At 59.1% G+C, this 139,717-nt stretch overlaps 2 protein-coding genes and 1 long non-coding RNA gene across 11 annotated transcripts; 1 reads left to right on the forward strand and 2 right to left on the reverse strand.

Annotated features, from left to right (window-relative positions):
* The first annotated feature begins 9,790 nt into the window (after positions 1 to 9,790).
* LOC106006601 lies at positions 9,791 to 39,351 on the forward strand. Of its 3 annotated transcripts, none has more exons than XR_006607632.1 (2): positions 9,791 to 10,611; positions 39,229 to 39,351. XR_006607632.1 is itself a non-coding variant. In XM_045083178.1 (2 exons), exon 2 carries the CDS (start codon positions 15,075 to 15,077, stop codon positions 16,242 to 16,244), a length of 1,170 nt encoding a protein of 389 aa, XP_044939113.1. In that variant the 5' UTR covers positions 9,806 to 10,611; positions 13,193 to 15,074; the 3' UTR covers positions 16,245 to 17,279. The 3 variants fall into 3 exon arrangements, 2 of the variants coding, with proteins under 2 accessions (XP_044939113.1, XP_044939114.1); XM_045083178.1 differs by lacking the exon at positions 39,229 to 39,351 and adding an exon at positions 13,193 to 17,279 and having other exon boundaries at positions 9,806 to 10,611; XM_045083179.1 differs by lacking the exon at positions 39,229 to 39,351 and adding an exon at positions 13,198 to 17,279 and having other exon boundaries at positions 9,806 to 10,611.
* On the reverse strand, positions 37,954 to 69,165 carry WSCD1 (WSC domain containing 1). 6 transcript variants are annotated; one of them, XM_004760480.3, is made up of 9 exons: positions 69,093 to 69,165; positions 59,832 to 60,532; positions 55,123 to 55,237; positions 53,889 to 54,073; positions 52,441 to 52,562; positions 45,329 to 45,488; positions 44,713 to 44,877; positions 42,708 to 42,908; positions 37,954 to 41,710 (listed from the first exon to the last, which is right to left on the reverse strand). In XM_004760480.3, exons 2-9 carry the CDS (start codon positions 60,256 to 60,258, stop codon positions 41,358 to 41,360), a joined length of 1,728 nt encoding a protein of 575 aa, XP_004760537.1. In that variant the 5' UTR covers positions 60,259 to 60,532; positions 69,093 to 69,165; the 3' UTR covers positions 37,954 to 41,357. The 6 variants fall into 6 exon arrangements, with proteins under 6 accessions (XP_004760537.1, XP_044939109.1, XP_004760535.1 ...); XM_045083174.1 differs by lacking the exon at positions 69,093 to 69,165 and adding an exon at positions 67,869 to 68,072; XM_004760478.3 differs by lacking the exon at positions 69,093 to 69,165 and adding an exon at positions 67,274 to 67,502.
* Positions 69,166 to 71,385: 2,220 nt separating this feature from the next.
* Positions 71,386 to 74,094, reverse strand: LOC106006600. Of its 2 annotated transcripts, none has more exons than XR_001180765.2 (4): positions 73,834 to 74,094; positions 73,321 to 73,613; positions 72,892 to 72,973; positions 71,386 to 71,662 (listed from the first exon to the last, which is right to left on the reverse strand). It is a non-coding gene; the product is annotated as an uncharacterized LOC106006600 (long non-coding RNA). The 2 variants fall into 2 exon arrangements; XR_001180764.2 differs by lacking the exon at positions 71,386 to 71,662 and adding an exon at positions 71,739 to 71,893.
* Positions 74,095 to 139,717: the final 65,623 nt, after the last annotated feature.

A 139,717-nucleotide genomic window follows, 5' to 3' on the forward strand; every position in this document is an offset into this window, starting at 1 on the left:
GTAGCAGCCACGTGGGTCCGGGAGCAGCCACACCGGCAACAGCCACAAACTGACTTAGGGAGTCCGTGGGAAGGACACGGGGTACTTCTTGGAACTGAAGGGAGACCTGCAGCTCCGGGCTTTGGAAGGGCTCAGTCAGGCCAGGAGCTCCCAGCTCCCTCAGGCGCCGGCGTCACGATACGTCCACTCAGCCACTGTCCGTCCTGGGTCCCTTGGTGATGATTTACTGTCCTGGAAGGGGGTCTCCCTGGGCTCTGTCAGGGCCTCCCGGTGGATGGCACACCGAGGCCACAGCCCCCGGAGGAGCGGGAAACCCAGGCTGGAGGACGGGGTGCCAAGCACAGCCCATCTTCCTCCTCCCTGGTTCCCTGGTCAGGAGATCTGGGAACCACTCTCTCTGTCTGTACCCTCCCGGCCCTCACGGCGGAGCGCCACACTAACCGGCCTGGGGAACAAGGCGATTTACCGAACGGGAAAGGCGGTGGTGGTGGTGGTTCTGTGACATTTCAGTTCTGGGAGGAAGCCCGTTCCCAGCTACGTTCCTGCGAGTCCATGAGAGCAGGAGGTGCCCTGGTGGGACTGAGTGTGCACGAGTGTGAGTGTGTGCATGAGCCTGAACACACTCACAAGTGTGGGTGAGTGTGTGTGAGCATATGTGGAGTGTGTGCATAAGTGGGAGAGTGTGCACGAGTATGAGTGTGTGCAAGAGCGTGGACACATGCACAAGTGTGGGTGAGTGTGCCTGAGCACGTGGGGTGTGTGTGCAAGTGTGAATGTGAGACCACTGTGAGCCTGTGCACGAGTGTGTGTGCAAGAGCGTGAACACACGCACAAGTGGGTGTGTGAGGGTGAGTATAGGCTGTGCACGCAAGTGTGAGCATGTGCATGAGTGTGAGCACAACACAAGTGTGGGTGGGTGTGCGTGAGCAGATGGGGTGTGTGTGCGAGTGTGAATGTGTGCACAAGTGTGAGCCTTGCACGAGTGTGAGCGTGTGCATGAGCGTGAACACATGCACAAGTGTGGGTGAGTGTGCGTGAGCATGTGGGGTGTGTGCGAGTGTGTGCACAAGTGTGAGAGTGTGCACGAGTGTGTGCATGTGCAAGAGCTGAACACGTGCACAAGTGTGGGTGTGTGAGGGTGAGTGTGGGGTGTGCATGCGAGTGTGAGCGTGTGCATGAGTGTGAGCACACGCGTGTGGGTGGGTGTGCGTGTGCACGTGGGGTGTGTGTGCGAGTGTGAATGTGTGCACGAGTGTGAGCGTGTGCACAACCAGCGAGCACTCTGGGTCCTTGTGGAGGATCATCTCAGGGAAGGCAAACTTTTGTGTTGCTGTCTTCCGGCTGGGAGCCGCTCTAGCCAGCCCCTCTTGCGCGGTTTCTGTCGGTTCCAGGGATCATGAGGGCTCATCCCTGGGGCTGGCGGCCCAGGTCCCCCGGCCTGGGGCTCGCAGACCCCTCACCAGGAGCCACAGTGTGTTGAGGAAGCCACCGGGCAAGGACTGGGAGGGAGTCCCGGGCCGTCAATCTGTGGTTCTTGCCTGGGTCGGCCCTGCCTGGGAAGCTCCCAGTGATGGCATCCCCCATGCCAGGGGAAGCCCTGGGTCCAGCCCCACCTCCCAGATGCTAGGAATGGCTGGGTGATGCCCCCTCCCCGGCCTGTAAGGTGTCCCCACATACAAGGAGCCATCACGGGCAGGGGTGGGCTCCTGAGGGGGCATCCCCACCATCTCTCTGCCTCCACCTGGCACCCCAAGGACCCATTTTGTGAGTTCAACTTGATTCAAGCAGCATCGGGTGCTCTGATGGCCATCGGACTAGGGTCACACCCCGAGCCCCCCGGACACGCCCGCCGAGAGCTTGACCAGGTCAGCCGTACTCGCTTGACGCAGGGGAGGTCTCGCTTCCGGGTGCACCTTCACGAGGTGCCCCGCTGAGGGGATCCAGGCTCATCTCTGGGAGCTTGGGCTGCGCTTAGGGAGTGGAGCTGTGCTCTCAAGAGGCCGCGGTGATCCTGGGGTCCAGGGTCCTCACCCTTAGCCCTAAAATACATGAAGCAAAACCCAAAGCCCTCGCAGGGAAGTTGGCAAGTCAGCAATGTAGCATGTGGTGCTCTTCCCCACCAGCGGGTCACAGGTCCTGAATGGTCGTGGGCGTGTGTGAGTGCACGGGCATGCCATCACCCCAGGGTCTCCACGCTCACGCCGGGCTCTCAGCCAGCGCCAGCGAAGTGGTGACCAGCCACCCACAGACCTGGACGGGAGTCATCAGTTGAGTGAAAAGGGGAGAGTCACCCGTGCCAACCGGGGGAGGCTCTGGGGCTGGGGCCCAGCCGAACGAGGGGGGTGCTGCCTAGTGAGGGGAGGCGTGGGGGTCCGCCATGGAGGAGGAAAAGCCCCTGGGGAAGGAAGCACAGGTGGTCCTGACCTGCCGGTGTCCTGGGACTTCCCCCCGGCCTTGCTGTCCCCCTTCCGGACACTGATCCCTCCGGAGCGCTTCCCCAGCTGTGCGGTGCTGGAGCCGTGCACACAGACGTGTGTGTGTGTATGTGTGTGTGTGTTAGAAGCAGAAGAGCAGCTTTGCGCTGTGGCTGTGCATGTGGCACACGAGCGTTCTCCAGACGAGAGCCTGCTGGAAGCATGTTGCCCTCCCTCGGCCAGTCAGAGGCACGGTCTCCTGGCCTGGATGCAGCGCGGACGTCAGGAGCTCCTCTGGCGTCCTCCACCCAGGCCGGCTGTCACTGGTGGGCCTCGTGGCTCTGGAGGGTGCCAGCAGATGCTGCTGCCGAGTGTGCTTCCCCGCGGCCCCGCTCCGAGCACCCACCCTCTGAGGATGCCGAGAACTCCGTCCGCATGAGTCTTCATGAATGTGCTGCGCCGAGTGAACATCCGGTCGGGGAGACCAGCCTGCTGCCTTGCGTTAAAGAAACTTTTTTTTTTTTTTTTAATTTTAGAAAAATCTAGGGCCTGCTGAGCCCACTGACCCACACTTCCAGGCAGCGCTGGCCTCCATGTTCCCCCTGGAGTCTCTTCTGTGCCAGGCCCTTTTCTCCACCGTGCTGGGTCTGGAAGGGCTGACGTGCGTGGGCAAGCATGCCCAAGGGGCACAGATCATCGCAGGGTGGGGGGCGGCAGCCAGGGGCTGTGCTGTGAGCTGGGAGCAGGTGCAAGCCAGGCGGCATGTCACCATAGGAGAGGAGCCATGTCCATCAAGCTGGGACTGGGAAGGTGTCACTGGGAGAGGGGTACGTGGGTCTTGAAGGGTGAGAATGAGCTTCCGGACACGGATGGGGGCATATCCAGGCAGAGGCAGGGGAGTGGCAGGCTCCAGGCAGGGGTGCAGGGGAGCCTGGCATGGGTGGGAAGCATTATGGGGCTGCCGGCTGGGAGGGGCAAGCCGTGGCTGCATAGGGTCTGCCCTGGGGTCAGAGGGCTGCTCACTGTCTGGACCAGGGGCCTGGAGAGGCCCTGGGACCACTGCCCGGGGGGCTCTGGTTGAGGATCCTGATGGAGGGCCTCGGTGACACCACCAGCAACCCGCCGCCCTCCCCACCGACCCAGCCCGCCGCAAGTGTGGGTTGTGGCTTTGCCCAGGTGTCCGCCCAAGGCAGAAGTGCCTTGTGTGGTCGGAAGAGAGGATGTTTGTGGCCTGTCTCTTGGGTGTGCGCCAGGGCTGGAGGAAGAGTATGGGTTTCTTGCCCACGACACTGCTTGAAGCGGCCAAATGCCGCAGGGGTGTCTGAGGTCAGCGCGGGATCAGCAGGCCCAGCGGCTCTGTGGGTCCACGTGGGAGCGCTCACGGTTGTGGCAGAGGGGCAAGGACAAGGGGCACGCGAGGCCCGGGTTCAGCAGGGCAGGTCGACTGCCGCTAGGGGAGAGCAAAGGGCAAGCCGGGAGTGGGGGGACGACGGGTGCAAACTCCAACCCCGTGTTGAGCGCCGGCATCGTGGAGCTCCCCCACGGCACCTCCTCTGTCCGGGGCCTCCGTCCACGCGCTGTCCACCTTCCCTTCTGCTGTGCCGGCACTCACTGCACCAGCTGCAGACCCAGGACCTGCCGTCAGGGGTGATTCATGCCCTTGAGGGGAAGTCACCCCTTCTGCCTGCAGTAGCGAATCTGAGGTGGTGGCTGGGCCGTGTGGGTGGGCAGACGGACAGATGGACAGACGGTGGCCTGCAGCCACGCGAGTGACAGGGCGGGCTGGCTCTGCTTGTCTCCATGCACAGGACCTAGGGCTGCCTCGGCAGGAGCTCTTGCCAGCGGGGTCCAGGCTGCTCCACTCGCTGGGATCCCGGGGCCGCCTGCTGCAGCCCTGAAGCTTAGTTAATGTGAAGATGAAGTGCTCTCCATGACGGGTCACGCTCAGTGGCTGTCTCCGTGCCAAGGACCCCGGTGGGGCCTCTGGTGTCGGAAGACTCGCCAGCTTCTGCTCCGGCAGCAGCTTCCTCCAGGAGCCTCATTAGAATTCCTTTGGTAATTAAAACAACAGATGTTCTAATTAAAAGGTTCCTCATTAAATCACAAGTAACTGAAGCTCGAGGTGTGTCCTCCCTGAATGGTGTCATCCAGTCACCTTTGGAGGGAGGAAGAAGCATGCAGGGGCGGGAGGGGAGGGTCCCAGGCCGGCTGCCAGGTGCTGAGACGTAGGCATGGAGGGAAGCGCCCGGGAGGGGGGTGCTCGGGAGCCCACAGGGGGCAGTGGGAGAGCCGTCTGCCCATGAAGGGCTCCGTGGGGCTGGGATGGAGGACTGTCCCGCTGGAGGAGATGGGAGTGCCTTGTCTCCCTCATTCTTTCATTCTCAGGGCCAGGTGCAGAGGGTGCTCTGACAACACCCGAGTCATGGGGAGCTTGGAGCGGGAAGCCCCTGAAAAGGGCTCAAGACACTCGGTTTCCCCCGGTGGGCCACTCATTCCCATGCTGTCCCTGAGCGAGCCCTGTCTGAGCTGCAGCACCCTCGCTGGGAAAGCGACAGGGTGTCCCCCACCCATGAGCTGCTGGGGCGAGGCATGTTCCTTCAGTGTGTGCGGGGACCAAAGCATCTGGGGTATGAGCTGCGGGCTGTTGCATTTCTGAAAGACCCGGCGTCCAGGCGCTCTCTGGGTCGGGCTGCGTCTGAGGCTGAGCCTGGATCCTGCCCCTGGGCATGGGACGAGCTGCCGGAGGCTCTCCCAGGAGAGTGTGGGGGTGTCTGTGGCTAGCACCAGTGTCCACCACACCCAGCAGAGGGGCACAGCCTCTCCCACAGCCCCACCCCGGCCATGCTGCCCAGCAGGGCTCTGAAGGACTCTGGGCAGTGACAAAGGGCTTTCGTTGGAGGACCCCACTGCGCCCTCACCGCAGGAGCGGAAGAGGAGGCTCTGCCAGCTGTGCCTCCCGCCCCACCTCCTCTCAGCTTCGTCCCCAGGCAGCTGTGGCTCAGCCTGTCTCTCATCTATAAGCCAAGGGCCACGATACCTGGAATGAGTTGCCTTGAGCATCAAGGTAATAAACTGGGGAAAACAAAGGTCCTTGCAGAGCTTACCACATGCCAGGAACTTTCTAGAACTTCACCTATGTCAATTCATTCAGTCCCCACAACAGCCCTCTGGGAGGGGCTGGGAGAGGGAAAAGATGAGCTGGGTGTGGGACTCTGGGGCTGGGGGCAGGGGTGGGATCTGGCGCTGCCCCAGGAACCTCCATGTGGCTCAGGGGATGGCGCTGACTCTGGTGCCCTAAGGCTCTGGCCAGCACCATCTTGAGCTGTCTCAGTCATCACTGAGACCCACCTCAGGGCAGCCCAGGTCCGAATGCCTAGGTGGACAGGTACAGAGGGAGCCAGCACTCCTCCTCCGGGTGACCTGACCCAAGCCAGGGTACCCAGGTCAGGTGGGGGTGGGGTGGAGGGGGCTGGATGGAAACCAAGGCCACTGCCTCAAAGACCAGGAGCAGAAGAGGGAGCGCGGGAGTGAGGGAGCTACACAGCGCACTCTTGTCCTATTTACTCCCTGTTACATCACGGGTCTTCACCCTCAAAACACGCAGTAAATATTGGTGCGTGGATGGATGGATGGATGGACAGACAGAAGGACGGAAGGATGGATGATAGATGGATGGTCAATGGGTGAGAAGCTAGAGCAATGGAGGGGTCCTATAGTTCCATTGATCGAGTACCTACCATGTGCCAGACACTGTATACCTTTCTTATCTATTTCTTACATTAACCCTGCAAGGTCAGCTTTTATTATCCCAATTTTACATAGAAAACTGCAGTTAAGTGAAATGCCTAAGTGCACGCTCCCAGAGGGTGACAGCACAGCATTCGAACCCTGAGAGGAGGATGTCCAGGGCTGTGTCCCTCCCACTGAGGCCCACAGCTCTTGCAGGACCAGAGCCAAAGTCAGCTCACCAGCTCTGTTTAGATGAGCTCTGGCCTTCCCTAGGTGTCCCCACAATGCAGTCATCCCCCTCTACCCCATGCCAGGCCCTGTGATGAGCCCCAGGAGGACAAAGATGACTGTGACTGTGGTCTCTGCCCTGGAAAGATCTGTGGTCTGGATTCAGTCCTGGCTACACAGTGGGGGGTTCTGGGTTTGAGGGATGTTCAGGGGCAGGGAAACCCAAAGGTGTAGACAGATTCCACCTGGCGTCTCTGTGAGACTTCTGTAGCTGAACTGGGTTTTGAGGTCAAGGCTGGAGCCAGGCAGATAAGGGAAATTGGGGAAGGGTCCCTCCAGGCAGAAGAAATGGCATGTGCACAATCAGAGAGGCCTGAAGCAGACTTTGAAGGTGGGCTCCTTGCTGTGGGCAGTGATGGGGTGGGGTGGCAGGGACAGGAGATGAGGCAGGAGAAGGGGAAGTTGAGGCCAAGCTATGAAGGGCCTTGAACGTCAGGTCAGGAAGAAAGGAGCCATCAGGGAGGTTTGAAGCAGGGGAGTACTGTGCTCAGGTGTGTGGTAGGGAAGCCCCAGTGGCATTGGGGATAAGGACAGCCAGAGGTGGGGACACCTGGTGGGGACAACTGGGTGAGTCCAGTGGTGCTGATAAACCACAGAACTGGGGCAGATTGGGAGGAGATGACCCGCGGAGACCATCTCTGACTTCCCTGTTGCATAGCTGATGAACTCGAGGCTCAGAGAGGGGCAGTAACTGGTTCAGGTAGCTGACCGGCTTGGTAGTGGTCGGGAGGAGACGTCTCTGTCTTCCGTGACTCCTGGGTGGTGAGCAGAAACCAAGTCGTGGCTTCATAGATTGTGGAATCCCAGCACATCCGAGAGGTTTGTGTAAAATGATGCTTGTAATAAATTTTTCCCCTCGAGGACCGTGAAGTACAAAAGGAGGGGGCGAGTGCTTCGCAAGGGCTCTGATTACAGCCAAACACAGACGTTTTCAACAATTCAGGCTGCCAGCACTGCCAAGAAAAGAATGACGTGGAAGACAGCAGCTCCAGGCCCGGCTGGGAGAGAGGGGGTGTGGGGGGTTCCAGGAGACTGGGACAGGCTGAACGGGAGGCTGCAGGTGTACACCCGTCCCCCGTCTGCAGGGGACAGTCTGTTCCCTGCCCTGTGTCTGCACCCCTATGCTCCTCCCGCCACACAGGACAGGACTGGGTCATGCAGACCGTCCTCGAGGGGATGTGTCTGTGTGGATTCGTACAGAGGTGACACACTGAGTCACCCTGTGGTAGTGTGACTCTGTCCCCTGTTTTCAGAGCGGCTTCATCACTGTGCCATTGGAAAGGAAGTAAGTTAAGCGACTGAAACTTATAAAAATCTAGAATTGTATAAAATAAATTATAGCCTGCAGCCCAAACGCCTTCCTCCATTCTCCAGACCTGAAAGACCTGACCTGTGTGTCACCTCCTCTACAAAGCCTTCCTGGATTGCAGCAGTCTGCTGTGCTGCCTGCAGAACAAGACCCACAGCCACTTTGGGCTCTCAGAAGGATGGGTCTTCAGTCCCCTCCTTGGCTGGCTATGCCCCTGGACAGACCCTGCCCGCCCCCACGCCCCTGAGAGCGGAGCAGAGAAACAGACATGGTCTCCCACCCAAAGCCTCAGACGTCCCCCAGAGACGCAGCTGGGACCCGGGTGAGGGGGCCTGGCTGGCACTGCGTGCAGGAGAGGAGAGCCCGGCCCCACCCAGCTTCCATCCTGCAGGTGTGAGGTCTCTCCTCAGGCGTGGGGCCCCAGAGGGCAGCAGAGTCCCAAGTGTGGGATGTCAACCGTGAGGACGTGGAGAACGGACTGGCTGGACCAGCAGCGATGGAGACGCGCCCTTCTCTGCCTTCTTCCAAGGCTCTGACTGCAAACACGCCGGTTCCACAGACACACGGGAGGAGGGAGACTGTGTGCTGTCCTCCCCGGGGGTCCTGGCTTTCTGCAGAAGTACCCTTTCTTAGCTTCAAAACAGGATGCCGCCTCCCCGTGTCCCCACGCAGGTTGAGGAAGTGCCTTTCTTCTGGAATGTTCTTTCCCTGACCTCCCATCCTGGGGTTCCTCCCAAGAAGGCCCACCAGCTGCATCTGGATGCAACACACGTCATTCTCCGAGAGGACATTGGAAGGACACTGTCCCCTTGCAGGACGACACCCTCCTGACCCTGTTGTCTCAGCTCAGAAGGCCAGCCCCCAGCGCTCACCCAGCAGTTGCACCCACACACACCCTGGGGCATTGTCCTGTGTGAACACCCCAGGCTGGGTGGCCACTCAGCCTGTGGTCTGGCAGTGGTCACTACACCTTGTCACTAAGGAAATGACCCCGTTGGTTTGCTTCAGAGGAATAACAGGAAGGCGCCTCTTAAGAAGGAAGGAAGGGCTGGACCGTCCAGTGCGGTGAGGCCGAGCCCCGTGGAGATGCTGGGCAGCTGCTGGGGAGGGGACGCAGAGCCCTGGTTGCCTCACCAGCTCCAGCTCACTGGCCATGGGGCCCAATGTGCCCGCCCTGGACGTGGTCATAGCGCGTCCTTTCCAGGGGCCCCTGCCCGTCTCCTTCCCTCCTGCCAGGCTGGCCTCCTTGTGGGCCTGGACAGGTCTGGCCCCTGTCTTGGAGCAGCTGCCTTCTGCTGGGGGGAACTGTTAGCAAACCAGGACGGTCCCATGGGCCATGGCCCTGATTTGGAGCATGCTGTGCTCTGCAGAGAGGCCTCTCCCAAGCCTGGGGGGCCCCGGGGGACTTCCTGGAGGAGGCAGTGTTAGCACTGTCTGGTGAGACTCTGGCCGGCTGCGAGGCCGTCCCATTAGGAGACTCTTAGAAACCTGGCACAATGACCCAGACGGCTCACCCCATGGGTAGGTCATTTCTGGGTGTTACTGTCCTTCAGACACAGCATTGTGATAGTTTCCACACAAGGTGATTCAGAAACACATGCATTAATTTCCCTTAAAATTGTCCACTTGTGCTGCTTGGCAGAGCGCAGCCCGAGACCTGAGGAACGGGAGGCAGCGGAGACTTGCATGGGATCCTGGGCTGGGAGGTCGCAGGGGCTGGAGTGCCGAGATCCAATCCCCAACGGCCATGGTCCAGCCATGGGGCTCAGCACAGTCCCACCATGAATAAACTGGCACCGGCCGGCCCCATCCTGGCTGAGGAGCAGGCTCCGCGGAGAAGCCCGTGACACTCTGTGTCTCTGAATTCGCTTGTTCAGGTTCATGTTCATGCGTGTCACCCCCACTGCGCCCGTCCAACGGGTTCCCTGTGTGGCACCAGGTGGCTGGGGTCACGGCCAGCCGTCTTGGAGGCGGATGCTCATGGAGGCCCTTGACCCCTGTCCGGGTCACCGGCAGAGGCTCCTTTGCCCACGGTGGTTCCACTGGGATTTGCTCCCCCCTGGGACTGAGCCGTGACTTAGGGTGTGTCCGTTATAGCCGTTGGGCTGAGCCTGGTCTCTGAGACCTGGTCCCTGAGACGCTGCCCGCGGGCCTGTCCTCCCATGTCGGCAGGGCTTGGGGACGGGCCGGAGCAAAGGAAGTCGGGGAGGGCGGGAGGCCAACAGGGCAGAGTGATGGGCTGGAGTCAGGAGGCCTGCGTCTTCCGTCACTGGACCCACTGGATGCAGGGGGCACAGCGGGCCCTGCCAGAGAGGAGTGCGGAAAGCGGGCGTGCGAAGGTTAAGGCAGTACCCGGGAGTGGGGGCAGGGAAAGCACACACGTGAGGTTGGCCGGAGTCCGCAGGCGGGGACAGACACGCAGTCTGCACAGAATGGGGAAGGCTTGGAGCCTTCAAGAGGAACGGAGAAACCTTGTGAGATCTGTGGCTGGGGCAGGTCCACAGTGCCTCAGTTTCCCTGGCTGTAAAATGGAATAACAATAGCACTGTCCTCCCGGCGCTGTTATGAGGACTAGAATAGGCGTCTGCCGGACAGAGCACAGGGCCGGCCCACCCTAACCGCCAACCAATTATGATTATTGATGTTACTGATGTAGCCACAGAGGCTCTCAAAGGCCGACACTGTGGATGGCTTCAGGGTGGAGGGGAGCCGTGGGAAGCTCCAGGGTGGGGGTGGCGGGCATGCTGGAAGGGAGAGGCGGGCTGGGGCCTGAAGGACAATGCCAGGACCGATGGACACAGAAGTCGGATCTGGAGGAGCCCACTCCCAATCACAGCTGGCTGGATGGGAAACCGGGTCTTTCGTTAGGAGGTGAGTTCCCCGTCACTGGAGGCGTGCGAGTTGATGGCGAGCAGTCAGTGGGAAGAGATGCAGAACATGAGTGTGTGGGTGGGTGGGTGGGCGGTGGGCACACATCTTCTTCCCTGAATCCCGGCCACACGAGCCCTTCTGTTCCTGATGGTCTGTTCTCTAGAGGCCTGGGGCTGGGCACCCCACAGCTAGCTCAGGCTGGGCTTCCAGCTTCAGGGAAAGTTCACACAGTCGCCAGGCTCCTGCCAGCCTTGAGGGCTGTGGGGACGCTGTCCCGGACGGGCTGCAGCTCTGGGAACGGAGGGGCAGTTGTTAATCACAGTGCCAGTCACGGGTGTCCGCGCCGGTGCTCGGAGCCGCTAATAGAGCTTCGTTACGCTGTTTTGCTGGGAGAAGGTGATATTGATCAGGACTCCCTGGCCTGGTCACCCCGAACTGCAGTGGCTGGTGACGGCGGAGAAGGCCACGTCTTTCCCTGCTGCTGGGGGAAGTGCCACAGTGACCGAGGGAGGGAGAGGAGCACGGAGGAAAAGAGAAGGAGGAAGGGACAGGAGGCAGGGACAGGAACCCACGCTTTTTTCCGCCCCTGAAAAGTGGGATCTGACCAGCCAGCCAATGCCTTCACCTGGAGACAGAGGTGCATCCCTTGGGAGGCGCCGCACTCACCAGCTGTCCCAGGGTGCGTTTGCAGGACTGCGGTTTCCGTCTTATCCTCGGGGATGAGCCGCTATGAATCGCTCCTCTCTGCTCTGCCTCCCTCACCCCTGCCGCAAGCATGAGACCCTCTGTGATGTGCTCACGAGGGATCCTGCAGCCTCTAGGGTGAGAGCGGGGTGCTGGGGGCGCCTGCCGCAGCCGAGGCCACAGGAGATGGGGCTCAGGCTCTCTCTGGCCATGGACGGAACCTGAGCTACTGGCAGGCAGTGCTCTCCCTCTGTGGCCCGCGGGTACTGCTGACTGCGAGCCCGGAGTGTCTGCCCCATTGCCAGGTGCTCAGCACTGAGGAGAGAAGTAGGAAATGGCTGGAGAGCCACATGCACTGTGCCGGTGCTGAGAGATAGGAGCAGGGCCAACACGAGGCCAGCCGGCAGAGAAGGGGGCACAGGACACTCCGTGGAAGGGTGTGGTGTGGCATGGAGATGTGATTCATCTTCTGGAGAGCAAGTGCATGACTAGGCATGAAGCCAGGGCTGCACCATGAAGGGCCTCTAAGTTCAGTGCCATGGAGGTGTCCCGAGAGATAGTACAATGGGAAGTGACGGGCAGCGCGCGGATTTGTGGGCTGGGGACAGGGCTGGATGGCGACTCCAGCTAGGGAGGCCGCAGAGGAGGCACTGGTAACCACCCCTGGGGCGGGGGCTGCTGAGACTCTGAACTGGGGTAGTGACAGGAGTGGTGACACCAGGATAGTGACCGAGGAATGCGTGAGTGGTTGGGCGTGGGACAGAGGAGGGGCATCCAGGGCCATGTTCCAGTCTCGGGTAACCGAGGAGACGGTGGGGAACATGGCTGTGCTAGAGCTGCTCTCCCAGGAGATTCAAGGCACAGGTGCTTGGGGGGTAGTTGCAGGTGCTCATGGCACAGGTGCAGGTGCACAGGGGCTCAGGGCACAGGTGCAGGTGCATGGGAGAGTGGGAGGCAAAGAGGGTTTGCCTGGAAGGAGCAGGAGCACAGAGCAAAGAAAAAGCCTCTGACCGAGAAACCCCTGTGCAACCTCTGGGAGCGAGCTTAATGAAGGGCAGCCCAGGACTTCCACAAATTCTTGGTTCTGAGAAGCGGGAGAGGGGAGTCCCGAGTTTTAATAGTAATTTATCTCAATTTAGGCTTTTAAACCTCAATTTATCATTGTCGTTGACAACACTTGGATTAATCTGCTGCCCAGCATCTTGTGGCGGCTGCGAACCCCAGAAGGATGAAGGGAATTAATACACATAAAGCGCTGGATTTCAGTGAATGCACACGCGCGCTAATTCCCCAGCACATAACCCAGAAACATTCGCATTCATTTCGCTTTTGTCGTCCCAACCCTCGAGGGGAAAGATGCCCAAGGATTTATTTATTCTTCCAACCTCAAATTCATCATCAAGGGCGTTTTGGGGAGAGGGGACCAGCTGGCCCTCACTCCTCCTAAGGGTCCACAATTGGATTTGCAAGGAAGGGACTGACTGCCCATTCCAGAATTTGCTAGACGTTTCCTGAGCACCTTCAACAATGCTGCAGCAGCTGGAAGTTGGCGCCCTGGATGGCTCCCCGTGGAAAGGCAGCATCTGGCACTGAGGCTGGCCAGTGTCTGCCTACCCCCATGCCCAGCTCCTGACTGCCTGGGTGGGAGCCACGTGGGGTCCTGATCCTAGAGCCTAATTCTGGTGCAGCAGACGGACTTCACCCTGGTGTGTGGGAAGAAGGCAGGACTCTGGGATGAGTGGCCTCCCACCCGCCCTTCCTGCACCTGCCCCAGGCTGCTCCATGTTTGCAGACCTCCCTAAGCTTGCCTGCCCTGAGCCTGTGCACCAGTGGGCCCCTTGCCCAGCCGCTCCCTGTACACACTCGCCACCAAACTCACCCTGCTTTTTTTGCCCAGAGCAGCCCAGCTCCTGATCTGGAGTGCCCTCTCCGTCTGCGTTCCCGTAGCTGTTCACCAGGGTCAACGGCCTGAAGACAGAAACAAGCCACTCACACAGAGGTGTGCCCAGAGCCCCAGCAATGGCCCGGGAGCTGGAGGGTCCTCGGGGGCCCACTCTGCTCAAGAAGTCCCGTGTATTAGCAGGGAGAGGGCACCCTGCTGCCTTTGTCCCCAGCACTCTGGCAGGTGTTGCCCTAAGAGACTGTGTCTGCCCAAAGGGGCAGCTCTTGCTAACCTGTGCTCCCGGACGGTCCCCTTATTCCATCTGACACAAAGGGTAACCCTCACCAGGCACCTGCTGCCCTTTGCCAAAAACACTCAGGCGCTCAGGCCATAGTCCACGCTGGAGGACACATGGTCTGCATCTCTTGCCCTTCTCAAGCTGGGCCTCCCCGACACATCCTTACACGCTGAGGGCAGTGATCAAGGTCATCATGAGGAGTAAGGAGCAGCATTAAGGGCACGTTTAAATGGTATCTTTTTTTAAAAGTGGCTGGAGAGGTTCTCGGGCTTGGCTTTCTCACTTTCTTGGAATTGGGACTGTAGGGTTTGAACTCAGCTCTAGGGAGAAAGCCCTGGGCACCTGCCCCCCATCCCAACCACCTCTGCCCCCAGATGGCTGCTAATGGTGTCTCTACGCTGGGGGCACCTCCCCATCCAGTTGGCGGCCAGGGCCTCCCCTAACTCAAGCTCCCGCTCCCCGTGCACCAGGGGACGCCCACCTCCACCCAGCGGACCGCCTCCAGGCTGGCTCTCAGCCCTCTCCTCCTGTCACCTTCCCTTGGGTGGGGCCCCAGCATGAAGCTGGTCCTGTGAAAGTTTACACTCAGGAGGCCTTCCCAGGGAAGCCAGTGGTGCGGAGTGCTGAGGTGGGAAGGGAAGGCCAGCACGGGGTCGGCCCCTGCTCAGCTCAGACCCCCCAGGGTACTTAGACCCCAACCCTTGCAATCAGAGGTTAGGCCACGGCTTGCCAACCATGTGCCTTGCCACTGTGGTGGAATGGTGGAATGCTTTAAGTTTTGAGACCAGACATGGAAAGCTGTCAGACACCACACTCGAGACAGTTCACAGCTCAACGTTCGACTGTCCTACATTCCCTTGGATGACGTCACTTCTCTTCCTTCTCCCTGCTGGGCGGCAGCGGGGGGGGGGGGGGGGGGGGGAGGTGGTGGGAGGGAAGCAAGTTCTGTGTGAAAATCCACAGGAAACAAGGAAACGAGGCCGGTGGTGTTGTCCAGTCCCAATCTAAGAACTGAAAAGTTGTGCAGTGCCCAACAGGCACACATGTCCCATTAGTAAGAAACTATGGTTATTTATGAATGAGGCAAGAATAGTACTTTTTGTTTTAATTTGCATATATTGTATTTCCAGCCAGCTGCTCAGCTGCTAAGCTGTTAGGATATAAATATTTGTTAAGTTGTTTGGACCTTGTTACTTAATCATGGGAGCTATTGGGTATTTCTTTTGGGCTCGGAATGCTTGCTGTGAGGAAATCACTGGGCCATCAAGGGCTCCCTGAGCTGTGGACCTTCTGCAGTCTCAGGGTTAGGGCTGCCCTGGGGGGCTGTCAACTTCCAGGCCCTTCTGGCTGCCGGCAGAGGGGCCTCCAGCAGCCCCGGGGGGCGGCCCTCCAGCCAGGAGGCCGGTCTGCATCTGCTGGGAGGAGGCCCGTGGGAGCGGGCGTGGGAGCCCCGCGGTAAAGGGAACTGAGTGGGGACGGGCAGACGCGGGTTCACGGTATCACGGTATCACGGGTGCTTCGCGGGCGCCCCCGGGGATCTTAAGGGCTGCCATTCTGGCTCGGGGTCCTGGGGTAAGGCCTGAGACGTCCCTGCCTAACATGCTCACAGGGGTGTGTGGTCCCCACGTGGCGCCCCTTCGGGGCTCACAGACTCCCCGTCCGCGAGGGACGCGGGTTCGCAGGGAAGCCCCAGAGCCCGACGGCCCCGAGCCTGGTTCGGGGGCCGGTTCAGTCTCGGCTGCTGGCAGTGCGGAGCCCCGCCCTGAGGGGCCGCGGCTAGAATCCAAGACTCGGACCATCGCCTGGGACAAGGATGGGCGCGTGGAGACAGCGCCGGCGGATGCAGGAAGGGGGGACCCCACCACCAGAATGCTGGCCCCGGGGCCCCGAGCGCCCTTCACAGAGGAGACACAGGGCCAGATCGGCGCTCAGGACCTGAGACCCCAAACCGCCCCAAACCCGGTCACTGGCGATCGCCCTGAGTCCATGCCCAGCAGCGGGTGCCTGGAGCCCCAGGAGCTGGCAGGGCCGCCAGCACCAGACTTCCGGGTGCAACGCTGCCTGCTACCTTACCGGCGAAATGGGTTTATTCAGGGACAGCAGCGCCTGGCCCAGCGGGTCGCAGCGGGCGGGACCCGAGCCCAGCTCCTCCGTGGGACGGCGCGGCTACTGTTAGCCGAGAGCCCATTGGACCGCGCTGGGAGCCGCAAGTGCGCCGGCTTCTCATTGGCTGGGCTGTTGCTTGGCCGAGAGAAAAATCTGCCTTCCCGCTGCAGGGGCGGCGGCTCCTGTCCCTGGGTCGGCGGTGAGCTGTGGGCGCCCCACTCCACCAGAGTGGTTTCCCTCCGTCCTTACTGGAATGTGGGGCTCGGTGCCCTGGCCCAGGCGTTGGGGCACACACTGGGGAGAGCAGCGGTGTCAGCGGCCACCCTGGGCAAGCAGCAGGTGCCCCCACTGAACCTGCTCTGGGGTGGGGGCTGGCTCCCACCGAGCCAGGTTGGCTGCAGTGAGCATCCTGCAGGGCCCCCTGATGCACCAGGCACCCAACCCACTCTCCTCCCGAGGGCGGCTCCGTCTCACAGACCCCTGCGTCCGTCCATCCCTGCTACCAACACCAGAGGGATCCCAACTCAGGCTGTGCCCCGGAAGATGGCTGGAGAAGGCAAGCCAGCTCTCTGGGGGCTTGGACATCGGAAGGACCCGGGTCTGATCCTGGCCTCACCCACAGCTAACTGTGTACTCGGACTGTGCCATGGTCCCCTCTCCTAACCCTGCTGCGGAGTGGTGCTCCCACTCCTGTCCTCGAAGCACCTTGCTGTCCCTGCCTGCTGAAGACCTGAACAGGAGGTGTGGAGTGCCTGCCCTGTAGAAGGCTCCCACTGATTCCAAGAAGTCCTTCTGTAAGTGCAGGACTGACAAACGGGTGCCCACTGCACTGCTTGGGGCAGGCACCATGGGGCATGGATTTAAAACCCTCTTCCTGTTACAGGATTCTTATTAGCTTCTGACTGATGAGGTGGAGGTGGAGTCCTCCTTCCGCACATCTCAGACCTCCCGGCCAGGAACTGAGCCTACATCCTGGCTTCGTGGGCCTGGGTTGTCTTTTTTATGAGTTTCTCGGCAATAGACACAGCTTTACCAACTCCTGTCACTCCAACAAGAGAGTGAAGGTGCCGGGTGTTTCCAGGACACTAGTAATAGCAATGCTGACTCAGTGGTCCAGGGAATGTGGCTGGAGACCCAGGGTCCTCCCCCGGGCACCCCAGGGCCCCTCCTCAGACCTGTGCCCTTCTCTGGGGCCTGGGGCTCTGCTTTCCAAGTACATGTAATGATGAACCTCACTCTGTGACCTGCTCTGTGCGTGGTCAGTCCAAGATTGGGGGGGGGGTTGCTCTCAAGATGGGCATTGGGGCCCTTCCTTGGGGCCTCCTTTGAATGCCTGTGAGTGGAGAGGGTGGCGGGTCAGTGTGGATCGTGCATCAGTCTGGACCCCTGGCAGCTCTGGGGTTTGCTGATGCCAGCTTCTGTGATGCCACAGGTTGGGCCCGGGGTCAGGAGTGAGGCCAGGTGAGGCCTAGGTGATGTCCAGGGCTCCTGGGGCGTTGGCAGTAGATAAAGGTGTGAGCACGCCGGGGACAATGTGAGCCCTTAAGCCCGGCCGTCTGTACCACAAAGGACGTTGTGCCCATGGTGAAAACGGCTTCCTCTGCTCAGACCTTGAGGCTAATATGTATTTTGATATGTATATTATATTATTTTATATAACATGTATATATAAAAATGTAATATGTATATTATATTAAGAAATTCAAATAAAAATATATAAAGAAGAAAAGGCAAAAAAAAATCATACAAGATATCACTACCTAGAAAGGACCACTGCTAACATTTTAGTGAACATGATTTGGGCGGATTTTTCTTTATGTGTGTGTGGGGGGGTGTGCGTGCGCGTGTGTGAACCGCTTTCTGAGGAGGGTGGGTTTTGTTTGATGAAACATCCATGGGGAGCTGGCCCCGTACCCCTCAGTGGGTTTGGATGCAAGCAGGGTAGCCTAGGTCTGAATTCAGTCCTCACAGGAGAACGGAGTTGCGGTGTTTCATGAGGTGGGAAAGCACTCCGAGGTTTCGGGGCCAGTCAGGGGCTAGAGTGAGCGATGAAGCGGAGAGTAGGCCAGATACGGAGCCCAGCTGGGCAGGAGGCTGGACCCCTGGCTGCGGGAATGGCCACAGAACCTTTGAAAATCAGATGAAAACACCAGGGACTGAATTTTAGGAGCTTTAACAGGCTTCCCCAAGCCTCCGACGTGCTGGCTCCCCACACGGGAGTGTGAGTGTTGGGGGTGCTTGGGGGACAGGGTTGAACCCACAGCATGGCTGTCCTGGTCTGGAGCCACCACAAGGACACGGGGTAGGAAGGCCATCCTCTGCACCAGGACAGGACAGGGAGGGGGACAGAGGTGGCCACATGAGCAAACTCCTTTGGGAACTCACTGAAGGATTGGGGTCAGGGGCTCCCCAACTTGTGGATGGGGGTTCAAGCCATGTTTCTGTGGATGAGAAGCGGTGGACTCCCCCAGCCACGCGGGACATAGACTTACGCCCGCAGAGTTTTATTTGAACGGTTTTCCCCCCACACTCGCTGTTTCGCATCTTTTCCCTCCGACCCATGCCCTGCGCTCCGGGCTTGTCAGTAACGGGGTGTCCAAGCCCCTCTTCCCGACGTCCAGCCGGAAAGTCCCTGGAGAGGAGCCGCCTGCGTGTGCTGATTGGCTTTCCGGGGATTTCAGACCCTTGCGAGGTTAACTCTCTGTGTGTGCCTTTCACGCCCGTCGAGGCGGCCACTTAAGGGCTCGGGTTAGAATCTCAAAAAGCTAAAATCCCACTGTTGGGTTTTTATCTCTGTTTCCTTCCCGAGAATCAGTTGTCTGAAGGCAGGCCCCACGCGCCCAGACGGTCTCCACAGACTGTAGAGAGTGATGCCGATTTTGATAAAAAGCCCTTCGGGCTGTTGCTGATGCAGAAGTCCCCTGACTCTGCCCCCCCTCTCCCCGACTTTGAGGCTGGAGCCTGCCTGCTGGAGCCTTTCCCACAGCCTCACCTCCCGGCCCTGCCCCACGCCTGCAGCTGGGAAGAGGGCAAAGCCTACCCAGGGGGGAAAGGGTTTCGTGTCCCCCGAGACATTCCCCAGTTCTAGCGGCAGAGATTAATCAGCCACAGGCCACTTTGGAGCCAACCTGGTCTGGCATCTCCACTTAAGACGGGGAAACTGAGGCCCACAATCGCACAGTTTGCAAGTAGGGCAGCTGCAGACGCTCTGAGTGCTGGAGACACTTTAGGTGACATTTTAAGAGACGTTTTAAGTCTTTCTACTTTCCATGGCACCTTTCTACTGCCGTCTTTCAGCGGAGACACAAGAGGCAGGAGAGAGGGGGTCTAGAGGTCACTGTGCCTTCGTGGCCCCCGAGCGGTCTCTGCCTTATGCCTGTCTGTCCAGGGGTCTGTCTGTCACCGCTGTGAGCCTGGGGACGTCCTGGCTGGACTGCATACATGAATAATTCAGTAAAAGTGGATAATTTCCATGGCAACCTTGCTGGCACGTGACCTGCCCCGGCCTTCTGGGGCTGGGCTTGCCCCAGTAAAGAGATGCGTTTGTCAGGCTGCGAGGAGGGAACGGGGATAGGGCTCCCGCCTGCGGGACTGGAAGGAAAGTAGGTCGGCAGCCGCCGGACGGGAGCTCACAGAGCCCTGTTTAAGGCGGGGGCGGCCAGACAGATGGACAGGGCTGTGGAAGGCCCCATGCCGCAGTGTTGGGAGGACTGCCCTTCCAGGCAGGGGACAGACACGTCTGTTGGCCCCAGGAGCCCCCGAATCTGGGATGAAGACCATGCAAAACCCTTTATCACTCCCCAGCTGGCCAAGGCCATCCAGACCCTCAGCTGCAGAGCCGTTGGCACATCCCTTCAGGGTGAGACAGGGAGACCGAGGCCCAGAGCTGCCTCAGTGGCTTAGCTGGGCGGTGACCAAGCCTGGACGTGGACCCCAGCCCGGCAGCCTCTCTACCGTGGCCCACCAAGACCCACGTGTGGAAGCTGCAGTCGGAAGGGGGAACGCGGTCCGTCTTCCCATTTAAGCCAGTAACTCAGATGTCCGGGCCACCTGGGGGGGTCTGAGGACACCATCTGGGCACCTGTGAGGCTGAGGTGAGGGGTTGGCTTGGGGGGAGTGGGGGCTAAGTCTACAGCAGTTGGGGACTCAGACCAAGGTCAAGGTCAAGGTAAAGGCCAGAGTGTTCCAGTTGGGCTTGTCCTGGAGGAACGGGAGCCGTCCCTCTGTGGAACTTGCTCACGGTGCTTGGTCGCCCTCGCTGCAGCATCCAGAGCCAGGCCGCACCTCCAGGAGGGAAAGGGCAGGGTCCCCAGGGGCCTGCCGGAGTCAGGGGAGAGCAGACACAGGTGTGGCTGGGGTCAGGAGTGATGTCACACCCGGGGGCTTCAGGAGATGGGGGCGGCCGATGAGGGGCGGGGGGGGGGGGCAGGCCTGATCGGGAGACGGCTGCCACCGTCCCGGCCCTGCTGCTCTCCCCGGTGGGGTGATGTGGCCTTGCAAGCCCCTGAGGGCCTCCCAAGTGTGCTTCCTCGGAGGGCAGGGAGACACAGAAGTCAGGGCGGCCCCTCCAGGTTGGTAGGCGGCCGGTCTCATCCGGGGTAAGCACGGGCATCGGGAGGGTCTGTGCTGGAGGAGGCCTTGCCCGGGCTCAGGCACACAGACAGACCCTGCAGGCGTTCTCAGCACCCCCGCAGTCTGGGGGCCGCGTCCTGGGAGCAGCCTCTGAGAGCAGGAAGGAGAGCTGCGTGCACATCCCAAGGACGGGGGGCTGGTGAGGCACCTCATAGGGCCGAGGGCCAGCTCTTCTCTATGACTGCCCCAGCGGTGCCTGGGACCCCGGGCTCCTCGTGAGCGGCGAGGGGCAGGGTGCTCTCTTCACACCCGAGGTGGAGCGCTGCCCCTGTGTGGGGATCCTCGCTCTCTCCAGCACTGTCTCCGGCCCGCGGGGTCTTGCCCGTCATCCCCCTTCCGGCTGCTGCTCTGTGCCACTGCCCAGGCCCCCATCCAAGCCCTGAAGGTCTCGTCTGCTCTGGGCGGAGAGCTCAGCACACGCTCTGGCACATCCCGGAAGTAGGGCTCTGGGCACGCCCAGAAGTGGACCTTTGAAAGTGCTTCCTCCCTCCCCTCCGCCCTCCTCCCCAGAGTCAAGCCGCTCATATCCTGCACAGGTGGCCCTGTAGGTGGAGACCCTTCTCCTGGCGTTCTGGGCACTCTGGGTGATGACCTCGCCACACCCAAGTCTGATCCTCGGAAGTCAAAGGGGCTTTGGTGGATAGGACTGACTTTACGGTCTGGGGATGGGAACTGATCCTGGATGACCTGGGGGACCCTCCCTCAAGAGGAAGGCAGAAGGAAATGTGCTTGTAGAGGAAACACGTCCATTGAGGCAGGAGGCCGTGCCTAGAGGAGCAGGGAATGGGGCTGTGGAGGTTGGAAAATGCAAGAAACAGGTCAGGCCAGGGATGCTGGCCCTGTGGACGCCTGGGTCCGGCCAGCAAGGTTGCTTAGGATGTCCACCTTCCAGACTGCAAGAAAGCAGCGTTTGTGGTCCTGGTACTTGGGCGGGGAGGGGGGGTCCTGCTCGGTGCCCCACGTCCACCTGCTGCTCCCTCAAGGCTCCCAGTCTCATGGACACCGGCGTGCACCTGCTCCATCCCCCAGCCTGGCAGCCACGGCCAACTCAGGGTCTGCTGCAGAGCGGGAGTCAGGCCAAGAGGGAGCATGAGCTCCTGTGCTCCTACACAGGGACAGGGCGTGGTCATGAAGGACATCACTCTCGGACGTGTCTGGTGGGGGCCTGGGAGCCCTGTGCCCACTTTGTGCTGTCATGGACGTCAGCATTTGTCTGCAGTGTAAATGTCACCCTGGGTGGAGCTCCTTTGTGCAGTACACAACCGGAACAACCACACAGGGTGGCCCTGATGAGCTGCTTGGCCTTGGGCAAACTGACATCTGAAAGCCTCTCTCTCTTCTGTAAGATAGGAGTACTGAGAACAGGCCCTCAGAGTGCTATCCCGACTCGTGTGGGCTCTGGAATAAGCCATTAATAAGCAGGCGTGGTGTCATCGTGGCTGTCCTTGTCCTGCTCAGAAAGGTAGTCCAGGCACTCCCGGCCCGAGGTCACACAGCCAGCAAAGGGCAGAGCCGCAAGGACTCAGACCTCCTGAGTCTGAGGGACTTCATGCTTCCTCCCTTCAGCTTCTAGGCAGAGGACAGGGGAGGGGGAGAAGGGCCCAGCAGGTGGAGCTCTGCCCTGGAGCCCCTGTGTGGGCTGGGGAGGGGCTGGCACCGCCATGGACTGGACCGCAGCCACAGGAGAGGAAAATGAAGTGACAGTCTCCGAGCGTGGTCTCTCTTTTTCCGATTCAGCTGCGTCTGCCGGCAGCCAGTATCCTCATCACAGGCCGGGGGGACCTGGGTCTTTGGGAACCTCTGTCATAGCAACATAAATCTCAGCCCTGGCAGAGACACTCCTCCAAGTCACGCTGTGCACTCCCACCTTCGTCCTGGGTGCATGCCTGTTATTTGACAAGTTGATTTGGAGGCTTTGCAGCCACTGTGAAGAGATGTCTCCTCCTGTGTCCCGTTACGGGTTCGCTCAGCAGGCTGGAACAGCAGGAACAGCCACGGGGCAGCCAACCCCGTGACCGGCAGATGGCTCACGTCACATCGTGGCTTCACGAAGCACCTGCAGTCACCGTGCGGCTGGCGCCACTGCCCTGGAGGGTGGGGGAACAGGGACCTGTCTGGGCACCGCCAGCGTGGCCTGCCCACCCCCCGGCCTTTGCTAACCATCTGCCAGCTCCTGTGCTCCACCCGGCGCCCGGGCCTGCATCCCAAAACAGCTGCAAGCTGGAGGCCCAGATTCTGAAGTCCTGGCCTCTCCACCTAGTAGGCTGTTCTCCATCAGGGCAACTGTGTCTCCCAACCTGGGCCACAGGGAGCCAGGGTCGTTCCGCATGACAGGGAGCCAGGCCGGGGCGAATGCAGTGCAAGGACACCACTCAAATCCCACAGAGCCAAAGACAGCCTCTCAACAGGGAGTGTCAATAGTCTGGCTGCTGGGAAACACGTGCCGTGTGGTGGGGTGGACACAGAGTGGTGAGGGGGAGACCCTGCAGACCAGAGTTTGGAGCCAGGGAGACCCCGCGGACCAGAATGTATGAGCTGGAGAGACCCTGTAGACCAGAGTGCAGAGCCTGGGAGACCCTGCAGACCAGAGCTTATGAGCAGGAGACCCCACAAAACAGAGCACGTGAGCAGGAAAACCCTGTTTATGCGCCTGTGCTGTGTGCATGAGCAGGGAACCCCGCAGACCAGGATGGGTGAGCCGGGGACCCTACAGACCGGAGCGAGTGAGCCAGGAGACCATGCAGACTAGAGCGCGTGAGCTGGGGCCCCCACAGACGGACAGTTACAGCAGGCGCCTTCCAAGCACACGCTGTGTCCCAGGTGGGCCCTCTCTTCTGTCCATGGGTCCATTCACCTGCACCCTTAACTCCACACCAACCCAGGGAGCAAAGGGTTGTTTTTACCAACTTCCCCCTCCATTTTACAGAGGCAGAAACTGGGGGCGAGGGGTTAAGCACTCTGCCCCAAATCTCAGGGCTCCTGGTCTGCGTGCTGGGGGTGGAATCCTGGTGAGCCCTGGCCTCTGGGAGCCCAGATTTCGTGGCACCCAGACACGGGGAGGCTGGGACTCTGCCCCCTCAGCACCCACGAGACTCTAACAAGCTGCCTGCTGCCCCTTAACTGTCCCTGGGGGATCCGGAATCAGTGGTCCTTCCAGCCCCGCGCAGCCGCTGTGGCTCCGATGTCCGTGGCTGTGGCTGCGTCTCTCCATCTGTCTCTGTGTCCGTGTGTCCTCTGCCCTGTGCGTGTGTGTCTGGTAAAGACACTTGTCCCTGGGTTGGGGGATGATCTGGGACCTGATCTCCTGTTGAGATCCTTCGTTTAATTACATCAGCCAAGACCCGTTAAAGGTAACCGCTGCAGGTTGCAGGGTCGCGAATGCAGCTGTGCCTCTCTGGGGGCCGCTACTCAGCCCCTGCGGACCGCGACGCCTGCCGCAGTGAGCGCGGTCCTGAGAGTAGAAGCGCCGCCGCCCGCAGGGACGGGGGGATCTTAGAGGAGGCACTTGTGCGCGTGGGAGGGGCTGGATGACCCGCGGGAGACACTGCACACTTGGCTGGCAGTGGCCCATGGGAGCGAGGGCGAGCCCTGTGCTCTGGGCACCGGGGGCTGTTGGCTGTCCGTGGCTGTGGGCTAAGTGACCGACGTCACAGGCCGGGCACGAGGAGTGCTGCCCTTCCCACCCCTTCGGCCAGGTGCCGCCGTGGGACCGCTCAGCGGGCGGGTAGAGGGCACCTGATGTTGGGTGGGGGCCGGAGTGAGTCCGGCAAGAGCACGTTCACACACAGCGCGGGACACCGCAGCACACGGCGCAGAGAGAGGAGGAGGACCCGGCTGCCCCAGGCAGGGTCCTGAAGGCATGTGCCCCGCAAGCAGGGGCAGGTGGGCTGAGGGACATGGAGGCTCCAGGGAGCCAGCGGGTCAGCTGGATGTGCAGCTGGGGAGGAGGCGGGGGCGGGGGCGGGGTCAGGAAGGGGAGGAGGAGGAGCCGGCAGGAGGACAGGCTACCTGGGGCACTGGGGGCAGAACACGTGGCGGGAGCGAGAGGAGCGCATGGTGGGGGCTGGGCATGCAGGTGGGGGCGCGAGGTCTGGTCAGACAGCAGATTGGTGGGTTTGTGGACAGTCCCCAGCTATGCTCGCCATCGCCATCCAGCGTGGCCTAGGGAAGGGACCGTCAGGGATGGAGCCTGATTTAGGGGGTGTTGCTCCCTTGGGGGGTGGCAGGGTCCGGCAGACCCTGGGCCTCCGCTCTCCGGCAGGCCGGGCGTGAGTGCAGAGCAGAGGGAACTGGGAGGCCAGAGGGACGGTGTGTGCCGCGCCCCCCAGAACTGGAAAGAGGAGCCTGACTCACAGGGGGCAGGGTGGGGCTTCGAACCCAGGGAGGCCAGAACCCAAAGCACGCGCCTGCGCCTCACACCGTGCCACCTCCTGGTCGCGGAAGGCTGCGGGGTGGGGGGGGGGGGGGCGGCCAGCTGTGCAGATGTGCAGTGCCGCTGGAGGTGGGGTCTCGGTGCACTGATGGCCCCGCACCCTCCAGACCCACAGAAGCATAAATGAGCTCGCACTTTGACGCTGGCCTCGGCTCCCGAAGACCCGTCAGCTCTGGGGACACTGAGGAAGCGTGACCCTTTGTCTTCCCATCACAAGGCAGGTTCCCCGGAGCATGCTCAGGCTGGCGGGGCAGGCAGTGGTCCCCACCTCCCCCGTGGAGCGCCATGGACCAGGGAGGCAGGGGTGAGGCCTACTTGGAGTCCAAGGGCCCCAGGCAGGGCATGCCCCCCCCATCCCGGTACTTTCCCCCAGGGGGTGTTTCCCGGCCCATTAACACATGCCTGCTTGGCTGGGTCTCCATTTGTCGGGGCAAACATCAGGCATGTGGTAATGGTTCTCTTAAACCATGGCCGGTTGGGTCTTAATGTCTGTTTAATGACACCTGCTATGAAGGCTCCCATAACGGAGCTCATAATGGCAGACGAGGGGCTGTTAGGCCAGGGAAGGACAGCTCTGGATGGTGGGCTGCCTCTTGGGGGGGGTGGAAGGACTGGGGGGAGCCACCTAGAGCTCCCCTTGTTCTGCTGGGCCCCTGAGAGCAGGGGACACAGGAGTGGCTCTAGGGGATGTGGCCAACACCAGAGCCATCCGGGTTTCCTTTACCGACCACTAACCCACGCTGAGTGAACAGGAAGCACTTGGTTTCCCGTGCGGGACTGGGGGTAAGAAATACCAGGGATGGGGAGCTGGGGACAGGTCCCTCCCTGCCAGGTCCCTCCCAGCGGCAAGTGGGTCCCTCCCTGCCCTCCTGCCCCAGCCTCAACCTCCACACTCGGGTGCGGGACAGAGACGGCTTGCGAGGGTGCGTAGAGACATCACCGGCCATCGCGGCCGTTCTCAGACGCTCTCTTTGTCCTCATGCCTCCCCCCTTGTGGTACTGAGGTGCACTCAGACAGCTGGGGCCTGCTTGCTCCTGGGGCACCTGCCCCCCTCGGGAGGAGGGGTCTCTAGGTGTGGGCGTCGTTGGTCACACACGAGTAACCGGAAGCCTTCCATGATGAACAGAATGTCCCCTGTGCTTGACAGGTGCGTGGTGGGACCAGAGGCCGAAGTGGTTAGCACGGCCGGCCTGCTGGGCGCTCTCAGACGGGAGCACACCCGGGAGTTTGCCAGCGGCCAGGGAGGACGCTCTGTGAGGAGGGGATGGTGTGTGGAACAAGGGGTCACAGGAGGCCACCCACGTCCCCCAGACGACCGGACAGGGAGCTCCTGCATGCCCTCTGAGGGGGCGCTCAGAACTGCGGCTGAGCACCCAGCATCTTCCTCGAATACGATTAATTCTTTCCATTGGCAGGAAAGTTAAAACATTTTTATATTGAAGCCAACAAAATATATCACAGTAAAAAAGCAAACATTGCATGATCTTTTTTTTTTTTTTTTTAGGATTGAATTTTAAAAAGTGAGGTGAGTTTTGTGTCACCCCGGGCCTTGCTGAAATGTCCGTGGAGGGCAGCGTCGGCACCCGGGGCCTGGAGGACGGGAGCTAGAGGGGCTGTTGACGGCGAGGGTCACTCTGGGGAGGTTCTCATCTGGGGGTGAGCTGGGAGCAGACCCGCGTTGGAAACAAGCGAGGCGGACGGTTCACGAAGGACTGAAGGCAGGAGGCAGGCTTGGAACCTGCCGGAATGGCCAACATTAGAGGCCCCATGGGATGGGACGATGGTTGGGAGGAGCAGAGGGGTCCGCCCAGAAAGATCTCTGAGGTTCGGAGCCCGCGGCACTCCCACTGGCTGGAACTGCAGGCCCCGTGAAGCACCTGGCGTCCACACCCGCTCACCATGCCGCCATGCCGTGTGCTCATGACATCAGCAACCACACAGTGTGGCCCTACGGAGTGCTTCCTGCACGTCCGGCGCCCTGCGGGCTCCCACTCTCTGGGGCACGTTCACCCGCGAGATAGCTGCTGAAGCCAGAGCTGCCTGGGACTAAGTAGACCGCGGCTCAGACAGGTGCCCAGGAGCACATCCGGAGCCCAAGGCCCCTCCAGCATGTCACTGTCCCCTGGGTCCCAGGTGGTCAGAGGTTCCGTTCAGGTGTTTCTGGAGAGAAGGCAAACGAGCAGAGAAACTTTGTCCTTTTACTCAGAAAGGAATGTGCTCACCAAAATTTCCATCCGTGCTCATGGACGGGGACCAGGGCGCGTGGCCCACGTGGCCACAGGGAGCCTGGGAAGGTGAGCCGTCATCAGGAAGCATGGCCGCCCCGACCCGCGCAGGGTCCTCTCAGGGAACAAGGGGGTGTGGTGGACGCGTGTCGGCTGACGTGACTATCTCCACCGTCCTGGGATGTGATTACCGTTTCCTAATTTGACAGAGGAGGGGATTAAGGGGCAGGCAAGCCAGGTCATCTTTTCTGAAGACTACATAGTAGACGGGGGACCATATCTCTGTAGGCGACCTGAGGGCAGGACCGTGTGTTTCTCCTTTGCTCTGTGTATCTGTGACCCCAGCGCCAGACAGAAGCCACCTGGCTCGACGCCTGATCGAATGCCTCGTTGATGGCCCAGTGAAGTCCCGTGCACGTCTCAGAGGAAAGAGTTCCGGAAGCCTCCCCACCCCGGCATGTGGTTCCTCTGGGCCCAGGCAGCGTGGCTGTGCCAGGAGGACCAGGTTCGGCCAAACGCCAGCCCAGCCACGTTCAGCCGAGCTCACCGGGACCGAAGAAGGTTCTCAAGGAGTGTTTTTAACAAGTTGTAAATAATATCTCACCAAGTCCCATCGCTGCCTAGAACTGATGCGGCTGATGAAACGCAATCATGATCCCGTGAATCACTTCTGTCTGTTTACAAGAACGTTTCATTCACCTCCTTCCAGAAGGACGCACAGAACACGCTCTAAAAGAAGACATATCTGGTGCTGACATACGGGAAGCCGGTGTTGCATTCCGATTCCTCACTGGCTTGTGCAGTGTGTGCAAAAGAAGGGAAACTCTTGATTACTGGGGATTTAAAAAAAATACTCACAGATAATTTGTCTTAAGAAGAACCACGGGCATCTGCAGAGCGATGACCTTACCTCCCCGTGGTCTGCTCTTGGGTCAGAAACGTGGCCGGCGCCCTGCAAGGTGATTGCTGGCTTCTGGCCCGGCTCTCTCCCTCTCAAAGAAAGGGCGTGTGTCTCGGCCTCCTGCAGAACCACCCCGCCCTTCCCCCCATCGCCCCTGCTAAGGCTGACACAGACCTCCGTATGTTGGCACATGAACTAAGGAATAAGCCTCTGGAATAAAGTTGGAATATTCTGGACGGGGAAGTCTTCCCTGCTGCAGCAACCGTCCGTATGACAGTCGGGCTTAAGGAGGAAGAGGGGGAGCTCAGACGCCCAGGGTTGCTTCAACCCGTGAACCGAGCAGCCGTGCCGCATAACAAAGCATCCTGACCTTCGGTGGCTTGAGACAAAGGCTATTTCTTCTCATGGCCAGGGCTCAGCAGGTCGACCGTGCTACGGCTGATCTGGGCTACCCTCGTTCAGGGGCGGGTCAGCAGGGCATGGCTCCAGGCTCCTGGCTAGACTTGGGTCTTTTCCTCGGGTTTCTCCAGAGGCCACATCTGAAGTGGTGCCTCTGCCTGGTGCATAACCTTCTTGGGGATCCCAGGAACGTGAGCTCGCCCCACTCCAGGGCACAAGGACATGGCAAGCCTCCGGCAGCATTACATCTACGAATATCTTGTTAGTCCAGACGGGTCACTCGGTCCACTGTGCACCTCCCTCCCAAGGGCAGGGAGCAGGGCCGGGCCTTGGGGCCCTGGGGCCCAGGGAGGGGCCGTGGGGCCAGGGGAAGCCTGAGAAGTAAGTTCTATAATGAGGCAGCGAAGCCTCGGAACCGGGGATTCGATCTGTCCCAGAGGAAGCCATGGGGTGGTAGAGTGGTGGGGTGGGGTGGGGTGGGGTGGGGCGGGGGGAGCAGAGAAATGCAGGAGAAACAGAGGGAGGACACGGAGTGGGCAGCAGGTGGAACATGCATGGGAAGGGAAAGGGCGAATCTGTCCTAGGCCCCCCGCGTCCAGTTTCAGCCCCAGAAAGGTGAGAGCCACAGGTATAGGTGGGGCATTCCTGAGGGACGCAGCCCACATGCTGCCAAGATGCTCTGGGCTGGAAAGGTCACAGCCGCACCTGCCTTCCCCTGCAGAGAAGCCGTGAGCCCTAGTTTCCCCGCAGTCAGTCGGTCTGTTAGCAAATACCCGCCGTGGTGGAGGTCTGGATGGCAGGCGGGCGAGCAGACCTGCGCCAGCATGGGGCTCCTTCCCACCGTCCTCGGCTGCCACCCGACCTCTGCTCCCCGGGCCCCGCTTTTCTGACAGTCTCTTGCCCGGTCCCCGGATCGACTTCCCTGTTAGCGAGCGACACAGGCTGCCACTCCTTCATGAGACCTCCCCTTTCCCCGGGATTCTGCTTTCTGGCTCTCATTAGCATTTCCCTCCGGTCCCCCTGAACATTTCTCCTCAGTGTCTTTTCCCGGCGCACTGAACGTTCAAGGAGGGGAGTGTTGGCGGCAGAGATGCAGAGAAGCACTTAACAGGAAATGGTCCAAAATCTTTTGCCCTGGAAGCGCCGGGAGCCTCCTGCTCGCAGCCTGTCCTGTGATGTGGGGTTGGGTGGATGACGAGCTCGTCTGACACCTGTGTGACCTGCTGTCCGTGTGGGCAGTGACCCCAGTGACCCACCCTGCCTCCTGTCATAAGTGGCATTGGCAGAGTCCTTTGCACCACCCTTCTGGGCTCCTGGGGGTTAGGCCCGCAGCCAAGGGAGTTGGACCGCCCAGGGCCTGGCCGGGGGTGGGCTGCTCTCCTGACCACCCTGCACAAGGGGAAGGGGCTCAGGCTTCACCTACAAATTTCATCGCCTGCTTCTCCCACATCAGGGACCTTCAACCTGCCTTTCCGCTCCCTCCCGCACTCCCCCCTGCACTCTGCTAAAACTGCCCCGTGCTAGTCTGAACTCCTGCCCACCCTCTTCCTGCCTCTTCATCACGCTTGAATGTCACCTCCTCCATGAAGCTCTCCCTGATTCTCTGGCAGGAGTCATCCATGCCGCCTCTCTTCTGGAGCACTCATTGTGGTGCAACTTACCTCCTTCCCCACCTGACTGCTGCTTCCTGGCCGTGGGGAATTTGCCTCAGGCTTTGCTTTCCCCTCCAGTGCCCAGCTAATGATTCCAGTGGAGTAGTTCCTCAATAAGTAGGCGAGAGACCATCAAATTGGGGTAGGAGTGGCAATCGGAGAGCTCTGGTCCCCACCTTGCGGCTTCGGAAGAGAGGAGAGTGAAATCAGTTTTTATTGAATCGGCCTGCTCTTTGCAGAGTGATTTTGTGGTCTCTTTCATTGGGCCAATTACAGTTATGAAGATGAATTACGACAGGCGGCCCCCGCGTGCCTGCATTACCGTGTGCTAGCTGCGTAATTAGTGGCCGGCGTCTAGGAGGGGAGTTTGTTGGATGTTTCCATCAGAAAAAAAAAAGAGAAAGAAACACACATTATGATCCATAAAAAACAATGAACAATGATAATTTCATTTTTATTGGTCATTTTAAAACATTCGCTGATAATTTCCCCCATGCTTAATAGGCACATGCTTGCGTCCTTCAAGTAAATCCATAAACTTGTCACAGAAACGCAGTCTTACATGATTGTTCAGCGTCCTGCTGTCGTGAAGCCCAAATGCGCAACTTCCCAAGGCAGCAGGCGTGGGGTTCCTGGAGGGCGTTGACCCGGCCTTACGGGTTACGGGGACAGAAGGACTCTCGTGAGAGTGAGCACTGACTGTCCAGCTGTCCTCCAGCCAAGGGGGTTTAAACGTGAGAGCGTTTATCCTGTTTTGCATTTGATTTAAAACAGGATGAGCCCTTCTAACAGGTATAGGTACTTTCTGCAGATAATTAGGAGGCGGCTTGAGGTCCTTGGGGTGGGGGACGGAAAGCAGCACAGATAGGAGCGAAGCCTGGGCTCTGGAGGGAGGGGCCTCCGCAGCCTTCAGGACGCCCACAAGACGCCCCTCCTGTCTGTGCTGTGGAGCTGGACAGACCTCTGAGTAGTGCGTGTGTGTCTGTGATCATGTGTGCATGAGCGTGTGAGCATGAACATGCACATACCCGTGTGATCCTGTCTGTGTGTTAGTGCATTGGGACATGCGTATGCATGCGCACGTGTGTCTCCAAGTGAGCAGGTGGGTCGTGTGTGTACGTATGTGATCATGTGTGTCTGCCTGTGAGTTTGATTGTGTATGCATGTGAATGAGTGTGCACGTGTGTGCGAATGTGTGTACATGTGCACAGATGAGTGTGAGCACGCATCTTCATGTGATCATGTGTGTGGACGTGAGTGTGTGGACATGTGTGTGAACACGTGTGTGCATGCGAGTGGGTGGGTGGGTGTGAGCATGTACGTGTGTGGGGGTGGGTGTGAGCATGCATGTACACACATGATCGTTTCTGTGTTACTATGTGGGGAACATGCGTGTACGCATGCGCGTGTGTCTCCGGGTGGGTGTGCACATGTGGGTCATGTGTGTACATGTGATCGTGTATGTCTGTTGTGCGTGATTGTGTGTGTGTGAATGAGTGCCTGTGGGTGTGTATGTGTGTGTGCGTGTGAGCACGCATGACTGTGTGTTCCCATGTCTCCAGAATCCCCCGTGGGGAGTGAGTGGGGACGAGAGGTCAGGATGCGCTGCAGGGCTGGGGCTCTGTGCAGCATCAGGGGAGGCAGGGCAGCAGCTGGCAGGCAGGGGCGTCAGGCTCCGTCTGTGTGTGTTCCTGGCCGCGCCCCACGGGCATGTGGCCTCTCCCTGAGCTGAGCGTGTCTGCCACAGCTCACCAATGCCCTGGGCTTCTCTGGGACCGACACGCAGATCACTCCTCCCGCACTTCCGCTGTGCCCGCTGCTCTGCCCGCCCCCACGGTTCCCACAAGCAGAGTCGCAGCTGTGGCCCGGCGTCTGCTGGGTCGTGGCGGCTCTCCATCTGCCCTCACTCTTGCTTCCAGCGGCCTGCTTGGCTCTCTTTGGCTCTGCAGACGTTTCCTGCCTGCACTCTCTCTGCCACCATGTAGCCATGTTTGAACCTGCTTTTCCCGGAGGCTCCCAACACCAGAGTTCCCACCCCGTGGGCCTGGGTCCTCCTCCAAGTCTGTGTCCCCCGAGACCATCGCAGGCCTGGACCCAGAAGGATAGGTCATCCTTGTCTGTATCCCTGGGAGTGTGTGGGGTGGCACATGCTGGTGTGGCTTCCATTGTAAGCAGGGTTTTCCCAAGTGGCAGGAAATGCCGGGTCTCGCCACGTGGGCACTAGGTAATCCTTGTGTTAGTCAACAAGCAGGTAATTATTCTGTGTTTGTGTGATTTCCCCTCTCATGACTCATTTGCTCCTCCGTGTGCTCGAATAGTCATTCAACAAACATTGAGTGAGCACCTAATGAAGCCAGTGGGTCTGAGCCGTTCGTGCAGGAGCCGGGTTCAAATCGCAGCCCATCACACCACCCGACTGCTCAGAAGCCCGTTTGCTTATCTGTTCGGGGGGCCTCCTGAGGCTGATCAGAGGAACACCGTACAATTCCGTGTTAAAGGCCCCATAGTTCTCCACTGCTGTCGCTGCCATGGGTGTCCTCACCATTAAACCCCACCAAGGCTCACAGTCCAGCAAAGGCCGGGACGAGGGTTACCTGTAGTCTGTTCTGTCCCAGGGGATCAGGAGAGGCTGAGGGAGGAGGCACGTTCCTCCATGCTGGGCCTTGAAGGATAGTTAAAAGGCTACTAGTCAGTGGGGATGGGCAGGGGGGAGGCATCCCAGGAAGATGGAGGAGCACGAATGGCCAGGTGGATTGATGATGGAGGCCGTGAAGAGGAAGGTTGTGTGGCCAGATTACAGAGAGCCTTAGAGAGCCTCGAATGCCAAGCCAAGTGGGGCATCTGGGTTGTATTCTGCTGGCCGTGGGGAGGGATTCCTGCGTCTTAAACAAGGGAGCGGTGGGATCCGATCGGTGCCAAGGGGACAAGTTGCCATTATAAAAATAAATACGTTCCCCGGGACTAAGGAAGTTGGCAGGAATGCGCGGCCAGATTTTCAATGCTCCGCCTGTGCGCTCGCTTCCTGCCGCAGGAAAGGGGGCCAGGAAGGGGGGTGTCACGGGAGCTTCGAGGCCTCTCGTCCAAAGTAGGCAGCCAACTGGGCTTGCCAGGGACCGCGAGGAAGGGGACGTGATGCAGGTGGCCTCTGGCCCCGTGCCGGGCTTCCTCCTGTCCTCGTCGCCTCAGCAGCTCCTGGAGACCCAGAGGAACCACAGGCGGGAAACGGGGGAAGACAGGAGTGATGGGGTCCACGTGAATATGCTCTGTGGCACTGAGACAGATCACTTCAGTCTCCCAAGACACGGTGTCCCTGTCGCTGTGGGAGCTCCTTGGCACCGGCCGTGGCTGTGAGGACTCAGGGGGACAGTGTGAATGTCTGGGACGCACTGTGGGGTGCACAGCAGGTGCCCATCAAACAGCAGGTGTGGGGGGGCGGGGGGCTTCAGAGCCAAAGAGGCTCACACACCGGCTCCCGCCTCCCACCACCCCTGCTCCACCACCCTTCTCACCCAAGGGCCCTGCCGCAGGCGCACTGGACAGGACATGGGACTCGTGGCTCCCACCCGGGAGGGTTTCACCACCCTTCTCCCAAGCAGGCAGCGCTCGCATCCTATGTCTTTTCTTCCAGGACCTTCGAAGTTTTCGCTGTAAGTGGTAAAACACATCAGTGAATTTCCCCATGAATATTTATTGAAATGGCACTTTTAATACAAAGCCATTTTAGTGAAACTCCCAGGAAATGCATTCCATGCAGCCATTGATCTTAAAATATTTACTACGAATATGCTCGTCTTGGAACTATTACACGCTGCCTCTTGTTATTTGTTCTGGATGAAATCGCAGGGATCCGGCACGCGTGGTTTTACAAGCTGAGCAGGGCTGGCGAGATGATCTGGACGGCGTTCGGCTTCCTTTCTCCCTGGCCCCCAATGTGTGGGTTTCTGCTGCTCCTCCGCGACTCTCGGGGGGGGGGGGGGCGCTGAGGGCTAGCCTGTGGCAGTCGAGCTCTGAGAACAGACGCCTCGAGAATCAGGGGCACAAGGGCTCATCTTGCTGGACGCCCCAACTTACCCATGAAGGTGCCCCTTCACTTGGGGCCACTTCCCAACCCACCCACTGCATCGGCAAAACCTGGAGAAGGTGGAGAAGCTGCGAGGTCCAGGAAGACACAGGGATGCCAGAATTTCATACGTTCTGGGGCGGGTGTGTATGCTAAGGCTTTTTGGAGAGGAGGCCACCAACATCCTTCACGACTAGGATGCCACCTATCCCCTGAGCCAACTTTGATGCTTGGGTCCCGCAGACCTCAAAGTACTCGCACGTAAGTGTTCGTACCGAGCAGCCCTTGTTGCACGAGGCCAGCAGGGGCCCCAGCCACAAACAGCATCTCTGGACAGCGGGGAATCGTGGACAAGGTGCTTCCCACTTCCGTGGCCCCATGGCCTCGGAGGACCGCTGACCGCTCCTGGGGTGTCAGCGCAAACCTCCCAGCACAGACCTTCCTGTGCATGTACAAGTACTATAAGCGTGGGATAGACAGACTGAAGAAGGAGGACTCAAACAGACGAGGTAAAAGGTTCAGTGTTTCCCCGGGGCCAGCAGGGTGCACGTGCTGCACGTTGGAGGCCCTTGCTGGAGAATGTTATGCACCGTCCCACAGCCTACAGCATGTCATCGAGTAGGGACCTGAAAGACGGAAAATTGGGTGCCTCGTAGGATCTTGTTGCAAAAACATACAGTGGCTGTCAGAAATCTCGTATGTCAGTCTGCAGATGGTGGGTAGAGACTTATGGCTACAGAGGGGCAGATAGAGATGTACGCATGTGTCTTTCCTAGCATGGCATGGATGGGGGATCCTCGGCCGTGAGCCCTGGGGCCACGGTGAGGGCTGGATGGGGAAGGGGCTCAGCGTTAGGTACGGAGCAGCAGAACAGGGGACAAAGGTCGGGCGATGCCGTTAGGCCGTCTTCCCGACCATCCATCAACAGGGCTTTGGACAAAAACCCGCTGCTTTGTCCCCGGTTTTGCAAACAGGATATGGGTGGACCAAGAATGTGTGTCTTCCATTCGGACAACTCCCTGGAAAGCTCAGCACTGCGGTTTGTCCCCCTTGTCCTGCCTGCCGTGCGGATGCCACAGCTCACTTTTGTCCCCCAGCGTCTCAGCCCATGGGGGAGGGGGTTCACAGGTGTCATCAGCTCCGATCCCCGCCCCCCCACCAGCTCACAAACAGGAAGCATGAGGCAGTAGTTGCTGTCCCGGAAAACTTGAAAATCAGATGGTTTAGGATTTTCGTGCATCCCTACTTCCTTCCCCTGATAGTTGCTGTACCTCCGGCCTGCGAGTCCTGTGCCAGGAATGGAGGGTAGGAACGTCCGTACAAAATATAGCATTTGAGTGAATTGAAAACGGTGATTATCCAACTTAAAACATAAGGAATGAAAGGAACCCACAAAATCTGATTTAAGCATTTTTTTTTCTTTTTTTCCATGGAGCTGTCTGTTTTGGGGAAGACTTGATAGAGACTGGGCTCTCGGTGAAGGTCTGGCTGTTACGATGACCCCGGTGAGGTCAGTGTTTGGAGCAGGTGCAAAGGTGATGCTTTTTCCCCAGATTGTGTGGACGGCATCCATAGAACTGTCAGGGGGCCAAGACGGGTGAGGTCTTCGATCTTCTTTCAAATTTCTCGGATTTAGTTTTTTTTTTTTTCTAATAAAGAACTTGAGCTTCAGGGAGGAGAGGATGCTACCCAAGGTCACACAGCATCTCCTGGCGATGCTCATAGGTCATCCGATCCAGTCTCCGTGGTCAAGCGTCTGGTTCTCACGGCAGCTGGTTAGGGAAGCACTTGCTCAGCTTCTCCTTCCCTGAAACGAACGCAGACGGTGACGTGGTCAGGAAGGCGGGGAAGGGGCAGCAACGACAAACGCTGAGAAGCGGCAAACGGACGAGAAGGTCAGAGGTGGGGAGCGCTCAGCACACAGCCGGGCTCGTGCCGCAGAAAGGCAGGCGTGTCCCACCGGGAGTCAGTGGAATTGGGGAGCAGGAGGTGGCCCAGGCGTGATTCACAGGGTCGTTGACTGAGGTCCCAAACCTGGGCCCACCAGGAAGGTTGTCCGGGCACCATTCTCCTCTCCTGGAATGAACACAGATCCTCTGACACTCCAATGAGGACCAGAAGCACCAAAGAGGCCACAAACCCGACAACGAGAGAAACTCCCAGCCAAGGAAATAGCGTTAACAGCACCGAGTGCATTTAATGTCCGTCGGCAGACGTGAAAGGGCACCATCCACGAAACCGGGCAGACTGTGATAAAAATTAATTAGAAGTTCCAGGAATTAAAAAAAAAAAACATGTAATTATGGAAATGGGCAGATGGGTTAACGGGAACTGTACGCGGGGGAGAGCAAATGATCTTTTTTGAGGACAAAGTGCAGGACCCGCGCGGTGGGATCGAAAGGGCATGTGTGGGAAACCGCCCGCTGTGTCTCCCAGATGCAGCCGGGCTCTGGAGTCCAGACACCAGCCAGTGAGGAATTCAAGAAGGACGTGGGGGGAGGGGCAACATTCAACCCCAAAATCATCAATGGCGTTTTCAAACTAAAGAAGTCCAGATACTGAAAGGCCCACCGTGCGCTGTGCACGATTAACTAAAAAGGAGTGCAGAGTGGCTAGTGTGGACTGGGGACATGGCTCTGACTCATGGGGACACGGGTGTAACCGGCCCCACGATGATATCCTCAAACACCCCCCATAGTCAGTGCAGACCAGCAGGGGACGGGAGCAGAAAGTACGGATTTCCAGATTTTTCCCACTTTGGTGTTGTGGCTGTCAGACCCCATCTTGGTCCACAGGGATCCCCACCTCCTAGGGTTTGTGCTTTCATGGGACCCCTGCCCCTGAGTGGGGGTCTGTCCCTTGGGATGCGGCAACGGTGACCGGACGGTCTTCCTGGGATCAGGTAGGAGACGTGGGACCCTCCAGCCAGCAGCTGCTCTGCAGCGACCTTCCTGGGAGAGGCCCATGTGTCAGGGCCGACTGTGGGTCGCAGGGACCGAGGGCCTCTGTCCTACAACCACAGAAACTCAGTACCGCCAACAGTGTGGGGGAGCCTAGACGCGGACACGCCCATCAGGCCTATGGTGGGAACACAGACCGCTAACACCACCTTGATGGCGGGCAGCCCAGGGAGGTCTACCCAGACGTCCGACCCACGGGAGCCGGGGGAGGGTGCCTGGGGGTCGGCTCGAGCTGCTGGGTTTGTGGTAATTTGTCACGTGGCAAAGGCAAGCCGCCCAACTGATGATGGTGGGGTGTGATCTCAACCGTGGCCAGTAGCACTGTCGGCCAGGTGCACGGGGCCCTGCCAGGTGGGCGGGGGTCACTGGGTCAACTGGGTGCGGGGCTCAGACAGTGGGGACAAGATCAGTGAGTGACCTGACGCCAACGTCCAGGTGACCGCTGTCTCGTGGTCAGGAGGGCTGGCGTGCGACAGGAGGGGGCACCCGCTTGTCCTGTGGGTGAGCGTCCCAAGCTTATCAGTCAGCTCCCTTGGGAGACAAGACCCTCTCCCACCTGGGACACCTGGGAGAGAGCACGGACACCCCGGCACGGCGAGGTCCTTCTCCCTGCTCCTAGAGGGCAGGTCTTCAAGTCCTGGCCCTTGGCGCTGACCTTGGGCGCCCACCAAAGTGTGTTCCAGCAGAGAACTGGCTGTGAGATTAACGGGGTCACTTCCAGACAAGCTGGCTGGATGCCCCGTCGGCAGTGACACCCAAGAGCTATAGGGTCGTAACAGAAGGGCGGCGGTTTTGTAGAAGGAGCCACACTCCTGCCCGCGCTCTTGAGCACTCGTCCCTCCAGCGTGACCTCCAGGGTGTCCGGGTCCCTCATCTGTGAAGCAGAGGGCCGGCGCGTGGACCTGCTCAGCCTAGGAGCTAGATCTCTCCTCCCACAGAGGCGCCTGTGGGCCGAGGGCTCTGTTGTAGTTAAAAGGCTCCGTCCGCGACCCCCCAGCTCGAACTGGGCCGAAGCCCAGCCCCCGCCTGCAGCCGCCACGGAGACAGAATGACAGAACATGGGGCCAAGCCCGCAGCCGATGAGGAAGAGAAACCCAACTGCAGCCGAGGTGAACGAGAAGAGGGTTTATTGGCTCGTGTAACCAACCCGCCCAGAGCAGGGCGATTGCAGTCAATCTTGAGTGTACATAACGATGCGAGTTCCTGGCTCCTGTGCCCCCTGACGGTCCCGCAGTATAACCGGTGACACCTGAGGGTGGGCCCCTCCACAGGCCCAGGGCTGCTGCCTCCCCTCCCACCAGCAGCGCACGTGCTTCCCAATGTCCTGAGATGCCCCCCATGGCCACACCACCATAGCTCATGCGACCGTCCCCAAAACCACTGTAGCCAGAGAGATGGAAGGAGCCGCTGGCTTTGCCCAGCTGGGGCCCCACCCAGGAGATGACAGTGACCTTAAATAGCGCCACCCCAGAAACAAGGGCTGCTAGAGAGGGATACGGGGGCGGGAAATGGGGGCACGGCCCTGCCCGGCTCAAGCTCTGGCTTCCACTCCATTTCGACCTCATTCAGGCCAACTGGTCCTGGTGGGAGCAGCAAGCAGGGGGTGCCCAGACCCATCAGTTTCCCACTAGACCCCCACAAACCACACTGCACAACCCCAGCGAGCTTCCGGCCACAGGAGACACACCTCTGCCCCAAGCATTCCTGCAGCCATGAAGACCCCCGCAGCACTCCCATCTCCCCACTGAGGGCCCCCCAGGAACCAAGGAGCTCCTGCCATGTTTTAAGGGGAAAATGAATTCTGGTGTGCAAACATTATCACACATTCATGCACTCGGGATCTAATTTTAGCTGCAAGAGACTTGTTACAAGATGCTCACATAATTAAGCAGCTTTCTTCCCGGGGTCTGGAAGCCTGTCTATTCTTCTGTTTCATTTACACATCACTGGGATTATCAGAAATGTGTTTTCGTTTTTTAAAATTATGTATTTTGGTGTTTCCAAATTGATCCACAACGGGAGATGAAAACCATGGAAATTACATGTCTTAACGCAGGTCTGTGTGACTTTGGCCCGCCATTAAACCTGGAATCTGCAACAGTGGGGATTTGTCACAACTCTCCCCCAGATTCACACTGGCTTTTGCACCCTGGCTGCTTGATGGAGAAGCTGAGAGCTCCAGGAGGCCTCACTTGCACAAACAGACAGCCAGAGCTCTTCCCGTGCCTCCAGGCTCTCCCACAGGAAGAACCAGCCACAGGGCTTTTGCATGTCTTTGCTCATCAGATACCCAGGAGCACCAGCCCCCTGTAGGGTGCCCGACCATGTGGACCGACTCAGCGTGACCTGGATGTACACTGACCCCATCTTTCTACTCATCTGCAGGTCTGGCTGAGGTGCCTTGTAAACCATAAGGCCATCAGAGCAACCGGCTCTCCCCCGGGAAGGAAGGGAGGTTCTCTGCACACCTGCAGCAGGAAGTGGACCAGGTACCGGGGGTCTGGCTGATGCTGTCCTGATTCTGGGTTGGGCAGGAGGAAGGAAGGCCCAAGGGTCAGTGGGCCGGGCCCTCCAGCCATACCTCTGCCCTTCCCAGCCTCCCCAGCGTCTGGGTCTTCTCCCCGAAGTCCGCGAAGAGTGAGGGCCAGAGCTAGGAGCCAGGCTCAGGAGGAAGCCAGCATCCGGCTCTCCATTCTGTCGAGACTCTAGGCTTGCTTGGGGGGGGGGTGTGCAGGGACCCTTGGGCCATCTTCCACGGCAGGTGGGGCCCCCTGGCAGGCCTCACCTCTTCCTACGACTCCAGAGAAACAGTTTCGTCAGGGGCCTTCCCAGAGTGAACCGCGGAGATAGGGCCGTGCCAATAAGCGTTGCCAGCATTAAGCGAAGCGTGGCTGGGGGATGGCCCAGGACAGGCTCAGCACCACAGTGGGTTCCTCACGGACGGGCGTGGAGGCCTCCCTCCGAGGAAGGGCAGCCCACCGGGCCCTCCACCCCACCTGCTCTCATATGGTGGCTCTCGGCATCCCGGGAACGGGGGGAGTGCAGGGTCGGGACATTCCAATGCTGGTATCCCCAAATCTCTCACCCCGTTTTCTTCCCCTGCAGCAGCTTGGCTCAGGCTGCAGGAGGGCAGAGCAAGGGGCCCTGCCACCAACACCCCAAGCCTGGAAAAGCTGTCGAGGGGCCCATCCACCATCGTCCACCTGGCAGGGGTACAACCCCCCCAACACACTGGAGACCTGGTAGCGTGGCCTCATTCTGAACCCGAGGTACCCCTGAAGGGAGCTCTGTCCCTCCAGGCTGAGCGCCAGGTGGCTGAGGATGGTCCCGCTCTGTGTCCCCACCTCTGTCCTCACCCACCCACTTCGCCCCCAGCTGCAGAAACTCAGACACACACGCCCCACAGCCCATCCCCCTGTTCTCCAAGCCCCCGAGCCTTTGCACACACTGTTTTCTCTGCCTCAAGGTCCTTCCCTCGGGTCTGCTGGGGTAATTCCTACAGATGCCTCCAGACCAGCCTGCACGGTGACCCTGAGCCTGCATAGCATGCACAGTCCTCTGCTACTGGGTTTCTTCCCCTCCGTGACCACCCTCTTCTGTCCCAAGGCTGTGAGCTGGGGTGGGCGACTTTCCTACCTCTCCCCCCAGCCCCCGGCCAGCTAGCACACAGCAGCCCGCTGCGCTCCTGAGGACCCTCCCTCCAGGGTGAATGAGTGGGAAAGATGGCAGGCTCCCACAAAGACAGAGGGTGTGGCGAGGAGGCCCAGGGACCCAGCGGCGGGGGATGGGGTTGTGTGTGAAGTTAGAGGGTTTGGCCATGGCCCCTCCCCCGACAGTTGTGTGGATGGGGGACATGGCCCAGTGGGTGGGGCCACAGGTCCAAGTGACACCAAGACCCATCCCTCCCGGATCTCCCCATGTGCACCCCAAGCTCCCCCCGGAGGCCAGCCCTTCCCTGACCCATGCGCTCTTGCCCCACACCCTGCCTCCAGGACATGGAAGGAAAAAGTCAGGCAAGGGGGCTCCTCCAGGCGTGCTAATGTTGGACGGGGCAGTGGGGGTGCAAAGAGCGATGGCAGTCCTGAGGTCAGTGTGCAGCGTGGGGATGGGGGGAGGCTCCACCCTGAGCTGCCAGCCAGTCTGCGGAGAAGGGAGATGCAGGACTGTGGTCCCGGGGGCCTGGTGGCCATACCACAGGGGCTCACAGGGGTCAGATGTGCCATGTAGGGTCACAGGGTCCGGCAGCCTCTGTGAGCTCATGCCCACACTGCGGTACTTGCTGCTCACAGCGCTGACCGCCCCCAAGGACCCTGGCCAGCAAGCCCGCAGCGGGAAGCAGGAGAGTCGCACCCGGGGCCCAGCACGCACGTGGCCCGGCGTGCCACGTCCGAGGTGGTCCCCGCAAGCGTGCAGTGGTGCGTGTGGCGGGTCTGTGAGCGCGGGGGTTCTGCGGCGGCTCCGGCAGCCAGGCCCGCGGAGCAGCGTCCAGCGGCGCGGGCGGAGCCGCCGGGCCGTCATCTGGGCACGTACTCGCCGGGCAGCCCGGCCCCGCTGTGGTCGCGCAGCGCCTTGTCCACCGTCCGGATGTAGCCGTCGATCAGCGCCCGCATCTCGGGGGTGAAGGGCTCGGGGTCGAGCGGGCGCCGGCCGCGCCGTCGGAAGCTGCCTTCCTTGTTGTTTTCCACGCACAGCAGCCGCTCCTCGCTCACGGACACGTTGAGGAAGGCCACCATCTCCCGCAGCGTGGGCAGCAGGCTGTGCCGCAGCTCCTCGTAGTGCACCACCAGCAGCCGCTTGCCGAACCGCAGCCAGTCCAGCACGTGCGAGGACCACCAGGCCGCGTAGCTGCGCACGAAGTCCGGCCACTCTGCGGGGAGAGACACGCAGGTCGGCCCCGCCTCCGGGCGCGATGGGTGGGGATCCGGGGAGGCGGCCGACCAGGGCAGGCGGCCCCTCGGACCAGGCCCTCCGGACGGCCTGCAGGCAGTAAGAGCGGCACCTCGGGGCCAGCCTGGGTCACTGGGCCACGTCTGCATCGGTAGCCGTGCCACCCCACACGAGGACAGTTGTGGCGTGTGTGTAGGGAGCTGGTTCCCTCTCTCATGGACGGTGAGTGCCCTGACCGCGGGGCCCACGTCAGGGCAGGGAGATCCATGGGGCCCACACGGCACAGCGGTGTTCATCACGGGGTGGATGGGTGACCCTCATCCATGCTCACCTTGCCCCAGGTGACGGGGGACGAGCAGGGGCACCACGAGGACGGGTGCAGGCCCGGGCGCCCGCCCAGGTCCTCCTGTGAAGCTAAGTGAGCGTGGTCCCTGCCTGATGCCGACCACGTCTCACGGGGGTGGCCAGTCCACCCCGTGACACCGCCGGGCAGCCGGCAACATTTGGGGAGGATCTATCCCTGAGAGCTCTGTCCCGGCAAACTGAGACGTGTGCTGGGGCTTTTGTCTTGGTGGGGACAGTGTCAATATCCACAAACACAGCTTGTGACCATCCCGCCACCTCAGAGGGCGTGGGGACCCTTCGCTTTCCCTGGTCCTCACGACCACCCTCAGACAGGGACTGCCCTGGTGTCTCCGGGGGGTAAACTGAGGCCCCTGGGAGCTGAGGAGGAACCAGAGCTCTGCCTCCTGCACCTGGGGCACCAGCAAGGGGCAGAGTGGGCTGGAGGGGATGGGGGCATCTGCCAGGGCAGGGTCTGTGGGGACGGGCCTGCCTGCCCGATGGCCCCACACCTGCTGCCCTCTGACCGCTCAGTGTCCCGACACTCGACACCCGGACCCGTGTCCCGGCCACACTGCGGCAGGGCCGGGACGGGTGTCTCCGCACAGGAGAAGAGCTGCCCCCCTTCTGCCCACCTTTGCTCTTCCAGTTCCGGTCGGCTGCGTAGCCCAGGTGCCCAGCACACTTGCGGTTGAACTCGGCCACCAGGGACCGGTACGGGTTCCGGATCAGCAGGATGGCCGAGTCGAACATCTCGATCTCCCTGCGGCCGCTCTCATGGGTCTTCACGCAGATGGTGCGCCGGCTGCGCCAGTGGTCCTTCTCGCCCTTGAACCCTGCGGGGAGACGGGGGGCCTGAGCACGGTGGTGGACCCTGCTGTGGCAGCCGGCAGCGCTGAGCACACCTCCAGGAGACCCCACAAGTCTGGGGGCGGGACCTGACACCCCTCTACAACCTCTGGAGCATGCGTGTGGGTGTCTGCACGGTGATTTCCCGCCAGCATCGCCAACATCCCATGAAAGAGTCGTGGCCACAGGCGTGGCTCAGAGTGGGCAGGACCCCTGCCAAATTCACACAGCAGCACAGGGCTCTGGGCACCTGGTGCAGGTGTCCCCATGAGGCCGGGCTTCCAGCCCCCGCCCGGCGGTGGACTCCGGGGCCCTGTGGCAGGGTCCCAGCCCTTCCCACCCGTAACAAAGTCACACATGGGTCAGCAAGATGCTGTGGGCTTGTTCGGTGGAGGCCTTTATGCTGGGGATGGAGGAGCTCCACGTGCGGTCCCACGGAGCAGAGGGCCTCCCAGGAACTAGGAGTCGGGGACGGGTCAGGGGTGAGCAGGATGTCACAGAAGGAACCTGGAGGGGTGCCCCGGAACCTAGACTCCGGCCATGTCCCACTAGATCTGGGGTCCGCCAGCCAGGGATCAATGCTCCATAAATGAGCACGCGTGTCTCCTGGGCTCTTGGGGACAGTGACAGCGACAAGCAGGGGCGGGGCGTGGCACGCAAAGGTGCAGCAGGCAGGGCCAGGTTCTTTGATGCTGGGAACAAGGCTCCTCTGAGGCGGGTTTGCCGCCTGGAACCCAACACAGTTCAAACGGATCTCTGGCCCAGGCCTAACAACCGCCAGCCTTTGCCAGGGCTCCTACTGCCCAGCACCTGGGACAAGGGGAGGAGGAACCAGACCACAGGCCATAAACATGGGATCAGGATCAGCATTGGGTCCCCAGTGCCCCAAGACCTGCAGTGCCTTCTGTGTGCAGCAGGCTGTCCCCCCAGCAGCCACACTCTGTGTCCCATGGGCCGCAGTAGCCCAGGATAGATGGTGTACCCATGCGTGTCACTGGGGGGTTGATGCAGAGGCTAGCGGCCACCCCGCGCCAGTCCCACAAGCCTCAGAGGGGGAACCTCCAGGGCCATGACATGTGGCCACGCCAGCCACTGGGTCCCCGGGCCACTTGCAGAACAAGTCCGCCAGCTGTGCAAACGGGTACAGCCCTCTAGACCAGCAGGTGACCAGCAGCCTGTGCTGCAGGACTCCACGGGCACCAGGCCACAGCAGACAGGACCCTGGGACAGGTCATCTGGCCGCCCCACTGGGGGAGCCAGTAGCACTCAGGAATTAAGGATGAACGACCAGCTTTCCTGGCTTCTCCCACCAGATCCAGAGCCCCCCACCAAGCTGAGGAAGCTGTGGACATGGGCTTCTCTTCCTAAATCGCAGTCCAGTCAGGAACCTGGACGCAACAGGGGTGACACCTGACGGCAGACCAACAGCCCCTCGCTTGGTCGGGTTCTCGGTCCTACTCCGCACAGGGAGGCCTCTCGCTTCTACAGGGGGAGACTAGGGGCCACACAACTCCCGGGGGCTTTGCACCATCTTGAAAAACACAGCGTTTTGAGGAGCTCCTTCTGGCCTCACAGAACATCCGACAAATGAGCCAGTGACATCTCACCGAGTTACGGCGAGTTCTGACAACAGAGGAAATTCGGAAAGTGGTAGTAGTGTGGGTGCGCAAGCCGCCAGGATGGATGTCCCGAGTCCCGGGCCGGCCGCATGGCTGGGAATGTGTTTGCAGTGCTGGTTCCCCGGCCCCTGGGGCCGGCCCCGGGACTCCAGGCCCCGCGTCCCTCACTCACCCTTGTTGTACAGGGTCCCGTCAAAGTAGTAGCTCCCCGTGTAGAAGCCGGTGGCATGCTCGATGAGGTGCCGCGCCCACGTGTTCCCGGCTCCCGGGAAGCTCGAGAGAGCCACAAACACCTTGGCCTTGGTGGGCAGGAACCGCCGGTCTGTGCAGCGAGTATCTGAAAGGCCAGAAGCTGACCACTGACTGCCCCACCCGGACCCACCGCCCGCAGACTCCTGTTTCACCCATGGGGAAACCAAGGCAGGCCCGAGGAGGGGAGGGGATGGCCGCCAGGGCCGTGCTCAGAGAGAGCTCTCGGGATGACAAGGCCTCCCACAGCCCAGGCAGCGATCCCTGGCTACCCACACAGCACAGAACATTCCAGGTTCTGCCGGACGGTGGTGGGGCCCCGCCTCATGGCTCTCCTGCTGTTCCTCAAAGCACCTCCGTCCCCACACTCGCGGAAAGGCCGGGTGCGTCTTGTGCCCAGCCTCCAGGGACGGTGGTGGCCTCCCCTCCCCACCCTAGGACGCATGCAGCCACACTCGTCTCTCCCAACGCCCAGAGAGCACATGCAACGGACATGGGGGAGGGCCCCACATGCCTCGTGCCCCAGGCACCGAACTCACCCTGTACGGGCGTCTGGTAAACCGCACAGTACTCGGCCAGCCTCTGTGCCTTGGGCTCCTGGCCACACAGTGCCCTGTCCACGGCATCCCGGAGGTTGAACTGAGGTGTGGGATAAGCACAGTAGCACTCCCAGCCCCGCAGGATGGCCAGGGGGAACTCCTGCCAGGGAGCGAGGAGGGAGAAGCATGTGGGGTGCCCACCGGGGCCAGGCCTCCCGGCTCACATCAGCACGGACGGTGTCCATCCGTCCCGCGCCAGCCCAGGGGAGGCAGGACGCACGGGACGTGACTTCTGCCCCCAGCAGCTCAGAGCGGGCCGGGGACCCGACAACGGTCAGCGTGAGCCCGGCCCGGGGCTAACCTTGGGGGCCCGGCGGGAGTGCAGGGAGGACCGGGCGCCCGGGACAGGGGCGTCTGCAGGAGCCGGTGCGCGCAAGGGTCAGGATGAGGCAGGTGAGCGCACGGGCTGTGCTGTGGGCCCACTGGTCGGGAGTCCCGAAGGGACCTCGGCGTTCCCCTGGGGTTCCCTGGGGAGACCGGCCCAACCCAGCTGCGGGGGCAGGGGGTGCAGGCCGGGGATTCCGAAGTCCCTGCTGCTCTGCCAGGATTAGGGGCGGGGCAGTGCCTTGCGGTGAGGCCAGCCCCGGACCTCCTCTGTGGGGTTCGTTCCCTCCTCCCTCTGCCCCCACAGAGGAGACCGCTGGGTGCTGGGCCGCTGGGTGCTGGGCGACCTCGGGCACGGTGCCTGCCGAGCCTCTCTGTGCTTCACCACCGAACACGGGCCATCAGGGACTCGCACGTCCCTGACGAGGGCGGCCCAGCATGGGGCACGGCACGCGGGCGCCCCCAGGTACCCAGCCCCGTGCTCCGTGCCTGCCCCTGCCTCTTGCAAATGGAAATGCAGGGGGGAGGCGGCAGGGAGGGAGGAGGGAGCCAGAGGCAGCACCGCACAGACCTTTTGATTTTTTACTCACAGCAAAAATCTCGTAAATAAATAAAGAAAAGAAAAATCAATAGCGTTTTCTGAGCGTGGCTTGGCAAAGTGAGGATCTCCGCGCTCAGAAAGTCGCCCGTCCCAGCCTCGGTGGGTGAGGGGCGATGCAGCCTGTGGGGGGGCTCCTGTGCTCAGGCGTGTGGCCCCCAGTGCCCTGCACCCCTACCAGAGCCTCTCCCCGCCTCCCTCCTCCTCCTGGAGGCCCGCGGGCTGCTGCACCCCTGCCAGGGGCTCCCAGGGTCCTGGCCCTGTCCCTCTGCGAGCTGAGCTGCCACGTGGGGACAGAAGCCTAGACCCTGCGCTGTTCTGACACTACATACCCCCACCACGCGCCCCTGCGTGCCCCCCACGTACCCCCACCATGCACCTCCATGCGCCCCACCATGCACCCCTGTGCGCCCCACCATGCACCCCTGCGCACCCCCATGCACCCCACTACCCATGCCCATCGTTGCTACAGCACCAAACGCCCCCCCAAGGCAGGAAAAGCCCTTAAACAGCCCGGGGGCCCCATCCAGAATGCTAGTCTCTATAAAATAGACAAGTCCTTTGGCTGCTGGCTTGGAAGAGGGGGAGGACCTGGCTTCCCTCTGGCCTCCTCCCCAGCTTATCTTCTCCCCTGGGACCAGAGCCCCAGTCCCCAGGCTTTTTCTGGACAAGGCTCGAGACAGGGATTTTTGGAGGATGGAGGACAGGGGAGGCAGTAGCTCAGGGTGTCTGGGCTTCCTGGGCATAGGGACCAGGGAGGAAGCAGCAGGCATGTAGCCCGTCAGATCCCAACACTGACCCTGACCGTCCGAGCCTCAGTTTCCCTGTCTGCGAGCTCCTTCTCATCTCTCAGGACTCCACTGCCCCCCCATGCTTGGGGGACCTGAGGGTTTGATGCTCTGCCCGTAGGCTCCTCTCCAAGGTCCCCATGCCCAGAAGGTCGGAAGCCCCACCCCCACTGCACCTGTCAAACCCGTCCATGGCCACAGCAGCCCAGCCCCCCAGCAGCCACACCCTCGGGCACCGCAGCGAGGCCTGCATTGGCATGTAGGGCTGGGACCAGGACCGGGCCATGAAGCAGCACCGGCGGAGCACCCAGCTATCTCTCTGCACTATGCGGCCTCTGTCCCAAGCCCACGTCCTTCCCCCACCTCAGGATGCGGCTGTATTCGGAGACAGGGTCTCTAAGGAAGGAATCCAATTAAAATAGGGCCATGGCAGGTGCAAGCCAATCCGACTAGTGTGGCCATAAAAAGAGATTCGGACACAGACACGCAGATGACCATATGAACACACAGGCACAGGATGCCCGTCTGTGAGCCCACGAGGCCTGAGAAGAAACAAGCCCAATGACACCCCACCTTGGGCTTCTGGTTTCCAGAGCCCCGAGAAGTGGCACTTTGTTCTGTGGCACTTTGTTCGGGCAGTTGTGGTGACCTTCTACGCTGGGGTCCTTACGGTCCTTGGCCATGCACCACTGGCACATGCAGAGCTCAGGACATTTGCACCTGCTCTTCTCTCTGTGTGGAAGGTCCTGCCCCCAGACCTCCCCCTTATTCAAACCTCTTTTCCTGAGAGACCTTTACTAGCCACCCTGGGTCACACCACCACACCCTTCGCACCCCCACGAGACCCCTATGCCTTTGCTGAGACCTCTGGTTCAGCCCGTGGGAATCCCTAGGTCCTGTTTCCTCCCGCAGTCAGCCACGGCTCCGACTTGCGCTCCGCGGTCGTCCAGCTACCCTAGAACATCCTGGAAACAGGATCCCTCGGTGCAGACTTTCCCTTCCCTCAGAAATCCGTGTGCCCACGCTGGATCCCCGTGGAGGAACCCGCAGCTATGGTCCATGTGCAGACGCATCATGGGGCCTCCATTCGCCCCACACGTCTGGGCTCCGTCTACTGGGTCCTCACGGGCGCCAGCAGGGCCGGGTCCCTCTACCAGTGGCCACCCCTGCGGGGGTCGCACCCCACCAGCGACCCGAGCCCCTCCTCTGCCTCGAGTGGATGAAACCATCAGGTTCTGGGCGCGTGCGGAGCACGGGGGAGCGCGGACAGTAATGCAGTTTTATTTACAACAGAACAGAACTGGATTCTGAAAACACAGGACAATTTCCAACCCCTCGGGGATTTCTAGGACATGATTTCCATAAAAATTAAATATTGATGAAAGTTTCTCTGCCAGCTTCCCTGCTGACCCCACCCCCACCGTCTTCTCAACGGTTGGAGAAGGGGAGGCAGGAGGGGGACACAGATGTGAGACCGTTTCTATCGGAGGGGCACAGGGGGACGGGGTGCGGAGACAGGTCTCCACCCGGAACTGCATCCAGAGCCTGGGCTTGGTGGCTGCCGCAGGCACAGTGATTCAGTCCAGTGCTGGGTCATGGCAGCAACGGCTGGGCCCTCCCGTCCCGGGAGTCCCCCGGCAAAGGCACAGTCGTGGTCACAGGTCAGGGAGTGGACGTCCCAGCAGGCCCGTCCGTCTCTGTCCTCCCTGAGCGCCTTCCTTGCGGTCGGTCCCCAGAATTATAGAGAATCACCAAAACGCCAGAGATCAGAACTCGGGCTTCAGGAGGGCAAACTGAGGTGAGGAGGGAGGTGCCGAGCAGCCCAAGACTTCAGACCGTGAGACTGATCGGGGGCAGAAGCAGCCTGGGGCTCTGCCCAAGACCACACTCAACTCCATGGACACACTCATGAAAATGGGGGGTTTTTGGTGATATCTGCAAACCAGCACAGAGCTTGCCTTCACCGATCTCCTGGCTCCCTTCACCCCGAGACCGCTCTGGACATGCACACCCAGAAGGACAGAAGGTGCCTGGGGGCGGTGGCTGCTGGGATGGGTGTGGAGGGCAAGCGTCACGGTCAACCACAGCCCGTCTGCAGAGCCCATCACCGAGCGCATGTTTTCTGCTGACACAACGCCCCTGCTGTCGGGCTGCAAAGTAGGAGCTGTGGGTCGGGGAGGCAGCCCTGGAGCCGGGACCAGCTCACGCTGTCCCCTGCCATGGAAACCCACGGCTCTGAACAGCATCGTGAGAATCAGTGAGAATGCCATGGCTCAGGGCCACGAGTCTGGCCGGGACCACAAGGCAAGGACGTGTCTGCACAGAGACACGGACCCAGGTCACGGACTCTGAAGCCACCTTCCACTGTCTTTGGAATGAGGCCATGTGAATCACTTCTGGAAACGCACCTGAAGTCTCACGAGTGACGCAAGAGACAGAGTCCCTCACACCAGTGACTCCACATGTGATGACGTGAGAAGAGCATTACAGGCCACTAAAAGGCTGACCTAATGCCACTAAAAGGCTGACCTTCGGGAATGTTCGTGGCAGCGCGGCTCGTAACCGCGAAGAAAGAGCCCAGAATGGGCAGGACGGGGGCTCACCCCACGAGGGACACGGGGAACAAAGGGAAACGGAAGGAGAGATTCTTTGTTTTTCTTTAAGCAGCCTCCGTGCCCAACATGGAGCCTGAGGCAGGACTCAATCTCACGACCCCGAGACCATGAGCTGAGCTAAGAGTCAGACACTCGACCGGCTGAGCCACCCACGTGCCCCAAAAGACTTAACGTTAAAGATGCGAATCCCATCAACATGCCCGTCGAACGGAGGACCCGAAGATGTGAGATGCCATTGGTGGTGTCCTCTGTTGCGGCAACATCACTGGTGAGTTCTCATTTAATTTCACGTTTTCCAAACTTTCTAAAATAGTTTTGTGTTACCTTTAGAGACACCCACCCCCAGGACAATAAATTTTCAATGAAGACACACATGGTGTAACATTGACAGGTTTACGGCCAAAATCATGAGAAAACCCCAAGGCTGTGCCGGGTCGTCATCGGCCGACAGGACCGGTGAGCATTTTAGCAACGGGAAAAACCTACCGACGTCCAGGGGCTTAATTCACAAAACCCAGAGGCTCACTGCCCCCACCACTGGCCAGCTGCAGAGGCAGCGCCCCTCCCCCACCCCGGGATAGCCTGCACCTGCTGGGATCCAGGTGGGTCCGGCAGAACAGCCGTGGTGCAGGGAACGAGCCGGATCAGCGCCACGGGAAAGCCCGAGAAAACCCGCTCGAGCCATCAGCCGTCTATAGGAAGAGCTCACACTGTCTCCCTTCGTTCTCGCCCTCCGACAGACCAGGAGCAGGTGCAGGGAGAGGGGACCTCCGGCTGCACGCAGGATCCCTGTGGAAGTGTCAGGGGCCAGCAGCCCGTCTGCCCACGGTGCTGGAGTCCCTCACCGGCCCCACGTCTGGCGTGGACACAGGGCAGGTCTGTCCCTACAGCCACAGAGTATCAGACCAGATGGGTTCTCTGTGCTCAGACACACGTGACTCAGACACGCGGTGCCGAGCCCCGTGCCCTTGGTCAGACGGTCTTGGCACAGACAGTGCCCCACCTGTCCTTCTGTCTGGCCACATCGCGGCGTTCCTGAACCATCACGACCAACCCACAAAGCACGGTGGAGACGTCCCTTCTGGGGCCACAAACGCCCCTGACGGTGCTCGTCCCAGACCGGCCCTCAAGAAGCCCAGCCCGACCCCAGCCTTGACTCCGCGTGGGGGTCCGTGAAGTCGCCGCGGCCTCGCTTGCCAAAGCGGGACACAGAAAACCACGGAAGTGCTCCCCAGCAGGGGAGGGGTCGCGTAAGCAACAGGACGTCGGCGCGACTGAGCCCAAAATGGGGAAAGTGCTGCCCGTGCCAGGACGGAGCGGTCCCTGAGCCCGACAGAGACCGTTCGAACAAGGAACAGGAGCTGCCCATCCCCTCCCCCGACACTGCTCAGCAGGAACTGTGGCATCGTCCCGATGGCACGGGCCCCTACCCCCACAGCCACGACCCCCGCGGCTTGGGCAGCATGTGGGGGGCAGCGTGTCCCCCTTGGAGCACCGGGAGACTAAAGTGGGTCACCCGGCATGTGGGGCACCTCCACGTTTGCAGATGGAGCGGCCAGGTCTGGAGCAGCCGAGCTCCTTGGACTGGCGATGGCAGCAGGCGCTCCCGGGGCTGTGGACCTCTGGCAGGTGCGCGGAAGCCCTGGGAGGGCAGCACGTAGAAGGTGCACATGGCCCTCCCCTCCCACGTGGGGAGCATGGGAACACGGGCCCTCGCTGTATGCCCCAAGGACACCCCAGACACCCCGAAATGCTAGAGCCACAGAGACCCACTCCAAAGGCTGCGGCTTAGGTTGGAAAGTGCCGGAAAGGCTCTGTCTCAGCCCTGATGGGCGCGACTCAAGAGACACCAGGGAGGGCAGGCTCCCCGCATCCCCAGAAGCCCACTTCCTGCAGCTCCGAGACACCAGCCAGGTCAGAACCAGAGGCCCTGCCTGGGTCCAAATCCCAGCTCCGCCATGTAGGGGATGGGTGACCTTGGGCAGCATGTGTGACCTTCTCCACCTCCGTTTCCTCACCTACAATCACAGCGTGTCTCAGCACCCACCAGGCATGGCCATCAGGAGGGCAGAGTGACTTACTATGTGGTGAGCAGTGTGGCCGCTGCCAGATCGACGAGGACATATGTCCATCATCAGGACGCTCCCATCCTAGCCCCATCCTGTTACGTGGCCTCCGGTCACAGTCCCCAGCACAGGGGAGCAGCCCTGACCTCAGCCTACTGCCATGCCCCGGGGCCCACACGTGGGGCCACTGGACCGCACCCCAGACCTCAACACTCTGGGGGTTTCGTCGCTTACCAGCCCCACCTGGCCTTGACCACCGTATCCCACCTAGAGCTCCTGCACGAGGACGGGACGGAGGCCTCAGCGCCGCCCCCCGCTCTCTGCAGAATCGTCTCTGCGCCCCGGCTGAGCCAAAGGCATGCGTGTGACCCTGGCCCTGATGTCGGGTTCAGTGCCCAGCCTTGTCCATGGGTACAACCGATGAGCCATCCACTCTCCCCAAGCCCGAGCCAGCACATCCCACTAACAAAGCCAGTCAGTCTGACACCTGCCATCGGGGAAGGCACGATCCTTTCAGCCTCGCGGCCCATTGGACAGCACCTGGCCAGCCTGGGGTGCCCACGCAAGCACAGACCACACAGCCATCCCAAACCTGCGTCCAGCCCTGGCTCCTGGCCCGTGCAGCGCACGGCATAGGCGCACGCATCACAGGTGCCCTTACCTTCTGGGAACAAAACCCCGAGCACGCGTCCACCGTCATGTTGGCCTGTGCCAGGGAGTCCGGGAAGGTGTGGGTGCCGTTCTCCGGCAGTCGGAAGCACCCACGGTATGTGACGGTCCTCCCTGTGGGGAGAGAACAGGTCTCTGGTGAGACACGGTGCCCCTGGCTGTTGGTGCCTGTCAGGGGGAAACGTTGGCTTCAGGGTCTGGAAAGTGGCAAATAGAGTCGATGAGGCGGGTTTCGAACCAGAGAGCAGCCCTGGACGGTGTGTGGCGGGCCAAGCTCCTGAGACCCCGGGCCCCCGAACCTCGCCACCACGGTCACCGACAGGGGACCACGTGGCTGCAGCTGCTGACCTCAGGCCACTTCTCCTGCCAGCTCCGCGGGATGGTTTCTGCCCCCTCTCTGTCCCTCCTTCTTCTCCAACCAGCTCTACAGGATGGTGTCTGTCCCCCCTCCATTCCTCCTTCCTTCTCTCGCCAGCTCTGGGGGATGGTGTCCGTGCTCGCCCCATCCCTCCTTCCTTCCACAGATCTGCACGAGGCCACCCAAGAAGCTGATATTCTGGAAAATTCTATGTCCCAGGCGTGAGGAGAAAAGTAGATCCAGAAACGTGAAATGCCGCCACGGCCCCTCGCTGTGCTGCGGGGTCAGACCCGAACTCCCACCAGCCTCAAGAAGGCTCCCCGAGCCTACAAACCGTCCTCCAGCCCAGCTGGAGTAGTACAGCCCCGAGTGGGGTCCTGGCTGCTGGGCCTTCTGGAATATTCCAGCTCTGACAGCTTGCACTCTGGCCATACTCATCAGGGCTGCTTTGGCGGCAGCCTCGCTGTAGTGCCCACTTTGCCCGCCCGCCTCAATAGCGTGGAGACCCTGTCACCAGCCAGCACCCCGGGTGGCGTCTCCATGCACGACCATAGAACAGGACCAGGCCTGGAGTCTGGGAGCCTGTCAGGTGGGCCAGTGCTCTGCGGTCCCAGCGCCAGTGGGCCCAGCACGACCATAGAACAGGACCAGGCCTGGAGTCTGGGAGCCTGTCAGGTGGGCCAGTGCTCTGCGGTCCCAGCGCCAGTGGGCCCAGCGAGTGCCCGGAAAGGATGGATACGTGAGGAGTGGTGTGACTTGTCATGGGCTGGTGGTCCCAGTGGCACCGGCTGCCTCCGTCTGTGCCACCATCACCGGGAGGGGCTGCCGTCCAGGCCACGGGGCCCCCTCATGCCCGGGGACAGCCCAGGGCCTCTGAGGCCACACAGCACGTGCGGGACGCCCAGATGAGTGTGTCTGTCCCGCAGGCCATGAGCCCACGCAGCCCTCGGCTGCCCCCGTGCCCACCACGTGAGCCCCTCCAGTGAGGCCGGCAGGGAAGGGAGACCGCCGGCTCTTGCCCGTGTTGAGGACGCAGGGCTGCAGGTGGGAGACAGAGCACAGGGAGAGGCGGGCACACTCACGCTTCCTGGAGCCGGGCGGCAGCTCCTCCACGCGGTAGACGGACAGCCAGCCCACGCCCCCGCACACGGAGCCTTTCTCCCCTTTGCACTCGTGGTTACACGCCTCGGGCCCAACACTGGTCACCGGGAGCCGGTTCCCGCAGTAGCACTCGGCCCCGGCCTCCAGGCCCGCGTACGCGTAGGACCTGCAGGGAGAGTAGCCCAGCTGAGTCGCTGCCCCGGCCCCATGGAAGCGATGACCAAGGTCGGGGTCAGGTTGGGAGGCCAGGGCCGCGGCGGTCAGCCCACAGCTGTCCGGAGGGACCGGTCTTCAGACAGACTTAGAGGTCCCCCGGCTGGCAGGGAGCAGGCCGTGCTTCGTGATAAACTAGTTTGATCAGCCCCACTCGTGCCCGACTGAGAGCTCTGACCCGAGGTCCCACCGCGGGAACAGTGGGCCCGAGGCCGTGGCGGGCTGTGAAGGGGCTCTCAGGGCCAGTGGACGGGAGCCCGAACTTGGGACACCTGTCAGCTCCTGGGACGCAGCACTCCCACCGTGGATGATTTCAGCACCGGGCTCGCATTGGTCCCTGCTGGGCCAGCACGAGTCTGGAACACCAGCCTCCAGGCCTCCGCCCAGGGCCGCTCCCCACCTGCGCGTAGCAGGCATGGCCCCAGCACGGGGGAGGAAAGATGGCGGACAGGCCCCAGGGCGGGCCACACGGACGCCAGCTCTGGAGACAGGCCAGCACGTTCATGCCCCCGGGTCCGAGGACTGAAAACTCCTGTGCTCCTCATCCCCGTTGGTGGCCACCGGCTGGCCATGGGGCGCAACGGTCGCTGTCTACCTGCAAGGCTGTTCCCCGAACTGCTGGGGAGGTAGAAGGGGACTGAGCTGCTGTCACTTTCCACTTGGTCTACGCTGCAAGGCTGAGCCGGGACCCATCCTATCTGTTCCAGACTCAGTTTCTCTGTAATGGATCATGACCAAGCCGGAGGGCTTCCCGGAAGAGGTGGCATTGAAGCCAAGCCTTCTACTAGAGTCTGAACACACAAGTAAATGGAGGCCCAGGTGAGGAAAACTACCCGCTAGCATGGCGGCCAGCTCCCCGGGCACCGTCGTGAGCCCGCATCACGTCCTCTTGTGCCCGGAGGGGTTGCTGATCCATGCGGCTCCAATCAGAGCAGGACGCCCCCCGCAGCCACATGCCCCCTCATCCAGAGGCAGACTCCGCAGCCCGGGGCTCTCACTCACCGCTCCGCGCACGCGTCCTGGCAGTGGGAGACGGTCATCTTCCTCAAGTCGAAAAACACGGCGCCCTTCAGGGTTCTGTCCCGGCCGCCGTCGCTGAAGCAGCCGACGTACGTGCCTGAGGATGGGAACACAGCGGAGGCTCAGGTCCGGGACAGGACGGTCCTGTCGCACGCCCGCCCTTGGGGAGACCCTCAGAAGGCCCAGGGCACCCGGTGAGGCCGCACCTGCCCCCGGCGCTCCTGGACGCCTGCGGCGGATGGCCCACTGTCCCCTCACACACCTGCCAGGAGCCGGCAGAGGCCTGAACAGCAGCCCCCTGCTCCTCCAGCCCCACCTTGCCTCCCGGGACCCTCGTCTCCATCCATGCCCATCCCCCGCCCCCACGGAGGTGCAGACAGGGCAGGCCCTGTCACCTACGATCCAGAGAGAGGAAATCGGTTGTGGACAGTTATGGAAAGTCCGACCTTCACTACAATAAGGAGCATCTTGCAACCGGGAACAGGATCTCATGAAAAGTCTGTGGTCCCAGGTCAGGGGAGGGGAGCTGCCGTCACTGGAGGCACGGACGCAGCGAGTCGGGTGGTAAGGGAGCCGTCCACGTGGGACTCCACAGTGCCGGGGACTGCTGAGCCCTCGCCCGTGCAGAAGGGGACGCTGGGGGTCGGAACCCGCCAAGCGGTCACGTGTTGGCCCTGTGTGACAGGTAAGCGCCCTCCCCGTCACCGACACAGAGGGGACTCCCAGACACGTGCAGGGAAGCCGGAGAGCACGAGCACAGCGAGCACAGCACACCGGGCCGCGTGCACACACCGCCACATGGCCCAGAACTCTCCCGGTCCCACGCCAGCGGCTGGGCCAAGATGTGGATGGGGCGCCCCTCGTGCAGACACTGCCTTCTCAGTAAGGCAGCACACACTGCCTCTGGGGGGTGACAAGCCCAGGGTGTCCCCACAGCCGGCGGAGTGGCACCCTGACCCCCCAGTCCTGGTGCCCTGAGGGCAGACGACACTCTCTGTGTTCCTGCCAGGATCCCGGCCCAGAGCAGGAGCCCAGGGCTGCCCGCTGGGGGGTTTGGAGAAGCATGTCCCCCACCTTCATTCCCAGGGACAAAGCTGGGAGCAATCGTCCCGTCTGTGAACACCACACCTAACTCTGCCTCTGACCTTGGCTACATCATGACAACGTTCTGTGCCTCAGTTTCCCTAACTGTCCAGTGGATTTAAGGTCCACCACCTGCCCCATCCCACCCAAGCCCCTTCCTCTTGCCCCTGGCATGGACCTGTGCCTGTTCCCCGATCATGTCCACCGTCTGCTTCCTGCCTATCCTCGTCGGGCGTCCCCAGCCATGCCAGCCCGCCACAGACCACCAGCCCGCCACGGGCCACCAGCCCGCCACAGACCACCCACCTGCCACGGCCTCTCCTTTCTCCAGATTCGGACATTCTGTATCTGAAACGCTTGCCAATGCCCAAGCCCTTCTCAGTAACTGCTGCTGTTAGAATGCTCTTACACATGTGTGCCCTGTGTCCACGGGGTCCCACCGCACCCCGCACACGGTCAACACCCTGTACCACAGTAGGTTGGGGCCCCCAGAACCAGGCTGAGGCTCCCCAAGGGTGGGGCAGGTGAGCAGGAGCTCGGACACAGGAGGGGCAGGCCTGCCGGCCCCCCGCACGCAGCTCCTGGGCCCGGAATAAGCAGCAGGAGGTGAGCAGGTGCCCGGAGACGGGATTCCACCACAGAGCCAAGGTGGCCAAGGCAGAACCCAGGGACGGCGGGAAGCAAAGGTCACCATCCTCACTGTCTGCCCGCGGAGCCATGAACCTCCGTGTCCCCTTGGCCCAGACACCCGGCAGCTAGCCACGTAGCCACGTAGCCACAGGCATGGGCTCTCGCTCAGGACACCAGCACCCCCAGGGTCACAGACAGGTGAGGACCCCTGAGACCCCTCCCCCCGCAGCAGGATAGAGGGTTACCCTCGACCCGGTACTTGGTGGAGGAAAACTAACCTTTGAGAAATTTCCGGTGTGTCGCACAGCAAAGAAGAAATTCTATTACAACTTTCAATTAAGCTGCAAAACACAAGCTCACGGGTCGTTTTCATGGGAAATGAGCCAAAAATGTGTCGAGGGGCCCATGGCATGCGTGGAATGCAAGTCAGGCGGGAGGGGGCGTGACTCTGGGCCCGTGCCACCCCCTCCCTGCCAGAGCTGGGCCTCCCCACCTGGCTCAGGGAGGGTTGAGAGAGGGAGGTAACATGCAGCGGTGTCTGGCACAAGGCCCAGCCTATGGTGCTGCCGAGCGGCGGCTGCGTTGACCCCAACAACGATCAGGACGCAGACTCTCCAGTCCTTCGTCCCTGAGACCTGAGTCAGAGGGTGGGACCCGAGCTGGACGCCCACTGGGGTGCCCCTGGTGCCCTCATTGTGCTCGGCAGCCGGACGCTGGCTGGAAAATGGCAGCAGGAGACCTGAGCCATGAGCAGGAGAGGAGGAAGCACTTGGAGCCGCAGGGCCGGGCTCTCCGCCGGCCGCACCACGGGGCGCGCAGAAGGCCCGGGACCCACATGCCTGCAACGTCCGGCAGAGCTGCGAGCCCTTCGTGCTGGAAAATCACCGGCCGGCTCTTCCAGCTCTGACAGAGGCGAGGGTGTGCGGCGGAGAGAGGACGTCCGGGGGACACACTGGGACACATTCTGAGGCGGATTTATTGCTTTCGGCGAAAACGGAGGCGACGCATTATTGTCTGTGACTCCGCATCTGTTCATTTGCGCGTCAACACGGACGCGCCGTGCAGCTGCTAACGACGACTTTGGAGATATTGGAATGTCTTTGGAAATCACTATCAATAAAAAACAAACTGGCGAGGGGAAGTTACTATTTCTCCCCTAGTAAACTTACTGACATTTTATTCCATTATGGACGTTGTCCAAGGTATAATGAAATGCTCGGTGATTGATGGCCTCCTGCCGCTTCCGCGCCGCGCAGGAGCCCCTTCCAGGAGCGTGGCGGGCTGCCCGGCCACAAAGAGCTACCCTCTTTGTCTACAGGCCCAGCAGCTGGCCCGCATGGGCCGCTGGGCCCTGTGACGAGCGTGGCCAGCCTGGAGGCGGGGAGGGCGCCCCAGGGGCTCACGGTGGTCAGCATCCTGATTGCCCCAGAACTGTTGCCCCATGACCCTGCGGTCCTGATTTCTTCAGTGGCTGCAACACCCTGTCCACCGCTTCGCCTGGGGGAGATGACGTGGAGACAAGGGGTGCCCCCGGGGTTCAGACTGGGTCACTCCATACCTCCCCTCCCGCTGGCCGGGTCATAAAGACCTTCACCTGGGCCTCGGTGCTGCTTTGCGGCGATGGTCCACCCCCAGACTGAGCTCTTCAAGTGCACGGAGAAGGGTAGACTGGTGCATGGACCCCCGAGGAGGGTGCACAGGGAGAAATAAAGAATTGACCTTTGGCCAATCTGCCCAAGGCCACAGAGTCAGCGACCAGAAATACCAAAAGAGAAACCCAGGTCTGTTTTCAAAACCTGTGCTCTTTTCCCTGGCTGCTGCTCAAGCGTTTTGTGTTGACTTTGTCAGTCATTCACACTTTAGTCTAAACGCGTCACGCTGGTATAGTCTGCATAGAGACCCGGCTTCCTAGGGCGCTGGGGCAAGTTTACAGAAGGCAGCCTGTGCAGTGAGCTGCAGAATCCATTCCTCTTGTCCCCCTCATTCTTAGGGGGGAGCCTTGCTAAGGAACTCCACAGCAAGTGCTCTGACCTACGTGACCTCAGGAGAAATCTCCTTCTGTGGAGACAGAAAGATACTGTCCTCCAGGCTTCACTGACCGTCAGTCATCTCCCCAACGTGAAGGCCTCAGGGGATCCTCCTCTTCCCTGGATCATCTCACTATCTTGGCAGTGAAGCCAGGCTCCCTGGCCTTGCCCTCCTCCTGACCTGCCACCTCCAGGCTGTACTCCGAGATGTCTCCCAGTCCCTCCCCTGCCACTTGCTCTTCCCCAGCTCCCTCCTTGCTCCCTGCTAGTCTCCTGGGGTCACACCCCAAACAGACCACAGTTTCTGGGGAATTGCCAGGGGAGTGACCCTGGCAACTGACAGAACATCCCCACCTTCCTGAGTTTCCCCGCAGGATCAGGACGTCATAGTCAGGGTATTTCCATCAATGTGTCATTTATAGGTACACCACAAATGCCATATGATTAGCTGGTTTAACAATAAAAGAGCAGCCACCAGGGACTGCCACCACGGACTGGTGCCGGGAAGCACACCAGGCCCCTGGGGCCAGGGGTCTCCACCTACGCGAGCCCCCAAATCACCCCGGACAGTGCTGTGCAGACACGGCCCCCAGCCTGTGATCGGGGGAGGCTGAGGACCTGCACGTGGGACAGGCTGCTGCCCTGGGCCCTCCCTGCTGTCCCATGCCATCCCCACACGAGCCCTGGGCTGGGTATGCCTATCTCTATGCCCCAGGGACCTGGGGACCTTAGGTCAGGGGTCCGAGGTCACTGTTAAGTCAGGATGCAAGCGGATGTGCACCTGAACCCAGAGGCCAGGCTCTGGGACCTGCCCAGCCAGTGAGTGGGAAGAACTCAGTGTTCTGGAGGCTGCAGGTGGGGTCTGAGAAGGGGAAAGCCACCCCTGGTCCTGGGCAGGGCTCCGGGGAGCAGCCCCGCAACACGCCAGGGAGTCCAGAGCTAGGCACCTACCTCGGCTGCTGGCTGCGGGCCTGGGGGCCTCAGGGCCCGGAGCGGGTGGCCCCTGGGGGTCCCCCATGAAGTGTTGGAACCAGCGGCGTCTCAGCTGCCGCAGTTCCGAGTTCCGGCTCCGGAGCCCGCGGGGGCCGGGCCGGGGTCGGGCTGGGGGCCTCCGCAGCATGTCCACGCCGAGCAGCAGCTCCGGGCTGACGCGGGGGGCCTGCAGTGCCCTGCTGTCCAGTAGGCCTACGCCCAGTGCCACGGCGGCCACGGGCAAGGCCTGCAGGGGGCCGGGCGCTCGGGGCCCTGGCGGAAGGGCCACGCGGGCGCGCTGCAGCAACAGCAGGCTGCCGGTCATCAGGTAGGCGGCTGTGAGGAGGAACAGCAGGACCTGCGTGCGCCGCAGCAGCGTCTGCAGTCGGAAGAAGGGCCTGGCCATGCCCCCGGGCGGCGGGGCTCCCGGCTGGGGCCTGGGCACGGCTCCTAGCGCCCGGGCGGGAGGGAGGCCAGGGCACCCAGAGGCCTCATCTCCGCATGCTGGGGCCGGCCTCTGCTCCTTGGGGCTCCCGGTCCTCCCGGTCTGTCTCCAGCAGGGGCCCCAACAGCACCATCACGCATCTCCGGCCACTGGGCCCCACGGCTGTGGCTCCTGCCCCAGGGTCACCAACTCTGCCATCGCTGGGCTCTGCCAACGCCCATGCCTGGCTGGGGATCTGAAAGAGGAGAGAGAGCACGCTTAGATGCTAGGGGAGGGGCACAGTGCCGCCACGCCGGGGTCAGGAGCCCCTGCTCCAGCCTCTGTTTCCCAAAGGGGACGCCTGTGCTGCAGGAGCCCCAGAGAGCAGGGCTCAAGTCCCAGCTCCGTGACCGGTTGGCTATGTGCCCCTGGGCAGTCCCTCAGGCCTCAGCTTCCCCATCTGTAAAATCGGAATGACGCCCCCTCCCCCTGAGCAGCCCCGGACATCCAGGGACAGAGATGGCTCCACACAGAATCCTCTCAGGCCAGGCCCGGAGCCGAACACTGACCTAGCACCTTGTTTGACCCTCAGGGCAGCCCAGAGAGGGAGACGGTGGAACAGCCCCATTTCACAGATGAGGCAAAAGGGGGCCAAAGAACTTCCCCACGTCATTCCGCTGGCAAACAGAAGAACCAAGGTTTGAAACGGTCTGTTTCAGGGCCTGAACTCTAAACCAATAACTTTCCCAGCCAGCAATGGATGCCAGCCTGCACAAGTGTACCCAGCCCTGGGCATGCGTATGCAGCAGGCGCTCCATGCATGCACGAAGTCTGCCAATGGCCTCCCCAGAGCGCCTTGGTCCTGGAAGTTGCGTTCTGGGAACTGCTTCGCAGAGCCTGGTGGCTCTAGCCCGGGAGAGGGTGAGGGGCCACGCACCTGCTGATGGAGACTGGGGCCCCTAGTGGGAAAGCAGGAGGCACTCAGCGCGGCCTCCCAGGCTGCCCTCGGCTCTCACGCTGGGCTTTGGCTCCGGGTAGCGGTGCCTCTGAAGTGGGCTGCTAGGGGCTGGCAGGGGCTCTGCAGCTGCCAGGAGCCAGGCCGCTGCATGAGGGTGGCCCTCGGCACAAGGACAGTCTTGTCCTGGGAAAAAAAGCTCCCAGGAGCATGACTAACGTGGCCCGGGACCCCCGCCAGGCCCACAGCCCCTCAATGGCTGCTCTGTGAGCAGGGCACAGCCGGCCTGGTGTGAGCAGAAAGACAATGTTTGGGCCCCCATGGCCTGGCATTCCCAGGGCAGAGATCCAGAGCGCCACCCCCCCACCCCACTGGCCAGCACAGCCCTTTCCAGCTCAGCTCGCAGAACCCCCGGTCCCGAGGCCCCAGAGAGGGTTGGGTCTGGGATCGCGGGGGCAGGCCCTCTGTCCGCAGCCGGAGCTGGATTTAAACTGTGAGCCGGGAAGCCGTTTGCACGGGTCTTGAGCTCTTACTTTCTTGTTAAGCTGGCGTGCGCCAGGCCCGCCCCAACCAGCCTCGTCAGATTTGTAACGCTACAGAGAAAATCCCAAGAAATCCTGCCTGATCCCCCGGCCTCCAGCTCTGGACCTCCAATCCACCCTCCACAAGGCCGCCAGGGCGATCCTCCGAACACACGAATCTGATCACCGTGCTCCCCGGCTCAAAACCCCTGTCAAAACCTCCCCATGGCTTTGGGGCACACTCCGAGCTCCTCAGTGGGACGCACGAGACCCCTCCCGGGCTTCTCCACTGCCCAGCCCTTCCCTTTGGCTTCCCGTCACACGTGTGTGCAAGCACGCATGCCCCACGCCCCAGGGAGCCACCGGCACACGCCGTCCTGGCGCCTCTTCTATCTCTCCCGCTCTCTTAGCTCTGCGAAGTTCTGTGTATCCTCCACCTCTGAGCCCAGGAGTCACCTCCTCCAAGAAGCCTTCCCTGATATCAGAAAGCCACCCCTCCTGTGGGGTCTTGGAGCCCCGAGCCCTCAGGGAACACTAACCCAGAGCTGGGGGGCCCAGCCCGAAATGTGGGGAAACATGTATGGTGGGCCAGGCGCCGTCAGGGCCCATCGTTCAGGATCCCAGTGATCATGGACCCCACAGTGCCCTCTGGAGTCACCCCCTCCCAGAGGGGCCTCCTGGTCTGGGGAGGGGGCCTGGGCGTGGAGGCAGGGCCGGTCGTTTTCAGCGTCCTCTAAAGCAGCCTGCCACCCTTGCGGCCAGCCTCACACCACCCCCCACCCCGTCACCCCTACCTCTCCTTACGGCAGGCACCGAGCACACCTCACCTACTGGCAGGCACTGGTGGTGGATGCTTGCTGAGGCCTGGGGGTGGCCAGAGGAGGGGCAGCTGCACGGAAGCTCCCGGCCCAGCCAGGGTCAGGGCAAGCTGCCAATGCCTAGGGGTCATCCAACCATGGCCTGTCTGCGTGGGTCAGAGCCCATTGGCGGTGCCTGCGGCACCCCAAACCCCCATGGGGCAAGGCATGGCTCAGAATGGCGCCTCAGGCTCCTCATCTGTGAAATAGGACCAACAGCAAGGCCGTGGGATCTGCCCACAGGGAAAACTGCTCCCTACAAAGCTTGGTGCTCGCTGTCACGAACACCGAGGAGGGGTCCCCGGCAGCCGAGCCACGGGTGAATTCAGTCTCTGGGAACCCCTCGCCTCCCTCGTAGCCCCTGCTCTCTGGGGTGGGCCGGGCACCCCGTCCTTGCTCGAAGCCGCCCCTAGGCGCTTCCCTGTTGTGCTCCCCTCCCTGAAGCACTCCTGGCGCGAAGGAGGAGCCAGGCTGGGCCGCAGCCGCCCATGGCCCTGCCCCGTCCTGGCCTGTGGTCAGACCACCGAGCTGTCCCGTGCCCCCAGCCCAGCGACCCCTATGCAGCCCTGTGGGGTGCCCTGTCCGCTGGGAGTCTGGGCCATTCTTTCCCAAGCTGCTCTCCCCCACGTGGCACTTCCTGTCTTGTCATCAAACAACACGCTCAAGGGAGAGAAGAACGAGGGGACATGCTGCTGCATGAGGCTGGGGCCTTGTCAGCCGGGGGGGGGGGGTGGGGCTCAGCCCCCCAGAGAAGGGCAGGGGCTGGAGGAACGAAGGATCCCACGACCCAGGGTCTTCTGGGGTCTCAGGAGGAAGCAGGACCCTCTCGTGGGCGGGGCCTCAGGAAACCTGGGTCCTCTCCTGGTACTGGGTTGCTGTCCGGGTCCCAGGGGGCAGCAGGTGCTGAGCCTACAGGTGAGGGATGTTGGGCAGATGCCGCCTGCTCGGCGAGACAGGGGGAGGGGGCTCCCAGGGACTGAGCAGGTGGGGGTGGCGGCAGCAGGGAGAGGAAAGCAACAGCCCCTGAGGCCTGGAGAAAGAGCTCTGAGGGTTCCATGCCCAACCCCGGGTCACTGAGTTTCGGTCAGGTGACTCTGCCTCCCTCACCTCCCCCCAGAAAGGACAGGCAGTGACAGGTGAGGGGAGAAAGACTCCAGGAGCCCCCAGAAGCATCTCAGCCCTGTGACCATGGCCTGAGGACAGGGACCCTTGGGGTTCAGAGCCGCACACTCCTAGTGGGGCAAGAAGCTTGCAGACAGAGGCACGGGGCCGAGCATGCTGCTCGCCCCGCAGGAGATGGGCAGTGGGGTCCCCACAGCCCTGAGCTCCAGCTTCCACGACGGGGGGACAGGGGGTTCCTCAGCCTCAGGACCTCCAGGAGGCTGTGCTGGGGAGCCTCCAGTGGGGCTTGGGGCTCTGAATTAGCTCCCTCTGCTTTCTCCCTCCCCTGCAGCCTTGCCACTGCCCTGCTCAGGGCCCGTCATTGGACACCCTGCCCCCCCCAAAAGGCTGGACCTAAGAAAGTGATCTTCCTAACACAGAACCAGTAACTGCTGCTGTTTGCAGGGGCTCCCGAGGACCCGGCGGCCAGGCCCAAATTCCCCAGCCTGACGCTCCGTCTCCCAGCCCCTTGCAGAAGGCCACATCCCAGGTACTGTGTCCGCAGGCCCGTGGGAGCCGCACCACGCCCCCTCAGGCACGTTCTTCTGTTGGCCAGGAGCCCTGGGGCCCCTCGCATGACTCTGAAATGCTCTGTGACCATCAAGGCTCAGCTTCCATGCCACATCTTCCATGAAGCCTTCCTGATCCCCCAGAGCCGATGCTGGGACAGGATGTTCCATGAACAGTGCCCGGGTGTCCTGCCCCAGGTCGGGGCCACGTGCTACTCGGCCTACTCCTCCTCCCAGCCTGGGAGCCCGCTGAGGCCACACACACTCAGGGCCCCTGACCAGCTCTGGGGTGAGCACAGGGCAGACCCGCTGGAGATCCGTGCCCGTGGCTGTCCACGTCCTGGGGACCCCTGCCTCTGCACCTTGGAGGCTCAGAGCCAAGAGAGAAAGGACCCCCCTGAATTCAAATCCCCGGGCCCTCGGGGGGGACGAGGTCGGGGAATGGGAATGGGATCCCTCTGACTTTGAAAAGGCAGATGCGTTGATCTTCTGAACGCAAAACTTACGTGAGAAAGTCTAAAATAAGAAATGCCGTTAAGAAGGTATAAAGCGTAAGAGGAAGGTCAAAACTCCGTTTACCGTGGAGTCCAGAGAGGATGGTCCCTTCTACCCCGCCGAGGTTCATACAAACGGGGCCTCCTGCGCCGCACCAGACACCAAAAGATGCTCTCACGCAGCACCACGTGCGCGAAAGGAGCAGAGCGGGCAGCGAACACGGAGGCTCCCCGTAAACCCGAGAGGCAGGGTCACCGCGGGCCGTCGTAGGGACCCGGCTGCTGTCAGAGTCGGGGCCAGGAGCCGGGCCACGGACGAGACATGAGACCCACGCTTTCTGAGGTGCCGCGTCACACGCCCCCCTCCGCTGGAGCCCCGGGCTGCAGAGACAGTGGGCAACCACCGCGAGGCCTGCCGCCGTCCCTTGCCCGTGCGTGGATCTGGAGCCCAGTGCAGCCTTGGAATGGCCCAGCGCAGCCTCCTGGGCTGCCGCCGGCCCAGCTCATCCAGAACTCTGGCTTGTTCATTGGTTCGTGTGCTTCTCCCACTTGGGGGCCACCCCTGGAGGGTCATCCAAGGCCCTCAGCAATTCAGATAAATCCGGGTGAGTGAGCGGAGCATGCAGACTCAGCCTCAGGCCCCTCTGACTCCCGCAGTTGCTGGGATGGGGACTCACCCTACAGGAGGGGGTGCCTCGGGTGCTCCTGCCCTCCAAACCCTCTTGGCTCCCTCGGGCCAAGACGGTCGCCCTCTGGGAAGGACTCACATCGCCAAGGGGCTCCAGCGGCAAGAGAAGAGAAGCCCCGCGGAAGGAAGGGGCCTCGGCAGCCACAGGTGCGCCCTGTTCACGGCTCCCTAAATTAGCCTGTTCTCCATCCCCTTCTCACATCCAGGCTGGCAGGCGGCTCCTCCCCAACCACATTCTCCAAAGCGTCCCACTTCCGGTAATTGTGCGGGCGGCGGGTCAACGCGGTGATTAGGACAGGCACGGCAAGGAGAGATCGGGAGAAACAGTGTGAAAACAAGACTTTAAGGCCTGAGGAGTGGGTAGGCGCAGCCAGATTCATGCGCTGGTGCCCCCCACGAGCCAGCCTGCCCTGCCGGCTGGGGTGAGGATCACGGGCCTCTCGAAGATAAAGGCCCTGATAGTCGAAACACCGTGCCGTCCCCACTGCCTGGGCCCTGACCGTGAGCTGGCGGGGCTGGCCCCCAGTCTGAGCCGGGCGGGAGGGGAAGCCAAGTGTGTCTGCGTGAGACCCGGCCCTTGCAAGAGCTTCCGTTTGGCAAGATTCAGTTCCAGCCTCCAGGCATGGGGAGCCCTTGCAGCCAGCCCCCAGGGAGCCAGCCCCGTAGTCACTCCTCAGCACCGGGCCTTACCTGACCTGGCCAGGGACTCAGGCCAACCCACGGGTGTCCAGAATATCCACTTCTGCCTGATTAGACAGATTGGAGGGAAAGGATGGGGTCTGGCCTCCTGCGTAATCCAGGCTGCCCTTCACTTCCTGCCGGATATGCCGCAGGCCACCGGCCACACCCCACAGGGCTCCTTCCCCCGCTGCAAAGAGGGGTCCCCTCACCCCACACCAAGCGTTCCTCCAAAGGAGTCTGAAAGTACTCCTGCCCAGACTTGGGAGAGCGGAGCCGTGGATGAGGGCCACGGGGCTCCCCCTGGAGAGGACGGGGCTGCCAGGAGCAGCCCCCCGGCCCAGCCGCCCGCCAAGCAGCCGTGATCGCAAGTGTGCGTGGAACACGGACACATGTGCTCTCGGACCAACCCAGCTGCTGCTCCTCACAGACCCCCAGGGCTCTAGCAACCCACTGGACACCTTCTTCAAGGGGCTTCTGAGACCCGAGCCAAGGGAATGTGGTGGGGGAGGCTGTGGGAGGCAACCTCCCCTTGCCCCTTCTCCAGCATTTGCAAGGGGCAGGAAGGGGCTGCTGCAGGCAGAAGGGCCCGCCAGCTTTTCCCTCCTCTCTCTCCCCATCAGCCCTCCCTTCTCTAACCCGGTGGCCAGCCCAGGCAATTTGGAGGAAAAACAAAAGGCCCCATCTGTGGGTCCCAGCTGAGGCTGTCCCAACCTGGGACAGCCCCGTAGCTCCCTAAACTAAGGAGGGGGTGACGGCGTGAGACGCTGCTGGTCAGAGAAGTACAGTGGAGTTCCCACTCGGTCCGGCTCGGAGCAGCCGGGAAGGGCGCCTGGGCAGCAGCGGGATCCCGGATGCGGGGTCAGGGCTGTGGGAGCCGAACCTCGGTGTCCAGCCTCCCCCGACTCCGACAAGGGCAGGCGCCCCTCTGCACCCCTGCGTCCCTGGGGAGAACCAGCAGCCACTGCCCAACGGTGGGGATGCTCAGAAAGCAGACCCCCGCAGGGCCACCCTGAAGCTCCGGACATACAAGAAAAACGCAATGAGCAGCCCCGGGTCCTGTCTCCGTCCCCACCTAGGGAGATGCAGAGCTCACTCTGGGTAATTTTGCCAACAAAATACATAAATACATACGTTCCGCCTTCGCCTCTGCCTCCGTTCAAGTTCACGGAGAGACAGAGCGAGCCTCGGCTGACCGGAAGCCTCTCTTAGCAGCGGAGTGACGGGGAGCTGCTCGGGCACACGTCTCCTGAGCGAGGCAGCGCGCGCCCCAAACCCGGCGCTCGTCCCCCGCCTCGCCGGATCCACCGCTCCCTCCGCGGAAACGGACGGTCACGGAGAATTCCGGAGGGTGGGGATAGCGCGTCCAAAGCTGCCCTGCGCGCCCCTGGCCACCCCGCCCGGGCCCCCTCCAGCGCCGCCCCCACGCGCGCACCCACACCTCCCCGGCCAGCCGCCCCGAGAAGAGCAGGTGCACCACCCCCCGCTCGCCCCGAGCCCCCTCCAGCGCTGCCCCCGCGCGCGCACCCACCCACACCTCGCCGGCCAGCCGCCCCGGCCCAGAGGCTCCCCCCCGCCAGCCGCTCCAAGCCCCCGCAGGTGCAGCCCCGCCGCGCTCCGGCCGCGTCTACACAAACTTGTTCGCGGCCGTCTGGGAAGGAGCCCGCCCGCCCCTCGCGCGGGGGTCCCGGCGGGGGTCCCGGCGGGGCGCCCCGGAGACAGCACTCACCCCGCGATCGCGGCCGGCTGGGGCGCCCGCTCCGGCGGCCACGCGCCCGCTCCCGGGCGCCGAGCCCGCAACCCCGCAGCGCCCGGACCCCGGCGCCCCCGCGAGCGGCCCGACGCGCCCAGGGGAAAGAGGGCGCCGCCGCCAGGCTCCCTGGGCTGCGGGCGTCCGGGCGGAGCGGGCGGCGCGGGCGGGCGCCGGGCGGGCGGCGCGGGCGGCGGGGGGCGGCGGGCTCTGCACATGCTCACTCGCGCGGCCCGGGGACAGCGGCCGGCCGCCCCGGGTCCTAGAGGCGCCCGCGCCCGCCGCCGCCCGCCGGGTGGGAGGGGGCGCGCTGGGGGCCAGGGCCGCTCCGGGGCCGGCCCGTGAGGCCGGCGCTCCGGGGCAGAGAGAGGGACACGCGTGCGTTGCCCACGCGCGCACACGGCACCCTCGCGCGCACACGCACGGCCCCGCTGGTGTGGTGCACGCAGCCGGCGGGTGCATTGGCGCTCACACCCTCGCACGCGTGTCCACACTGCCACATCACCGAGACGCACGGGGATGGGGCACCGGCTGATGGAGACAAACCGAGTCACTGCTTCCCAGCCCCGCGGACACCCACTCGCGCTTACACCCACCCACACACAGCTCTGTCCCACTCACAGACCCACTCACAGACCACACGGGACACGGTGACAGGCACACACAGTGTCACACACTTGGTGGTACTCCGGTGCCAAGACAGTCAGACACACACTGACTCACTGTCCCATCCGCGGCTGGACACGGACACCCACATCCTCACGTACACAGACACATGGGCACAGCCACACACAGAGGCACCATCGCACGGACACATCCCAGACCCTTGTCCCCCACCGGCAGGCTCAGGGCAGCTACTACACTGCCCCACACCAACCCTCGGGGACTGACCCACACCTAGATACAGTCGCCCACGGAAGCAGTGCCACACTCCTGCAGAGAGTCACACAGGGCAGGGACCCAGAGGCACACGTGCACGCGCGTGCATACACACACACACACACACACACACACGTGGCAGCAGGCACGGATACAGACACTCGGGTATACAACCACAGGGCTATCCAAAGTCCCCCCCCCCCTTGCAAAGGGCTGGATCCAACCCCAAGGATTTCCCCTCCAAGTGTCTCCCCTACCCCTGCTCCTCAGAAACCTCCAAGCCACAGCAGCACCCCTGCGGGTGCATGGGGGGGCTGTCCTCACCCAGGGCTGGCTGCTGAGATGCTCCCCGAGGCTGAGCAGCAGCAGAGGCTGCGGGAGCAGGTGGCTGTGGTGCAGCTCTGACCCTGGCTTCCTAAAAGGGAGTTTCGTGCGTCTCACGACCGCTAGGGGCAGAGCTGCTTGGCGAGACTCAGAGGAACAGCTTTTCAACAGGTGCAGGGCGGGCAAGGAAGGGATTGGACTGGGACCCGTCGGAGACCCGCTGTGTGAACCCGCTGTGTGAAGGACAGCCTGGTGGCACCAGAGCGGAAGGGGCTGGCTTGAGGGGACACATCCAAGCCCCATACTTAGAACAGAGTCGATCCCCTCTGGAGTTGTGGGCGTGCTGGGTGAGAGGGTACCGGGGTCAGACACGTCCAGTGCTGCCCCGGTGTTCCTGGCTTGGCAGAAGAGCCCCTGTGCGTGTCCCTTACAGACTGTGAGTGTTTGCCCGGGGCTCACGTGGGTGACGCTGGCCCAGCTGCCTCCTGCCCTTTATCTCACTGGAGACTCACAGTAAGGCAGGGTTTGCCTTCCTGTGCCACCTTCCAGAGGAAGCTCCTGACGCCCCAAGTGGACGAATGCCCGACGGGCACAGCGCGTGGAGCCCAGGAGCTCTTCCAGGGGGGCTCGTGGGACAGCACTTAAGCTGTGAAGGCTGTGTGCTCCTGCAAGGGTGGAGAGTCGTCTCGGGAAAGAGAAAGGTTGGCTGGGCATCTGTGCCTTTTGTGTGCCCAGTGCCACACGGCACCTGCTGTGAAAAGCCCTCCAGGGGGCACGGGAGAGAGGTAAGAGCAGCTGCAGTCTCCGGGAGAGACATGCAGGAGGAGGGAGACAGCAGAATCCAGGAAGTGCTGGAGAAGGGCTTGGAGACGGGTGGGGGCCGCCGGTAAGGTATACGGAGGGTCAGGGTTGGGACGAAGCCTCCTCTGTGGCAGCGGTGACCCGTAGGAGGACCCAAGGAGGCCTCCTGGACTAGGCCTGACAGTGGAGCCACTCCCAGCCCCCATCGAGCTCTACCTCACAGCTGTCCTGTCAGCACGGCTGGGACTGCTCGACCGCTGTCCCCACGTCATCTTCATCCATATCCCAGAAGGTTCGCTAACACGTTGGCGGTCCCACAGTGGGACTGACATGTCCAGTTACCACTGCCCGTCAAGTCGCCACCTCCCACTCCCCTGCAGGTCTGGAGTGAGAGACCAGACCCTCTGTTCCCACTCCAGTCCTGCCTCTGTGTCTGTCTCTTGACGCCATCTGCTTCTCTCTTTCTGGATCCGTGATTGGATTCCAAGTAGGTACATTGTCTCCTAACTGCACATCGGTCACTGGTTTACCCACCCATCCTTCCTCCTTCCTTTCACTTAATCACTGAGCAAAGCACCCATTGCATTAGATTTTGTGTTGAACTACGAAGACTCTTTGATCAGAAAAGGCAGTCCCTCTAGGGAGTGTCCAGTGTGGAGCCCTGGGCAGGGAAACACGCCCGAAGTGAGAACGTACCACAAACAAGGAGCCCTACTGCACCTGCTGAGGGGCTTGTAGCTTCAAGCCCATCGCCACTTGGCCAAAACCATTCCTCTGCTGGTAGCGGAGCACAAGCAGCGTTTGCCTGCTGTGGGAAGGCAAGCAGCTGGGTATGCATATGTGGGCGTGACACTGAAAGTTTAGAGGAATTCAGGGAAGGCTTCATGGAGGAGGTGACATTTCAGCAGACTCTTTAAGGGGAAGTAGGCATGACCTGAGTTCCAGGGAGCAGGCACCATTCCAAGCAGGGGAGTTGTCCTGCGTGAGGGTAGGGAGGTGAGAAACACGCGGTATGTTGGAGGAGTTCCCGGTAACTCGATGTGGCTGGGGTAAGGTTGGCGGTGGCTGCAGAGGAGACTGGCCAGCCTCATTCAGGTCGCTGAGTCCCGCGGGCACACAGGGCTGCAGACCCAGCCCGCGCCCTCACCACGGCCCTGCTCCTCCGCAGGCGGCCACCTGGCCCTCCACCTCAGGAAATACCCAGTTAAGTGTGGGCCGTCAGCCCCCATTTCTGCCCTTCATCGACGGGGACAGCCTGGTGGTCACGGGCCGCAGAGTGAGCAGCCTGGGCAGGGGCTCGGGTCCCAGCTCCGCACCTCCCCTCCCACCTGGGGAAAGTCACCATCTCTCTGAGCCTCACCGTCTTTGCCTATGAAAGAGAGACGACGCGGGCTGTCAGGAGGCTCGATAAAACGCGTGTGGCAGGTGCAGTGCGCGGCCTGCTGCGGAGAAATCACACAACACGTCCCAGCAAATATTGTGTACAGCACTGTCTCCCCAACTCCTATGATCTGAAAACGCCACCTGTGAGTGCTTTCTGGACCGCCACCCCCCACCCCCGACTAGCAAGGCCGCCCTGACGTGGCTCGCCGACCAGCTCCCGGGCTGCAGAAAATGCATCACGCCATCGTGCCCCAGGACACCCGTGTTTTTGTCTCTCGTCTCCTTCCGGACCGTCACAGGCCTCCACACCTGGGTTGCCAGCCACCGCACAGCCAGGGAACTGTCTGTCTCGTTCACAGCTCTCTCCTTGGGCTCCAACTTAATTCCTGGCACATAGACACGCTCACTAAATATTTATTAAATAAATAATTGATTGATTTTTTAAAATGCCATAAGTCTAGCATGACATATTTTTAATGAATCCGAGCGGGTCCCCAGTGGTTGGCTATGGAGCTTCCCAGGAATTCAGAGACAGCTCCCGCCCCCTCAGGCCATAGGCTCCTGCATCCAGCCCTCCCGCAGTCATCTGGGGGATTCAGCTGGCCGCCAGCGAGACCCTGCATTGGGGAGAGTATGAAGGGTTCACGGAGCTGATCCCCTGCCACCGGCCTCGGTGGGATGATGGGTCACCAGCGCCCAGCCACCTGCTTCCAAGCAACCTCCTGCTCTGACCACGGAGCCCTCGGCTGCTGGCCCACAGGCTTCCCTGCTCCCCACCCAGAGTGGCCTGGGAAGGCTGCCTCGTGCTCCCGTGGGGGGCCCTCTGGAGACATGTCTGTTAGAAGGGATCACGATGGGGTGATGCCTTCTCTGCAGCCCAGGGAGCTGGCCGGCGAGGTGGGTGCCAGGACATCAGGGTGGCCTTGCTGGGCAGAGGGCGTCCAGAAAGTACCCACAGGTGGCATTTCCAAATCATAGAAGTGTGGGAGGCCCGATATCCAGCCTGGGGCCCACCAGGCTCTGAGGAATGTCACTCCCACGTGAGTGGAGCTCTTGAGGGCACGACCCTGGCCCACTGGGCCCCCCCAGACTGTGGTTGAGTAGAAGTCCGGATGGGGAGACAAGGGGCCAGAGAAGGAGGGCCAGGGCTGTGCTTGTGACCTTTCCCCTGCTCACTGCCCAGACAGTGCCGTGGGGCCGCTGCCCCCTGCCAGCCCCTGGAGGGAGGACGCCCAGGTGCTGGGCACCTCACTAGGCCATCATTCCCGCAAACCTGCAAGGTATATAGGCCACATTCCTGTCCTCTCCGACCCTTCCCGAGGGGCGCGCATAGCGGACCCTCCTCCATCCAGAGAAGCTTCTGGCTTCCTTCCCCGGCAGCCGCCTCACATCCACACGCACGTGCCATCCCCCATCTCAGGTAGGAGGGACTTTCATGAGAAGGACACTGTTGAGTCCCAGAGGATGTGGCCGATGTCACCGGCAGTGCCCAGGGGACTCGGAAAGGAGAGGGGAAGAGGGCCGCCTAACTGAGGGATCTGTGGCTGCATGGAGGGACCTGGGGACAGGGAGAGGGGAGAGCTGTTCCATGCAGGGCAGGGCAGGGCAGGCTCACCGGGTGAAGAGCTCCCTGTGTTCTAGTTCCTTCCGTTCCCTTCCTCTGTGGTCCTACAGAGGATCCGAGGCAGGACCTTCTGCTGAGGAGGAACAGAAAAGCAGGGCTGAGGCTCTGGCCCTGCGGCTCTGCTCACCCCCACCCCCCAGCCTCGGTCTACCCATATGGAGAGTGGGGATGAGGAGGAGGAAGCGAGATGGGCCCGTGCCCTGACCCTGTGTGTGACTTCCTCCCGGCATGTTAGGAACCTTTGCAGTTATGTCCTCATCTGGGTGCCCGTTGGGTCCGTGTCTGCTTCTAACACTAGACCCTGACTCCCGGACAGGGCTGAGGGTCACGGGTACCATTCCCCGGAAACTGGGAGGTGCCCACCGTCCTCTGTGCATGGGGTGCCAGAAGGAGTGTGTCCACTACGGGGAAGGAGAATACCTGCATAGCTCACACACGGTGGCCGACCCCCTGCACCGGCTCAGAGGAGTGGGAGTGGAGATGGAGGGTGCTGGCGCAGGGGCAGGAGAGAGATGGTCTGGGGTCACGGACCGTGCTGGCAGCTGGTTCCGGACGCACGTGCCCCTGGATGGCTCAGGGAGGCTGAGAAGTCCCTGGGCTGGCAGGTGAGCAGGGACGGGATGCCCACGGCCGTCTGACCTCTGTCCGGGGCCGCTGGAAGCTCTCCTCCAGGGGCTGGAAATGGGATGTGGGCAGGGAAGGGGGCAGGAGTCCTGCCCCCACAAGACCACAGTCCCGACCAGCCTCTGGTCATGGCTGCTGCCGTGGGGGCTTGGGGCCCTCTCGCCGTGGTTCTGTGTGTATGAGTTTGACCCACAGAATCTCAGGCCAAGACGGTTTTCCCCGGCCTCCGACTCCCCTCGGACTCCCTGGGAGAGCCCCATGCACGTCACCACCGGTCCCCACCCACATCTCAGTCTGACCCCTGCCTACCGTGGAGGGAGCAGTGGCCTGGCTCGGATGGGCGTCAGGATCCCCACCCTTCTCTGTCCAGCTCCCCCAGAGCTCTAGGGAGCCGCAAGAAGGAAAGTGACAGCGAGAGCCCGGAGCCCCTAGAGCCGTGCCACCTCGGTTTCCAGGCGGACAGGGAGGCCCGGGCCCCTCACCAGCCTGCCTCCCTTACTCCCTCCCCAAGAGGCAGGACCCCAGAGAGGTACAGCCTCAGTGGCCCCCACGCCCTCGCTCTCCCCCATCACTGGGGCTGTCTCCTTGGAAGAATCTATCTCTCTCCGGCGTCATAGAGATAACCTCTCCGAGTTCCGCTCCTAATAGCTCTCAACAGTCCTGCAGACAGCCTCCAGGAAATAATGAATTACTCCGTCTGTGTTCAGTTTCTTTGTTTCCTTCTGGTTTTTTGTTTGTTTGTTTTGTTTTTTTTGTCAACAGATTGGGGGTTCTCCGACCACCACATCTTCCCAACAGCGCAGACAGTGTCCTGTTTGTTGCACAACAGACTTCCAGGGGAATATTTTCTGAGGGAAAAGGTGGAGAAAAATAATCTCATCTTAAAATGTGGGCCTTTACATTCTCTAAAATGTAGCCCTGGCCAAGTCCCCCTTCCTTGGGATCCCCTGAGGTCTTACAAGGCGGGGACTCAGGAGCCACAGCTGGCTTGATCCAGCCAGACCTGCTACCCACCTTGTTCCAGCCCCATCCAGAATGTGACCAAGCATCCACCTCCCAGGTTAAATTCTCCGACTCCCCCAAGCTGGGTCAGGTGCCTCCACGGACACACGCAGGCATGCCCCCACTAGCATGAACACACATTCGTACAGTTTTGTCTGTGTGTGTGCTATGATCCTATAACTGGGGTTGCATTCTTATCAGTGTCAGGTTCCTCCAACGGTCCCGGCTCTCAGCAAGGGCCTAACGAGCCCACATGGGAGTGGGGAGGTCCTGGCTCTGCCCAGACCCTCTTTGGGGTTTCAGAGGGGGACCCTGCAGCCAGGGGGCGGTAGCCGTGGCCCGGCCTGGGTGGACCAGGCCAGGAGTGTCAGGCGGAAGGCCAGGAGGCCAGTCTGGAGCCCCCACTGCAGCTGGGAGGCTTATTTACGATGCTTTTAGCTCCAAGCAGACCCATTTCCGAACTCCTCTCCGAGATATAAATTATCCTAAAGGGCTGATTTGTGTCGCTGTGGTTGGACAATGCCTGACCAGAAAGCACTCCTGCCTCTCCGCAGTTTCCATCCAGGGAGAGCTGCGGGTTTTTTTCTCCCTTATTGAGCACTTCAAAAAGGGGGCTGAAAACCTTCAATGGGTTTCGTTTTTAGGGAAAGCAATTTTGGCTTATTAGGCACTGCTGGCTTCAGAAATATGCTCACTAATGACTTCTATTTAAATATTTTCCTCCAGCTGAGACTTTTTCAAAAATACCGTGTTAATGGATTCAGCATCCCCTAAATGGGTGCTTCCCCAGCTCGGCCTCTGAACTTTCTTGGCTGGATCGAATACACAGTCAGGAGGTCACAAGCAGCCGGCGACACGACAAGCCCACAGAGCTCGCCGTGGAAACGACAGGTTTCCTCGTTGCACTCTCGGCCATCGGCACAGACTCAGAGGGAATCGCCCGTCCCTCGGAACCCAAGCCAAGCTCTGCAGCCTTGCACAAAAGGCCCAGCCTGCCCTCAGTGGGGCCACAATGTCCCCCACACTCCCCACTGAACCCGGGGCTAGAAAGGGTGGTGCGGCAACCTGGGCTCCAGGCTGCCTGGCTTCTGAGTCACTCGGCCATGGGCAAACCACGCGACCCCTGGTGAGTTCCATTTTCCATCTGAGAAATGGGATGATGCCAGCCTGTTTCCCAGCAAGGCCCCCACCCCACCCCACCCCGGGGCTAACCGGCAGACCCTCCGGGAGCACTTGGGAGAATGTCTGGTATTCTTTGCCCGTGTTTGTTGCCGCCAGTCCTCCTCCGAGACGGGAATTTAACATGATCCTCTGCTAAGCTTGCCCTCCCCAGAGGCGTGGCATCCCCTGACCCTGGCTTCCAGGACACCCCTCTTGTCCAACACACATCCAAATCAGCTCAGCACAATCGGGGTCAACCCCTCTCTCTGCCAGCATCAGAAGCCCGCTCGGGCTAGCTCAGGCTGAAAGAGGGTCTGGTTGTGAGAACATGGGGGCATCCTGCAGAACTGCAAGATTAAGACAGTAGCACAGCCTCAGTGGGGCCCAGAATCAAACCTAGAAATGCAGGAAGATCCCACTTAACTCCTGCTTTTATGTGGGAAAGGCCTCCTTCCCTTTTTTCCTTCTTGGGCCCTCGGTCTTTATTTCTATCTCTCTGCAGACCAGCATGTTCAACTCAGCCACAGGGTAAATAAGTATTTCCTCTCCTTTAGCTTTTCCTGATGGTTCCAGCCATGGCAAGCCTCCTGATTCAGTTCCAAGGCTCTGCAGATGGGGGTCTGACCAGGCCCTCCAGGGTCAGGTGCTGGTCAGTGGAACCCAGACTACAGGATGACCTGATGTTCCCAGCACCTTGATCCCACCATGCCTGTCTTCCACACGGTCTGTGTTTCCCTCAAAGGCCATAAGGACTCCTCGAGGAACACACATTTCCCATCTTCACCTTCTCTGGTACCCAGTCCAGTGACTGGAATGTAAATTTTGTTGCAGAAAGGAAGGCGTGAATGATGGAGGAGTGGCTTGCATTTCTAGCCCAGATCACCATGCAACCTCCGGCAGGTGGTTCCTCAGAGGGGCGCTAGGAGGCCCACCTGGCCCCCGGTCCCGCACACCCGGGCAGGGTCGCCTGGCCCTCAGCTGCCTCCAGAATGGGCTGCTTCCCGCTCCTGCTGGCACCCAAGCGAAGCAGGGCTCTGTCTTCCTGAATATGCAGCGAGTGGCTCCAGGGTCTGAGTTGATTTCTGTGAGAGGGAAGCTGCTCACTCAACAGAACCCACACGCCCAGGAATTATTAAAGGAGCAGAATTAAATTCTCGGGGGTCGGAAGTCCAGGAACAGCAGAAACACGGCATTCCCAGCAGAACCTTAGCTTAACTGCCGCCGTCAAACTTGCCAGAGGCGCAGAGACACTCCTGAATTATTGACTTGGGTCCCACCACCGAAAGGAGGAGCAGCCCCTGTGCCGTGTCCATGACCTCGCGAGCTGAGGGTTTGGTTAATTAGCTGTTGGTTACGGGGCTGCCCTGGGTTGCGGCCATACCGTGGGTTTCACGGACAGTCCTATGTTGGGTGTCACGTCTTCTCTCAGCAGACACTCACCTTCCGGGGACCAGGGCGGGCGGGAGCATCAAGGCGCACTTCCTCCTCCGGGGTCTATGCACAGTGGCTTCCCCGGCATCGCCCGAGCTCGGAAGCCACCGACGTGTCCTTCAGGGGCTGGGGGCTGCGCGGACGAGGATGTGCTCTCGGGAGTGAGACGACACAGAAGGGCCCCAAGTGTGTACAGCAGCCAGTCCGAGGAGGCCCTCACGGGAACCGCGGCCTCCGCGTGGCACCGTGGCCGCGTGGGTTCTTCTGCGGTGGCATGCGTCCATGTCAAGCGCGTGGTGGGTTCAGTCCACTTAGGACAAGCCGGGCCCATCTATCAGAGAACGCTCCGGAAACCCAGGGCCCAACTGCCACTGGGCCCGAGCTGGCTCGAGGGCTCCCCTCAGGAACCAGCGTAGAGCCCACTCTGCTGGCTCCTTCCCCACATCGGAGGCCACGCTCCATAAACCCTCTCGCCTCCCAGGAAAGCTGGCCCAGGCCTCTGGGTGTCTGTGGCTTCCCCCTCCTTGTATCGCAAAGCAACCGGGAGGGCCTCGGATGCCCCTGTGCCCCTCTCCAGATAGTGGGCACCGCGAGGGCAGGGACTAGCATTTCATCTCTGAGGCCAGCACGGGGTCTGGTGCCCGTCGGGGACTGAAGCATGTTCCCCCAATAAGCCAGTGACGGGAGAACAGGAAAGCTTGAGGGACCGAGGGTGCGGGAGAGACAGACAGACGATGGGGCGTGGCCAGGGCAGGTGAGCATGGCCAGACAGGAGCTCCGCCCACCCTGGCCACCAAGACAGCCAACAGCACATCCCACCTACTCTGAGGTCCCCCAGGATCACAGGTCCCCTCCGCACGGTGGCAGTGGCAGCACCAGGACTGGGCAGCGAGCGCCCCATCGGGCATTTGGCAAAGCAGTGTGGGGGCCAGGGAAGGGTTAGAGAACTAGGCTCTGGGTCCCTGGGAGACGGAAGGTCCCACGGGAGAGAGGCCACCAGGGAGAAGGGGGGCAGAGGGAAGCGCTGCCTTCGGGCCCCAGGACCCTGTCCCTGCAGGCACAGAATGGATTCCGTGCCTGCCTCTGGGGCTCGGAGTCCAAGGGCCGGGGCTGGCACCGGCTGGACCATCTGTGTGCGATGCACAAGGGCCTGAGGGCCGCCCTTGTGACACAGGACATGCCCTCCTTCCCGTGGACACTGAGGGTCGGTGGAATTGGTATGCAAAGCGCCTCACACAGCACCTGCCTGGTGCCCGGAGAGCTGAGGGGTATGACTGCATGCGATCGGGACTTGGTGTCACCAATCCCTTGAGGGTTTTGGGGGGCCCTATCGCTTGCCACCCTCCACGCCATTTCGGTCATTTGGGCTCCCTGTGGCAAACACCTACCGGCTCCCACCCACGTGAGACATAGCCCCGGAGACTTTGGGTAACCATGGCAACGGCCTCCGAGCAGGATGACTGCAACTTTATCCGAAAGTTCTCTCTCCCTGCGCTTCTGGGTGCCCCAGAGTCTACCGAATGTGGACGCGTGGTTTGTGACCCGTTGGAGCTGAGTCTTTCCCAGTAGGAATGTTTCCTCTGCTCAGTAATGCAGCTGATGGGGAAGGGTCTGGAGGTCCCTCCCTCCACAGCCCAACCCGTGGGGCAAGGCGGTCTGGGCCTGTCCGTGTCCTGGGTCCCCTTCAGCAGCTGCATCCATGTCGGCCGGGGCTGCAGGGATCAGGGGCTCTGGTCCGCGGCTGAGCCTCACGGGAGACCTCCGATTCCCTATGTGGAGGGCGTCAGGGGTATGAGGCCATCCACCCCGCACAGCGCCTGCACGAAGACATGCTCCAGGATGAATGAGTCAATGAACTAATGCCTCGATGTGTCTCTCTGGAAGCTCAAATAAAAGAATGACTTTGGAAGTGTGTGACAAGCACACAGGGCTGCCGACAGGTTTAACAAGGAAAGCAGCTCAGTCCACACTCCCTGAGCCCTGCCTCAGAGACCTCCTGTCCTCACAGGGAGACCCCACCCCAGCTTCCAGAGGGGGGCCTGCTCCCAGGCTTTCTATCCTGGACCTGCAGGGCTCAGACAGGGAAGCCTCCACCTCCAGGCAGGGCTCAGACAGGAAAGCCTCCTCCTCCAGGCAGGGCTCAGACAGGAAAGCCTCCTCCTCCAGGGACCAGTGAGGCGGGAAGCACATATCAACCACGAGGTCACAGCTCACTCCACCGGTCACCATCAGGGAGATAAAATCCTGGGGTTTCGTCCATAAGTTAACTTGCCCCAGCAAATGGCCCATCACCCTTGGGCTCGGAGACTGCACGGAGGCCATCTGCTTCTCCAAGGGCTCGGAGGGCCATGTCCTTGGCTGGCCAGAGAGAAAACAGAGGTGCAGGGGTTGTGGGGGGAGGCTGATTCCCGCTGGCTCTGGCAGCGCAGAGGGGATGCTGTGTGCAGCGGACAGGCCCCCCGGCAGGCCTATGGCATGCAACGTGATGCTGGGACAGAGGCCCTCGATCCAGTTAGCACCTGCTGGCCACCGCAGGCCAGCCATGGGGGAAGAGACACGGCTCAGAGCTGAAGGCATGGCTGCCTCGTGGTGGGAGCAGGGGGCGGTGGCTGCTGGAGCGTCCCACAAGGCCCAGGGTCAGGGAGCAAGAGTGTGGCCCGGCCAGAGCCCAGCTCCTCTCTGGCCTCCATCTGGGGCCCCATTGGGCTCCGGCTCGCCCGCCCAGGGCACCGCCACAGGGCAGTGGAGGAGAGCGGGCTGGGGTGGCTAGACGAGGTGGACGGGAGCTGCCCTGCGCCCAGTGCACCACGGTGGCAGGTGGGCTCTTTGGGCCATCTCCCTGGTGCAGACTCTGCCTGGGGGATTGTTGGGACAAAGGCCAGAGAAGGCCGCAGGCGGGTCCTGTCCCTGGGCCTGGTGGGCGGCTCCCTCCCCAGGACTCAGCCTAAAGCCCGCTTTAGCAGAGCCTGGGAGGGGGACTGCACGTCTGGTCTGGTGAGCTCCGGGGAGGGGCCGGGCACCTGGGCACCAAGTTCTGGCCAGATGGGAGTCTAGACCTGGATCCCGTGGCCGCCGCCTTGAGAGGGACCCCTTCTCCCGGCCCACTCCGCGAGGACAGCGTGGATGCCCAGGCCCGGCCCCGAGCAGGCATCCAGTAAGGCCGCACTCCACGTGAGAGCGACGTGGCCGGGAGTGCGCTCTGGGGCTGGCAGGGAAGGCCGCCCTCCCAGTGTTACCACTGACGCCGTGTCTACAATCCGCCGGTCGGTACTATAAATGCTCCTGAAAGGTCAGGCCTCCCGCGCCCGCGGCGGGGAAATCGGTGCCCAGCGACTCTGGCCACGTGAGCGGACACAGCTGTTTGACCCTGGAGAGCTGGCAGGGGGGCACTGTGCAGGATCCCTGGGGGCTCAGTCAGTACCCCCTTCCCCATGTCATGGCCCCTGGACGTGGCTTCTCGAAGGACCCGCAACTCTCGTTAAGTCACATTCACTCACCTCCCAGCACTGCAAGCCCAACACCCAATACTTGGCCGCCTGTTCCATCTCGTGTCCCCTGCATGGTGTCCAGAAACTGGCCTCTGGCCGCCCCCTCTGCTCCGGCGCCCAGACCCACGAAGCCACCCTTATCTTGCCCCCAAATCATTGCCATCGGGCTGGGCGTGTGCTTGTCTGCACAGTCACTAGCCGCAGTGCCCAGAGTGACCCTTTTAAAACATGAGGGGGGACCCATCACTGTTCTGCTCAAACGGTCCCGTGGCCGCCCCGTGCGGGTCCGAGTGAAGGACGAAGACAGGACCATGTCGCTGCCCCCCTCTCCCTGTGTGGTTCTCCCCACCGGCCGCGCTATCCCCAGACTCACGGTCTCCCCGCTGGGAGCCTCCGTCTCCTCATCAGCAAAATGGGTATAAAGATGTCTACCTCGCAAGGTACCGGTAAGAATTGAATTAAATGGGCTACCACGTGCTCGCTCTCCACCAACAGCAGCCCCCTGGCCCACCGACCGCCCAGCTCTCTGCACCCCAGCTCCTCCGTCCGCGTACCTGGGCCACCGCCAATGCTCGGGGCTTCTCGCAAGGATCACACGTCGGCAGGCGGACGGGGACTGTGTTCCACCTGCCAGCGTCGCCCAAGGGTTCCCGCCCCGTTGTGCCTGTAGCCTCTGACTGCATTCGCTGGCCTGACCCCCCACCCCTCCTGCCCCTCCCTCCCCACGCCCTCAGTCTGTTACCCCAGAACGACTTGGCCTGTGAGCCCTGGGGTGCAGGGGGGCGGCCCCGCGGCGGGAGACTGCCGCTCCCCACCCCTACCTGCCCGTGTCAGCACTGGCTGAAGTGGATCCCGTCCAAGCATCCGGGCAAGCAGCCCCAGCCCTCAACTCCTCCCGGAACAGATGCCTCCCTGCTTCTCCGGGTGGGAGGTGATGGAGACGAGGGCCATGTATGCCCGGAGAAAAGAAGGCAGTTCAGGACGCTAGCAATAAATGCAGCTCTGGGTTATGTCCCCTCTGGGGAGGAGGGGGCCTCTGGACAGACTCACAGCCAGCCGGCGGAGTGTCGCCATCACGCTTGATAAAGATGTGCGAGGTCTCGTCAGATCCCTTACGAGGTGCCCCCCTGCCCGCCAAGGCTCCCCCGACGGCCGTGCCCAGCCGGCGCAAAGCCCCAGCCCCTCACGGTCTCCAAGCTCCAAGCCCTCACGGGCTACAAGCGATGTCTAACTCGCTGCCCAGGGGCTCCAGGTCACCGGCGTGTCCCACCACCCCCTCTCTGCCCACCTCCCGGGCCCTGCATCCCTGGCCTGGTACCGTCTCCCTGCTCCCCAGGCAGTCTCTGTCCCTCCGCTGGCCGTGCCGGGATTATTCTGGAATATGCACCTGAAACACCCTGCCCTCCTTTGCCCTTGGAAAACTCTTACTCACCCTTCAAAACCGAGGCTCTGTGTTGCCTCGTCTCTAAAGCCGTTCGCTGGCCTTTCTGAACAGAGACCTGCTCCGTAACTCCCGTGTCTCTGTCGTGGACACTCGCCAGATGCCCAGGGTCGTTCCCACATGCCTCTCTCTCCTCCCATGAGCCTGGGAAGAACCCGGACGATGGTCAAGGACTTCGCTGCATCTCCGGAGCCAGCGGGTGTGAGAGGCTGGAAGGAAGGAAGGGAACCAGAGCCCCCCATGAGGATCTTGTCGCCACTCCGACTCCCTGGCTTGTGGGTTCCACCCGTTAAGGGGACCCCTCCTCATGCGTGTGCCAGGAAACCAGATGCACCCGGAGGGACCTGGTGGGAGACGGGGCACCAGTCCGTGGACGCTGGGCCCGCCGGGGCTTACCCTGAGCAGGGCGGAGGCGCCCAGCCTTGCCCACCCACCCACGGCCCCAGTCAGGCAACCCACCAGGCCGTGAGCCCCGCGGGGCAAGGATTGGCAGGCCTGGGTCATGCGGCAGCGGCGCCTGGCCCGCCTGGGACAGACACAGGCCTCGGGAGCCCATCCCTCCCCAGTTCTCAACACCAACCACCCGGCACTCTGCTCTTCAAATTGGGCTGATTCCCGGGGCCCTGAGGTCCGTCCACCTCCCTGCAGTGACTCTCGCTCTGGGCAGGTGACGTGCAGTCTTCGATGCCCACAGCAGGCACGGGCAGCGGCTCCGTGTCCCATCTGGGGCCTGACGCTCCCCAGCTCTGGCCTGGGCTCCGGGCACTGGATTTCCAGAGCACGTCGTCAAGGACAAACGGAGCACAATTCCTGGAGGATTACCTCCGGATGACAGGTTTTCAGGAGAGTCTGACGGTCTTCCTTATCCTTCCAACATCTCCCTGACACAGACGACGTATCCGTAGTATGCGAGCTCCAGAAAACGTCACAGCAAATATGCTCATGCCACGAGAGGAGGCTACGGTGAGAGCAGTGTGAGGGGGCATGGAGTCGCCAGAGCCGGAGCGCTGGGGGTTCGGGACGAGGTTAGGGTCTGGAGGCCTCGTGACAGCAGAACACACACGTATACGCACGCTCATGTAGATCCCATGTTGGCGTCTCCTGACTCCCTGCCCTCGGCCCCAGGCACCCGGCCCTCAGGAGGCCCCTTGCTGGAGATGCTGGAATCCTGCACGTGGCCCCCATCCCCAAGGACTGTTGGGGAGAGAACATGAGACTTCCCAGAGGGTCACACTCTGAACCAGCAAACCTCACACTTGGGAGCTGGCCCAAGTGTGACATAAGGGTCATGCAAAAGACATAGTGGCGTGGGGAGGGGCGATCACAGGGAGGAGGGGGGTTCAAGGGCAGTGAAAACACTCTGTATGACACGTGTCCTCCCGTGTTCACCCAAACCAGGGGATATACGACGCCCAAGTGAGCCCCAACAGGCCTATTACCTCCTGAGAGTGATTGCGACGTGTCAGTGCAGGCTCACGACCTCCAGTGAGGGGGACGGAGGGAGGCTCTGTGTGTGCAGGAAACCCTGAACCTCCTCCCGGTTTTTCTGTGAACCCAAGACTGCCCTGAAGAAGGACGTATGTGTATGTGGTTAACGGCAAAAAAGTAAGCTCGTCAGACGTCATCAACAACAGCCAATGAGACGTCGAGAACTTCCAGGGGCCTCAGGAGTTGGGGGCACGAAGCTGGAATTTGGGCTACACCGACGTCACAAGCACCCCAGGTCTCCGTCCAGGCCGCATCGAAGGACAAACGGGTCACCAGAACAGACCCAGCTTCTACCCGCTCGAGCAGGTTCAAACGGCCACGCGGGCGGAAGACAGGAGGAGGGTCCATAGTCATCCCGGGAAATGAGAAAATGCGTATGGAATCCCGCGTCCACGCTGACTGTGGGAAGGATCCAAAGACACTCCCGGGCCTGATGAATTGATGGCAAATATTACACTTAATAACGACCCGGTACACGCTTTTCCCCGGAGTCTGGGAACAACGTGCTGTCAACAATGCTATTCTGTGAGGAGGTCCTCACGAGGGCAACGAGCAAGGAAAATGTTCCTAAATGTAGGGGTTAGAAGGAAAAATACCAGCCCGTCGTTTCCCGCCAATGACGTGATTGCATACTTAGGAAAACGGAGAGAATCCGCAGAAAAATTATTAGATCAAACACGTGAATGTACCAGATCGTTAGGCACAAGGTCAATATAGAGAAATCAATCACGCTTGCACATGCCACGAGTCAGAGATGAGAAAAGTGTTTACATCTACCATTTGTAATGGCGTAAAAACCAAATACATATATATAAAAACCCAACAGAAAACCGGAGAGACCTGTGCTCTAAAAACCACAACTACAGGGGCGCCTGGGTGGCTCAGTGGGTTAAGCCGCTGCCTTCGGCTCAGGTCATGATATCAGGGTCCTGGGATCGAATCCCACATCGGGCTCTCTGCTCGGCAGGGAGCCTGTTTCCTCCCCCCTCTCTCTCTGCCTGCCTCTCTGCCTACTTGTGATTTCTGTCTGTCAAATAAATAAATAAAATCTTAAAAAAAAATAAAAATAAAAATAAAAAAAATAAAAACCACAACTACAAACTATAAAACATGATCGACATAAATTCATCAAGACCTAAATAAATGAGGGGACGTACTGCACGTATGGGCCAGAAGACTCAAAACTGTGAAGACACCGATTTTCCCCCAAATCGATTTGCAGAGTCAACATAGCACCAACAAAAATCCCAGGAGGTACTGCCAGTGTATGGAAAAAGTCTACTCCAAAATTCATACAGAATTAACAGGGCCGAGAACATACGAGATTTATCTTTATGCTCTCAGGCCTCAAGATTTTTAAAAGCCCATTAACACCATGGTCCGCTCCAGGTCCGAGAGAAGGAGGCGTGAGATCCTGACGAAGACGCGGAGGGGCGGGGTGAGCTTAGCACAACTTTTCCCTGTGGGCATCTGGCCAGCGGACATGTCCCCCGACCACGCTAGCAGATACGACCCATGAGGGGCAAACGTCACACACAGCCCCGAAGCCCACTAAAACAGGTGCGTACTGTTCTGTGCGTCCTGCCGGGTAACGAAACCGCAGCATATGCGCAGCGTGAGGCAGTAACTCATAAGGAAAGAGACACGCCGCGGCCGTCCGCGGAAACGCTGGAGACGTCCAGAAGCCGGGCAGAGCACCAGACGCGAAACACGTGCTCTGGGGCTCACACGAGCACACAAGGGGGTTTCTGGGGGCCGGCGGTAGAGCTGCTGTGGACACGCTGTCCACGGGAAATTGAGCTCAAACGCTCCGCGATGTGCCTTTCTGAAGACACACTGGACATATCAATTAAAGAAAATACTGAATTGATCTGGACGGGAGGCAAAAGAGCAAGGCATGGTCACGGGAAGGTCCCAGCTGGTCCCAGTTCTGGTGCCGGCGCTGGGAGCTCGGGCTGCGCAGGGGGGAAAAGTCGGGGGAAGAGGCTGGAGCATCTCCCAGCTTCTCCTCCACATTCCAGGAGACGCGATCGTCGGTCGGGCTCTTACGCCGCTGGGACGCTTGGAGGGTCACGGCAGACCCTCCGTCATGTGTTCCTCGGCGGGAATAAATGTGGGCGTCCCATTGAATTAAGGATGAGCTCGTCGTCTTGGCGTTGGGAGGGTGGCGTCTTGTTTCCAGCTTCCTTGACTGCATGTCTCACCACCGTGTCGTCCCAACGCAGCCACCGCTGGAGAGGAACATCCTGTCGGGTTAGGGTCTGACCGCGAGACCCTCCGGCACCAAGCTGTTTCTAGAACTGGGATCTGGGGAGAGCAGCGAACGTGGGTGCACGCACGACCTGCGTACCCTTGCTCCATCTCCTCCACTTGCCACCCGTCTGCCCATGGTTGCAGACACCGGTCTGTCTCAGCGCAGTCCCGGGACACGCACGTGGGCAGACGTGGCTTCACCGCGCTCCTCAGACCCTGCGTTTTCTGCACAGTGAAGGTCAGCAGCAAGACCGCGGGAGCCCTTCTGTCCGCACCGCGTATCCAGCGCATTTGCCCGCTTCCAGAAGGGCCCAGGAAACGTAGGAATGCTGCTTTTTGAAGCGTGTCCAGATATGTGAGAAGCACAGAGACATTCTCAAGGGGACAGGACCAGGACCCACTCTGGAAAACCGAACGTGAGACCTAACCTCTCACCGCCGGAATTCATCCGAGAGAAATGAGGCGCATGTCCGCGGAGGGCATTGCGCTCGACGGACGCTGAAACCACCCCGGTGCCCATCAGCCAGGGAAGGAGCCGATGTGGTCCAGTCACACGGGGGGATGTTAGTTGGCAACAACCCTTACAGACCTCTTGGTCTGTGCTGTGTCGTGGAATTTTCCCTGAAACAATAGCACACTAAAACCAAGGGAGCCGGACACAAAAGGCCGGCATCATGTGCACACATCGCTCCCTCTTCCTCTAGCCGGGAGGCTCACGGGGCAGACTGCAAACCCTTCCACCCATGAACGCAGGGAGCGCTGTGCTCCGGGACCCCAGCCCTGGCCACCCTGCGGCCGGGGAAGGGGGGTCGGACACTCCGTCCCATGATAATGACACACGCCAAGCACACACAGAGTGGCTGGGTAGTCAGAGGGGTGTCTTCCTGATCGCCAGTCCCTCCCCGCCCCAGAAGACCCCCTTCCTGGGATGACTTCTGAGTAAAGTACATCCCGGTTCGTGCGCACACCCTGGCACCATCCTCCTCTCCTGCTCCTGAAGGAGGCTCCCAGCAAGAAACGGGACGGGGCAGAGTCCCACCTGTTCAGGCTGGAAGTTACCAACTTTCTTCATTACAGAGGATTCTGCTTTTATCATTAGCATGTAATGAATTATTCTCAGGTTTCCGCGCCTTGGTAATTGTCTCTCTCAAGAACCTCATTAAACATCGCTGGATACTTTTGATCATTATTAACAAAAGTGATAACTTGGAATAGTCCTGCACTCCTCCTCCAAGGCTGCCGACTTGAAGCAATACAACAGAGATTTACCGACGACTGGAAATCTCCAGGGAGAAACACCAGGGGTGTCTTGTCTTCCTTCTTCTCTGTTGGTTGCCCCTCTCCAAGCCGGGGAGCGGGTGGCCACCCAGAGTCAGACCATCCGTCTGACTGTCAGTCTGACCAGCCCCCCACTCCCGCGCACCCCCTCTTGGTGTTGACTCTGTGGACGCATATCCTCCCCAAGTGCCCACTCTCTTTCATCTGGGCTGTTTTAACGATTCACGAGGGGCTGAATTTCAAGGCTGAAACTGAGAACGCTTCCAAAACACCAAGGTTTATTATTATCAGCCAAGAAATATGGACTCTGGTGTTTCTACTCGAAACTCACCACCACGAAGCCGTATTTGGAGGCTCCTGGGCTCGCCAACGTGAGTTCACGGCAGCCATTGGAGTCAGGAGTTCTCTGGGCCGTTGTCCCTCATTACATGTGATTAACACACGCCCTGCTCTTTGTAAGGGCCAGATGCTGCACTAAGACCCTTCCTGTGAATGATGTCATCTGAAGCCGTGGTGGTTCCGGGAAGCAGAAACCATCCATCATCCCCGGTTTACGGTTGGAGGGAAACAAGATCAGAGAGGCTGCTTCATCTGTCCAAGCCACTCAGGGGATATGCGGCAGAGCTGAGATTCAAATCCATGGGCCTCCCCCACCAGTGTGCCCTACCCCTTCTCACCCATATTTCAGTCTTACGAGCTCCAAGCAACCTTCACAGGAGAGAGAACTGATGGTCTTGGAATCCACAATGTCCTACCCCCAGGGAAGATCCCCGTCCAGGCAGGGTCCTGTCCTCACCAGCCTGCATCTAAATCTCGAGATCTAGGGCAGATTGTATTTTCTAAAAATAGTCCGTCGATCTATCCTGTCCCCCACGCTCTCCCTGCAGTCCGATTGTGACCTCTCCCTGCTCAGCAGCGGGGTCCGCGTTCCCGCTCCTTAAACCTGGTGGAGTTCGTTGCTACGTGAATTCCAAGAGTGGGTCATAAACTTTTCTACATGACTCTCCCAGGGTCTTGCTCTTGGACCCCGTTGCCATGCCGTGAGGAAGCACACACGCCCTTTAAAGAGACCTCTTGCACCTGGGTGGCTCAGTGGGTTAAAGCCTCTGCCTTCGGGTCAGGTCATGATCTCAAGGTCCTGGGATGGAGCCCCACATCGGGCTCTCTGCTTGGCGGGGGCCTGCTCCCACCCACCCCCTGCCTACTTGTGATCTCTGTCAAATAAATAAATAAAATCTTTTTTAAAAATATAAAAAAATAAAGAGACCCCTCCCCAGGCTTACCTGAAACCCAGCCAGTGGCAATGCCCCCACCCTGGCCCCCGCCCCTGCCAGCTGGGCATGTGAATACCTCCGGCTTCAGTCTGAGCCAATGCGGCTGATGCTGCACCAGTGTAGACAAGCCTCCTCCCCAAATTCTGTCTACACTGCAGACCCTTGAGCTAAATAAGCAGAGTTTGGGACGGCTTGTTATGCAGCTGTGGACAACTAGAATGAGTTCCAGCCTTGTTTTTGCTTTCCAGGCCCAAATAGTCAAAGGCCCCCCGAACATACACTCACCTGCCTGTCCCCAACCACTTCAGACTCAACGTGTGTGGGGAGTTCTGCTTCCACTTTGCATCTAGAAATCCCCCCAGACACGTCCCTCCCAGCATCATTATGTGAGAAAGCCTGATGACAGAATCGTGACTTTTTTGGAGCCCTTCAGAGAGCTGAGCTTGCAAGGCAGCCACGTGGACTGAGTCCTGATGAGTGGCAAACCCTATGAGAGGCAGTGAGATGCTTCATCTCAGGGAAGGTGTCACCTTCGGAAAGCGTGGGGAGCAGACATGGCCGTCATAAAGTAGGCAAGAACAAGGCAGCTAAACTTGTGACGGCTCCTGCAAGGCTGGGCTGAGGCAGGACAGGGTGGCAGGGGGAGTCGAGGGCCCCAGGGACGCTTGCATCCACAGGCAGGCTCTTCTCCGCAGAGGCCTGCAGTGTGCTCACCAGAAAAGCAGGAAGGGGGCAGGAAGTATGACAATGCTCAGAGCAGTGGTGCAGGCAAGCAGGTGAGGCACAGCCACAGCTGGGTCATAGCCCGAACCCTCCCACTCCCACAGTCCTTTCTTTTCCAAAGCAAAGGCCACAAACTACTGGAAAAAGTGAAGAAGTGAGAGCAGGAGCTCCTCAGGCTTGAGCAAAAACACTGCGCTACTGGAGAAGTGGAAGCCAAGCCACCTGACCACGGGGGCTTGGCACCTGATGCCACAGCTTTCTGTCCTTGAGACAGGGGCAGGGATGGGACACACTCTGGGCCCCAGGTCTTGCTCTGACACTAAGCATGGGTCTGCTACTGCTCCCGGGGGAGGAAAGGGCCCAGGCCGGCCATAGACACCAGTCAGCATTGGGTTGCCCAAGAGGGGAGAAGCAGGACTGTTAACAAAATGCAAACCTCTAAGGCTGGGTGAGGAAGGTCTGCCGAAGACGGAGATGGTGGGAGACGGAGATGGTGGGAAAAGCTCGTGCGCCATCTGAAGCATCACGGAGGATAGCAGTGCCAAGTGCTGGAGTCGGCGTGAGAGCACGGGGGAGACGCCTCCCACGGTGCAGGTGTGCAGGAACTGCTGAAAGCTGAGGAGGAAGCAGGAAGACTGAAAGAGCCTCCCTGGTGCTCCCAACTTGATGCTGAGCAGAAGACAGCAGCCGCAGGCCTTCTCTGGCGGGGGGTAGGGGTGGGTTGAAGCTTGCAGTGCTCTGTGAGGACGGCTGGCAGCACAGACCCCAGCCCAGCTCGGTCCCTCCCAAGAAGGACTCAGCTCCTAAGCCAAGACTCCGACAGAGGAGAGAGCACAGCCACTTCCAGGAGTCAGATCACTGCAGTCTCCACTGTGCTTCTACATGCAATGCCTGGCCGTCGATAAAGATGAGTCACACACACAAAACAAATGACCCATTATCAAGAGATAAAACAATTGATTGAACCAGACTCTGAGATGATGCCGGCTTGGATATATTCACCTGGAACTTATCACTGTGACTCAGATGGTAAAACATCTGTGGGGAAAGGTGGAGACGGTGCAAAACCTGCTGGAGAATTTTGGTAGAGAAATGGAAAGTCTTTTAAAAATAGGAAATTAAAGTGATATAAATACAAAAAGAGGTTGTCAGAGATGAAGAATTCCTTCGAGGGGCTTATTAGTGAGTAAATGCAGCTAGGGGCCAACTGGTGGACAGCAGAAACCATCCAGACGAAAACACGAAGTGGAAAACAGAGGAGAGCGCCCAAGAGCTGTGAGACGATAGCCGTAATTGGAGTCCAAGAAGGAGGAGAAAAGGAAAAACGTGGAAGAAATACATGAAGGGATAATGGCTGAGAACTTTACAAATTAATAAAATACAGTGAACCGGAGATCTGAGCAGTTCAAAGAACATCAAGTAGAATAAATGACAACACACACACCTAGACGTAGAGAAGAATAAAATAGTGAAGATAGAGAAAAAAGGAGGCATTACAGAAAGAAAAAAATGTATATAAGAATTCAGCAGACTTCTCAGAAGAAAATGGTGTGACCCCTCTAAAGTACTAAAAAAAAAAAAACCCCACTGTCAATCTAAAATTCTGTATCAAGAGAAATGTTTTTGAGAAATGAAAATGAAATAGAGATTTTTCAGAAAAATGAAAGCTGGAAGAATATGTTGCTAGCAAACCTGCACTATAAGCAGCATTAAAGGAAATTCTTCAGGCAGGATGGAGATACCAGATGGAAATTTGGATCTACACAAAGGAATGAAGTATAAACCAAAAGTGTAAAAATGTGAATATTAAAGACATTTCAAAACTGACTTTTAAATTGCTTTAAAGTGTAATTGACTGAAGCAAAAAAAAAAAAAAAAAAAAAAGAGTCGTAATGTATCTGGGGTCTGTAGCACACGTAGAGGTGAAGAGTATGTCAACTGTAGCACCCACGATGGGAATGAGGACATGGAGATACACGTTGTCAGGTTCACACACTACGTGTAAAGTGACATAACATGAGGGAAGCCTCTGGTGAGCCAACACTGTATTATAAACCCTAGAGCGATCACTTAAAAGTGAAGAACAGATAGAACAAGTAAACCAGTAGTGGAGACAAAAATGAATCATGAAAACATCCAACTGATCCAAAAGAAGGCAGAAAACAGGGTGAACAAAAACACAGATACAACAAGTAGCAAACCACCAGCAGGATTAATAAGAACACGTTTTCCCCTTAACCTGATGCAGTATTGGGGGGTCTTCAATCAGCACCTCATGTCCTGTGGATTATTTCTGAAGGTGCCAAGGCTACAGCAGGCTGGGGGTGGGGGAGTACTTCTCTTCTCTTTCAACCATTAGCTCACAGCAACAGAGAAGGACAAGCTCTACAGAGTCTTTACGAAAGGTTATCGGTTAATCAAGGGTGGATGGGAGTCAAGCCCGTTCATGAAGATAGGCCTCTTCAGAGCTGCTTAGCAGGCGAGCTGCCTGGGAGATGAAGACCTCACGCCCTCCTTCATCCATCAAGCTTGGCTCCTGCCCCTCATCCTGCAACCCCCACGTGTTTGTTTTCAGGCTGAAATGGAATTTCGAATATAGATGTTTTCAGGATAAAATCAGGGGTTCTGAAAAAGCAAAAGAAGTAGAAAATGAGAAAGTCACATATTTCAATATTAAATACAACTAGATCAATAACTGATTTAAATATAAACAGTCTCAGAAACTCAATTAAGAATAGGAGATTTGAGTAACAAAAAGGAAGAACTAACTCTATACTATCAACAAAAAAAACCACAACACTTGAAATATAAAATCATTAATAGATTTAAAGGGAAAGAATGGGAAAACGATATGAAAAAGAATCAAAAGAAATATGGGCCAGCTATATTAATACCAAACCAAGTATACTTTAGAACAAGCCATATTACCAATGATCAAGAGAGAGATGACATAATTAAAAAATCTTTAATGTGTATGCACTTAGCAACAGAATTTCAACATAAAACAAAAATTGATAGAACTATAAGAAGAAATGGTCAAATCCTCACCACTCTCTCAGTAATCAATAGAGCATGTACACAGAACATCAGTGAGAATATTAATGACCAGAACATTACAATCAGAGGATATGAGCCTCCCCTCTCTTTCAAAAGATAGAAGAGAAGACTTTATGAGACCACAGTTACTCCAGTACCTAAGCCAATTAAAGATATTATAAGAAATGGAAACTATAGAACAAAAATCCTTAAGAAAATATCACCAAATTGAATCAAAAAATCTATTAAAGGGATAATACGGTATGATTGAATGAGGAGTACCCCATGAATTCAAGATTGATTCAAAACCCAGCCAATGGAATATGGTAACAGCAAAGTGAGAAATAAAAATTATATGATCATCTCAACAAATGTTGGGGAGGAAACTTGGAAGTAATACATATATATAATATTATATATATAATTATATGCATTAATATATGTAATATAAATATATAATTTTAAAATACCCTCCACAAATGGAAATAGAAATAGAAGAAACTTCCACAACCCAATCAGAGACATCGGTGAACAAACATACAGATAATGGCTAACTCATGCCCAGTGAAGAAAGACTACATGCTTTCCCTCTAAGACTGGGAATAAGCAAGGATGTCTTCCTTCAACCACCTCTTTTGTCAATATTGTTCTGGAAGTTCCATCAGTGTAAAAGGCAAGAAGCAGAAATAAAAGGCATATAGAAAGGAATAACTATAACTCTATATTAGTAGATGCGTTATTGTCAACATAGATCAATCTAAAAAATCTGAAAAATGGGGCGCCTGGATGGCTCAGTGGGTTAAAGCCTCTGCCTTTGGCTCAGGTCATGATCCCAGAGTCCTGGGATCGAGTCTTCTCTGCCTACTTCCCCCTCTCTCTCTGCCTGTCTCTCTGCCTACTTGTGATCTCTGTCTGTCAAATAAATAAATAAAATATTTTTTAAAAATCTGAAAAATGTTCTTTTTTTCCCCCAAGATGTTCATAAATGAATTCAACAACACTGCTGGCAGAATACTCTGAAACCGGCCAAATTTTTGTTGAGGAAAGGGGAAGAGAAACTAAATGAATGTGGAGATATACTATGTTCATGAACCAAAGACTCTGTATCATTAAGACTTCGGCTTTCCTAAAATTCATCACAACCTTAATCAAAAAATCAGGAAAAATTCTGATGAAAGATTAGCAAGTTGGTTATAAAATTTATACGGGAAGAACTAAAATAGCCAAAGTAAATTTGAGAGAAAAAAAAACAATGATGGAGGCAGCACACAATCTGATTTCATACCTTCAAAATCATAGTAATCAAGACAGTGGACATCAGCACAAGGAGAGATGTGTAGAACAATGGAACATAAGACTAGGAAATTTAGAAATAAGCATACACACATATAGCTCATTGATTTCCAAAAAGTGTCAAAGAAAATGCAATAGAGAAAGAATACCCTTTTCCACAAAAAATGTTGGAAATATTGGGCATCTGAATGCAAAAATACATAGACAGACAGACAGATAGATGACAGACAGACAAACGTACATCAATCCCTAACACGCCATATGCAAAAATTATTCAGAATGGATCAGAGAGTGGGCGCCTGGGTGGCTCAGTGGGTTAAAGCCTCTGCCTTCAGCTCAGGTCATGATCTCAGGATCCTGGGATCGAGCCCCACATCGGGCTCTCTGCTCAGCGGGGAGCCTGCTTCCTCCTCTTCCTCTGTCTGCCTCTCTGCCTCCTTGTGATCTTTCTCTGTCAAATAAATAAATAAAATTCTTTTAAAAAATGGATCAGAGAGCTAAAGTGAAAATCTAACCTTTTAAAACTTGTGGAAATGGCAGAGAAAAAAATCTTTGTGATTTTGAGTTAGCCAAAGATTACTTAGGATAGAAAAAGGAAAACCCAAAAAAGGAAACAAAATCAATAAATGGGATTTCATAAAAATGTAAAGCTTCTGGCCTTTGAAAGATCTTGTAAAGTAAAGTAAAAGACAAGCTGCAGAGACTGGTGGAAAACATTTGCAAACATCTGTCTCACAAAGGGCTTGTGTCCAGAATATATAAAGAACTCCAATAATTCAATAAGAAGAAAACAAACGATATTGACAAAAAGTGGACAAAATGCTCCATCACACAAAGAAGACATATTACAAGTAACAGATAGGCACAGAAGAAGATGCCTGATATCATTAATCACAGGGGAATGCAAATTCAAACCCAACAGAAACATAAGACCTCCAACATTCTAATTCTTATTCTGAAAACTTGAGTGTTAATACTGAAAACGTACATGGCCAGTTGTTTACAAATTCATGTTCCACAAATATCTGCAAAACACTCAAGTTTGAATACTCACCACTTAACTCTCTGTTGTTCTTTCAAAGAAAACTTGAGTTTCGTGAGTAAAGGGGTTGGCTCAGTGCGTGACCCAAACAACTGTACAAGGACGGCCTCTCCAAACGACCATTGTACTTGGGTGCATGGCAGACATGCTGTCTGTTCTTCCCACTTCATCACACAGAATGCTGAGAGGTCCAGAAGTTCATCAGATAGATGCTTTTTGCTGTTTTTTGAAGGATGTTTGTAACTGCAACAGAGGCTTTATTTCAACATGTGTTTGGTGAAGAAACAGGGACCCCTAGTGCAGTTTGGTGCTCTGGCTTTAATTCACGCCAACCGATTTCACCCACCATCACTTTGACAATGTCATCATAAGTATCTGACTGTGAAAAAGGTAAATCAGGTGTTACCATTTTTAGGGACGTTGTGTTGACCCTACTGATCTCCTGACATGGTCTCAGAGATTCCCAAGAGCCCTGGAGCATATTTTGAGATTTGTTTCTCTGAATTTTAGAATCTGAGGGGCACCTGGGTGGCTCAGTGGGTTAAAGCCTCTGCCTTTAGCTCAGGTCATGATCTCAGGGTCCTGGGATCAAGAGAGCCTGCTTCCCTACCTTCCCCTCTGCCCGCCTCTCTGCCTGCTTGTGATCTCTCTCCCTGTCAAATAAATAAATAAAATCTTAAAAAAAAAAAAAAGAATCTGAAATTTGGCCCGTGGGTCTTCCTGAAATGCCCACCTGTCATCCTCCATGTCTGAAAACTGCATCCATCTCTCAAGACCCTGCTTCAACTGTCCCCTACCTGTTGTCCTCACCTCATCTACCCCCTCCACGGCCAGGGCTGGAGCTGACCTCCAAGGGGCAAAACGGTCCTCCTCAGTGGGTAGAACTGACTGGTAGGAAAGCTCCTCGGGGTGGTTAGCAGAAGCAGAGCAGATGAAACCAGTTACTTCTCAGGAACACGGACAGATCTCTAAAGCCCTATAGACAGACAAAATCAGGAGGTAGAAATTGTAGGATTTCTACACTCTTCAGACCGGAACCACGAGATGAGTCCAGAGCACAGAGTTTGACGGAGTACGACTAGGGCTTCACAGAGCGAGGCACTGGTTTCTTACTACTCCCAGAGTGGCTGGGTGTGGGGGGGTCTTCCCTGGGGTCATCGGGCTCTAATGATGGGGCTGGGTGGGGATTCCCAGATGACGTCAACGGCAGATGCCGTCTGGTTGGCTTTGCTGTTGGGGAGACCCAGGGTTAGAGGTTCAAGATCAAGGTGTCGGCAGGGCTGCCTGCTCCTGGAGAATCTGCCCAAGGCCCTTCTGTCAGCTCCTGCTGCTAAGGGCGATCCTTGGAGTGCAAACCCGTCCCCTTACCCCCGGCCTCACGACCCTCTCAGTCATGCTGCGTTGGATGCCCCATGCCGAACCTTGACCTCTTCTTAATTTGGTTACACCTGCGAAGATCTTGTTTCCAAGTAAGGTCATACTCACGGGTACTCGAGGTTAGAGCATGAACGTATCCTTTGGGGGACATAATTCACCCCATAAGAGGCCTCAGCCACAGAGCGTGGTGAGTCCATATGCAGAAAGGGCCCGTCCACGAGGCAGCCAAGCGACAGCAGAGCTCAGTCATCCAAGCAGGTGTCAGCCCCACCGGTGACCCCGGGGCCATAGGTTCTACTGAGCAAGGCAGGCAAGACCAAAGCAGGGAACCCCCCCAGACCTTAATAAGCCAGAAAATGGGATGAATCACTCAGATCAGACACTGGGGAACAGTGAGGGGACCAACAGCGGGGCATCTTCCGAGCGAGCCCCTCCGCCCGGCTCTGGAAGCCCCGCCTGCCTAGTCTGTGTGCTCCCGTAGGAGGCAGCTCGAGGTCCCTGCTTGGGGACAGAAGAGCCGAAGCGGGCAGGAGGGGCAGGGATCCCGGCAAAGCTGAGTGCCCCCACCCCAGTGAGGAAACCTTGGGAGGAAATTATCCCCTTGTAAGCCCCCTCTCGAGTCCAAGTTTTGCCCGCGGACTGGAGACAGGTTTCCGCCGTACGCCTTCATCCCCCTGGCACTCTGCACACTCACTGGTCTGGAGAGGCTTCGCCCCACATCAGGGATGGGAATCACGGACCGGACCGCGGTCCAGTGCTCCTTAGAGTCACCGGTGACCACAGCAGACATCGCTGGGGGTCGACAGTAAGTTGGGGATGAAAATGATGCAAGCTTTTAAAACGGGATAATAAGGTAACTTTCCTCCTCCTGCTATGAGCTCATCTAATTGTAAAGATCCTAATAAATTCAGCCTGATTAACTCCAACCTTGTGGGGGAAGGTTATTCACTGCTGCGGGATTAATTTTAAACAGAAGCAAAAAAAAAAAAAAAAGGCAGAAAACATGCAGCCCGGGATGAGGGAGGTGGGAGGTTTACGCACAGGAAGCCAGACCGGGGAGGGGGGTGCCGTCTGGGGGTGCAGATGGGCCGTTTCTGGGGTCGCACGTGGTGGCCCCGATGAATAATTCACTCTCGGGGACTGGGGGAGCCTGAGAAGGGAGGGGAGGCAGGTTCCCCCCGGGACCTCTCCTCTGGTCTCCGGCTCAGGCCCCCAGATCCCATGCCTGGGCCCCCTCGCACCCCTTCTCCCGGTCAGCCCAGCCCTGGACAGGCACATGCGAGGCTGACACAGGAGGCCAGGGAAGAGCCCAGAGGGCGTGCGGGCAGAACCGCAGAGCCCGGCAGCCAGAGGAACCCTCGTGCCCCTGCCCGACAGGCGCTTCCGCCGTGAGAGCCCCTCTCCTTTCCCGTCCTCCGGAGCTTCGGGTCACCACAGCTGGGAGGTCACACTCGAGGACGGAGGCGGGAGGGCTGGCCCGGATGAGTCCTGAGTCCACTGGGGAGGCTCCTGTCCTCTTCTGTGCTCCTACGGGAGCCGTGTCTTTGGGATCCGCAATCCATGTGCTGGTGCCGCCCTGCCCTGGGGCCCCCCACATCCAGCCTCGCATCTATATCCCTACCATGACTGCGGCACCCCACACCCACTCCCCACACGGTACTGTGGCCTCCCCCCTCAGACCTCCCCACGTGCTGCCGTGTAAGCACCTGACCCTCGGCCCCTCACCCGCTCTCCCACCCTGGGGCCCCAGCCAGGCCAGCATGTCCGTCTCTCCCTCCTCCCTGGAGCCTGCAGAGGGCTGCTTCTGCCTGGCCGGCGACGGTCCTCCCTTCCGTCGGCTCAAGTGTCTCCTCCTGGGAGGTCTTGCCCAGCAAGCGTCAAGGGAGCTGCAGGAAGCACCTTGGTCGGCTATGTCCCGCGGGCAACCGCGGAATCCATCAGGGCGTAACCAGCATTTTTATAAAAATACAAAGTTGCACGGAGGAGGAAATGGTCTGAGGGAATTCTGCTCTGCTGGTAAGTCGTTTGGTGAAACTGTTGAGATCCTGTGTGTGTGCATGTGTGCGTGTGTGCATGTGTGGGTGTGTGTATATGTGTGTGTGCTGTGTGTGCTTGGGTGCATGTATGCCTTGGATGCACACGCATGTGCGCCTGGGGTGTGGTGCACAATCGGCTTCCTAACTTGGACGACGGTCCAGACGTTGAAGGCCACGGCAGTAGGTGACTCCGTCCCCCAGCCAGGCTGAAGGTCACCACCGCGTCTTTTCAGGGCTCCCAGAGCCACAGGACTGGTGACTGGGATAAAGGCTCAGAAGGACAGGAAGGGAGGCAGCGTGACATGCTTTGGGTCCCCGTGGAGTTGAAATGGTCCCGCCAGGCCCAGATTGTGTGTCTCGGTCTCCTTCCTCCCTGCGCGGCCCTGCCGTGTGCCCCTAGAGCCGACATGTTGCGACGCTAAGCCCCGACAGGCTGGAAACAGGAGATGAAGTGAGAGAAGGTTGGGCGGGTGGAGCCCGCGTGCTGAGACGAGTGTCCCTTTAGGAAGAGAAAGGGACACCAGGGCCGGCGCTCTCTGCCCGGTTAGGCACCATGAGAAGTTTGCCATATTCGAACCACAACGCAGACGTGCCAGACCCTGGATCTCGGACCCGCGGTCTCAGGCACTGCAAGGAATCAGAGACGTTTGTCATCCAGAGTATTTGTGTGAGAGATGCCCTACAAACTGCAACAGCTGCCACGTTCCCAGCCCTGCCCTCATGCACCCGGGAAGACTTGTGTCACGGGTGTTCGTGGCCGGTTGTGGGTCGTAGGACAGCCACCGAGAGACACCAGTGAGTCTGGGAGGCTGGGGACAGAGGCATACGGTACCCCTACCCCTACCGTGAAGCTCCCGTGGGACCAGCCCGTGGCAGGTGGCACCTGCTTGGTCTTCGTGCTCCCCCCGCAGCCTGTGTCTGCTGGGGACCGTGGCGAGCCAGCCCCACGCGCGCACGCCCTGCTCAGAGCAGACCCGCTGGCCCCGGAGAGCGGCACTTAGCCGACTCCCATAAACAAGGACATCCGTCTGCGTCAGCCCTAATGAACCACATTTGTCAGACGGGATCCAGGGAGCAGCCGCGCCAGAGGAGACAAATCGCTTCCTCCACGGCTCCCGACGCGGCCGCCCGGGCAGGGGGAGATCACAGCATCTAACCCTGCAGGGGGCTGGGGGGCCTGGGGGCTGGCCGGCTGCCCCGGGCTGTTGGGGTCAGGGGACCCTGAGCACGGGCGGGTGCTTCCCTCTCCAGACTGCCCCGGTCCCAGGGGCACATGCCCTGCAGACGCCTGGGTAGGAAGAGAGGTTCAGGGCAGCTCTGTTCACAGCGGATTCAGATGCGGTCATCCGGGGGCGCAGACGTGACCCATGGCCTCTGCTTTCCGGCCGTGGCTCCCAGGCGTGGGGCTTTGTCCTCTTGCAGACAGGCTTCCCCGTCAGCGGGAAATTTGGACATGACTGTTCTCGGGTTTACCTCTTGAGGCTGTCACTCCTGGAGAGGGATCAATAGAAGGTCTCCCTGGGCCCAAACTGAAAAAAAGTCCAAGACGTCCCAGGAAAGAGCTGTGACTGGCCAGTGCAGGTAGGCAGCACCGTCGTGGACGGTGGGAGATGGATGCGGCACCATCATGGATGCTGGGAGCCCCGCGGGGGTGCCTGCTGGACGCCAGGCCCTGGCCCAGGCTCCCCGTGTGTGACCCAAGCTAACCCTCCCATGAATCCTGTAAGACCGGAGCTACTGCTCAGTCACTCAGACGAGGCCAAGGCCTGTGGCTGAGTGCCGACGCCAGCCATGTTCTGAGTGCAGTGGCCAGAGTGAGCCCAGGCCATCAGGAGACAAGCCCCAATGCCAGCCACGACGCACAGCCCCTGCGACACCAGCTGGGACCCCGGCCGCCGTGCACTGGACAGGACCTCTCGTGGGCACCAGGACTCACAGCCCCTCAGGTCCCAGATGCCTTCGGTCCCTCCCCATCCATCCACATGGTCTTCTCGGCCAGCAGCGCAGTGAGACGGAGGTGTGGCTCGGGGCGCCATAAGGAGCTCACAGCTCAGGAGGGAGGGCACCACCCTGGGGCACCGCACAGAGGCCTGTGTGAGCCCATGGGGCCTGGAGGGTGCAGCCGTCCGCGTCCTCAGGGAGGAATCCCAGAGCCCGAACCACACCAGGCCTCCGGTGAGGAGCGAAGACGGCGCAGCTGAGCCCAGCCCCAGCCCCGGGGCCCACGTGACGGTGCCGTCGGGGTCACGCGCTGCCTGTGAGGACGACACCGCCGTCATTGGCCTGAGTGTGAGCTTCCGGAGCTGCGGCCGGGAGGACCCTGGGAGTGCTGCCTCCTCTCCCCGTAGCTCCGATGGGCTGGCAGAGGCTCGGCCCCTCCATGTGCGGAGGGCAGCCCCTCAGCGTCTCCCCTCCTTCGCCTCCGGGCTCCGTGACTCTCCTGCAGAACCTCTGTTCCCTAAGACTGGAGCCTGCGCCCACGGCTGCCCCGGGAGCCTCATCGGCTCATCGGCCCAGGGGTCGGCGGCCACTCCGGTGCCTTCCACCCGGGACAGACCAGGCACAAGGAAGCCGCCGGCCACACTGGGCACGGGAAGAGGCGTAAACAGCAGAAAAGCATTTCCCTGCATTTCTGCGTGAGCCGGGGGCACCCGCCCAGCCGTCTGCAGGGGAGAAAGCCACCTTGAAGTTAGAAAGCTTTGTGACACTCGGACCCCAGCACAGGCGAGGGGAAGAAACTCCCCTCCTGAGAGAGAGTGCCGCAGGGGCAGGGGCAGCGGGGCAGGGGCCGGGGGTCAGGGGGCAGAGGAAGGCAGAGGAAGGCAGCAGAGGTGTGAGAACTGCGTGTCAATATTTACTCAAGTCAATAAGGTGTTGAGCAACAGTCCCTGCGTAAAAGCCGCGGTTAGAATTAGGAAGCAGTTCATCCTGGTCCAACGATACGGAGTGATTAACTCCCGCACTCGTGAGCGTTTCCCGTACACAGCAACTGCAGAGGACCACGGTGTGGCCGCACCCGCCACTCCCTCTCGGCCACCACGCGCAGTGAGCCCAATCTTCGGTCGGCGAGAAGGGACGTGTGCCGGACGCTGTAGGACGTCAGAACCCTCCAGCCATCCCCGGAAGCGAGCGAGAATCCTGAATGACAGCCACGTGGGGAGGGGGGGCGCCCTGCGGGGTCCCCACGGTAGGCGGGGCGCACGCTCCTCCGAAGGGTTGGGGCCTGCCCGGGGCGAGGACGGCACCGTGGACGGCTTGTCCCCTGCCTCCTGTTCTGGCTCCCTCCGCCCCAGCCTGAATGCTTGCCCCCAAGAGTGGCTGGGGAAGCCGAGCGGGTCAAGTGCAGCAGCTCCGGGCCTCGGGGGGAACTCAGCCTTCCTGGCCCGTGCCCCCCACGCTGTCAGGGGGCTTCAGCCGCGGGGACCCGTGAGGCCAGGCCGGCAGAGGCCGGGAGAGGATGTTTGCTGGGGACTTGACAATTATGCGTGGCCCCGGCACGGATCTGCTCTCCGCAGAAACCCCAGCAGGGATCATGTTGCCGCGGCCGATCCCTTGGGACACGGGATCCCGCGTGGCTCTCCGTGCCATCCACGGGGCCACCGGCAGCGTGAGCTCTCCTCGGATGACCCGCTTCCGTTTACAAAACCCGCCTGTGGCCCGGGTCAGCCCTTCCGCCCCTGCGGAGGGGCCGGTGTCAAAATAATGTAAGCGGCCTCCAGTGCACCGCTCGGAGAGGACCGCTCGGAGAGGACCGCAGCCGGGCCTGGAGGCGGCAGGCCCTGACCCTTGGCTCGGAGCCCGTTTCCTGGACACGGATGCCCTGTTGATTTAGCTCCCGATGCACCTCGGGTCCCCTGGGCCCCCGCATGCCTGACGGTACACCTGCACACGGGCGCGTGTTGACCCTGCCCTCTGTCTCTGGGGCCAGGAGGCCACTGTCCTCTCCGTCAGACGCACGGCCGTGGCTCAGATGAGGTGCCCCACAGCGGTTTGTGCTGGAACATTCTGGGGCTGAGACCCCCCTGCGATTTGCAACTTCTACCACGTGACTCCTGCCCGACCCCCCAGAGACACAGGGATGGGGGATCGAGCCACGACCCCCATCCCTAGCGATGGATTCCCGAGATCTCCTCCAAGAAGTGACGTTCAGGTTTCCAGAAGAGCTGAGAGGCTCCTCTGCCATGTGGCCAATCCCTCACAGAGACCTGTTCAGGGTGTGGGGAGGCCCCAGTCCTGGAAGCCAGGCGTGTCAGTCACTCACATGGTGCTCGGAGGGGCACCGTCTCTGTGACACCAGCCGCCCACCCCTAGCTCTGTAAGGTCCCGCCCTCTGGTCTGGCTGAGCAGGATTTTCTCCTGACTTCAGCCCCGAAGCCCTCATTCTTCCCGTGCCCCCAGAGCCGCCCCTGTGGTGCGCAGAATCGCAACCCCCAGAGATGCCCACGCCCCGCTCTCTGGATGCACAGCACAGGGGAGTCACGGATGCTACGCAGCTCATCGTGCAGGAGGAAGGCTCTTCTGCACGTTCTGCATGGATCCAACATGATTGCGGGGTCCCGGAAGGCAGACCGGGACCTGGAGGAGAGAACCAGAGACATGGCCATGTGGGAAGGACACCAGCCCCCATCCTGGCTTTGAAGACGGGGGGTGGGGAGCTGCAGTCTTGTCGTGTGCCATTGCCCCAGGAGCGGTCTGCAGCACGGACCGAGGGCTGCTCGCTCCTCCCATCCTGCTGGTGCCCCTTACTGATGCCTCCCCCATCCCGTACCAGCTGGGGCTGTGCACAGAGCGCTCTGGGGCTGGGTCCCTTGGACTCACCATGGCTTGCAATGTGTCCTTTGCACTCCAAGGAAGCAGGGCAGGTGAGGTGGAGGGATCCTGGGTCATTCCTGGGCTGGGCAGGTGAGCACTTTGGGCAGCCAGTGGCAGGCAGAGCCATGAACTGTGTCCCAGAGATCACTGGGGCCACATGCAAGGGACCAGGCTGTCGGCAGGTCCCGAGGACTTCGGGGGGCTGGGGGGGACCACGAGTGAGGGAGGAGAAGCTTAGACAGACTGGTCCTGCTAAGCCTTTGTTAGGAGAGGGAGTCCCCTCCCCTGAGTATTTGCAGGTGGCAGTCTGCGACCCCAGCCCCTCTGCAGACACCCCCCGCCCCGGGGGGGGGGGGCCCACCATGGCACCTGTGTGGAGCTGAGGCTCCATCTGTGGCTTGAATGGAACTGACTAGCTCGCCCACCTCTGACGGCAGAGCTGACCCACTTTGAAAGTTTGCCGTTCCCGGCACCAGGGCACGGCCCGGTGGGAACGACGTGGCAAATGCATTAAGAATCTCAAATATATTCAGATCTCCCGACTCAGTGATTGTCCCTGTGGGAACCCGGCCTCGGGGCGTCGCCGGGGATGTGCACAAAGACTTTGCTCAAAGAAGTTCCTCACGGCACAATTTCGAGGAGAAAGCCACCAGCAGACTGCTTAGATGTTCAACAAAGGAAAAACGCCTTTTAGGGGACAATCCCCGCAGTGAAATATTTTGCAGCTGCTGAAAGGGACGGCAAAGGCGTTTTGCAGGGACAAAAATACCCACGATATAAAATTTCCTTCACGAAAGAAAGATTGCCCGAGTCGGGGAGTTTGGATGCCGGCTACTTTCTTTGTTGCGTTTTTCTCAATTTCTGTATTTTCCCCCATGAAAATGTGCTTCTTATAGAACCAGGAGGAGGGGGAGAATGGCCTCTTTCTTTGGGCCCTGAGGGTGCCGGTGTCCCCAAGCCCGGGTCCCTCAGCAGCCCAGGTCCCTCAGCAGCCCGGCTGGGGCTTCTGGATCCGCACGCTCCCCATCAGCCCTTGCTTGGCACGCCCAAGGAAAATGTGTGTTTGGCTCTAATTCCAAATCCCAACGAAACCCACAGCTGCTTCTCTGAGTTCTCGTCTCCGCAGCAGAGAACCCGCCCCCCGAGCCTCTGATTCTTCCGTGCTGCCAGTCTCCCTTTGCACACAGATACTAAATATACTCTAATGGATGCCGGCTGTTCCTGATGCAGCCCAAGATGGGGACGGCTAGAGGCACCGCCAGCTGGGTCCCCAAACTCCGAATTCAGTGCTCTGGTCTCTGCAAAAGGGCAGATGTGAATCCGGTCCAGGCCTGAAACTCATCCCGGCTTGGGCTAGAAAAGCTAATTCAGACCGGCTTCAGCAATAACGGAGACTCATGGTCTCATCGAAACAAATTTCTTGAGGCACAGGCTTCAGGCACAGCTTGATCCAGATGTTCTTGGGGGCATCGGGGTCCTGGCGCCATTTTCGCTGCTGTCCCTTGGCTATTTCAGCCATGGGGTGGCTGCCCCTATCCACAGCACCCTGTTCAGATAAAGAGAGGAGCTGTTGTCCCCACCAGCCCCCGCACAGCCACTGGCATTCACTGTCCCTGCAGGATTTCCCTCATCTTAGCCCCGGGAACCGTTCACGAACGTTCAGCTCTCGCGCCTCGTTCAGCAAACGTGTACCATTGACTCACAAATCCAGTTAAGCAAAATACTTGAACTCTCTGCTGTTTCAGGCACTGGAAGGAAATTAGTGCTTGAACATCAATTCAGAATACGTCCGTGGTTCCAGGAAGCAAAGATCGGAAACCTAATTACAGCTTTCTTTCTGGAAAGGAAGGAACAGAGGAATTTAGTTGACAGACGGTGAATCCGTCCATGAGGACAGACTCCTTCCAGGACCCGCCAGCCTTGCCTCCAGCTCTCCTATTCCCCCTCCGGCACCCTACCCCTTCCTTCTCGGTGAAAAATCCTTCCCAAACGTCCGTAGCCTTGTCTGCGCCTCCTCCAGGAAGCCTGCCTGACTCCTCTCCATCTGGTAGACCTGGAGGTTTGGTTCCCCCATGCCGGTGCCCCCCACTTCTGACATGCCTTATAGGGTACTGTGAACCCGTCTGCCACCCCGTAGGATGTAAAGACTCGGGGGAGGAAGGACGGTGACCACGGAGCATGCTGGTGGGCAGCGGGCCAGACCGTCAGCTGGTCCTGACACATGCAACGCTTCCCTGTGGAGGGCCTTTCGGAGAAACGTTGCACCTGCACCGCAGAGGGACAGAGAGAAGGAGCCTCACAGCTGAGAAAGCCAAAGCCTGAAGGAGGAGAATCCTGGTCCCCTCGGAAATCCCCACAAGTCCATCCCACGTGGCAGGGCTCCTGGGGGCCGGTCCGCCACATGTCCCATGCAAGGGTGGGAGACTGGGTATTAGACACCCAACATCTAGATCTTTTCCTAAAAAAATAACAGTTTGTCTTAAAAAAAAAAAAAAAGCCCCATTTCAGCATCTGGAAGTTTCTTTCCACTCTAGACCCAAGGAAATGTTTCTGGAGCAGAAATCTCCAGCTCGGTAAGGAAGGGTGGCCCGCAGCCCTCTCCCCGTGCTCTGGGCCTCCCTCCTGCTCTCCCCACTCCTGAAAGCCCCTCTGGCCTGGCTCCAGTGGCCAGGACCAGCGCCTGGGAAGCCCCTTCCTCGCTTAGATCGGGGGTCTGCACCCGGGGTCCCCTCCAGGAGCTCATCGCCTACATCCGTACAACCCACGATAACAGTTAACAGTGTCCACATTTTTAAGTGTTGGCCAAAGGGGAAGAAAAAAATCAAAAGAGTATTTCCTGACGAGTGAAAATGATCTGGAATGCAAATGTCGGGTTCTGTCGACAGCCCATGAAGCTTTATGGCTTGCGGGTTTGTGCGTCACCCGCATCAGCCCGAGCTGCCCATAGAAGAGCCACGGCAGATGCCTCCGACTGACAGAGCTGGAGGGACTGACCCTCTGGCCCTTCCCAGACAGTGTTCGCAAACCCCGGCTTTAAATCCTTCAATGCGGCTCTGCTCCGAGAAGTCGGACGAATCTGCGACCTTTGTCTCTCAGGCTCCAGAGGGGACAGCCTAGGTGTGCAGGAGCACATGGCGTCCTGCTCTCAGCCTGCTGGTGAGGACGGCCTCCCCGCTGTGCCTCCCAGGAGGGGTTTCTGCCAATCCTACAACCCCAGGACCTGGTGATGGGAGCCCCACCTCGAGGAGATTGCCCCAGCAAGGCGGGAGGTTCAGAAACTGGTACACGCCCTGGTCCGCCCTGAGAGGCCCCAGCATCCTGGCCCGAAGCAGCTGCCCTCCTCCCCACTCGGGAGGCAGGAAACTGTCCATGCACCCCAGAAAGTAGGGCTCCTCAAGCCTGACGTGCCCCTTACAGCTCCTGGGCACCCCACACACTCCGGCCACCCACGGAAGCCACCTGCTTTTGAGAACTCATTTGAAATTGGACACTATGGACGCAATCACCCCATTTTTGCCTGAATGCTTTTCTTTCTTACTGAATGAAGCAGAACGTTGACGTTGCTCCTCCTGAAAGCCCGTCTCAACACGGTTCATAGGAGAGGACGTGGCATGGAACATGTTCCCCTCCACTCGGATTCCCAGGAAAACGGCTCTCGTCTGCGAGGCATCCCGGAGGGCATGGGGCGCTGCTGAGGTTTCGAGCTGATTTCTAAGCTTGGAGTCCTGTCCAGGGTTTTGGGAGGCGTCCTCAGACCTGTCTGGGATTTGGGGCCTCCCAGGTGGTCCGGGGTCGCTCCAGAGAGGGACCTGGGACAGTGTAGACGTGCATGGATCCCAAGTGTGACCCCGCGTCAGCCGTGCAGGCTCAAAAAGGTCACTGCCCTCTCTGAGTCTGGGGTTCTTCCTCGGCGGGATGAGGACCTGCCGAGGGTACCTCCCAGGAATTCGGGGGTTGGAGTAAACGCTGGAGAGTTCACGAGTGCACGGGTCAGGAAACGACCGTTCAGGAAACACCTCGTCTCCCTGTGGGATGTGAGCCCTCTGGAAATAGACACATCAACTTTGTGTTTTCTTAGCACCTTTGTTTAAAACTCCCCAAGACCATCTGCCGAGCTTCCCCCGACACACACGGAAGACGACAAATAAGAACGGAGCAGTTCACGGGCATGAAGAGCCCCCCAGGTGCCAGGACGGCAGCTCGGCAGTCCCTGGATTCTCACCGCGACCCTGCAGGCAGGTGTTAGGACCGCGTCCTTCCAGCTTCCAAGCGAAGGCCTGCGGTGTAAACGGGTGAACACCACTAGCTAGCGGGTGCTCAAGACAGGATCCGAAGCCAGACAGTCCAGTCCAACCCCACAGCCCAGCCCCTGGGCTCTGCTGTCTGTAGTAAATGAACAGACAAAAAAACAGGTGCACAGAGTGTGGACAGACGGGGGGAAAGAACCGTGAGCACGTGACAGCCTCCTGCCCCAGGTGCTTGGGCTGAGGGCAGGTGCAGAGGCTTCGGGGGACCACAGCCAGGGCTGGCTCTCAACCCCATGGAGGTGGCCAGGGGAGGCTGTCTGCCCCCAGTGTCCGTCCAGGGCATCAATGGCATGTGGTCCTCACCGAGCCCTTGAAGGCCGATGTCAGGGCACCAGAGAAAGGTCCAGATGGCGAGGGCTAGGAATAGGGTGCTCGGAGCAGCCCAGGAGCTCACCCCAGCTCGCTGGCACCAGCCCACTTGGCCCCATGCCTGGAGGTTCTCTCCGCAGCTGCCCGATATCATTCCCACCCAGGAGAGCCTGCAGGACCCATTGCTGGAGACCCCCATGTGGACGAAAGAGCCCTCTGAGGTCCCCGGGGGCTCCTGCACCACCCACACCCACCCACAGGGCCTGGAGTTCGGCTTCTGCCCCAGCACTGCTGTGGATACATGGGAGGCCCTCAGCGGCAGCGGGAGGCTGACAGCATGCCGGCAGACGCCTCCCCGGTCCCGGGACATGGGGGAGAAGGAGCAGCCAGACTCGGGCTTCTCGGCTCCCCGCGAGAGAGAAGACTGGCTCACCTGGATGTAGGGGGCTTTGCAGGAGGCATCTCGGCAGGAACGTGGCCATCCTGGCCTCACTGCCGGGGCCCCAGGCCACATCCCTGCCCATGAGCCTCTCAGGGAGAAAGGAGAGGGACTGAGAGAGTTTTTTGATCATCTATGATTCGGTCTCTGAGACTAGCGTCTTATAACCAGGGAAAGAAGTAAGAGCCCAGATTCAGGGCCAGAAGACGAGGGTCTGGGTTGCGGCTCTGGGAACGACGGGTCTGTGATCTCGGGGGATGGTTGTGTGTTTACGTCTGGGTCTGCTCCCGGCCTCCAGACCGCGTCCAAACAGATGGGCTTAAAACCAGAACAGCGCAGCTCATGCATCAAATCGGCTTCCAAGGGGCCGCCCCCGCGGCTGGCCGGCAGGAGTCTGGCTGAGGCAATGGGCCAGGGTCCCCGTCACTGCCCCTGGGGGCCTGGCCTGAGTTTCCTCCTGGCAACACAGGCAAGTCCCAAGAGTGAGCCGCCCTGCGAGGGGTGAGCCCTTTACCGCCCTCTGGTCTGGGCCATCATCAGGGCTTAGAACCAGGTGGTCCTGGTCTCCTCGGCGAGCCCCTTGAAGGAAGGTCCCACGGTTGGAGTCACCTCCTGCATGGTCAGAGACACCTCCTGAGCCCCCCAGCTGTAGGAAAGGGATCCTGCCATCTGCTGGAGGACGGCCACCTGCCATGAGGCCCAATACCTGGACCGAGGCTCCATGAGGCCCTGAGTGGGGCACCCGGGGAAGCCAGCCCGGCCCAGGCCCTGCTGCCGGGAGCCGTGCCGTCCTCAGTGCGTGCTGTTCCCACTGTTCCGGGAGTGGACGCTCCTCCTGCAGACACGGGGACCATCCAGCTGCCAGCCCGCCCGCTCCTGCTGGTTCGTCAAGCCCCTCGGGCAGCCTCGCTAAGCTGGGCCGACACCCGCACCCTGCCCTGACCCTCGGCCCTTGATCCCTCTCCCTATGTGGAGTTATCCCTTATCCCCGACCGAAGGGCCGGGCCCCTGGCTGGTCAGAGATGGGGCTGCCGGCCCGTGTGGACCTGCCCCTCGAAGAGCTGCTCCAGGCTCCAGGCCACCCGCCGGCCCTTCTGTTCTCCAGCCCGAGAGAGGCCTTGCTTCCACAGCCGCCCATCCCGGGCCACCCCCGCACCTGCCCCATCGTCCTCGGAGCCTCTCCACGGCCAGGCCCTCCCGAGTTCACCTGAGTGAGTCTCAGCTCCCGGCAACCCGGCACGTTTGTCCACAGCAGAGGGGTGGGGACCCGTCCTGGGACCGCGATGGGCACAGCAGAGATCTGAGTAAGCAGGTCCAGGCTTCTCGCTCCAGGACCGGCACCCATGACCCCACCCCGGGATGATGCAGACAAATACGCAGACTGAGGCTCCTGTCAGGGCTCCCCCACCCCCGACACAGACAGCTCGGTCTGCAGTTCCCTCTGAACGGAGAGCAGAGCTCGGCACCTGCCTTTTACTGGGAAGCTTCGTCCCCCAGCTGGTGACGGTGGCCGACGAGAGGCCAGGTATTCTGGCTTCTCTCCACCATCTGTCAACGCGACCCTGAGCCGCCCTTGGGTTCTGCCTCCTGCTTGGCCGGCTCAGAACGGAGCTGCCAACACCTTGACTGCTTTCCCCGCCACACGCTCCCACAACCCACTCACACTCCCGCCTCCTGGGGGAGGCAGAGGGGTGACATGCCCCTGCCAGCTGAGCGTGGATCGAGGGACGTGGCCGGAACAGCCTCGGAGCCAGGTCTCTGGGACTCTTACTACTCTGTGGGCTTCTGTTCCATTGTCCGCCTCATTTAGGGCCATGAGGTCTGAGCCGGGCTCAACAAGACGGCCCCTTATTGATGCACAAATTCGACCTGACAAATTCAACAGACACGCCTGTGGAGACTCAGGAAGGACCCAGAGCCGCTCACGGAATGGGGTCCAGCATCGAAGCCACAAACACTTTCCCTCGGATCCGCTCAGGAGAGACCACGGGGTAGGGGTCGCCCCCCAGCAGCCCAGCCCAGCTAACAACGCCCGCACGGTCTCTTTTGGGCGCTTCTGGAGAGAGGCGACATAGTCATCGCTGTCCGGCACAATGACTCCTCTTTGAGCCGTTTTACACCGCAGACCTGACAAGAGCCGAGAGAGGCAGGAAACCCAATCCCTTCTGATGTTTCCACAGAAGATTAACTGCTCCAAGAAATTAGGGAAGCGTCTTCGCCACAGTGACTTGAAGACACTGTGATCCAGGATGTTAATGAAAAATCCATTGATGTTTGGCATTTATCAAGTGTCAAAAATTAAATTTGGCCGTTCTGTGATTTTAATTAGCACGAACCGGGTTAAGCCAGCAGGTATCTGCGGGACTCGGACAGACACCTCCAGCCCTGCACAAGTCATGGGGGGACACGCAGGGAAGGGGTGGGCGGCACGGAGGGGACTTTGAAGGAAGGGGAGCCCGGGAGGAGAGGGGCTGGTTCAGCAAGAGTGTGCAGGGGGGCCGGGAGTCCCCAGGGAAGCAAGCAGTCCAGTTTGCCAAGAATGGCGAAACAGACGGAGTGTCAGGGTCAGAGCGGAGCCGGCTCGGGGGGAACCGGGGGCGGTGAGAGGCTCTGGGGCTGCACAGAAGTGGTTTGGGTTTTAGAAAGAGAATCCCACACGGTGGGCGGAAGGACAGGCGGAAAGACGCAGGAAACCACGGTGGGGGCTTCTCGCAGGTTCCACACTGGGATCCAAACTGTCGTAAGTTCAGGGAGACAGGAGTGAGTTTTCGTGCCATTTCTCCAACAGGTGGGTCAGATATGACGGTACAAGTGACGTCAAGGGCTGGACGACGGTTTGGACACACTGGAGGAGGCCCACAGCTTCTGTGGCCTTGGGCACAGCGTCAGCCCACGGCAGAGAAGGGACGTTCTGAAGGACACAGGCCAGGAGACCCAGAGCCAGTCGTCCCTGGCCCCAGGGAGGAAGCAGGACAGGGGCGGGGAGGTCGAGACAGCGTACACGTCCTCCTGCAAGCTACAGAACATCTTCGAGAAGAGCAAAGGCTTCAGACTCACAGGGTCAGTGCGGCGGTTTTAGAAAGTGCCACAGATTCTTCAAAGTAGCCTGAATGTCCATCCTGTTGGGTGCCGCCCAGACATGGCGACTTACTTCTTACGAACAGAGTGCATCACTTTCGAGCCCACGTCCTCGAAGACGGTCTTCTCTCCCCCAACCACATGCTCCGGCGGAAGCCGCAGCCCCTCACAAGGGCCGAACTCCTCGGTCGCAAATCCTGGGGCAGCCGCAGCCCCCGCCAACAGCTGCTCTAGGAGCCACCCTGGAAACCGATCCCCGACCCCAGTCAAGCCTTCAGATGGTGCAGCCTCAGCCGACATCCTGACTGAGACCCCGTGACGGACCCTGGACCACGGGCAGCTGAGCCACTTCCCGTTCCCGGCCCACAGCAACTGAGACAACAGGTGTTTTGTTGTCTTCAGGAGCCAAACTTTGGGCAACAGATAAGTAGCACATTGTGGGCCCAGAATCAAGCCCATCACACACTGGGGTGATTGTAGGCCTCAGTTTCCCAAATGTAAGATGGGAATAATGTGACACACACCCAAGGGTTGACACGAGGACTCCGTGAGATGAACCCAGGTGGTGTATGTAAAACACTCTGAGGAGCCCAGGAGGTCACACCAGTGCAGCTGACCTCCGGCCCCCAGGTTGGCCCAGAAAACACGGACGCATCTTTGGGCATGTAGACAGACTATGGAAAGGACCACGGCCGGGGTCTGCATCCAGCGTCCAGGCTGCCGATGGCTCCCTGGGGCCCCGGGAAGATGCAGGGGAAGCAGAAGTCTGAGCATCTGTGTTGACATTCAGAGGGACCACTGTAGCGGCCTTTGGGTGTGACCAGCCTTACGGGACAGCCTGTGTCCTATAGGCAGGTGAGTGGCGCTTCCTTTGGGATTTTAGCTACCGGTTTCCTCTGCCGGTGGCTTCCTGGGAGCAGGGACCCCCAGGTGCTGGAACCAGGAGGTGACACATCCAACGTCTTGACTGCCACCCTCCCGGGTGACCATGACTTCAGCCCCGAGAACACAGTCTAACATGCGATGATTTGGAAGAGCTGCGCAGTGGTGAATCATTACTAAGTCACTGTAAGTGGCACCTTCGCCTCTCTGGTCCGTCAGCTTCGCCTACAAACTTATCCCAAATTAAAAAACAAACAAACAAAAAAAACTTATCCCAATTTTCTCTGCCAACGGCAGATGCCAAGCTGAGCCACGTTGAGAGTTTTATACAAATGATATGGAGGTAAACTGAGGCAGATCCCAGCCAATGTAGACCCATCAGCTCCCAAGCCTCGCCGAGGACAAGGGATCCAGCAGCGAGGCTAGTGGGCAGCTTGGCCACCTCGGGGGCTTCCAGATAGGCTGCTGCCTGGCGTGGGCTGGGCTGTACCCCTACAGCCATGTTTACCATGTAAATAAGCATGCCCGGGCCACAGACTTACCCAATTCTGTTCAAATGTACCCAAATCCCCATAGTTTATCTCCTTCTTTACGGCCGATGTACTCTTCCTCCCTGCCCGGCGTCCCTCGGGGAACCCAGGAGGAACCGGGCGGACGTTAAACTTCCTAATCAACACTGTCTCTGCCCCTGACAGGCTGATGGTCGCTGCTTTCCGGAACACCGTTCCGTCTGATTCCTTCCCGCGGCCTCTGCTTCTCTCCGAAATGGTGTCCGAGTGTTTGGGGCTCGTGTGCCCTGGTGGTGGAGCAAGGAGGGCTTTGGGCCTAGCGGGGTCTTCCGGCTCATCCCCGTCTGTCTTGGAGTGGCCAGCCACGCCGTCTGGTCCTGGGGGACCAAGCTGGCATCTCCCTGGAATCCGGGGTCCCTCCATAGGCACCCATAGGTGTCTGCCTTCTCATTACGCCAGCAGCACATCCTTGACAGCTGAAGAACTTGTGGCTCCTGCCCAGCAACACAGCCCGTGGGGACCGGGGACGCCGCCCCGGCTCATGCAAGGGGCTCGCCCTCAGCCAGGGCGCCTCCTGTACCTGGGCTGTGCCCAGGGAACTATGGATCTCTCCACATGTCCCCCAAATGGAGACATGAACCCACGTGTTCTTATGTGAGCCGTGAGGTTTTGGATAGTGATTTCTAATGAGGCCGAGTCCCAATCCCCGAGGCCTTTGCCGGCTCAAGCCGTGAGCACCCGCGTGCCTGGCCGCACCTGCCGCCAGCCTGCACCCGCCCCCGCAGCAGAGCGCTCCCATCCTCCCCTTTGTCTCAAGCAGCAGGTTTCTGCAACGGAAATCACCTCACTTCCCAGCCCCAACCGTGCGGGGGGCAGCCTCGCAGAAAGGAGAGAGAGGCTGCAGTCCCCCAGATGCCCCTGCACGGTCCTCCAATCTCAGCCCCCGAATCACCCTCGTTTCCATGCCATGTGTGATACCGGCCAGAGGAGCAGCGCGGCAGGGACCCCTTCCAACCTTCCTTGTCCCCCCACGTCGGGCAGGCGGCGGGGGCTCAGCCCCTCGTCCCTTGGAAGAACGACGGGGCGGCGCGTTGGGCTGAACGATGGCTGAAAGGCAAGAGGTCATGTCAGGCATCAGCCTCCTGTGCTCAGAAGCCATAAAGAGACGGGGTCAGGATGAACACAGAGGACGGGGGCCCCTCACCTCCCACCCGAGTCTGGGACACCTGTGCCACAGGGTCTGCAAAGGGAGCTTTGTTTGCTCGGGGGTCGGAGCAGCCGGCGATGCTAATCCAATAGCGGGGACCCTGCCTGCGGCTTAGGAGTATAATTTTCCTCCTGTATCCGCGGCTCTTTCTGTCAAAAGCCATTAATCTCTCCTTGAAGTGACGGGTGGCTGGAAGTCTTTCACTTTCAGCAAACCTACACAAGGTCCAAGAAGCCCCAAGCACAAAGGAAGGAATTAGTCTAACACAACAATGGAGAGCTAATTCCTTAGCAGCTAGACAGGAATCAGGAAAAGAGGCTCAGGCTTTCTGAAGAATTCCTTTTATGGCTTCCAGAAAACCTATCTCAAGTCAGGTCCCCCGCTTTCACTTGCAAGTGACAGAAAGTCCAGAAAAAACTCATTAAGGTAAAATGAAAAGAGCTAAAGACTCCGAGCGTCAGGCATGAGCTGATCCAGCGGTCAAATGACATTGTCGGGAACCTCTCTCACTGTCTTGGTGTTGCTGTCTGTGTCTTGACCCCCTTCTTACTTGGTTTCTTCCCTTGTGGCTGAAAAACGACCACCCAAAGCTTCAAAGTTCAAGTCCAGCGGGCAAGGGGAGGCAGAGGCGTCTTTGTCCTGCGTTCATGAGAGTTTCTCTAACTGCCTTGCTCCATCAGGAGACTGCTGTGAGCCAAACCTCGATGTCTGGAGGTGGTCGTAGACCACTGGGCTGAAGCCTGTGGGCCATGTCCTTGCCTGACACATAGCCAAGACCAACGGTGGGGGACAGTCCACAAACATGCCAGGAGCTGCCGCCTGGGAACCGGGAAGGCTGGCATGGCAGCAGGAGGAAAGGGCTCCTGAGTGGTGCAGGCTGGATTTGAACTTGGGACTCCGAGGCTCTGCCTCTAACAGCAGCAGCCTCTGCACAGGCTCCCAGAGCTCCACCATGAAGACTTGCAGACACCTGAGCAGGGTTGGCCATGCCTGACACTGGCTCCAGCCACTCCAGTCACGTGGCCGTGCATTCGTGATTTTTGGTTAATGGGTTCAATCTGGGTTTTCTGTCCCCTGAAATGGACGAGTCCTAAGGGACGTGGCGATCCCAGTTAGTACTGCTGGTCTGCTTCCCAGAAGGTGAGTTTGCATGGGGTCACCAAAAACTGAGCCCCCACAAAGCGCAAGCAGCCCATCTTCCCTGGTGTCTCCACGCCGCCAGCCCCGGACACACCAGCAGATTCGGACGCATATTAAGAAATAATCATTTATTTTCCAAGTCAGCCCCCTCCACCCCCATCCCGGGCTCCTTCCCACTGACCGCAGCACAGACCCTCCCTGTGCCTTCCTTCCTGGGCTGAGTCCGGAAGCTTCTTATCTTACCTGAACCAGGTGCAGACCCTCCAGGAGCTGCGGGGCTGAAGTCAGCAAGCCCCCTGCCCCTAGATCTGGCTCCCCTGTACATTCATCTTCACGAGGCACGCTCGGAGGTCGTCTCGGGGAGTCAGGGAAATCAATACAGGAGCAGAGATAAGCTTCTGGGTGAGTGGTGGGGACCGGTGCAGCGGGCAAAGCTGCTGCAGATGTCCAAAATGCAGGTTTCCAAGCCAGGCGGAGATGCTGGAATCCAGCAGCTCCAGCTGAGGCTGAATGTGAGTGAGACCCTCACCCCTGACCCCGGAGTTAATGGCTTGAGGCAGGCTACACCCATCGGCATTTGGGTCCTCTCCATCTCACCTGGTCTGTCCCCAAGCCCCTTGGTTCTTAACCCTGGCTGCTGGTCAGATTCACCTGCGAGTGTCCCGTGGATTTTTTTTTAAGACTTTATTTATTTATTTGACAGAGAGATCACAAGCAGGCAGAGAGGCAGGCAGAGATAAAGGGGGATGCAGACTCCCCTCTTAGCAGAGAGCCCAATGCAGGGCTCGATTCCAGGGCCCTGAGACCATGACTGAGCCGAAGGCAGAGGATTAACCCACTGAGCCACCCAGGTGCCCCTCCCTTGGATTTTAATACAGCAACTAGTCTAAAGTCCTTCCAGCTGGGACCCATCAGAAGAAATACATTGTATCCTAGCCCAGGACCACACCTGAATGCAGGAAACCACAGGTGCCCGGCTTGCCAAAGGGTCTCCAGTGTTTTCCGTACTATTGTTTTGTTTTGTGCTGACGCCGGTGATGATCTGCTCTGAGCTCACACAGATGGGAAAACATTTGTCGGGGATATTAATTCGTCCCGCTTTTTCTCAGTTTCTTCCTCCTCCAACTGCAAGTCCCTAACCCAATTCTCTGCTGTTTCTTGCTTTGGGGATTTTTTTTTTGACGGGCAGAATGTAGACACTGCTTGAAATCAAAGGATTTTTCAGACTTTTGTTAAAATCTAAACTCTTTGATGAGGTTAGGCTTGATGTCCCCAGGAGGAAAGGAAGAATAGGCTCAGGGCATGACATTTCCACTGGGCTGGAAATAGGAAGAATATTGTGGGTCCCGGAATAGAGGGGAAGGAGCTGTTCCCCATTTGCTGGCCATGTCCCGGAATGGGGGGTGGCAAGACCTCAAGGGTGGGGGTCCTCTCCATGAGTTCCGGGTGTGGAGTTCCCAGGTGTGGCAAAAGCGTGCGTACCCCAGAACACCTAGAATCAATAAAACAAGAAACATCAGGTGTCGGTGAGGCTGTGAAGAAAAATGTACGCTCTTGCACGGTTGGTGAGGACGCAGACTGATGCAGCCACGGTGGAGAGTGGTACGGAGGGTCCTCAAGAAGTTACAAATAGAACTGCCTTAGGGTCCAGCAGTTGCATTACTAGGTATTTACCCAAAGAATAAGAAATACTAATTTGAGAAAATACATGCACCCCCACAGCTATTGCAACATTATTTCAAGAGGCAAAGTATGGGAGCAAACCAAATGTCCGCCGCCGACCGATGTGTGTGTCAGGGAGATGGGTGCGCGCGCACAGAGGAATACAACTCAGCTGTGAAAAAAGAATGAGATCTTGCCATTTTCCACCTGGATGGAGCTGGGGGGGGGTGATGCTAAGTGAGGTAAGTCAGACAGAAAAAGACAATTATCATGTGATTTCAGTCATACATGGAATAAAAACCAAAACACACGAGAAGCAGAAACATAAGTGAGAACAGGTGATTGCCGGAGGGGGAGGGTCGGGGGGAAGCAGAACGAGCCGAGGGCAGGGAGAGGTGCCGGTTTCTAGAGATGCAGCGAACACGTCATGGGCCGGAAGGGTCAAGGTGCGGCTTCTACCCGGTGGAATCACAACAGCGTCGGGTGGTGGCCAGGGACAGAAAGACGCATAGAGTTGTCGAATCACAATGTCATAGCTGGCACTAGCTAACGTTGGGTGTCAAGCACACTCAGATAAAAATACATCAATGAAAGACCAGCGTCCCCGCACAGGACCAAAGCTCACACCTGATTCCCAGAGGGGTTTAGAACCCTCATCCATTTTAAAAGCTCGTGCCAATAGAAATTTTCTAGAAAACCCGTTCTTTAACACATGTCCTTCTACCTTTTAAAAACTGCCTTTCTGAAAATCCTCCACGATTTTCCATCTTCCCAAATGGTCACTCTGTCCCCATTCAACGCCGACCCCCAGGCCCCGGCACCTCTGCCCATTCTCCGTCTCTGTGCATCTGGCTGTTCCAAGTTCCTCCTCTGAGTGGGGCCACACAGAACTTGGCCTCTGGGACTGGCCTTTGTCACGCATCTTGTCCCACAGCCACGCTGCGACGGGTGCCGGAACGCCCTTCCTCTTCTAAGTGAGACCCCAGCGTTTAGCTGCTCCTCTGTCCACCGACGCTCGGGTCGTCCCCAGCTTCCAGCTACCATGAACAACGCTGCTGTCAACACGTGTGTGCAAATACCTCTTTGAGACCGCGCTTGCAATGCTTCTGTGTGTATACCCAGAAGGGGGACTGCTCGGTGAAGGGTCTGCCTTCGGCTCAGGTCATGGTCCCCGGGTCCTGGGATCGAGCCCTGCATTGGGCTCCTGCTCGGCGGGGAGCCTGCTTCTCCCTCTCCCTGCTGCTCCCCCTGCTTGCGCACACACTCTTTCTCTCTGTCTCAAATAAATAAATAAAATCTTTAAAAAATAAAAGAATCTGGGAATGAAACTGACTTTCACCTGTTATTCTGATTCAGAAAGGATTTACTGCCTGCGTTTCTGGAAGGTGACTAGAAACTGCGTCAGACATTAGCACAGGAGGAGGCGCTGGTCTCCAGCTGCATGGGGGCCTCCAAGGCCCCCTTTCCCTCCCGCTGCACGGGCTGCCTGGACCTCAGAGCCACGGCCACACCTCTCGGCGCCTCGAGGCCTCAGGGCAGGAGTGCTGGATCTTCACAGGGCTAAGCGGGAGGGGGAGGAAGGGGTTACCATCCTGGGTGCCACGGTCAGTGGTTTCCCTGGGGCTGCACAGAGTTGCAGAGGGACAGCCCCCCCCCAAAGCCTGGTGTGTTGTTGACAGATGAGAGGCGGGGGCTGGGCAGCCATAACCAGACATTCCCTGCACTCCGTGCCTGGCTGACGGTGGCGTGCATGTGTGCACACAAGCATGTGCACTCCCACCCGTGCACACACACACGCACACACATGTACACGTCACGCCCCGCACACACGCACACATGCAGATGCACACACAGGAACACACAACCACACTGCATGCACAAACACACGTGCACACACAGCCGTGCACACCCACAGATACACACACGCACACATACATACATGCATGTGTGTCCGCACACACATATACACGTGCACACTACCATACAATTTTTCTTAATGCCAGGATCCTGGAGGAGCATCACGTGAAAAATCCGCCATGAAAACACCATCCTTCCGTCTTCCCCAAAAGCGTCAACCCGGAGCCGTGCGCAGATGCTAAATCCACTCTATTTAAAGTCTAGAGTCTCTGGAGAATGTCCCCTCTTGCCCAGGTTCTCTCCCAGGCCTCCTGCCTCGTCTTCTGCCACCTGTGAGCCCTGCGGTGGATTCAGCTGCCAACCCCACATCCTATACATAGTAATGAGAGAGAAAACTGTCTTCCGAGGAAACAAAGAAATTCAAGGAAAGGCCTTTGTTTCCACCTTCACCACAGGGCACAGCCCACAGCTTACGGAGATTCTCCCTCAGCTACCGAAAGCGCTAAGCAGACGTGAGGACAGCGAGGCTACATCACGAAGGAGGGTCCTCAGCGGGCGCCCCTCCCACCCACACGGGACATTGGCACGAAGCACCTTCCACACCCTGGGAGGCGGGATCGCAAGCATACAGGCTCTTCTCTCCCACTAGGACTGTTTCTCGGGCTCGTTCCCCCGTCGACTACTGGAACGCTCCTAGCGGCAGTTCCCTGTTGAGACTGGGGCACGACATGAAACCAGCGATGCTCGTGGGCGTCAGTCCTTTGTTTGTTTTGCAGTAACATGATTTTAATGGAAAGTGGGGCCGTGCGAGATGCCACGTGCTGTAAAAGCCATTTGGCGAATCCTCGCCGGCCCGCACGAGGAGAGCAAGGAACAAGATCCACCTGCAAACGGGTGTCTCTCCTGGGGAGGCCGGATGGGGAAATAGCCCAGGGAGTGACCAGGCAGCTGCTCAATGGCCAGCCGTTCCCGCCAGAGTGTGGCACAGTGCACAGCCCAGACTCCCACTCCCACAACTGCCCTTTCTGGGTTCATGCTCCGCTCCTTCCTTCTTTCCCATCTGTAAACTGCAGGAAATAACGGACCCTCGTAAGGGCTAGCTGAGCCGATGCGAGTGACCAGGGCAGCCGGCATGGGCAGGTTCGGGAAGGCATCCTTCATCGCTAGTACCGTGACCGTGTGATGTCAGGAGGCCATTCTCATGTGTTTCCGTGTGTCTTCTGCATACAGGCATGACCGCTTTTGTCATGGGCCGTCTTCCCTGGGACATCCGTCTAGCAAACAGCCCTGAAAAATTCGGCAGCTCTCTCCGGGCTGGAGGTGGTGTGGTCGCTGTCCAAGGTAGCCAAGAGCCCGCCCCACCGCAGATTGACAAGTTTGCCGGCAGCCCCCCCCCGGCGAATTATCAGAGGGTCCTAACTCAGATTCTTCGAGTGTGATCCAACCCGCTGCACGTGCTCCACCCAGCTGGGTACCGTGCTCCACCCCAGGTGCTGCAACAGGTCTCTTGTCTCTGATCCCGAGCGCTCATGTCTTCCCCTAAATCCAGGCAACTGTAACCAACCAAGCTGTCGGCTGGCAAGCAAGGTAACATCTCCGGCCTTCCGCATTCTCGACAACCACAAGCTCAGCGCCAGCTGCTGGGAAAGGGGGGCCGCTTGCCACGGTTCCTGCATCAGTCGCTGGCTCTCTCCAAAGCTTTCTCAGAAGCTCGCCTCTCCGGGGACCGAGCGGGTCTGCACAGGGCTCCTCCCCCAGCGGAGACGCGGCCAGCGGGTTGCTCATCAGCACGTACTTAAGCCTCCAGCAGCCACGGAGGCCCCCGAGCGGTATCAGAGCAAATGAAGTACTTAACCCCCAGCAGGAACCCCCACCCCAGGGCTGGGACCTCTGCACCCGCTACCCAGCCCGTGAGGCTACAGCCATCCCACCGGTCTGTCTGTGTCCCCTCCTTCCACGGGATGCGCAGAAGTAAACCAGATCCGTCTCCGCCCCTGCTCTCCGTCTTCTTAGCCCGAGGCAGTTCCGAACCATCAGGCTGCATCCTCCTGCTGGTAAAAGTCTGTGTGTGAAGGTGGCACCGGCTTTAGGCTGAGCCATGACCCTGGCCCCAGGTGGAAACTCAGCGCGGCTGCCTGGTTAGTGAATATTGCAGGCAATGGTATTTCCCACATTCTCACGGCCTTGGGGCGGCCAGGGCGCTGGGGTGACCAGAGATGCTCCGAGAGCCCGTGCGTCCCGCCTGCAGGTTGCCCTGGCCCTCTGGGCCCCCGTCCTCCCTCCAAGGGCTCTGTCCCTCCCTCAGTCTCTGTCCTCCTGATGCCAGTGCCCTGGGCTCCTCCGCCAGGGAGCAAACACCAGACAACCCTGTGAGGTCCCCGCCAGACTCAGGGTGGAGGGAAACCCTCCCGGTCACACAAGGACAAAGCTAACGGGATGATCCCTAAGCTTCTGACCTCCTCAATCCACTCTGGCCATCACCCAGGCAATCGAGGAGCTGGGCACCAGCGTGACAACACCTAAGGGACTGCCTGTCCCCTTCGCTGCTCTTTGAGTGACACCGACACAACATGGAAGTGACCATTTTAAAGCACACGATTCTGCGGTCCTGGACACAATGACTTCCCAGTTCTGGAACAACTCCATCACCCCAAGAAAGACCCTACAGCGAGCTGTCCCTCCCCACCTCCCCGCCCTCGGCCCCTGGCAACCACTGGGCTCATTTCCGTCTGTGCTACAGACTTACTGATTCTGAACGTTTCTCGTAAACGGGATCGTAGAACACGTGACTGCTTGTGTCTGGCTTGTTTCAGTGCACGGGACGTGTCTGAGGTCCGACCAGGCTGCAGCGTGGGACACTCACATGTGCGCACCGTGCACAGAGGGGTCAGCCCGAGGGTCCATCCACGGCGGATAAACGGACGGCGGCGGGCACGTGGATGGGATATTACCCGGGAAAGGAATGACGTTTCAAAGAGGCAGCAAGGCGGTGCCAGGCTCCAGGGCTGGAATGGGGGTTCGTGTTAGTGGGGACTGAGTTTCCATTTGGGAGGATGGGAAAGCCCCTGAAACAGCTGGGGGCAGACGCCCTCAATGCCTCGGCCCCGGGCATTTACAGATGGTAGCGGCAGTAGATTTAGTGAGACGTGTTCCTCCAAAAGAAAGGGAAGAGGTAGCGAGCGGATGCGTGCTTCGTGAGGGTGCGCGGCAAGCCGGATGCCTGCTTCCCCGTCTCCCCCCACCCCTGCACCCCACTTTCGTTTCACGTGTTGTTGTGATAAAGACCTTTGAACACAATGTCTTTCCAAACAACTTCAGGAGACACCTGTGGGAGAATTTGATTTATTTACTTAATACGCCGCAGGCGGACCACCATGGATACCTGAAAGCAGGGGGATCCGCGAAGCTCCCTCCATAGCCGCCGAGCGGCAGGGGTGGGCACCGGGTCTCCCGGAGCGGGAATGGTCCCGATGGCCAGAGCGAGGCCACGATGGGGGAGTACCCGGGCAGGAGTCCCGGTGCCCAGCTCTGGACAAGTGCTTTTCCACTCACCACTTCTTTCCGGCTCTAAACGCAAACGCACACCTTCTGCTTCTCCGGTCTGCAGTGTGGATCTGCGTGTCGGGTGCCAAGAGCGCTCCCGGCCCAGCGTCAGATCTGGAGACCCCGCTGCTAATTCAGGCGGCTGTGCCTGGTGCCAGGAGGAGCCCGCGGTGCTCCCCGCCTGTGGAGACAGTAATAGTTTATGACTCTGAGCTCGCCGGAAGGTTAGCTGGGTCAGAGGGAGCTCGAGCATTTGTTTAAACCTCGGTCCAAGATTCTCCCCACTTGCAGCTGGAAGGTAATGAGTTCTGAGCTGCACCAGAGTCGGACGCCCTGTGAGTCTGACACAACCGCTCTTTGAAGAGAAATCCGTGCATGTTAATCACTGGGAAGGAAAAAGAACGGCCAAAGCACCACGGTTCACCTGGCAAATGTTTGCCAAGCACGGCCGCCTGCCAGGCAGCGTGCCGGCTGCTGGAGGTAAAGCAGCGGTAAACAGAAGGGTCAAGTCCCTGCCTCAAGGGGTTGGCCTGCTAGTGGGGGTCCTGCCGGTGAACCAGAGCCAGAAAGCCAGGGAAGGAAAGGACGTGAAGCGCGTTGGGAGTGCTGCCTTGGAAAGGGCAATCGGGAGGGTCTCCTGGAGGTGGTGATGTGTGAGCCAAAGCCGGAATGGATGGAGTAGCTCCAGAAAGAGCCCCTGGGCAGGGAACGCCAGCATCCGGTGGGGGGGGGTGGAGTTGCACGGGGGTCCTCAGGGCACAGGTTGGAGACGGGGCTCCGTGACGCTGGGCAACCAGCCCAGCGTCTTCATAGGAGCCCAGGGCTCGTCTCACAGCTGCCCTGCTCTATCCTCTCAGCCCCACTAAGTTTAGGTTGGATTTAGGAAGGAACCTCAGCCTCCCCGCTCTTCGGCCGCCTGCCTACCCCTTTGGTGCACTTGCTTGGTCCTACCCCAGGGCCTCCGGGAGAGCCCTTCCCCCCCGCAGCCTCCCTCCCGCTCTCTCTGACGCCTTTGTCTCCGGGCCCCAGCTTCAGGGACTCCTCAGAAAATCCTCCCTGACCAACAGCCCACACATTCCTCTTGATGCCGAGATTCTGCTGGGGTCTCTCCAGAGCCCATCGGCCTCCCCATAAGCACCCTGTGTTCCCAGGAGAGTGTGGGCCCCACGGAAAAGAGGGCTTGTCCGGGACATCACCTCTGTCCACGTGTGCAAAGCCTGGAACAGGTCCTGGCACGTGGGCAGGCGCCCAGGACCGATCCAAGGGCAGAGGGCTCAGGTTGGGGAGGGGGGTCAGGGAGAGCTGGGCTTGAGGATGACTAGTTCTCCGCAGAGACGGCCTTTCTAGAGAGACGCGACTACATCTGGACGAGCCAGGGGTTGTGAACCAGCACGGACGTGCCGGCAAGTGCATCCGATGCTGGGTTATTGGTGCCGAGCAGGCGGCAGGAGGACTGACCCAGAGGTCACCTGGCAGGTGACCAGCTCATCCGGGCTGGAAAGCCGGGGGCTCGGGGCTGACGGTGCAGCTGACTCGGGGGCAGCAGAAGAGTCTTACACAGACAGGAGACACGGGGTCGGGTGTAAGTGGAAAAGGCCATGTGGGGGGCCACGTGAAGGACTAACTGGCGGAGCCCCTGGCCCCTTGGGGAGCTACTCATGTTCTATCAAGGCAAGAAACGGCGTGGTTGCTGGTGATGGTGGACAGAGCGGGGCTTAGAGGGGAGCGAGTCCTATTCCCTGCTCTGGAGACACTCCTGCCTGGAGGGACATAGACCTCGGGGTCCCAGAGACAGTCTTGGGGCCCCCTCTCCATCCCTATTCTTCCTCCTCTAGCAGGAAGGGAGGCCCGGGCACTGGTGAGGGAATCCCTCGGTCCAGGCCAGACATCATGTTCCCAGGGCTGTGCTGAGCCCCTCCCCCCACCTCCCAGCCCTACCTGCGTTCCCAGCCCCATGAGACGCACCAGCTTCCAGAACAGTAGCTTTTCCTCCCCCGCCTCCACTCTGGGGACCCACCCTCTGTCCCCACAGCCTGCATTCACTGTGACTGCAGCTCACTGCCAGCCTGCGTCCGCTTCCCTCCCTGCACTCTTGACACTCCTCTCAGCGCCACTGCCTCCAGGAAGCTTGCCGGGATGCTCCACGCATCTCTCATCACACTCTGACCTTATGTCTCTGTGGGCGATTTTGTCTTCTCCCCGAGCCTGTGGCCAGCCAGCCCACGAGCACGGGGATGGGGACCACCATGGCTGACCACAGCACCCCCGCCCCCAGGGACAGAACAGCCTTTGATAACGGGAAGGAACCGACTGACCAACCGGCAGAGAGCAGGACCGGTGAGCCTGGCCGGTTCCTTCGTCTATTTAATGGGTCTTATAAATCACATAAAATTTTATAAATCATATAAAATCACATTTTTTATGAAGCATGGAAGTCACCTGTAAGGACAACACCTGTGGATGGCGGGGAGACCCTGATCCTTCCGGGACGTTCAGTCCCCGCGCCCGCGCCCCACCCACGTGCCTGCCCCCACGGCCGTCCCCAAAGGGAGGGCAGCGAGACGTGTTCCCGGAGTGCGGTGTGTGCTCGCAGAGGCAGCGGGCGAGGGTCCCGGATCTGGCAGAGAAGCCGCCGCGGTCAGGTCGGAGGCCCCACGTGCCCCGTTGAGATGGCCCCAGTCCTGCAGGCCAGCAGCCAACAGTGAAAATCTCACTCTCATCCCCAGGAAGCACCAGACAGACCCAAACGGAGGACGGTCTGCAGACCCTCCGGCCAGCGCTCTTCCCAAGTGCCCGAGTGGCACCCGGTGATTGAGGACTGTCCCAGGTTGGAGCGGTCAGGGCGGGGTGGAGGTGGTCTTCCGCAGGCGGCAGGAACGTCCAAGCACGCCTGGGGATGAGTCCGTGGTGCATCCGTGCCACAGCTCCTTCCCCAGCTTGGATCCCGACACCCAGGGCATGGGGGTGTCCCCAAGTGAGGACCCTGGCGGCAGGTGTAAGGGAAACCTGCCTCTTCCTCAGCGTCTTTGTAGATCCAAAATTACTCAAAAATTGTGAACTATTTTAACGTTAAGGAGAGAGAAGACAGAATTCAAGATGGGGACCAGGAGGCGGTCCCCCTTCATGCCCCCATGGGGCCCAGGACTTAGAGGGAAGGCAGGTCCCCACTTTCCGCTTTCTTCCCAAATCAGGGCCTAAAACCTCCCAAGCCACAGTCCCCATGAGCCCTGGAGACACAGCCCAGGAGACACAGCCCAGGCAGGAAACCCCAAATCCAAGCCCTGCTGGCCATGGTGGACGGCAGCCCAGGGGGCCCGGGACGCGTGCTCTAGTCCCCAGGGCCCAGTGGTAGGGACACCCCACCTCCTCCCTCCAGGCAAGCCCCTCACCCCCACCCACCCTGGGGCTCAGTCCCCAGCACTCAACATCTCACTGTTTGGAGGCCATTTCTTCCCAACAAAAAAATCTTGGGGCGCCTGGCGGCTCAGCTGTTTCAGCATCCCACTGTCAGTTTTGGCTCAGGTCGTGATCTTAGGGTCATGAGGTGGTGCCCCAGGATGGGCTCAGCTGAGTCCCTGGAGTTTCTCCCTCTCCCTCTGCCCCTCCCCACCCTGCCCATGCTCTTTCTCTCTAAATAAAATAAATAAAAGCTCTTTAAAAAATCTCTCGGAGTCCCACAGAATTAGAGTCAGTCCTTTGGAATCCCTCCTCTGAGAAAATACGTACTTTCGAAAAGAAAAGCAACTGTGCTGACCTTTTAAAAATAAAACTCTATTTGGCCCATCACCAGAGAGGAGGCACATGTTTGGGAGAACGTGCAGGAAGCCTGGGCTCCCAGGACTTAGGGGGAGCCAGTCCCTCGCTTGTGGGAGTACAGCTCCACGTAGCCAGCCCCCAGACTGCGGCCCCAAACTTACAGACCCCCCAGGACCTCAGGACCCCCAGCTCAGGCAGAGCCTGACCACACCAGAGTCTGAGGCTTCCCAGGGCGTAAAGTTAGTGCAAATTCAACAAACAAGTAACATGACTTGATATAAACCTCTACTTTGTTTCCATCGGCCTCTAAGCCCTGGAGGTGGGCGGGTGAGCATGAGATCTTCTGGTTGTACAGACACGAAGGGGTTTTACTTAAAATGTTGATGTTTTGTTCATTACGGAATTTTTGCATTAATATAGATTTTTTTTTAACTTGCATCAAAATATTCCTTATTTGGATTATCAGTGGTTTGGGGGGAAACCTCTTGAAATTTCATTCTGGGCATGAGTGCCTCCCTTGGCCAACCCTGGCCAGCCCTCCATGTCCGCCCCTCGATCCTCCTGTGCCTCGGCTACTGGAGGACCCCTGTTCTCCCAGGTGTTGGGTATTACAGGTGGTGGGAGGGGAACTCCCTCTCAGCCCCCTCCTCAGGTCTGATGGCCCCTGCACCATGCAAAGTCAAAGAGAGAAGCTGGAGCGAATCCAGGGGTCCCTCAGGCCAGGGAAGGACGACCAGCCGGTGCTAAACTCACCTGCAGCAGCGGAAGGTACCGGCTCACGCCAACCTGGACAGGAACCCCGGCTCTGCCTCAAGCAAGCGGGTCCGCCTCCAGCTTCAGATCTGAGCTCTGCATCCGTATAAGGACTCCGGATGCTCGGAAGGCAGCAACGCACGGTGTGTGGCGAGGCCCTTCGGGCACACGTCTGTGGACACGTGTGGTGACCAGGGTCCCAGCCCTCCACGTCCCTCCCGGGTCAGGGATGAGGAGCAGAGCTGTGAGGGACACCCACACACGTCCTGCTAATGTCAGCTGCTGCTTCCCTCGAGCTTTCTCTGACGAGCCTCGATGTCAGGAAGCTGGGGAGCCCACACCTGCCCGTCCCTCTTTGGCTTAGGCTGGGGATCAACAGACTTTTCTTATAAAGAGTAAGAAAATAAATACTCGAAGCCTTGAGGACCATTCAGTGTCTGTCACAACTCCTGGGCTATGACCCAAACCCACTTTATTTACGAAACAGGGGCCACAGTCTAAACTTGCCAACCCCTGGCGTGGGTCATGCGCACCTATTCCTCCGAGAGGATCTCCATCTCTCACATAGAGTCTCTTCTTTTTTTTTTTTTTTTAAGATTTTTATTTATTTATTTGACAGAGAGAGAGAGGGAGCGCACAAGCAGGGGGAGTGACAGGCAAAGGGAGAAGGAGAATCAGGCTCCCCGCTGAGCAGAGAGCCCGATGCAGGACTCGATCCCGGGACCCTGAGATTATTAACTGAGCCGAAGGCAGAGGCTTAACCCACTGAGCCACCCAGGCGCGCCCTACATGGAGGTACTTTTTATGCAGAGCAAGAATTCACTTTCCTATAATATTCATCTTCACTACATTAGCATCTTAACCACCTTTCATGGCTACAGAGCAACCCGTTCACTGTGTGTGTGGTGCTTGGATACGTTTCTATACGTAGTTAATGTATGTGACGGCGAAACCACGGACAGCTATAATGGCTAATTATACCTTCCCCAGTCTAAGCAGGGTCAGTTGGTGTCACACATTCTCTGGGTCCATTGTTCCCACCATCTCTCAAGAGGAATGTACCAGACGCGTGTCCCAGGCTTGGGTTCTGAAACCAGGGCCATGTAAGTGACAGGATGACCCATCCACCGGCGGTCGGCAGATTCTCCTCTTCTTCCTGGTAATGCCCCTCGGACAAACGCCCGGGCGTGGGGTCGCTTCTCCAAAGGATGTGAGCCTTCTGGGGACTCTTGACCCACGTCATCAAATGGTTTTCCAAAGGGGCTGTGCCCCAGTCACACCATAACTGTGTCACTTCTGGGTGTGATAATCCTGTTTCCAAATGTGCGCTAATTTAATGGGTGTAAAATTGGATCTCATTTTAATTTGTGTTCTTTGATCGTTATGAAGGTTGAACGCGTTCACTAATACGCACACACTTGGGTTTGCTCCCTGCATTTCTCCGTTCATGTAAAAGCACGACACATTAACCCCGTACCACCTGCCAGACACCGACGCAAGGCTGAAGACTTGGGGATACACAGACGCGGTCCCTGCCCTCAGGGATCGTGTGTCCAGTGAGGAACGCGGAGCAAACGGACAGTCCGAATGCCGCAGAGTGGATCATGGTGCAGAGGGAGGCCCAGAGTACGCCGGGTGGACAGGAGGGATCCAGAGAGGTCACATGAGCCTTGACTCTGTCCGGGAGCAGCCAGGTGGCTCTTCCCCAGGGCTCCAGGGTCACTCACCTACGGCAGCTATGCCCACACTCGGTGGCTCAGAGCAGGGCCCACGTCTCTGGTACGGCTCCCAGTTCAGAGGGTAGGGGGGCTCTGTTGGGCACGTCTGCTCCATACCATGCAGCCAAGCCCCCCAGCGTGTGCCCGTATCTGGAGGAGTGGTCAGGCAGCGCCAGAATGTCCAAGACGACATCCAGACTGGCATCGGCGTAGAACAGACGAGACCAGCGCGAGACCATCTGTCCACCACAGCCCCTTCTGGGAGGTGCCCCACCCTGACCTGTTCACACACAGACCACTGACCACACACAGCCTCGGTCCCCATCCCAGAACTGTCATGTCCACGGCTGCACCCGAGACCGATTCTGCCCAGCCCCTCAGGAGTCGGTGAGGGTGAATCATGAGAATTTGCGGAGAGAAAAGTCAAGGTTTAGTCTGATAAAGGAAGTTGTTGGAGGCGGCCAGAGAGGACGCAGGCTGCCTCAGGAGGGAGCGATGTCCTTGTCACGGGGGGTATGTAGGGAGAGTCAGGGTGCCCTGTGAGCACTCTGTGAGTTCTGTGAGTATGGGGGTTCAGGAGCAGAACGTGGGGGACTTCTAGGCCCTACAAAGACCCCACCAGGGCAGAGGAAACCGCAGCCCTTCAATTCCTTTCTCACCCCTGAGCTCCGTGGACAGGGAGAAAACAGAGGACAGGGAGCCAGAGCCCAGGGACCCAGCAGCTAGGCCCAGGAAAGAGCACTGGACCAGAGCTCATCCGGACTCTGGCCACGAGCTCCAGTGACCCCTTGGCCTTCCAATCAGTTTCCTACAGAATAAAAAACAGTAATCAATTCCCCACCCCACAGTAATAATTTTTAAAACGCAAGTCACTTCCTCGAAGTCTTTCTGTGGCTCACCATCTTCTCTGCAGCAAATCCCAAACCTCTTAGCTCTTCCTGGACGGGTGCGGCCTTGGCCTCACTGCCTTTCCCCGTCGCTGCCCCTCGCTCCCCGAGCTCCAACCCCAGGGACAGAATTAACATTCCCCGAACCTCAAGGCCTCCCATGGGTTACCCACATCTAACCCTGGGTTCTACCACCTGGGATGGTCTTCTCTTTCTAGGCAGGGTAGGGTGGGCGGGAAGATGGGAGGAACCGTGGGGGGTGGGGATGGTCAACCCTGGGGGAAGCCATGGACAGCAGTCCAGGACGGCTCATGGTAATGGTGAGTCCTAATTTTCTAAGTACTTCCAGAACATGAGACATTTTTCTAAGACCCTGAGAGAGACGAGGGCCCTCGCCACACTCAGACCCGGAGCACACACATCACATCCCTCTTTTCTCTGTCTTTTGCTCACATGCTATGTGACTATGACAGAGGACTCCATATTTTCTCTCTCCTCACACCTACTATACCCCTTTCATCACCCTCCTGCCAGCCGAATCTCTACAATTTTCTCCCCTCCACTGAGAAACTAGTCATTCTTTTTTCCATTCATTCCAAAATGTTCACTGAATACTTATTGTGTTTTTCTTATGTGCAGGATCACTCCTGACTCATCCCTGACTCGCCGCATCAGGCGTAGCCCTCACACTAAGTGAGCGCTTGGTGGAAGTGTGTTGCGTAGACGGACACATAGATAGATGAGTGGTGGGTGGTGGATAAATGGCTGCATGGATGGATTGAAGGGTACGTAGATAGACTGACAGACGGGAAAAGAGACAGGAAGATGGGTGGATGGATGGTGGTGGGTAGATGGGTAAGGATAGAGGACGGTGGTTGGATGGATGGATGGATGGATGGATGGGTGGATGGATGGATGGATGGATGGATGGAAAGGATGGGTGGATGGATGGATGATGAATAGATGGGTAAGGACAGAGGAGGATGGATGGATGGATGGATGAGGGAAGGAAGGAAGGATGAATAGGTGGATGGATGGATGGTGGATAGATAGGGAGGGTTAGAGGAGGATGGATGGATGGATGGATGGATGGATGGATATGTGGATAGACAAATGCATGAATGGATGGAAGATGGATGGATGGATAGATGGGGAAGGATGGAGGAAGGTGGCTTGCTGGGTGGAAAGATGGGTGGATGGATGGATGGATGGATGGATGGGTGGGTGGATGGGTGATTGGATAGAAGGAAGGGTGGATGGATGGATGGATGGAAGGAAGGAAGACGGGATGAATGGGTGGATGGATGGTGTATAGATGTGGAGAGTGAGAGGAAGATGGATGGATGGAAGGAAGAAAGGATGAATGGGTGGAGAGAAGGAAGAAGAAAGGAAGGATGGGTGAATGGGTGGACGGATGGGTGGGGGGATAGATAGGGAAGGATGGATGGAAGATGGACGGACAGGTAGATGGGTGGATGGAAGGGTGGATGAATACACAGGTTGACAAATGCGTGAATGGATGGCACAGGATGAATGGGTAGCTGACAGTAGGGGTGGGAATAGGTAGGTAGGTGTCAGTTTGGTCACACTGATTGGGAAACCAGTCTGTAATGCCCAGGAGCCTCCACGTAGGCCCTTTCCAATCCTGAGCAGCCTTTCCCTCTGTTTCAAGAATAAATGGGATTTTCCTTCCCCATCGCTGAGTCCCCATGGCGGCCATTTGTTTTAAGTGTCTAGGGCAGCCCCGTGGTGGAGCAATTAGTCCTCGTTAGCGGCCCCCGTAGCCGGCCTGTAATCTCCGGGCTGTTGGCTGGTGATTGCACATGAACAGCTCGGCCAGACCCGGCACCTGTAATGATGCGCAGAGGCTCTTCCCTCTCCACACTGCTCCGAATGCCAACAAGCAGGTGAGCTCCTGATGCCACATTAGCACAGGGCGATTTTCATTACTAAATAGCTCCAGGGCTGTCCAAATGAGGAGAGCAATTAGGCCGATCAGGGGAAGACAATGCGTCCCTCGATGACTGGCACAGGCGGAATGATGGCACAGACGGAATCGCTCTGGTCCGAGGCAGAGAGTGAAGTCACCGTTGAGGGCCTCTCCGTGGTGCACACTGGCCACGCACAGTCCTCAGGGCCCGCCGCCTGTCCTGGGCACCCACCCCGGCCTCCAGGACCTCAGCCCCCTCAGGGAGGAAACACCAGCCCTTCCACGTAATTAGAAGAAATTGCGTATCCAATAATCCTTACCAAAATGAGCTGTTACGGGATGACTTTTCCAAGAAAAGCGTTAGTCACTGCAGAGGGATTGAACTGGGGAAGTCCATGTGCCTTCCGCACAGCGACGGCGACCCTCCCTGATCTCACCTCTGCCTCGCGCTCTGGCCATCGGATCCCACAACGTTTGCCAGGACACCAGGCACAGTCATGCGTCAAGGTGTGTGTGAATGCTGTTCCTCTGCCTAGAACACCCTTCCCCTCGGCCACCAAAACCGACTCCGGTGTCACCACTGAGACTTGGCCTCATGGTCAAAGTCGGCCTCTGTGGTCATTTGGGGTCTGCAGACAAACCTCCTCCCCCAGGCTGAGAAGTCTCTGCGTGTCTGGCCCCCGGAAATCGGAGACTGTCCCAAGCAAAGTGCTGCAGACTGCCATAGTTGGGCAGAGTCCAGCCTGCCTCCCATTCCTGCAAATAAAGTTTTACTGAGACACGATACTTCCATATTTTCTGCTGCTGCCTTCTCAGCAAGGAGGCAAGATGCTTGCCATGGGGACCCTGCACCAAAGACATCCGCATCTGGGCCCTTCCCAGAAAAAGTTTGTCAATGCCTGGCCCAGGGCGAGAAGCCAGACCCCTCGCCGAACTGGGGAGACGTGGTCTTGAGCAGAGGTGAGATCAAGTCCCCGGCCTCCTGTCCTCTTGACAACCACTGCCTCCTGGGGCCTGGGGAGGATCTGCACTCCTTCCCTTGGGGGACACTCCCCTGACGTGGGAAGGAGGAGAAAGGTGGAAAATCCAGAGACCAGCACAGAGGGTGCCCCACGAAAGTTCAGAAGGTGGCCAGGCCTTGGCCCTCATCGGCGCAGGGAAGCCGGTGCCCAGACGGTCTGCCATGAGCAGTGGGCATGTGCCTGGGACCAGAACCAGACAGTCGGGACTTTGGGGACAAGTGACTTAACCTTTCCAAGCCTCGACTCCCCCATCCATGCAACAAGGAGCAAAGCGGTTACCTTGTGACATGTCTTGCATGGTACTGGGGACAGGGCCTTGGACACACGGAAGGAGCTGGCACAAAGTGGGCCATTGGGGGGCCTCCTCTGTGGCCCCGAACAGAAAGGAGGGCTCACGTCAGCTGACTGTGCCACCCGCCCTGGGCACTGTGACCCGGCCTCGCCGGGGAACGCGCCGGTCCCCAGCAGGTGTGTCTGTCGCTCATCACCGGTGCCCTTCCTGGATCTGAGGCTCCCCTGCTCCTCCCAGGCCCAGGGCTCGACCCCGTGAGCGGAGATGCCCCCGTTCACGCACCGTGTTCTCTCAAGGCTGCAAGAACCCAGGTTAGGCACACACCTTGTGCCCCCTGGGGGAACCTGAGCGACCTCTGTGACCTCTCTGAGCCCCCAGGGTGCTCGTCCATGAAGCGGGAAGACGCAGCCAGGCAGGCTGGACGCTCCGAGGGGCACGTGAGCTCACGGATGCCGCCGGCTCTGAGGAGCCTCTGGCTTACCAGCCCGGCTTGGCCACCGCCGCTTCCCTGCAGCTCTTCTTCATCCCGTCCCCTCCCCCACCCTGCTGTTCTTTGTCCCTTGGTCACTTATTGACCAATCCAATATTTCTTAACGTTCAGTTAGCGAGACCTCCTTTGTGGTGTGTTGTTCCACGCCGGGGCCGCCACGAGGCCTGTCCGTCCACCCTGTGGATGGCTCTGCCCCTGCTCACGTCCCCACCGCATGCGCCCCCCACCCTGTCCCCCTTCACGAAGGTCATGACTGGACAGCAGGATGACCTCGTGATTATAGGCTCCCCTCTGCTCTTTCCACTCTCGTCACCGGATCTTTCCCTTTTCCTAAGTTTTAAACCAGAGCTCACACCGTCCTTGTGTCTTAAACAATCAGTTCAAAGATACTGTTCCTGGGCCTTTGGGCCCCTGATGCTTCTGAGAAGTCAAAGGCCAGTCGTGTCCCGGATGCCCCATGTGGGGTTCCCTCCCCCTCTGGCGGCTTTTCAAGATTCCCTTTGTGCTCTGTATTAAACAGCTTGAGGACGACGTGGGGACGTGTGGATTTCTCCCAGAGGCCCTTTCACCTTCTTGGAGCTATAAGTTTGTTTTCCCCCTTTCAACAATCAGTTTTGTGGAGGGGATTGTGAGCTACTTGTTTCTCCAAACATGTGTCCTGGACGGTCTCCATAGGGACTGCTCACGCGTCCGGCTGGGGCGTCCCACAGACTCCGGAGGCTCCACTCCCGTTTCCCCGATCCTTTCCCTGCCTGCCGTCCCCAAACTGGGTCATTCCTTGTGATTTATGCTCATATTCACGTATTTGTTCTCCTGGCACCTCCCACCTGCTATGAAGCCCAACCTCTAAAGACCATCCTTCAACTACGACACTTTCTTTTTGGTTGGAGAATTTGCATTTGGTTCTTTTCCAGTCCTGTGCCCCCCGCAGACATGCTCTGTCTGCTGACTCACCATGACTTTGGTCTTTCGAGTGTATTTATAGAGCTGCATTAAAGATTTTACTTTTAGGGGCGCCTGGGGGGGCTCAGGTCATGATCCCAGAGTGCTGGGATCCAGCCCCGCCCGGGGCTCCCTGCTTGGCGGAGCACCTGCTTCTCCCTCTCCCATCTCAGAAAGAGAAAAGAAGACATTTCTCCACTGAAAACCCCATTTCCTGGTTATGAAAATGATTCAGAGATTTTTTATTTTTTTTTTTGCATTTCTGTACTGATGCCCAGCCTTCTTGTTTTGTTGTTCGATCCCAGACCCCAGACCCGGACCATATTACCGCACAAACGCGGAGGCGTCTGCTCCCTGGGCATTGCTTACAGCCCAAGTGCTGTGCCGCGCTCGGATCCCCAGTCCAGAACAAAGGCAGCAGGTGACCAGAAAGCACCCAGGTCCTCTCTCTCTGCAGCAGGTGCACGGGAACTCAGAAAGCCCCCGAGGGACCTCACATGGGGCCCGGGGTCCCGCGGCGCACGGCGGGGCTGGCCACGCCCTGGGGGCACAGCTGGGCCTCCAGTCCTGCCGCACTCTGCCATCATGCTCACCACCACATAAGGGCGCTCCTGGGGCCCCCACGGCGGGGTCCTAATTGTCTCCTTGGTGGAGCCCCGTGCTCCCCCTCCCAGCACAACTAAATGACTGCCTAATAGCCCCATAAACGGCCATCTGATTAGCCCGGTCCCCAAAGGAGGGCTACCCGGACGGGCCGCACAGCAGGGCACAGCGCAGGGACTCCCATCTATCTTTGTCACCCGAGGAGCCCACACTCCTTTGTCAGCCCTGACAGGCGCTGCCCGTCGTCAGAAGGGCGGTAACACGTGCTGAAGACCTTTACCCTCCTTCCTCCCGACAGCAAGGAAGTGGGTCTGGCCAGGCCAGCCAGGTCCTTGGTGGAAGGAAAGGGCCCGAAACCCGGGAGACAAAAGAGGCCATGCTGAGGGAGGAAAACAAATGGAGAAGTCCCAAGGCCCCCGTGCATGAGTCTGATCTGTACTGCGAAAGGGGACAGTCATGTCCGCCCAGCCACGGGCCAGCGGCCCACGTCCCCTCCCCCAGCTGCTGGAGCGTTATGGGGGCAGGGAAGCTAGGAGGGGGGAAGGCCAGGCAGGGGGCTCTCGTCCATTCTGCGGAGATGGGGACAGACAGCAGACCCCAGGCTTGCCCCGCTGATACCCTAGAGCACAGGGCGGCAGCCAGCCACGGGAGGACGCTGGGTGCCACTACCCCTCGGAGGAGCCATCCACTACTCTGACAAAGGGTTGCCCCGCCCTCTGCCCCCCCTCCTGGCCTATAAGTCCCCACTCAGCTGTTGTTTCTCTTACAGGGACGCCCCTCGAGGAAGGAGCTCTCAGGCCAGCCCAGGCTGAGCAGAGACGAGACCAAGTAGATCCCCGGCCTCTGGGTCTGCCGTGGGGTCTTGGCTCACTCATACAGGAGAGGACGCCTCTCCTGGTGGGCCCTGAATGCAGTTCCATCTGGGGAGCCTTGATGGGATCCACGTGGTCCAGAAGTAGAAGGGTTGAAAGCAACCTCAGACCGTCAGGAACTCGCAGCCCTTACTGTGGCGAGCACCCTGGGCTTCATGAGAATGCCTCCAGCTGTCTCCGTAAGTTTGATGTGAGCTCAACGTTTTAAATTATGCTTAAGAAAATATTGGACTGGATCAAAGTGTTTTCAGTTGTAAGTCATGAAAGGCTGACCCAAGTTGTCTTAAACCATAAGGAGAATTTGTCAGCTGGCGTGAAAATACCCCAATGAGAGTATGAGCTTCAGGTGTGGTTCGATCAAGGCTCCATTTCCTTTTCCCTGAGATGCCGAGCCGTGCACACCGGCCTATGGTCTGGCCGGTTCCTCTTAGAAAAGTCAACATATGCCCACTGTACACCTGACATTTGCACACCATGTAGCCCAGAAGGAAAAGCTTTCTTTCCCCAAACTGCAAAGAGATGAAACGCCTACTTTGAGGTGCTTATTCTGGTCAGTGAACACTAGGACTCTCCTCGTAGCTGAAGCAATCATAATGGCCAAGAATGTCACTTGGTATGTTATTGCCCTTCCTTAACCATTGCTTGTCGGGCGGGGCTGCACGGAGGGTCGTGTGGCGAGGGGACCCCTTCGAAGCAGGGCATGTCCAAGCCACTCCAGCCGGGGCTGCTGGTGGTGGGGAGGGGGCATAGTCCATCCCCTCCCTAAGGTTAGTTCCTCAGCTTTGAGTGACGACTGCGTATTGAATTCGGTTGAAGTTCCTTCTTCATTGGTATGACGTGTCTTCCTGGGATACGTTACTATTATGAATAGATTCATAATTTCGAAAGGCCTTAAATTGGAGGGAGAATCCCACTTGAAGGGGATATTTTATTTTATTCTTTTCATAGTCTGTGCAAGTTTCTGCCATTATTTTATGTAAGGTTTTTTGGTTTTTTTTTTTTTTTCATGGTCGTCCTGAGTGAAGATTGGTTTAAAGTTTTCCTATCTTTGTGCTAATTTTGTCGAATTTTGGTAACCATGTTACGCGAGTTTTATAAAAGGAATTTGGAAGCCATCCTTCTCTCCCTAGGATCTGGAAGGGTTTAAATAGTATCAGGTTCATCTGTTACTCGAACACTTGAAGGAGTTTACCTTTAAGACCATCTGGATTTGGTGCTTTCGTGGAGAAGTTGCTTTTTTTTATAACTTTCTCAATTTCTTCCATTGTTTCGAGTGTGTTGAGATTTCCCATCAGTTTTGGAGTCAGTTTTGATCATGTGGATTTCCTGGAATATGACTTACTTCGCGGATCATTTCCAATGTATGTGCACTGAATTTTGTGCAAAATCTTCTTTTGTTATTATTTCCTTTGGATCTGTGTTATTTTCTCTCGCCTGTTTCTAAAGCAGCGCATTGGAGCTTTCTCCGATGAGTTACCGTCTCATCGTGTGTCTTGCTGACTCCAGCTGCATCTCAACATCATGTAGAACCCCACCAACTTAGCTGGTCTTTCTGAACTTGTTGAATTGGATGCTTAATTCCTTTGTGTTCCTCCTTTCTTACGTAACACCCTCCTAAATTGCTGGGTTCGGCGGAGGAGACGAGATATCTTACCTCCCAAGCAAGGGGGCCAGGAGGTGGTTGGATGGACGGTCGCTGGTCGAGTAGACAGTGTGCAGACCACACCCAAGAAGACCATTTACTGGGGCAAAGCTGTGCTCGAGGAAGACCCGACTCCAAGGGAGCCACATAGGGGGAGACCATACAGTCCCGGGCCAAGCTGGTGAATGAGCAGAGGGGAGTCGAGGGTCTCTGCAGCTGGGACTCAGAGACCTGGTGCCCGACCCTCCCTGAGCTCAGCCGGCTACACCCGCCAGATGAGCCCCAGAAGGTAGGGAGGCCGGACCGAGATCTGGGCTGCCCTTGTCTCCCCCTACCTGCTGGAACCCTCGGAACCGTCACAGTACCTTGTGATCACAAGGGTTTTGTGACACTTACGACGTGGGTCCTGGAGATGCCCGTGTCCCTCCTTTCTGGAAATTGTTCATAAGCTTCTCCCCTCAGCTTCCTTTGCTATTTTCTGGAACTCAGGCCCCCGGTGTGCCTTCTGTCCTGCTCCCCTCCCCTCCCACTTCCTTTACGTGCCCCGTCCCGCAGATTCCTTCGCTTACGACTCCACACCTTCCACTGGTGCAACACGCGGAAGCCAGAGACAGAAGATAGGACGCTCAGGGAAAGCAGCCAGACACAGAGACCATGTGTCGTAAGGAATTTTGTATTACATGAAGCTCACCTCTATTAAAAAAATAAATAAATAAATCTTTCCAAAAAGCAAGGGAAGGCGAATAACAACAAAGTAATCAGCCATCGTGCTCTAATTCCCAAGACCTCCGTCTGGTTCTCTGGGTCCCTGGCGTCCGTGGCATCCACTCGGCTGGCTGTTGACGGAACTGCGCCCCCTCCCCGAGCCTCCAGGACACACTCTCGGGTTCCCCGTCTCCTGCCTGCACTAGCCCAGCCTTCTCCCAAACTACTTGTAGATATTTGCTCTACACCATCTCCTGTTTGAGGCTGTGGCTGTTGTTAAAGAGGGTCACACCATTTTTCGAAGTCCTTCCCTTCAGGACACAATGTGCAATCCCCCTCCAGTCCACACCCTCTCCCGTGAGTGTGGACTGGACCCAGGGACTGCTCCAACGGAGGGAAGAAAACGTCAGGGAAGGGTCGTGGCATCCTAGACCCAGTTATGAAAGGCCACCGGTTTGCGGCTCTCGGATCAGTCTGGCTGGGGGAAGCCAGTGGCTGTGTTACAACACTCAAGCAGCCTGTAGAGATCCACGGGGCAGGGAGCTGAAGCCTCCCACCACTGACCAGCACGGAGCCCAGGCCTCCTGTCCACAGCCACGTGGGCGGGCACCTTGGGAGTAGTCTTCCTGCCTTCACGGCTGAACCTCGCAAGAGATCTTGGGCCGGAACCATCCAGCCAAGACACTCCCAAGCACCGGACCCACAAGAACTATGGCACATAAACCACCGTCCTAGGCGGCTCGTTTTAGGGGTGATTTGTTACTCAGCAGCCGATCGTGAATACAAACGCTTTCCTCACGTCTTTGGTTATGATTCATCGGACTGCGTTTTCCAGAATGAGGACCTTCAAAGTGGGGATCCGCTCTATCTCCGGGCAAGGCTTCCCCACTTACAGGCGGGGTTTTAGGATGCTTCGGGAGGGAGGCGGCCTCATCTCTGGGGTCTTTCAATGTGTTTAAAAGAGAACAGTGATTTGATCCCAGAAGAGGGGCCATTGCTGCCACTGAGATGCAGAGGGGACAGGAGAAGGAGGTGACCGTGCAGATGGTGGGCTCAGCCCCGCCTCGCCGAGACCCCACATCCGCCTGGGTTCCAGGGGGCACACGAGGGTCCTCACCTGTGCCCCTCCCCCAGCTCTGCACAGGCAGCAAGAGTGCGGCATAGACATTCGTAGACGCGCAAGCGTGACTGCCTTCCAGCAGGATTTTATTTACAAACACAGGTGGTACAGGAAAGAGAACAGGTGGCTGGTCGGATCCGGCCCATGGGTCTTCGTTTGTCTGCTTCTGCTCCAAAAGATGAGAAAATTATCCCACCCTTCTTCCTGTCTTTTGTGTTCCCTTTGTCTGCCAGCAGCTGTGATGATAGCCTTATTTTAAGTTATTTCGGTGATTCACTTTATCACAACAAAAAGAATGAGGAATTGCGAGAGGCAACATCAAGAGAATGAGAAGACAAGCCACGGACCGGGAGAAAATACTTGCACAGACGCGTCTGATAAAGGACCCTCACCACAAACACACCAAGACCTCCTAAGACTCGACAATAAGAGAAGCGTCGGCCTTCAGCTCAGGTCATGGTCCCAGGGAACCAGGATCGAGCCCCACATCGGGCCCCCTGGTCCACGAGGACTCTGCTTCTCCCTCGGCCTCTGCCTGCCTCTCTTGTGCTCATGCTCTCTCTCTCTGTCTCTCTCAAATAAACTAATAAAATCTTATAAAAAAAAAAAAGACTCAACAATAAAAAAACAAACAACCTGATTTAAAAGACCTGAGCAGACACTGCTGGCGGCTAAGCACAGGGAAAAGCATGCGTGGGAACAGCCGTGGCGGGCCACCACGCACCTGTGACACACAGAGCCCTGAATCCTGGCGAGGACATGCAGCCACAGGGCCCACCATCCAAGGCTGCTGGGAATGCGAAATAGGGCGGCTCTGGAAGACATGCGGAGGCTTCTTACAAAACCGAGCACTCTCCTGCCACGGGCCCCGGCGACTGCGCTCTTGGTGTTTACCCAAAAGAGCTGAACACTTTATCCACACAAAACCCCGCACATAGATGTTGCCAGCTGCCTCGTTCCTGATTACCAAAACTTGGACGCCCCCCGAGATGTCCTTCAGCAGGTGCGTGGGTATATGAAGCACGGACCATCCGGAGAACGCAATATTCCTCAGCACGAGAGAGAAACGCACTATCCTGCTGCTGAAAACGTGCCAGGGTCTCAAACGCAGTCTCCAAGTTGAAAGAAGCCAGTCTGAAAAGGCTCCGAGCTGTGTAATTCCCACCATATGATGTGCTGGAAAGAGCACAGCCAAGCAGACAATAAAAGACGGGTGTATGCCAGGGCGGGAGGGAGGGACAAGCGGAGGGCAGGGGAGTCTGAAGGCAGGGAAAGGGCTCCATGTGACACCGTGCATTTGCCCAAATGCAGCGTGCACGCACCAGTCGGGAGCCCCAGCGTAAACACTGGACTCTGGGGGACGATGACGGGCCAGCGCGGGTTCCCCAATGGC

The sequence above is a fragment of the Mustela putorius genome, unplaced genomic scaffold (assembly GCF_011764305.1).
Source record: "Mustela putorius furo isolate JIRA1106 unplaced genomic scaffold, ASM1176430v1.1 tig00000695_pilon_pilon_pilon, whole genome shotgun sequence".
Classification (NCBI taxonomy): Eukaryota; Metazoa; Chordata; class Mammalia; order Carnivora; family Mustelidae; genus Mustela; species Mustela putorius.

What these genes read in the sequence shown, in the direction of transcription:
- LOC106006601 (XM_045083178.1), top strand. Translation starts at nt 15,075, where the DNA reads ATGCTCACAGGGGTGTGTGGTCCCCACGTGGCGCCCCTTCGGGGCTCA.
- WSCD1 (XM_004760480.3), bottom strand. Translation starts at nt 60,258, where the DNA reads ATGGCCAGGCCCTTCTTCCGACTGCAGACGCTGCTGCGGCGCACGCAG. An exon ending in GCCCGCAGCCAGCAGCCGAG is followed by an intron (nt 55,238 to 59,831) that starts GTAGGTGCCTAG and finishes TCCCATCCTCAG; the next exon opens with GCACGTACGTCGGCTGCTTC. An exon ending in CAGGACGCGTGCGCGGAGCG is followed by an intron (nt 54,074 to 55,122) that starts GTGAGTGAGAGC and finishes CTCTCCCTGCAG; the next exon opens with GTCCTACGCGTACGCGGGCC.